Genomic DNA, 119,526 nt, shown 5'->3' on the forward strand with positions numbered 1-119,526 from the left:
GTACTCATGTGTCCTGATGCAAGAGATCGATTCAGAGGTTTGTCGTTATAGGTTGAAAAAGTTTCGTTAACCGGTCGGCTAAGGCTAAAGGTCTCTTTGATGCACATGAAACTAATATGGTGAGGGTCAAGCCAACCTATGTCAAATGACGATATTGGACTTTGTTATTGTAACAAAATTTATATTGATTTGGAAGGGATGGTTGTTTACATGTTTTGAACGCTACCAGTTTCTCCCTTGCTATCACTACCACAAATATCTTGTACCGGGATTTAAGGGTTCTAGCAGCACGAGTGCTTGGATAAATAATGATTATATATCATAGTATACTTCCTACTTCCTACTAGGTCTCTATATAATAGTTTGGTGTAACCTAGTCGTATATAATTAAGGTTAGAAAGGTATTCGACTGAGTGGCCCTGCCCTAAGTCCACAACCAGACAAGGAACAGGAATTAAGGCGGAATCATGCACTCAAAGTCTATAGAATCTTAATTATATATGACCATGCGTTTATAGCTCACCTGTTAGGATCTTTAGTTTTTCTATGAATGATACGAATTGTTTGGATGAGGGAACAATTTATGCTTATGATTTTAATTGGTAAAAACTTTTGTTGAAAATTCAATGCTTAATTCTTGTTATTTGGGAACGTACCGAAAATCCCTGTAGGTTTCCTTGTTACTTCATCATGTCCTGTTGTTAAACTCCTTCTGCTCCTCTGTCATTCCTCTTCGTTGGACAATCTCTCTTGAATGTCCTGCTTCACTGCATGTGCGACATATTAGACGTACTCCAGTATCGGGGGTTAGGGTGATGCATTGGGTCGGGGTCTTACAGTGGCGGGCGTTGTACCCCTTCTTGTTGCACCTTTTTCAATGCACCTTTCGACAGACTCCCTTATGATGAAACTGCACTTTCTGCATTTTGGGAGTTTCCAGCATATGGTTTTCTCGGTTTGGAGGTAGTAGGGTCAGTGGGGGTATGGGCTGCTACAACTTGTTGCATTTTGATAGGTCCTTGAGTTGAGCAACTCCCTTTCGTTTTCCAGGAATTTCATTTCTTATACTTGGGTTTGTGAGTTGGGGTATCCTTGTAGGCAGCCATTTGTTGGTTCCCTCGGTTATTAATACGATTAGAATTGTTGACACCGGTTCCATTTCATTCGGGTTGTTAGCATTGAGTTGCACCATGATGGCTATCACAGCGGCTGTGACTGCGGCTTGAAAAGTGGCGGAGTCTATCCGTAGGATCGGTGTTTCTCCAGTGTGCTAGTTGTCTCCATGGGAAGACATGATTTTGTTGTATGATGAGAAGCGAGTTCGTGAGTAACTATGGTTATTTGTAGTTGTGTTTCATCTATATTCATAGACATACATTTATGTATGAACACATATAAGTCACATGGTTTGTTGTATGATTCTTAAATGTTTTGATCTACATTCCTTTAGTGTACTTATGATGATATGTAGTAGTAGTGTAACATCCTGACTCCTAGGTATAATATTTATATATATTTATTTATGAGTTGACTTACCAACTTGACGAGTTGGATACCCCAACTCGTCGAGTGGAGACGGATTTGGCTATGCGGGTTTTACTACCAACTCGACGAGTCGAAGGGACCAACTCGGCGAGTTGGCGCTGTGAGAGGAAACGCTAAATCCCCGGGGTTGGTTCCTATTTAAAGGACCTTAATGCCTCATTTCAACCTCACCAGCCACCCTACTCCCCTGTGTGAAACCCTAATCATATATAGTGAGCTAGGAGAGAAAGAGAGTTAATATTTAAGCATTTTAGCGCACTATTTAAAGAGAAGAGAGGAGGATCAAAGCAAGGAACGAAAAGAGACTGTTGGATCTGGAGTTATTTCACCCATAGCTTCTGTAGAAGGTAAAAAGACTTCACCTTTTTCATTATATTGATTAGATCTCATGTTTATGAAGTTTTAGGGCTTTTCCCATCTTTCCTGAGACTTTGAGTGTGTTGAGCTTACCAAATGATTCAGACTTCAGATCTGGACCTTGTGAGGTTCCTAGAGTCCAAAGGTTCCAGCATTACCCAACTATAAAGGAGATTTTATGCTTAAGACCCGAAAAGGAACTTGTTTTGACATTTCAAGCCCTAAGTGCCATGCATGGACGTAAAGATTATAGCTTTACGTGGTACCTCAGCCTTGGGAGGCTAGATCTAGAGTTTGGGGTTGTAAATATGCCTTAAAACGTCTGAATGAGAAAATGGTCTGAAGGGACTCAACAATTCGATGAGCTGACTCGACGAGTAGGCTAGGGTTTTCCCCAATAAGTCTGGACATGAGTAACTCGGCAAGTTGATGAGATAACTCGACGAGTTAAGTTGGATTTTCACGACATTTCTGAAGAAACGAGGTGACTCGACGAGTCACATAGATGCACTCAACGAGTCGGGTCAACATGGACTGTTGACTCAAGTGTTCACTTCTGTTGACTTTAGGGTTTGGACTAGACAGGGATTATGGAGACCATGGAGGGGTAAAATGGTCTTTTACCCATTCCAAGAGTCAGAGAGGGAGGTTAGGTTAATTTATTTGAGTTGAAATTATAAGTGATAGTTAGAGATGATTATGATGTATAGGTGATAATTAAACCGTTCGAGGGGTACGAGGTTTTACTTGCTTACTTACGAGGTGAGTCTTCTCAGTATACATACCTAAGTGGTACTACCGAGTGACCATAGGGTCTTATATGAGTTATGTGATATTACGCATTTTGTATTTGTGATATATGCTATATTATTCTGTGCATTTTGAGATCGGATCGAAGGGTCCAACCCAAGCCGTGAGATCGGAGGGTCCTCACTGAGATACAGGACTAAAGGGTCCAACCCAAGCTGTGAGACCGGAGGGTCCTCACTAAGACACATGACCGAAGGGTCCACACCGAGCCGTGAGACCGGAGGGTCCTCACTGAGACGCGTGACCGGAGGGTCCATGCCGAGTTATAGCCATGAGAGGCTTATTATTTGTGTATGTGGTATTTTGGGGAACTCACTAAGCTTTGTGCTTACCATGGTGTGTGATATGTGTTTCAGGTACTTCTCAGGATCGCGGGAAGGCACCAACTTGATTGTACACATGAGACTGAGTTATGATTCGAGGATCCTAGATTTTATTATTATGGACGTTTGTTTTGATAAATTGAGATTTTGGGAATTTTGTGATTTATGTTAGTGAGATTAATGTGATTTTGAAATGAAAAACTTGGGTTGAAAATTTACGGTGTTACAAGTAGGTATTGTACGATCGTTAAGTTTAACAAAAGAGGATATAGATATCAGTACGATAAGTTGATTCGGATTACATGGGTTCTTGGAGGGCGTACCTCTCTTGCTTTACTACTACTAGTTGTAACGAAATACACAACAAACCTAGGACATAGTGCGAGTAGTGTAGTGACGCTCATATGCCAAAATAACGCATAAGGTGCTCAGCCATTTCACTCATTTCACAAGTGGCCTCTTCCGCCCTTTGCTCTGCTAGGGCTTCCCTAGCTTCCGCTGCAATGAGTTGCTGCCTTATGGTGGCCACTTCTTCCTCTAGGGAGCGTAGACGGTCGGTAGGGTCCTCCTGCTCTACATGTTGGTTTGGTATTGCTCACGAAGGGTAAGGCTCGCTAAGGATCCCTCCGGTATCTTCATCCCTATCTGACTCCTCATCAGAACTCTCCCCTTCGTAGTCCATTTCTTGGTATTCTTTAGGACCCACTTCTGGGTTCTCCCCTTAAACCTCTTCAGGCTCCTCCTCGATCCATTCTCCGGCTACTACGGCAGGGTAGTAAACGTCTTTGTGATGAAATTCAACCATGTTGTTTGTGCGAGAATAGAGGTGTGAGAAACATGTAGAAGATTTTGTTGGATTAGGTGTCTAAGCCCATAACTATTTTGGTATGTATTTGACCTGATTATGAGAATGGTCCTTTTGGGTTGCCTTCACCATAGCAACTAATAGGATAAACTAAGGATAAAGAGGATTAATTATGATTTGTTAATATATTATGTGAATAATATATTAAAAGAGAAATCATATTGTTTAATTAATATTAGTCAAGAATTAATTAAGAGTTAATTTTGTGGCTAAATGAGATTAATTAAATAAAGGGGACTGATACTGCAATTATAAGATAGTTAAATAAAGGAATCGGAAATTGTTGAAATGGTTAAATCAAAAGGTGGATCATACTTCGTTCCAAAATCAAAGTCTTAGAGTCATACTCCAAGATTGTGACTTGAGTAACGCATTTTAAGAAGTATTGACACACTCATCAAATGTGGAGTAGAAAAATGTTTTTCTTACTCTTGCACGTTTGAAATTGGTAAGTTGTGATGTCTTGTATAAGACAAAGACCAACTAATACCAATTGTGTGTAGTGTTTATCTTGATAAGAAACCGCACTAACTCTTGAATATTTTTTTTCGACAAATGTTTTTTAACAAGATAATCTTATATGTCAAGATAATCTTATCGAAGCATGTCGTATTAGAAATATGAAATTTGAAAGTCAATAAGTATTGATTTCTAGAAGTCCAACTATTTTCTAAATATGTGTCAAAACTAGTGGGAGCATAAATGTTATGTTGGTATGGATATAATTATCATGTTAGTGGGAGCATGATTATTATTTTAAGTGTTGTAAGATAGCAATATTAATTATACAAAATAAAAGTTTAACATAGGGGCATTCTATATATGGCAGTATTATAGCAAGAAACTGGTAAAGTATCATGTTTTTCATTATGAATCATGTCCCATATGCTTCGGGTATAGGATCAATTACATATGTTGTAATATTCGTTCGTTCTAATTTTCCAAAAAGCCTAGGGCATTAAGAGGGAAAAAGGACTAGAACCGGAAATGACTAAAATTAATTAAACTGTCAAGGACAATCTAAGGTTCGCTCACTTGTGGGTAGTTGGAAGTATAGTAATGGATGGACCATATTGACATTATTATGAATAGATAGGATTCTATTTAGAATGAGTTGTCATATGGAAAATATGGAAATGTTTCCATAAATGGGATTTGGATATCAAAAATCTATGTCTATATTAGAAACTTTTATGCAAAAAGAATGTTCAAAGGAATGTACTTTGAATGTGAGACTTCATAGAGCACTTTGTAATATCATTGGCAAAGTCTTGGTGGCTTTGGAGCTATGACATTACGAAAGGTTCGTTGCATAAAATGTTAGAATCTAACATATTCTAATAGTGGGAAAAATTTGGTATTCTTACACTAATGATAAGGATTAGGAGTTGTGAAATGAGTATCATTGGAAATGTGTTCATTTGATTTATTTCACGAAGTAAGGACCATAGGTGAACATAGTGTGCATGCTTGGAGCATGGGACAATTGTTGTTATAATTCAAGTAATAAGTTGATTATCCAAAACATTATACAATGAATAACGAGTAATCAATAAGGTTATTAAATAAAGGTGTTTTATTTATACTCAAAAGTTTGGGTCCATATAGGATTAGTATTACTCTTGTGTTTCACTTTGCATGTTTTAACTTCCCGAATAATAAGATTATTCAAACTGTCCACAATCGATAAATACTTTGGAAGTAGGTATTGAAGCTAGACTATCATGAATCCGGCTGTAGATTGTCTAAAGCGTTTTAGACATAGCAAAAGTCTACTGTAGTGTTCATGAGTGCTCCTGAAATAAGATTTAAGTATTAGATTAAACCCACGCTCACATAAATCACTTCATGGATTTTATCACGAGTGATTGGTGAGACAATAATATGTTATATTCTTGAAACGAAGACATGTGAGTTGTAGTTTGCAAGTCGGTTGCACATTGATAATATGTAAACGCACCAGTAACTTGGTGTTATAAAACATATTATTGTGTGTGATTTGATGAGTAGGTACAAGCGAGCATTTGATTAAAAGTTTATCCATTCCTTTTACCCAAAGTAGGATAAAAGTGATATATGTGGGCCCATCGATGATTTAGTGATGACACCCTAAGCGCTTGGCCAAGCCGGGACTAAGTTGATGTGTTCAATTGTAGTCTATTGTCAGTCGTCATAAATCGGCAATCAGGAAACAACTGATAGACAGAGAGAATGATTACCCGTGTCTCATGTCTATATAATATCTAGAATAGAGGAATATATGATCCTTTTCTAAAGGACGCGTTATTGATAAGATCATAGTTGACAGCGGCTTTTGAAAGCTACGATTGCAGATCAGGTTCTAAAGTCGTACTTGCAAAATAGTTATTAGACTTATCCAAGTGGGCGACTGTTGGATTAGGTGTCTAAGCCCATAACTATTTTGGTATGTATTTGACTCGATTACGAGCATGGTCCTTTTGGGTTGCCTTCACCATAGCAACTGATAGGATAAACTAAGGAGAAAGAGGATTAATTATGATTTGTTAATATATTGTGTGAATAATATATTAAAAGAGAAATCCTATTGTTTAATTAATATTAGTCAAGAATTAATTAAGAATTAATTTTGTGGCTAAAAGAGAGTAATTAAATAAAAGGGACTGATACTGCAATTATAAGATAGTTACAAAGTTGGGCTTAGGATCCATAAAGGAAGCATGGACAAACTCTATCTAAGAGTCCATATAGAAATTGTCCAAGGGCCTTCTAGAAGGATCCATGGGGATGCTTAAGGAATAAGCAACTGGATTAGGGTTTCCAGGTTGAAAACCCTAGAAACCTCAACTATATAAAGGACCCAAGGCTCCCAAAAACGTAGCTAAGCACACTTAGAAGGTCATGGATGTTTTTTTGCCTCCTACTCCCTCTCTCTAAGTCATCTTGTTGCTAGTGGTGTTTGTGACTCCATTAGAGGTGCAACACTTGGGGCACTAAGCTTTCAGAAGTCAAAATCAAGAAGGTTTATGATTGTTATTGCTACATAACAATCAAGGTAATATATAAACCCTATTTTCATATGTGATTTCGATTATAGTATGTTTGATCTAGGGTTTATGAGCTTTGGATATTTGCATGTACAATTAGATAAATCTAGATCCAAACTTGTAGGGTTTTGCCTGTGCACCATAATATTGATGATTTGCTCAAAACCCATCAGATTTAAGTGCGGGGGTTGTATGGTATCTTAAAATAATCCTATAGTATTTTAAAATTTATGTTTGATTCTAATGTTCCTTTGCATGTAAAGTGGGTAAGTTTTAGTCTTGTTGCAACACCACTATCACTCCCAAACACAAACTGGTCATATCTTGAATAAATATAGTTAATCGGGCTATATTTATCCCAGATATGATTACATAACTGTCTAGGTTTGACTGTAGTATCCAACATCTAATTACTTAGGTTTGGTTCTTATCATGATATTGTCCTAGTATGTGTGTATACTTTTATAAAAATACTTATACTTTTAAGGCATACTTTTAGTCAGAGTATTTTAGTCCAGTTGTATTTATAATTATATATCTTGTATGGTTTGATATACTAGATCACTATAAACAATGCTTTGATACCCATCTGTCACACCCCGAACCAGGACGACGGAAACGTCCGGGGGCGGATGACGTCATTGTATAGCACCATAACAATTGAATATGAATGAAACATAGCATTACAAGTGACATACATTGAAAATACAAACTTACATTGTTTACATATTATACTCGTTCATTACTTACACAGAAGTGACAAAAAGTAAAATTTCATAAGGTTGCACCACTTCATCTCATAGCAGAGCTGACTATCTGTTACTGGTTCCCTGAGAATACAAGTCGATTTGAAAACCGTCAACTAAAAAAAGTTGGTGAGTTCATAAGCATTTTTGTATAAAAATGGTTTTGTACTTGTTTAGAATAGTTCTCGTAGTACTTTCAGAAAATCTGATATTTTTTATGAAGATGGTTTGTAAATCTCGTTCCAAAACCGTGAATATATGCATGCATGTCCTTTGTTTTTGCTTTGTTTATATTTGTAAAGAGTGCATTCCCAGAAAATCCAACAATTTCATTAGTATGAACTGAAAACGAAGGTAATTCCGTTGTATCTCTTCCTTGTAAAGTAATAATGTATAACTCCAGGAAATGCAATATTTTCTTAAAGGTGAACTGTGGTTTTAAACCCTAAGACCACGATGGAAGTGAATATCATGCAGAAAATAGTTTATAGTTTCTGAAAACCTTTGTTTGTTTGGGTTTTTTTTTTTTTTTTTTTTTTGCGATTGTAAGGAGTGTGTTCCCAGAAAATCCCATATTTTCAGATGCATGAAAAATTGTAGTCTTAAAACCTAAGACCATAAGTGTAAGAGACTGAATACTTGAATAATGATTTGTTGCTTTATAGTTTAATAAAACCAATGAAGTGTAAGCTTCCCATAGACTAAAATAGTATGTTAATCCCTGTGTGAGTTCTTATAACCATACTAATGTGACTGATATGCCTGAACACGACGTTCTTCAAGCGTCGGAGCTGGGGGGGACCTTTGTCACCCAAGACATGTCGGTCTAACCGTAGCGAACAACTGAGGTGTGGGGTTGTCAATCCCGTATAGATCTATACACAACGGTGTCGCTCTTCCTCCAGGAGACTCTGGTTATAACGTAGGACTTACGGTGTACGCTAGGTAAATACGACAAAGAAAAAGTCTCACAAAGAGCAATAACTCATTTACGCGAACTTTGACTCCACTCGTTGAATAAAGAAAATGACATTACTACCGTAAATTTATGACTGAAGTTTTATGACATGTGTTTTACAGCTTTATGACATACATCTTATAACTTGTACTTTTAAAAGCTTTATGATGGACAGATTATGACACACAAATTTTTCTGTCGTATAATTCTGTTTTGTATACCATTTAGATTAAATTATTTATAACACTTTTTATAAATAATCATTAATGGACTTGTCTATTTGTAATATATGTTGTGTAAATAGCATAATCCTCTAAGTTTCTAAACCATTAAGACGGTGACATCATATTACGACTATTTTACTAGTAAATATTATGTTTAGTAAATAATCAAATTTTGTAGTTTGTTTAATACACCAAAATTTAGTTTAAGAATTTCATAACACAAAATATACTATTTTGTCGTGACTCTAACATGTCACGGTTTTCACAAAAATGCATATAGAAACCTTGAAATTTATTATATTCCAATATTCGTCTAAGTATAAGTGTTTAAAATGTATATGTCCAAAAGTTAATATGTTTGAGCACAACACTCATAGTTTTGTCATTTTTGAATGCACGACCCATATTCAAAAGATTTCATACAACATATATTAACAAACACATTTCTCATGATTTTTATGAATATGTATAAGGTAAAATCCATGTTCATGCAATTACCCAAAGGTTAAACACATAACACATTGGTCCATGTAAATGAGATTTGACTTGTATCCTCCTCCCGAGAACATAAAAAATACAAAAAATATGGGGGTATGAAGCTCACCTTGGTTGATTTTGTGTGGTAGGAAGAAAGGAGAGTGACGAGATTTTCGAGCTTAGCCTTGCACCTCTTGATGATATTCTTAAAATTTCAAGGGTTATAAGATTTTAACACACAACAAAAGTGATTAAATAAGAATTTTAGCTTGGAAAGATGTAAGAATACTTGAGGTTAACAAAAACACTTACCAAGTTTATGAGCTTTTGGAGAAAATCCCTTGAAGAACACACACATATACAAAAAAAATTGAGGGAAAAAATGAGAGGATTCGAGAGAATTTGGAGAGTGATAAATTACAACTGAGTGTGGTGTGTGTGAGAGTGTATGTTTGGCCGAGAGATAAGTAGGAGAGAGGGAAAAAGATTTGACTTTGAGCTTAGTTGATGTGAAGATTGCTTTGATATATGGAGGTCCATAGCAAGTGAGTATGGTGTGTGTGAGAGTGTCCTTTTCCTTTTTTTTTTTTTTTTGATAAGCCTTAACTGAACCCTAGGGTTCTCGGCCCAAAGGGTGGCCCAAAAAGAGTGGGTTTCAATTTTTGTCTTGGCCCAATAAGAGTCTTCGGTCCATTAAAGCCCAAAGGTAGGGGTTTTGGCCCAATAAGACCTAAGGAAGGGCTTTTGGCCCAAAGGAAGGCCAAATAGAAGTTTTCAGCCCAATTAAGGCCCAAAGAAAGGTTTTCGGACCAATAAGGCCCAAAGAAAAACTTTTGGTCCAATAGGGTGTTAGGCCGAGAATCCTTGGGCTAAGGCTCAAATTTGATTGGACTTAGCTATTGGATCGAGTTTGGACTTGCATGAGGCTATTTCAATTTGAATCAAAATGTATGTACGTATGAATTTGAATAACATTGTAGTTTGAATTTTATTAGTAAGGCACAACAAGGTTACATAGAGGAATTGGTTGTGAACAAGCTTCGAATCTTAAACCCTAAATTGCTAGTTGTGATAGATTATCCATCAACCCTAGTCTCCTTTTTAGATTTTGAGCTCATTTTCACCTAAATTATGCACCATTGAAGGAAAGAAGTGTACATTAGAAGCAAGGAAGCAAGAAGCTAGCTAGATCCATCCTTTAGGACATTCTCTAGACCATTGTAAGTCTTCACAATCTCTATTTTGGTTCATTTAATTGTTTAGATCTTAGGTTTCATGGGTTTTAACCCAATTTGTCCCTTTGTTTTTGGAGTTGAGCAATCTACAGAACTTCATCTCAGTTATAAGTAATTCTTAGGCCCTTTAGTTATAGAAAAATGTCTTTGGTTGTGTTTTTGACCAACTATTCAATGAGTGTTGAGCGTTTTCGGAAAAATTTGGTTTGGGTTAATGATCTTAAAGGATTTGTGCATTTGAATGGATAAGGTTGGAAACTTTATCTATTAAATCACTGGAAAGAATCAAGCCTAAGAAGCTAAGCCTTGACCTACAAGGACTAAGTGCTTAAGGAGTGAAATATTCTGTCAAAGGAACCACGACGTGGGCAAAGACTGACCATGGTGCGGTGGATAAGGGATTCTCGTGACTAGACCACGACGCAGTGAGCCATTGACCGTTGGATATTTTACCAGTTTGATTTTTGGTCAAATAATGTGACAACTGTCATAATTTGATCAACTGTCGTCAATCACAAATGTGTCGAACATCAAGATAATAGACCTAATGTATACTTTTTGACAGTTCTTGATGAAAATACATTATTGTACTTTGAAATTTATCTGAAAAAGTGATTTAAACATCAGACTATGAAAAATTTGAGTAAGCAAATACTTGACGTTGTACAAAAGGGCATTAAAATGTTTTTATTAAATACGTATGTGTACTAACCATTATTTTGTATAAATAATAACATAATCCAGAAGTATACGATTCAGTGGATATAAAGAATGTCAAAATCGGAGTTCATATGTGAAACACGAAAACTTGTCATTATACAAAAAAAGGGAATAAAAACAAACTATTGAAATAAATACATGTATTCAGGATTATTTGGTATAAATAATACCATATTTAGGAAGTACATGTTATTACGATGACATTGATACAAAGAACGCCATAAATGGAGTTTGTTTACAAAATTTATGATGTTTCGAAGAAAACGCACTAATAAACCAGATAATGAAATAATTAAAGAACTTCAAAACGCTTCTTTAGGTGCCTTAGAGGATGAATTTTTAACTTCTGACAATTTCCAACCGTAGAGTTGAACATAACATTACGACTATGCTGATGTATTTCCAGAAGACCTACCTGAGTTACCTCCAGTTAGACAAGTCGAGTTTCAAATCGACTTGATCCTATGAACAGTACCAATAGCAAAGTCTCCCTATCGGTTGGCACCGTCCAAAATGCAAGAACCAAACAAACTTCAGGAACTGCTTGACAAAGGATTTATTAGGTCGAGTTTCTCACCTTGGGGAGCACTAGTTTTGATTTTCTATAAAAATGATGGATCCTTACGAATTCGCATTGATTTCTAGTAATTAAACAAGCTTACCATAAGGAACCGATACCCACACTCAGGAATCGATGACTTGTTCATTCAACTCCAAGGATCCAACTACTAATGGAAGATCAATCTAAGATCATGATACCACCAACTCATAGTCCAAGAAGAAGACATTCTGAAAACTATATTTGGGACTCGTTATGGTCATTATGAGTTCCTAATTATACCATTTAGACTAACCAACACACAAACAGTTTTTATGGATCTCATGAATTGTGTATGCAAACCGTACTTGGATAAATTTGTGATAGTATTCATCGATGATATACTAATATACTCACATACCAAGGAACAACACAATCAACACTTGCAACTAATCTCTTGGAACTGTTGTGGAAGGAGAAGTTATATGCCAATTTCTCTAAATATGAGTTCTAGATTAGAGAAGTACACTTTTTGCGATCAGCAACAAAGGAATTCATGTCAATCCATCAAAGATAAAAGAAATTAAGAATTGGTAAGCACCAAAGATGCTGACATAAGTGTGCCAACTCTTAGGCCTTGTGGTCTATTATTGGATATTCGTAGAGAACTTCTCCAAAGTAGCCAAACCCCTCAGCATACATATTAACACAAAAAGACAAAAAGCTTGAATGTGAAGAAAAACAAGAATCTGGATTTCAACAATTGAAGCAAATATTGTGTAGTGCACCAATTCTATCACTCTAGGAGGAAACATATAACTTTGTCATATATTGTGATGCATTACACCAATGATTAGTATGTGTATTAATGCAAAGAGACAAGGTCAATGCTTATGCTTCCCGACAACTCAAGATACACGAGAATAACTAGACTACCCATGATCTTGAACTGAGAGCAATAGTTTTTGCCTTAAAGATTTTAAGACATTAGCTATATGGTACAAAGTGTACCACATTTACCGACCACAAAAGTCTTCATCACATCTTCGATCAGAAAGATCTCAACATGAGACAATGAAGTTGGATAGAATTGTTGAACGATTATAAATGCAAAATCTGTTACCATCCTGGTAAGGCGAACGTTGTAGCAGACGCTTTAAGTGGGAAAGAACAAACAATACCCCTCCAAGTACGGATGTTAAAATGAATATTCATTTAAATCTCACCTCACAAATTCTAGATGCTCAACTCGAAGCCCTGAGGGAAGGAAACATCGTAAATGAGTCCTTACGAGGTATGGATAAACAATATGAGCTTAAAGACGACGGAACACGATACTTCGTGAACCGAATTTTGAAACCAAAATTTAGTGAATTAAGGAGCTTAGTCATGCATGAAGCACATAATACGAAGTATTCTATCCATCCGGGATCTAGCAAGATGTATCTAGACCTAAATAAGCTATATTAGTGGCCAAATATCAATAATGATATCGAGAAGTTCACATGGTCTAAAGCACTAATGTTTATGATCAAATTGACACTGTTAGAATCACCTAAATACATAGTGTTGAATAATTCTAGAAGAGTTATAGGTTGATTCCTAACAAACCAGGCTTAAGGTGGTTGTGATCCAGAAGTCTTGTGTGATCTAGAAGGTTGCCCAAACCCTATTGGACCCCAGATGCAAACTTTACACGTGGATATACGCCAAGAATGACGGGAGATGGACGTTTCCAAGAGGATTGTTGCCTCATAACATAATTTGATTTCTTACGTTGTATACATGACACATGTATACCCATATGAAGGACTAATGCGTGGGAGCTCTTGGGGACAACTGATGTCGCGGGTTTGCTACTTGCAACGACCCTGCTTTGGTGGCTATCAGTGGTTATTACATCAGCCTAAACCATGACTAGAACCACTATTTCCAGCATGTAAAATGGTTGAAGATGAAAGGTGATCTGTGTGAAACAGAGAGTTACGGCAATCATTCCTAAGCGTTGTTCTTCCATGAGGAGCATGACACAAGTTTCTAGAAATGTTGGGGGTGGTAATTAGGGGTGAACATATGCAGGTACCCAGCTAAATTTGAATGGACCGAAATCAGAACCGAAACCGACAGTTCTTAAATTGTTGGAACCGGAACCGGTCGTAACGGTTCCCATATTTTTAGAACCGGAACCGTCGGTTACAGTTCCAATTCCGAGTACCCACTCAACCAATAAAAACAAAAAAAAAACTTAATTTTTTTTTTAATAAAAACGGTTTAAACCAACGTTTTTTTAGACTAAAGTAATTAAAACTCGGTCCACTTCTAAACCCACAAAAAAATGGTTTAAAGTTTAATTTAATCGGTTTTTTTTATTTTTTTTATTTTACTGTACAAGCCTTCCATTTTATAAAGTGAGGATTGCTTTTTCTTTCATTCCCACCTGCGATGTGGGAGGATTTCATATAAGATTTAGGTGCTGTTTGTTTTTTGTGTGAAGAGCTGCGCAACCACTTTTGTCTGCGCCGCGCAGACATATGCCCTTGCAGAATGTTTGTTTTTTGGAAGTGCGCAGACCAAAAAAGTCTGCACGAGGTCTTCCTGGCGCAGACATGGACCACTGTCTTCAAAGGTCTTCAGACCTCATTTTAACCAAAAAAAAAAAAAACACCCGTTTTTTTTTTCTTTCTTTTTTTGCTTAAAATGCATTTTTAATCTTTATGACATGAAATTAAGTTTGAAAATTTAATTTATTTCAATGGCTGCAGACGTTAAAAACAAACAGTTTTCTTATTGCAGACTGCAGACATTTGGTCCACCTCTTCTGCCGCAGAGGCTTGCAGATGTAGTCCGCAGACTGCAGACATTTTGGCTTCAAAAAAACAAACAACACCTTACTTATTTACTCAATTACTTATTCAAAATCCATCTCCAATATACAAACTGTCTAATTTATTACTATATAAGTTTAAAATATACTATAAGGCGTTTACATCAACATCATATACAAGTTGAAAGATAACTACTTTGGATTGTAGTAGCTTCATTCCGACAAAAATATTGATAAATAATAAATAATTAAGATTATTTTCTCAAGATAGATTATTTTACCACAAAATAAAACGTTTGATAGCATTTGCTAGGTTAATATATTTAAGACAGCATACATAAAAAAAACTGAGAACATCCAATCCATATTTTTGGATTGGTGTAGGTTGATTATCGAACATTCTCACAGTGGAGATTAGGCAGCGCCGACGGTTTTTGTAGAGATAAAGCAACATCTTTGATTTCGGAGAGGATAGAGGAGGTTACGATTTGGTAGGAGGTAGACGATAGATTTTTGGCAATCGGTTTTAATACCATGATATTAAATTATTATCGTTGATTCTCCAATGAAAAGGCATAGCTAGACTGTGGACTATACAAAATATAATACATACAAGCTACAATAAAAATACACTAACGAACAACGGAACAAGACTTTTCTAAAAAAAAAAGCGTATTATTTCGTAGACTTATAAACTCAGTCAGACAGTCACTAACAAAATTTCGAACCACAAATTTTCATTAATGAATAATGATAATGAATAGTTGATAACTTTTTAAAAATAAGAATTATTTAGTTAATAACCACAAAAGCCGAAGGCAAGGGAATGGAGATTCTAGAACGAAAAGTTGTATACTTTATGAAATTTCATTAATTGGTATTGCAAATGACGGTGGATGCCATGCCTCAGCAATACGTTAATTAATTATGTTGATGATGGATTACGCGTTCCACGGCACGTGCCTTCATGTGTTTTCTTCATGTGAACGGATATTGGTTTTTTTTTCTTCAAGCCAACCGTAAATCTGCTCCATCCTTTGCCACGTGGTTCAATGACAACTCAGCGACTGCATTGTTTTTTTTTATTACTAGAAAAGATGTATGTCCTTATTCGATGGAAAATAATAATGATTCTTTTCAAGAAATTGATGAAAAAAAATATAAATAATTAATTAAATAAATTAATATTTTTAGTTTAGGGCTTTGCAAAAATTTGTATTGCTTTTACGAGAGACGTTTTTGAGGAGGTGCGAAGGGTATGATCGCATATGGCCTTGATATTCTAAAGAGTTAGAAATTATTTTAGTTAAATAATTTCAAATTCCTCATTAAATTATTAAAATCAGGTGGCTTCTTTCAAATTTTTTTTTAAACGTCCAATATTATAAAAACGCACTCAAATAGTAAGAAACTATAGGGAAAAATTTAGCGGTTACATATTATATATACAAAAAAAAATTAAGTTTAAGACGAAAAAGGATAAGAGAGTCATTCTTTCCGGTTACAAAAACCACCTTTACCTCTACATTTTACCCACAAATAAACTAAAGCTTTGATATTGTCCACCACACCATTTGGAGTGATGAATTTTGCTTGGAATATCCGATCATTTCTAGCTCTCCATATACTCCACAGCATCCCGTAGCAAATGACTGTTAACCGTTCCCTTTTCTTAGGGCATCTCCCTCAGTTGGCTGCAAAAGAAGTAATCTCTTCTACATTATGGAAATCAATCTTCTACAATATGGAAATCGATCTGATCTATTCCGCACCAGTTAAGTATGTACTTCGTGATTGACTTCGCATAAGGACATTCCACCAAAATATGATTTGCATATTCAATTCCACCAATACATGAGCTACAATTACAAGTGTCGAGAGTAACCCCACGATAGGAGAGGGCTACAGTTGACGGTATTTTCCCCATCACAGCATGCCATATGAATGTAGTTACTTTAATTGGAATGAGTTTACACCAACTTATTTGAAAATGGTGTACATTTGCGTTGAAGCCCTGATCAATCTTTTTCCCGAGGAGGTTCACCCTATATTTTCCATCCGTCGATAGTAAACATGACAGTTGATCGACCCCAGGTTGTAATCATATTGAATCCATGTCGTTAACTAGACGTTCTAGTTCAGAGGAGCAACCAGCAACAATAGGACATGATCTCCAATTCCACATGTTCCCGCCTTCATTTTTTCTCTCTGAAACCTTACATGACTTCTTTTTTTCAAGTTCATATAATCTGGGGTATTTTGTTTTCATGTTTACACCACCAGCAGCCCACGGGTCATGCCAAAACAGAGTATTATCCCCAGATTTGACAATTTGCACGAATATATCATTATAACTAAGTCCCAATGCATCAATATCCTTTTTAACTCCAACAATATTCTTCTAAACTCCAGTTATTCTTTTTTTTTTTGCTAAGTACTCAACAGGTTTATTTCCCAGATTATGAAGTCCTACAATGACTCTGGCCCATAGTGAGGAGGGTTCAAATTTAAGTCTCCACCACCATTTAACAATGAAAGCAACATTCAGTGTACGAATTGCTCCGACTCCCAAGCCACCAAGTTCCTTAGGAGCGATAACATTCTCCCATGAAACCCAATTAATTTTATTTTTTCCTTCATGACCCCCCCCCCCCCCCCCTAAGAATTTCCTTCTTATCTTCTCCAGTTTTTCAATGACTCCAATGGGAGCTATAAATAATAACATGTAATAGGTAGGAAGATTTCCTAGAACAACTTTGATTAAGGCAAGCCTTCCGCCAAATGAAAGGGTTTTAGCTTTCCAACGAGAGAGTTTGTTTCGAAACTTTTCAATGATTGGGTTCCAGTTTTTTATCAGGTTCATGTTGGCTCCAACCGGAACCCCAAGATAGGTGAATGGGAGTCCAAAGTCTCCACTGTCAGAGATTAGTGAAATTGGGCAGTGATCAGATAGATCACGGGGCTGAGCCGTAACAGTTATTGAGGGGAAAGTAGCCAAAAAATCCGAGCAAGCTTCCCCCGGCAACGGACCTAGGCCCGGAACACATAACACATAATATGCATGAATCACAAAGACATCAAGCATACATATACTCTTCCCGGGCCCGCCCCATCATCGAACCAAAGTCTGGAACATATAATCTACATCGGGCTAACCCCCGACATCGGACCTAAGTCTAGCATATGCTAACATACATAAATGGGCCGACATTGGTGCCTTCGACCCGATCCTACTGGAGGAAAACTCACCTCTCAAATTGGATGTTGAACTCGTACATGAGAAATCTCTGCTGGTTGTTCCCATGACTCCCCGGCTAACTCTATACAATAATACTTAGTTAGAAAACTGAAAATCTATCTAAGGGTAAAATGTCCATTTTACCCCTTGTCAAGTCAAAGTCAACATTCTGAGTTGACCAACTCGCCGAGTCAACCTTTCAACACGTCGAGTTCTTAAACTCTGAAATCCTGAAATCGCGACTCAATTCTCCTTCAATTTGTTTTGGAAGAGCATCTCTAATGGTTAACATATCCTATCTTTTAATATTTTTATCACGTCATTATTCTAATACTTTTGACTTATAGTTAAATGAGCCCTCTAATGGTTAAACTTTTTCAATAGTTTTTTTATAAATTAAACTTATTGATCCTAATCTAACTAAAATGTTTATCAAACTTTCTCATTTAATTAGCATTCTTTAAACATATTATACTTTAATATTAAATATTTCAAATTAAGATTATCATTAGAAATTAATATATACACATTTAATAAATGAAAACTTATGATAGAAACTATTAAGTAGTTAAATATATGAAAAATATTTAAAACTAGAATATAATTAAGAGTGATAAAAATAAAATATGTTAAAAGTAGGAGTTAGATGTTTAAAACTTTATGAACATTCGATATATATTGAGTGGTCAATATAAATACACAAAAAACAATTAATTTTAATGGTGTTAAATGAAAATAAATGATGAATCAATTAAAAAAGCTTTAAAATAAGCTTCAATTAAAGATGCTCTAAATAGTTAAGTAATCGACACTACATTGCAAAATTAAACAAACAATTAAGCTGTTTTTGGAAGATTTGATAAGTCATCTCAAAAAAATAAAGGTTGTTCATGTGGATATCAATGTCAAATGATCAAGGTTCTACAAAGTTTTTCAATGGTTTTGTTATAGCGAGTTATGGCTCAAAAACTTGTATTTACCGACACGCTTTAACAAAATGTCGTCTTATGTCATATATGTATATAAAATGAATTATAGTATAATATATATATATATATATATATATATATATATATATATATATATATATATATATAATGTCGTCTTAAGTCACACCTTACAAATGACATGACTCATCATAACTTGTAAAAACTTGAGTCTTGACATACCTGTCAAATCACGTCTTAACGTTATTTAGAACTTTGAAAATGACGTAAGACACATTAAGAAATATAATTAAAATAGTTGAACGCTAAATTTGATATGTTTTCAACATTTATTTTAGATCTTATCTTACATCACACACACACACACATATATATATATATATATATATATATATATATATATATATATATATATATATATATATATATATATATATATATATATATATATACATGTAAATTCATCATTTTTTAACATTTATCCGTATTGATATTAGAAAAAAAAATTCTTCTTCGAAATATGTATCATATGCATATTTTTTGTTTTTGAAAATTATTTTCAACAATAATCTTTTATATTACCATCTTAAACAATTAAAATATTTAAAAAAAACTAGAAAAAGTTGAAAAAAATGTGCATATTTGCACAAATTCAAATTTACATGATTTTTCAACCTTGGTTTGCTAGCTTAATTTTAATCGAAATAACTAAATATATAAATTCATCATTTTTTTAACCTCTTTCCATATTAATTTTAAAATAATAAAAATGTGCACCATATGTACATATACACAAAATGAATAAATATAATTATATATATATATATATATATATATATATATATATATATATATATGCACATTAATATATAGATGCAAAATATCTTAATAAGTTAGGACACAATTATAGAAGGTGATTTTTTGAAGAAAAAAAATCAAATTAAACGTTTTTCTATTTATGTGCATATGGTGCACATTCTATGTTATATGCAAAATAAATAAATAAATAAATAAAACCGAATATACGTATGGGTAAGGTTAAAAAAATGATGAAATTACATATTTTTAGTTATTTTTTTCGATAGAAAATAAACTTTAAAAAAACGTTTTTCCAAATAATATACATGTGATGCACATGTTAAGGTTTTTTTTTTCGAATATCAATACTGAAATAGGTTAAAAAATGATGAATTTACATACATTTTTTTTTATATAAGATATAACTCTAAAATAGGTGTTGAAAAAATGATCATATTAATTCTAAAAAAGTTATTGATGTCGTTAGAATTTAACTATATATATATATATATATATATTTTTTAAACTTTTTTCTAGATTTTTTTTGACATCTTAATTGCTTTAATTACATCTAATATCCTTAAGAATTATAAAATCATATATATATATATATATATATATATATATATATATATATATATATATATATGATTTTATAATTCTTAAGGATATTAGATGTAATTAAAGCAATTAAGATGTCTAAAAAAATCTAGAAAAAAGTAAAAAAAAAAAAAATGTGCATATATGCACAAACTCAATTGTGCATGATTTTTCAACCTTGGTTTTTAGTTTATTTTTAATCGAAAAAATAACTAAAAATATAAATATTAATCTTTTTTCATATTGATATTCAGAAGAAAAAAAACATTACGTAAAACACCATATGCACATATACAAAAAATGAAAATATGCATGTGTGTGTCTATATATACATCTCCATATATACATATTAATGTATAGATGAAAAACATCATAATAAGTTAACATTGCTATAGAAGGTGATTTTTTGAAGAAAAGAATCATATTAAATGTTTTTCTATTTATGTGCATATGGTGCACATTTTCTGTTATACGCAAAATAAAATAAAAAATAAAAAATAAAAAAAACCGAATATACGTGTGGGTAGAGGTTAAAAAATGATGAGTTTACATATTTTTAGTTATTTTTTTGATAGAAAATAAGCTCTAAAAACGTTTTTCCAAATAATGTACATATGATTTACATGTAAAAAAATTATATCAATATGGAAATAGGTTAAAAATAATGCATTTACATATTTTTAATTATTTTTTTTTTTGATATAAGATAAAACTCCAAAGTAGGCATCGAATAAATGATCATTTTGATACTGAAAAAGTTAGTGATATATATATATATATATATATATATATATATATATATATATATATATATATATATATATATATATAAAGCACTTTCATAAAACTTTAGGATATACGAGGTATAGATGTAATTAAAACCTAACATTGTAGGATTTTCTAGGTATTTATGCAATAATGACTCTACTCTTCTAATAAACTAACATTAATTGCTATGACTATACAATATGGGTAACGGAAAAGGGTGTTATAGGTGAGGTTGCAGTGAGGAGACACTTCTTAACGTCATTATAACATGAGGAACACTATCTCTCTTTCATGTTAAGGGATTTTATGTTTGAAACATCCTAAAAATACGATCCGAAAATTTCATTTTTAAATCATTAATAAAACCATAAAATCGTAATCATATAAAAATCATAAACCATGTATCTCAAGATGTCATAACAACTATCAACATAAAAATCTCATATCAATATCAGAGTAAATATCTTATGCCAAAACTATGGTGTGTGTCATGCGATCACCTTGAGCCCTTCCCTTTGCTAATAGAAGTACCTAAAACCAAAACTGAAACTATAAGCACAAAGCTTAGTGAGCTCTCCCAAACTACCACATACCATACACATAACATATAATATATAACATAAACTATGGGACACCGCCCAACTACATCGGGACGAACCCGACATTGGTTTGCCCGGCATCGGACTCCTGCTTGGCATCGGGCTCACCCCGACATCAGACCACGTCTGGCATCGGTCTCACCCCAACACATCATATTATTCATATCATATATCCTAAACACATAACATAAACATATAACATACATCGGGATTACCTCGACATCGGACCGAAACCCGGAACACATAACACATAACATATAAGCTAACATGCATCGAGCTTCCCCCGACATCGGACCTAGGCCCGGAACACATAACACATAATATGCATGAATCACAAAGACATCAACCATACATATACTCTTCCCAGGGCCGCCCCTTCATCGAACCGAAGTCTGGAACATATAATCTACATCGGGCTAACCCCGACATCAGACCTAAGTCTAGCATATGCTAACATACATAAACGGGCCGACATTGGTGCCTTCGACCTGAACCTACTGGAGGAAAACTCACCTCTCAAATTGGATGTTGAACTCATACATGAAAAATCTCTGTTGGCTGCTCCCATGACTCCCCGGCTAACTCTATACAATAATACTTAGTTAGAAAACTGAAAATCTATCTATAGGTAAAATGACCATTTTACCCCTTGTCAAGTCAAAGCTTTGGTCAAAGTCAACATTTTGAGTTGACCAACTCGTCGAGTTCTTAAACTCTGAAATCCTGAATCGCAACTCAATTCGCTGAGTCGTTCCTCCGACTCGCCAAGTCTTATTGAGCTACTCATAGTCGCGACTTGGCGAATCAACTCGTCGAGTCCCTCTACAGACTCGTCGGGTTCTATCTTAAACTGAAACGGGACAACACGACCCGACTCGTCGAGTTCCCTATGGAATCGACGAGTCCCTCTGTCTGTTTGGCCATCTTAACAGATTAAGCCCCTATTCTCTAGATCCAAAGTCCATCCTTCACTTGTTCACTAGAAATGACCTTCCTAAGGGTATAGTTTCCAACTTTACCCGCTGATAACCTTTCATGAAGGGTTTAGCTAAAACCCTAACTCTTTTAGGACATAGATCTTGTCCAAAAAGCCTTAGTATTCAATACCAAAGCATGAAAACCTAGATCTAGGGCCTAGATATCAGTTGACCACATAAAGTCTCAAGCTTGCTTCCATACATGGCCTTTTAGGGATAAAAATGCCATACAAAAGCTTAATAACTTGCATGGGGCTTCCATGGTCATAAAGTTTGCACCTTTATGCCATGAAACCCCTCCTAGATCTCAAATCTGAAACATGAATCACTTGAGGTATCTAAAACTCAAAGACCAAGGTTCTTGAACCAAAACCCTCATAAAGAGGAAGTAAATAGTTCTAAGAAAGGAATGATCAAGTTAAAGGCTTGCTTACCAGAAAGTGTAGCAAATGGAGTGTAGCTTTTGGATCTATTCCTTCCCTCTTGAGCCCTTTATCTTCTTCTTCTTCTTCCACAAGCTTCAAACTGCACAAAGATCACTCTAAATGGCTCACACACCCAAGGAAAGCTCTAGGGTTTTTTGGATTAAGGTTTGGGACAAGGAAGTTGTAAATGAGGCCAAGGGGTGAGGGTTATGATGCTTAAATAGTGTGCAAAACCCCGAGATTAGGGTTTCACTCTAGATGAGCTACTCATCGGGTCGAGGATCTCGACTCTCCGAGTAGGTAACTTAAACCCCGTGCATAAACTGCCCTCTACTCAACGAGTTAGGGCCACCAACTCATCGATTCCTTCTTCCAAAATAAATAAATAAATGAGATAAATGTGTACCAGAAACAAGGTGTTTCAATTCTCCCTCACTTGTCTTAGACTTCGTCTTCGAAGTCTGCTGCATCTGAAAACAACTCTAGGTAGTGCTCCCGCTCCCTCATCTCATCCTCGGACTCCCATGTCCACTCCGAACCCTTACGGTGTTGCCACTGCACCTTCACTAGCTCGACCCTCTTGTTCCTCAACTCTTTCGTCCTGTGATCCAGAATCACCATCGGTCTCTCAATATAATTCAGGCTGTCATCAACCTGAATATCCTCTAAGGTTACAACTGCTGAGTCATCCACTAAGCATTTTCGTAGCTGGGAAACATGGAAAGTGTTGTGGATCTGGTTGAGCTCCGATGGGAGATCCAATATGTATGTCACCCTACCCACTCGGGCTATGACCCTGAAGGGGCTGATATACCTGGGGACCAGCTTGCCCCGTTTCTGAAACCGGATGACACCCTTCCAGCGTGACACCTTCAGGAGGACCATGTCGCCCATCTGAAACTACAAGTCTGAACAGCGCTTGTCGGCGTAGCTCTTTTGCCGACTCTGAGCAGTCTGGAGCCTGCTCCGGACCTGTTGGATCCGTTATGTGGTCTTGAGTACTACCTCAGTACTCCCTATGACCCCTTGACTGACCTCACCCCAACTGATTGGGGTCCTACACTTCCTCCCGTAGAGCATCTTGAAGGGAGGTCGGTATATGTTGGCGTGGTAACTATTGTTATACGAAAACTCTGCTAACGGAAGATATGTATCCCAACTGCCACTAAAATCCAAAACACATGCACGAAGCATGTCCTCGAGAGTCTGAATCGTCCTCTCGATCTGTTTGTCCATCTGGGGGTGGAAAGCGGTGTTGAAGTGGAGATGAGTACCCATCTCTTCGTGGAACCGCTTCCAAAATCTAGAAGTAAACAGTTGACACTACCGAGATAGGCACTCCATGCCGTGCCACTACCTCTTACACATAAATATCAGCCAACCTCTTGTCTGATATGCTCTTCTGGATCAGAATGAATTGGACGCTCTTGGTTAACCGATCCACGTGACCCATATCGAATCAACCCCACATGCGGTCCTGGGAAGCTTGGTGATAAAGTCCATGGTAACGTCTTCCCATTTCCACACGGGGATGACTAACAAATGTATCTTTCCATGGGGCCTCTGGTGCTCTGTCTTAACCTTCCTGCAGGTCAAACATCACTCCACGTACTAAGCTACATCCCACTTCATGTAGGGCCACCAGTAATCGGGTCGAAGATCTTTGTACATCTTCGCCGCCCCGGGATCGATGGAGAACCTGGACTTGTGGGCCTCAACCATCAATATATGATGTACTCCACCCCAGTACAGTACCCAGACCCTCCTATGCAGGGTCAACAACCCACGGTTGTCATAATCGAAGGAGGCCACCTGGCCTATAATCCGCTTGTACTTCCGGCGCTCCTCCTTCCGGCCCTCAACCTGTGCCTCTCGGATCTGCTCCGGCAATGGGGTAATCACTGTCATCCTCAAACAGATGTCTTGGATTGGGGTCGCTACTGCCTTATGGATCAAGGTGTCGCCCAGTACGTTGGCCTTGCCCGGATGGTAAAGGATCTCACAATCGTAATCCTTCACCACATCTAACCACCAACGTTGCCTCATGTTCAGATTCGGCTGATCCATGAGACACCTCAAACTCTTGTGGTCCATTATAAATGGTACAACGGACCCTGCAGAGGTAATGTCGCCAAATCTTGAGGGTGAACACCACAGCCCCCAACTCCAAAATCATACGTCGGATAGTTAGCCTATTGAGGCTTCAACAGCCTCAACGCATAAGTTATCACATAACCCCGTTGCATCAAAACTGCTCCCATGCCTATGATCAAAGCATCACAGTAAACTACAAAGTCATAAACTCCCTCTGGAAAAGTCAAAATCGGTGCCTCGCACAATCGCTGCCTAAGCGTCTCGAAGGTTGCCTGCTGTTTAGGCCCACAACAAAAAACCATCAACATCTTGGTTAGTCGGGTCTAAGGAACTGCAATCTTGGAGAAGTTCTCAATAAATCTCCTATAATATCCTGCTAGACCCAGGAAACTCTGAATTTCAATTGGAGACCTCGGAATCTCCCACTGCATCATGACCTCTATCTTGGCTGGATCGACCAGAATACCCTTCTGGTTGACAAGATGCCCAAGGAACTTCACGTCGCGCAACCAGAACTCACACTTAGAGAACTTTGCAAAAAGCCTCTCCCTCCTCAGTGTCTCCAGCACCTCCCTCGGGTGCTCCTCATGTTGCTCCTGAGACTTGGAGTAAACCAAGATATCATCAATGAAGACTATTATAGAACGATCCAGCATCGGTCTGCACACGTGGTTCATGCGGTATATGAATGCGGCTGGAGCATTAGTGAGCCCAAACGGCATCACCACAAACTCATAATGACCATTACGAGTCCTAAAAGCGGTCTTCTGTACATCATCATCCCTAACTCTCATCTGGTGATACCCTGATCATAGATCAATCTTGGAGAACCAAGATGCTCCCTGAAGCTGGTCAAACAAATCATCTATCCTCAAAAGTGGGTAACAGTTCTTAACCGTTACCTTGTTCAACTCTCGGTAGTCTGTACACATACGATGTGACCTGTCCTTCTTCTTCACAAACAGGATCGGGGCTCTCCATGGTGAACTGCTCGGCCTGATAAAACCCTTGTATAGAAGCTCTTGTAGCTGCGTAGACAACTCTTGCATCTCGAGAGGAGCCAACCAATATGGTGTCATGGCTATCGTAGCCGCACCAGGAACCAGGTCAATCCTAAACTCAACCTGTATCTTAAGAGGTATCCCAAGTAAATCCTCTGGGAATACGTCTGGGTAATCTCGCACTACCGGTACATCATCAACTGTTACTTTACCCATATCCCGGGTATCCATAACATAGGCGATGTATCCTGCGCAACCCTGCTGAAGGTGGCTCCTCGCCTTCGCTGCTAAACAGAGAACCGGTCTGCACTGTGGCCTCTCGCCCTGAATCACTAACCCTCCCCCACTAGGAGTGCGAACCCTCACTAGCTGTTGCTCGCAGTCAATCACCGCCTCGTTGGGGCTCAGGGACACAACCTAAAATTCAATGCCTTTTTTGCATCAGGCACAATCTAGTCAAGACATAAATTATTAAGAAGTGGGATTTTAATTAAACTAAAAACTAAGAATGCAGTGATATTAAATTAAACAAAAATCAATAATAAAAGTGGTTTCAGTTCTGATGCAAATTTCCTAATCATGCAACTGATCCAGATCTGATTATTCGGGATACGTTCTATCTAAGTTGGTACTGAAAAAAACCAACAAGCTCTAGTAATTTCTCTTTTACCTAAATTAGTTAATCAAAACAAGCTCTTTGAATTAACCCTAACTTTTTACTGTCCAGTTAAACAAGCTCTTAATTAAATCAGAAAAATTGCATCAAGTTCTTTGTAAAATTCCCAACAATATCCAATACTTCTCACAGGCTCGGAAGCGTAAAGATATAATTTTCACAGTTTATCATAAAGTCAAATCCCAAATACGGAACCGATTTATTACTCGTTACTTATTACCAGTTGACAAGAACAATTACGTATTCTATAACTGATTAATTGGAATGATAAAACCCTAGCTAGGTGAGCAGACTAACAAGAATCAAAATCAAACATTCATTAAGAACAAAACTGAAGAATCCAAATAGAAGCACAAATCAAAAACCAGATCTAATGATCAATCACTTGAAAAGTACTTGTATTTGCAGAACTAAAAACTAAGGTTTTAGCCAGACATGGCTAAATTTTGATAAAAACAAATGAAAAGAGACATCAAACAACTAATCTTACTAATCTAATTGAAGGGGATGATCCATAGTCTTCAGATCTTCATAAATCGTTGAAATCGAAGAATAAACACCTCTAAATTGTATTTTCGTCGCCTGGTACCTCTGGAATTGCCAACTTAACTTACATGAATGCTATGAGGGTCTATTTATATGTCCAACAACAAAAACCACGCGCCTGCGATTGCATATAGACCACCTGCGATCGCATGTATTACCGAAAACGCGTCACGGGCCTTTTAAATGAAGTACAATACCATTTCAAGAAATTTTGGCCAACCTACGATCGCATGGGCACAACCTACGATCGCATGTTTAGAATTTTCACTCCCGGATGAATTTTTGGAACAAAAAAACCTCAAAGAAAAGCTGCGACCAAATATGCGATAGCATGGACCAGATTTGCGATCGCATGTTCTACCTAAGACGTCCGAAATTTCGTCTACTTTTCAGATCATTTTGAATCACGTCAATCGGAGTTACGGTTCATGAGATATGGTCAAAATACCGACAACGGGTCAAAGCTGTCAACAACATCATTTAACTTTAGATTGCAGATTCTATCTTCGTGTGATCAATTCGGTCGAATGTTTCTTGACCAAAGAATCTTGCAAGCATTCCTCATAATCCTTCATAAGTCCTAAGCTCCATTTTAAACTCCAAACATGCATCCAGCTGCTCCCAAAGCACTACTCCACTCGAACTATCTGGAATTGACATAAAAACGTGAGCACTTTGGGAATTCTCACGAAATACATGAGCTAAACATTATTTAAATAAATGACATGCAAATGTACAAAATATGATGCTAAGATGATAATAAAAACTACCCTATAAGATGCATAAAATCGCATCTAACAAATCTCCCCAAGTTTGAACCTTACTTGCCTTCAAGTAAGAAAAAAAATAAAATATTATAAACAGATGGAAATATGTAGATGGCATAAAAAGAATGTATAATAAAAAAATATAAACTTAAAGTAAAGTACTTCAATCTTTTTTTTACACATGATCGTATTTCACAACGAGGAAGCTCCAATGAAATCACTACCTAGACAACAGTCTCAATATCTTATATTAATGATTCATAATTATATTTAATTAGCCAAACAAAGCTTGAGCAAATAATTTTTATGCCGAATTAAATTTGTGAAAATAGTGTATTTTTAAAAATCATTTCACGAAAATTCGTTTATAAAAACTAAGCTTGACCAACCCTTCCTTTTTTTCTAAAATTGTCCAGTAAACACGGTAAGCTCCATTATGGACAGAAAATTCAAGCTTACTCCTATGATTCCACTATCGAGGGATCATTCTCATTACGCCACACATATTCTTCTTCTTGATCAACTCTTTAGATTTAACTTGCTTGCTTCTTGATTTTGACTTGAACTTGGATTTAACTTTGAATTGCAGATTTCTTCAAGTTGCTTAATATACCATTTCTAACATATGTATAGATCAGGCACGGATTTTACTTTAAGTCCCACCATATCTTCAATACTTCAAAAATTATAACTATTTTGCTGGTATAACGAGAGTTCCCTCCCAATATTAAAAGGCGTAGAAACTATAGGTTCAGTACTTCAAATAATGATTAGGATTATCCAATCTAGGTTCTTTTTAAGGCATCTAAGGAAATTATTTTCAAAACACTTTTCATTTTCCATCCTACACTTCCATTGTAAAAATTATCTGACTCATATGTTGGTTCATATTGAAAACATTTATAGTACTTGAAAATATATTTCATAAAATTGATTGTAATGAGACCGTTATTTTTGGTAACTATCACACTTCATCTTAACAGAACTCATCTCATGTAAAAAGATATCCTCATCTCATGTAAAATATTTTTTAAAGATTTTTAATTTGATTTTTTTATATGCAGAAAATAAAAACATAACTAGAAATAAAAATATTTTTGAGTTTTTTTGTTCTCTTATTTATGAATGCAGAAAAATAAAATTTTGGACTTTTTTTGAATTTTTATATGCAAATGCAATGTAGAAAATAAAATGCAAAATCATGCAACTGATCTAGATATGATTATTCAGAATGCGTTCTATCTAAGCTGGTACTGAAAAAAACTAACATGCTCTAGTAATTTCTCTTTTACCTAAATTAGTTAATCAAAACATGCTCTTTGAATTAACCCTAACTTTTTATTGTTCAATTAAAGAAGCTCTTAATTAAATCAGAAAAATTGCATCAAGTTCTTTGTAAAATTCCTAGCAATATCCAATACTTCTCACAGGCTCGGAAGTGTAAAGATATGATTTTTACAATTTATAATAAAGTCAAATCCCAAATGCGGAACCGATTTATTACTTGTTACTTAGTACCAATTGACAAGAACAATTACGTATTCTATAACTGATTAACTGGAATGATAAAACCCTAGCTAGGTGATCAGACTAACAAGAAAAAACACGCGCCTGCGATCGCATATAGACAACTTGCGATCGCATGTATTACCGAAAACACGTCACATACCTTCTAAATGAAGTACAATACCATTTCGAGAAAATTTTGGCCAACCTGCGATCGCTTGGGCACAACCTGCAATCGCATGTTTTGAATTTTCAATCCTGGATGAATTTTTGGCACAAAAAAACCTTGAAGACAAGCTGTGACCAAAGATGCGATTGCATAAAGGCTCCATGCGATTGTATGGACCAGGGTTGCGATCGCATGTTTTGCCGAAGAAGGGTCCTCTCCCTAAACTTGGCAATGATATCTGCCACTGTCTCTGTCGTCTTCTCAAGATCCTGAAAATCTTTGGCAAGCTGATGTACCTCTATCACAAGTGCAAATTCGGCCCTGAACCTGGCCGTAAAGTCACTCCAATTCATAGCATCAAGAGCTGCATCATCACCCTTGGCATGTTTGGCCTCCTCCCACCAGGCATGTGCCATGTCCTTCAGTAGACTAGACATAAGTCGAACCTTGTCCCCCTCGGAACATCTGCTGGTATGGAATGCGTTGGCGACATCTGCCAACCATCTGGTGCTCGCTATGGGGTCTCGGGTCCCATGGTAATCGAGTACGGATCCTCTGCTTTCAGTAGTACGGACCCATACTACCTCCACATCTATTCGTACTTTCCTGAAGAACTGCCTTAACTTCACCAAGTCCCTTCTACTACTAATGCTTCACGCGCTACTCTTATCCTAGGCTTGCCCTAGGGTAATCACCATCCCACTTTCCACCCTCAACTGCATAAGAAGTCCTTTCCATCTTCCCCTAACTAGCTCGGAATACTATTACATATCACTCAGACTAGATAATTCTTTGAATGAAAGGTTCTACCCTACAACAGTTAGACTCAAACGAGAGCTGCGAAATAAGGCTAAACCTAACCTTCTGAAATTATTTAGTCCTTGCAATATGTAACTTAGCATATTCGTTTACTAGTTAGTAAAAGATAGCCAGAACTCCTAAAAGCACAAAGCAAGCAACATTCGAGCATTGAGTGCACATAATCAAGCATACTACTCAGGCTATCATACTGACTAATCTGTACAAGCATGCGGTTCATAAAAGCTGATACACATTTAACAGACACATAAGGCATCCTTCCTAGATCCTTAGTCCTAATCTAGTATGCAGTTCTCATAAAGCTGATAATCATATCATAACATGAACTTGTATAGGTAATTTGGGAGTACTTACTTGAGCTCGGCTGATTGCATGCACCACACCTTTTTCTCTTTTTCAAAATTCTTTTTTCTTTTTCTAAAACTCTTTTCTTTTCTAAAAATCCTATTACAAAATCATTTTTCTTTTGAAAATTTCTATACCAATTCCTTAGTTTGAGTTCAGACACACCCGAAATTGTGCCCGAATCCCTCAAACCAAGGCTCTGATACCAACTTGAAACATCCCAAAAATACGGTCCAAAAATTTCATTTTTAAATCATTAATAAAACCATAAAATCATAATCATATAAAAATCATAAACCATGTATCTCAAAATGTCATAACAACTGTCAACATAACAATCTCATATCAATATCAGAGTAAATATCCCAAGCTAAAACTGTGGTGTGTGTCATACGATCATCCCGGGCCCTTCCCTTTCCTAGCAGAAGCAGCTGAAACCAAAAATCTGAAACTGTAAGCACGAAGCTTAGTAAGCTCCTCTAAACTATCACCTACCATACACATAAAAAAAACATGTAACATAAACTATGGGACACCGCCAAGCTGCATCGGGATGAACCCGACATCAGACTCCTGCCCAACATCGGGCTCACCCCGGCATTAGACCACGTCTGACATCGGGCTCACCCTGGCATCAGGCTTACCCCGACACAACATATCATATATCATAAACACATAACATATATCGGGCTTACCCTGGTATCAGACCGAAACCCGGAACATATAAGACATAACATATAAGGTAACGTGTATCATGATTTCCCTGACATCAAACCTAGGCCCGGAACGCATAACACATAATATGCATGAATCAAAAAGACATTAAGCATACATATACTCTTCTCGGGACCGCCTCGGCGTCGGAGCGAAGTCCAGAACATATAATCTACATCGGGCTAACCCTGACATCAGACCTAAGTCTGACATATGCTAACATACATAAACGGGCCGATATTCTATTCCTTTGACCCGTTCCTACTGGAGGAAAACGCACCTCTCAAACTGGATGTTGAACTCGTGCGTGAGGAATCTCTGCTGGCTACTCCCACGACTCCCCGGCTAACTCTATACAAAAATACTTAGTTAGAAAACCTAAAATATGTCTAAGGTTAAAATAACCATTTTACCCCTGGTCAAAAACAACATTTTGAGTTGATTAACTCGTCGAGTCAACCTTTCAACTCGTCGAGTTCTTAAACTCTGAAATCCTGAAATCGTGACTCAACTCGCCGAGTCGTTCCTCCAACTCGTCGAGCCCTATCGAGCTGCTCATAGTCGCGACTTGGAAAATCAACTCATGGAGTCCCTCTACGGACTCGGCGGGTTCTATCTTAAACTGAAACAGGACAACACGACCTGACTTGTTGAGTTCCCTTATGGACTCGACGAGCCCATCTGTCTGTTTGGTCATCTTAACAGATTAAGCCCATGTTCTCTAGATCCAAAGTCCATCCTTCACTTGTTCACTAGAAATGACCTTCCTAAGGGTAAAGTTTCAAACTTTACATGTTGATAACCTTTCTTGAAGGGTTTATCTAAAACCCTAACTCTTTTAGGACATAGATCTTGTCCAAAAAGCCATAGTGTTCCAAACCAAAGCATGAAAACCTAAATCTAGGGTCTAGATATCATTTGACCACCTAATGTATTAAGCTTGCTTCCATGCATGGCCTTTTAGGGCTAAAAAGGCCATATAAAAGCTTAAAAACTTGCATGGTGCTTCCATGGTCATAAAGTTTTCACCTTTATGTCATGGAACCCCTCCTAGATCCCAGATCTGAAACGTGAATCGCTTGAGGTGTCTAAAACCCAAATACCAAGGTTCTTGAACCAAAACCCTCATAAAGGGGAAGTAAATAGATCTAAGAAAGGAATGATCAAGTTAGAGGCTTGATTACCAGAAAGTGCAGCAAATAGAGTGTAGCTTCTGGATCTATTCCTTCCCTCTTGAGCCCTCTATCTTCTTCTTCTTCTTCCACAAGCTTCTAAATGGCTCTCACACTTAAGGAAAGCTCTAGGGTTTTGTGGATTAGGGTTTGGGACAAGGAGGTTGTAAGTGAGGCCAAGGGGTGAGGGTTATGATGCTTAAATAGGTTGCAAAACCCCAAGATTAGGGTTCCACTCTAGATGACCTACTCGTCGAGTCGGAGGTCTTGACCCGCCGAGTAGGTAACTTAAACCCCGTGTATAAACTACCCTCTACTCGACGAGTTAGGGTCACCAACTTGTCAAGTCCTTCTTCCAAAATAAATAAATAAATGAGATAAATGCGTACCAGGAACTGGGCGTTACAATGTTAATAGATGTGGTCATGATAACATATTGTAACAGGATCTCTCTCTCTCTCTCTCTCTCTCTCTCTCAACACTACGTTATAACATAGTGATAGATTTTATACAAACAATCCTATGTGTGCATGTAACCCTAGATTTTGGATCTATGTTTTCACTATTAGATACACAACATTATGAACGCAAGAAGAACCCTAGCATGCTCCTAGGTATTTCGAAATCTAGATAGTAGAAGGATTACATACCTCTTATTGTTATATTGTAATAACAACTCAAATCTTTAATCTTCTTGTCTTTGAAAGCAAGCACCACAAGTGTAGTACCTCTAATGGATCACAAACACCAAGAGCAAATGGAGAGGCAAGAGAGAGAGAGAGAGAGAGAGAGAGAGAGAGAGGAGAGGCAGAAAATCGGATCTAGGTCTTCTAGGTATCAAGTGGCTGATTTCCCTTAGCCAAGGGGTCCTTAAATAGGGTGGAGATTAGGGTTTCAGTCCTTATCCTTATCTGGTTGCTTGCCCACTAAGCAGCCCATAAGATAAGTCTAGAAGCCTTATCCTTGGACAAATTCTAGGGCCTTATCCCCTTGAATTCGTCCACCCTATCCATAGGGCATCCATTGCCCTAATTTACAACTATCACATAATTACAATTCAGCCACTCTAGTTTAATTAATTACTTTTGATCACATAATTAATTCTGAATTAATTATTGACCAATATTAATTAAACAAATATGATTTCTCTTTTAATATATCATTCTTATAATATATTAATAAATCATAATAACCTCTTTCTCTATTATTTCTCCAGTCAATTTGCTTTAGTGAAGGCAACCCAAAAGGACCATGCACAATCGGGTCAAGTACTTACCAAATATGGTTACGGGCTTAGACACTAATCCAACAGTCTCCCACTTGGATAAGTCTAGTAACCATAAATGCAAGTATAACTCGACTAGCAATCGTAGCTCTCAAAGACGCTATCAAAATCTGATCTTATCAGCAACCTTTCCTTTAGATAAGGGATCGTACAGTCCTCTGTTTTAGATATCGTGCGGACAATCTCATGGAACATAGTCATACTTATTGTCTAACAGTTTGTTTCTCGATCTCAGATTCATTTGACATAGAACTTAATTGAACACATCAATTCAGTCTTGGTCGGACCTGGCACATAAGTCAAATCAAATCATCGAGGGGCCCTGATATTGCTTTTACCCTCTTAGGATAAAAGGAACATATAAACTTCGACTTATATGCATTTAATATTCACTAATCAAATTATACACAACAATGCGTTTTATGACATGAAGTTACTGAGCGTTTTCACATTATCAATGCACAATCAATTAGCAAACAATAAACCATATATCTTGGTTTTAAGACCATACGATATTATCGTCTTGTGATCACTCGTGATAAATTCCATGAAGTGATTCCATCAAGCGCAGGTTTATTCTAATGCTCAAAACTTATTCATAAGCACTCATGAACGTTGTAGCAAACCTTTGTTATGTCTAATACCTTTCAGACAATCTACACACCAATTCATGACAGTCTTCATTCATACCTACTTCCAACATATGAACGACTGTGGACCGTTTGAATAATTTGATTATTCTTAAATTACTCAATTATTCAGGAAGTCAAAACATGCAAAGTGAAATAATAGTTAAACAATTAACATAAGACAGTGACTTTACTTATAAATAATACTCGTTTATTTAACCATCAAATGTCAATTACATTTATCTATTACACGTTCTAAAGTATCTAATCCAAACTAATATCGTCCTTCAGCCCAAGGCTCCTAGCATGCTGCAAGTGCTTAACCCTACTCAGTCCCTTCGTAAGAGGATCTGCTGGGTTATCCTCTGACGATACCCTCTTTACTACGAGGAGTCCTTCTTCTACCCGATGTCTAATAAAGTGATATTTTATGTCGATATGTCGAGATCTACCATGATCCCTCAGTTCCTTGGTCAAGGCAACCACTCCTTCATTATCACAGAAAATTTTCATATGCTCTTTTATGGCAGGTACAACTCCAAGGTCTCCAATGAAGTTCTTCAACCATATCGCCTCCTTTGACGCTTCGCTCATTGCAATGTACTCTGATTCGCACGTTGAATCAGCTACAGTTTCTTGCTTGGAACTTTTCCAAGTCACTGCTCCTCCATTAAGGGTAAAGACCCAGCCCGACTGTGAACGATAGTTGTCCCTGTCGGTCTGGAAACTGGCGTCACTATACCCTTGCACCTTTAAGTCATAACTCCCTCCGAGGACTAGAAACCATTCCTTTGTCCTCCGAAGGTACTTAAGAATATTCTTGACTATGGTCCAATGTGCTTTTCCAAGGTTCCCTTGATATCTACTGACCATGCTCAAAGCGAAGGCCACATCAGGGCGAGTACAAGTCATAGCATACATGATCGAGCCAACTGTGGAAGCGTAAGGTACTCGGCTCATCTCTGCTATCTCGGCTTCGGTACTCGGACTTTGAGTCTTACTCAACTGGGTATTACTTTGGATTGGTAATTGTCCCTTCTTTGAGTTTTCCATACTAAAACATTTTAGCACCTTGTCCAAGTAAGTATTCTGACTAAGTCGTATTAGTCTCTTACTTCGGTCTCTCACTATCCTTATTCCCAAAATATAGGAAGCCTCTCCGAAGTCCTTCATAGCGAAGCACTTACCGAGCCAGGACTTAACTTCCTGTAGTGTCGGGATGTCGTTTCCTATGAGTAGTATGTCATCAACATACAATACGAGGAAGCTAACTATACTCCCACTGGATTTGACATGTACACATGATTCATCTTCGCTTCGTACAAACCTATCACACCCCAAACCAGAACGGCGGAATCGTTCGAGGGCAGATGACTTCATGTAGTATCGTAATAGTTGAATAAATAGTAAATAAAGTAAAACAATCATCATATATATAATTTAAAATTTACATTGTTGAATGATACTTGTTAAAAAAAATTACAATATGATGACAAAATGAGTTTTAAACTAACGCCTTAGCGTCACTTCTCTAAAAGCTGAAGTTTACCTGTATTACTGAATCCATGAGAAATACAAGTAGTTTTGAAAGAGTGTTAACAATTAAGTCAGTGAGTTCATAAGCGTTTATACATAAAATTTGTAAGTTTGGTATAAAATCACTGAGTTTGCTTATGGAAAATCCAATATTTTCCATGAGTGTGTGGTAGTTTAAAAGTTCCAAAACAGTAATGCATTAGTAGTTTTCATGCCTAGAATAATAGATTTATGTATGTATTAAATCACTAAGACATTTGATAACCCCGTAAATCATCGTGTTTTTAATACTCCATGTGAGTTTTATAACCATGCTATTGACCTAGACTGCCTGTAACAAAGTTCTTCAGGCATTGGAATGTTATGACGTTTGTCACCCCAGACCTGCCGGTCTAACTGTAGCTAACAGTTTAGGTGCGGGATTGTCAATCCCGTATAGATCTATACACAAGTATCATGCTCTCCCTACAAGAGATTATGGTATATAATATAGAACTTTAGCTGCATACTTGAAAGTACGTGAAGTTGAATGTTTCACAAAACTTAGTATCAAATAGATTTATGTATGAAAATTCCATTTGTTCTTATATATGAAAGTATTTCCTTGATATAGTACTTATAGTATGTAAAATCTCATGATTTCCTTGTAAACTATACATATTATAGTTTTTCCAAAAGTGTGTTTCGTTTGTATAGTAAACCCTAGTGTAGCGTCGACTTTGTATGTAAAGTATAACATTTTTAATAACATTATTGAACATTTATACTCAAAATATAAATAAAGTGTTTGATATTTGTATAACAGCATGTTTCATTCCAAAAGACAATGTGTTATCGTAATATGTGTTGCATGCGAACGTTTTCATATGACAGTTAAAATAACAGTATGAAATGCATAGAAAAGGATAGATATTTTCACACGATAATAACCGGGTGTTTACTTTTATCCCCCCCCCCCCCTTAAAAGTAACTAAAAAGCAATTAAAACGTATTTAAAGTGTGTTTGTAGGGGTATGAACTCACTTGATACAGTGAATATGGTGAGATGAAAACCGAGCAGAACTTCGACAGGAGAAAACTGATTTCTCGGGATTCTCGAGGATCTCGGGAGTGTAAAAACTTCCTTTGGGACTTGGATGCGAAGACCGGGGCTTCGTGATATTTCTTGCATGCAAAATGGGGTAAAAACGCAAGAGAAGGAGAGAAAATGAGCAATTATGCCCGGAACCCTCGCCTCCCTTTTATAGGGGCTGGAAACCCTCGGTACGCGGGGCGTACCAGACGTCATGCATGACCGCATCCTCGTCTGCCGGAATTCGGATGGGAAAGGGCATAGAGGCGTAGAGGGGCGACGTGGACGATTCGAAGCCTAGCACCCGAGTACGCTAGGCGTACGAGCGTACGCTGGGCGTTACTCGTCTCGGTTTGTGCACCTCGAACTTGTAAAATTCGTAACTTTCCCATACGAGCTCCGTTTTTGACGTTATTTATATGCACGCGTAGGTGAGAATGTACTCTACAACTTTCATTTAGACTCCGTCAGCTAATTTTGACTTTATTTTTAATATATTATTTTTAACAAGCCGGGACATGAAAAGTCCGTTAAAAATCCGTAACTTCTTCATCCAACGTCCGTTTTCGTCTGTCTTTTTACCGTTGTACTACAATTGACGAGATCTTCGATTCTCGTTTAGGTTGTTTTGGCTAAAAATTGATCGATCTCTATTTCGAGTTTTTAGTTATCTACCGTTATCTCGAAACTTCGAAAAATCATAACTTCCTCATACAAAGTCAGATTTGGGTGTTCTTTTTCTGTTTGTTCACGGTTTAATGATATCTATGACTTTTATTTAGATACCTAAGGCTAATAAGTATTTTATTGAAATTTATCGTTTTACGTTTAACTGTATTGACGGTTTTTGTTGTGAATCTTTGCTTAGTCATAACTTCTTCGTTATAACTCGGATTTTAGTGGTCTTTATATTTCTGAAACCCTGGACATGATATCTATCATTTATGAAATCCAGTAGATGAATTTTGAACATTTTATTTTTGACAATAATATCATTATATCAAAAGAGGTTACGATTCTTGACTTTTAAGTTCATTACATTGATTCGAAATATCGGGTTCTCACAAAACTCAAACTCTTTGACTTTCTCATCGAAGCAAAGATTCCATCTGCGAGATGCTTGCTTAAGTCCATAAATGGACTTCTCAAGCTTGCACACTCTATTGGGATGCTTTGCATTGGAAAAACCCTTTGGCTGAGACATGTAAACATCCTCATCCAACTTCCCATTAAGGAAAGCGGTTTTGACATCCATTTGCCATATTTCATAATCATGAAATGCAGAAATGGCTAGCATCACCCTAATAGACTTTATTTTGGCAACTGGTGAGAAGGTCTCTGTAACGCCCTGATTCTCAGGTATTGTTCAATTATAGTTTCTTGGTTTTGGCCTTACTCGACGAGTCGGTTGCCCTACTCGTTGAGTAGCAGCGGGATTGGATCGCAACTTAAGTGACTGACTCGGCGAGTCCACTAGTGGGACTCGGCGAGTAGGAGCTGTCAAGTGAAACCCTAATTCCCAGGGTTTGTGTTCCTATTTATAGGAGCCTTAGCCTCCCTTGGGTCTCTTTACAGTCTTAGAGAGTCCCTGATTCGAGTGTGTGTACTTTGTTGAGTATGTGGAGCTTGATTTGAAGATTTTGAAGGAGAAGGCTTGAAGGAAGAGGAGGTTGGAGCAAGTAAGGTGGGGAAATCAACACTATTTTCATTTTTCATCTTCCAGAGGTATCCTAAATTACCATCTCTCCTGTGAGTTTTCCTTTTTATGAAGTTCTAGGGTTTTCTATGGACCTTAAGGGTTGATAAGTTGAACAATAAGTTGGATCTGAAGTTGTAACTTCAGATCTGAACCCTCTCTAAGCTCTAGAAACATAAAGTTCAGAATTGATCATGTATAAGGTCCCTCTTGGGCATGAAGCCCCATTAAGAGCTTAGATTTGGCATTTAGAGCCTTAAATGCAATGCATGTACGTAAAGTTTGTGACTTTACGTGATAAGTATGCCATAGAAGCCTAGATCTATGAATTGGAGCCACTGCATGGCTCAGAATAAGTCTGTATGGGAAAAGATCGAACGGACTCGACGAGTCACAAGGATGACTCGGTGAGTCTGATGAAGAAAGCTGTGATCTCGGCGAGTTGGATGAACAACTCGGCGAGTCCGATGAAGATTGTCATGAAACTCAGCGAGTTGATGAGCAACTCGGCGAGTCGGATGAACTTCCCCAAGGATATGAACACGTATGCACTCGTCGATTTTTGGTTAGGAAACCCGACGAGTGGCTTTAGAGTACAGTCGAAAAACGAGGGAAACTCGACGAGTCACTCGATGAATTGGCGAGTGCACCGGAAGCCAAGGAAACTCGGCGAGTAGCCGAGGGAACTTGGCGAGTCAGGTCAACACGGACTGTTGAATTTGACTGTTGACTTTGACCATTGACCCACGTTGATCTGTTGACTCTTGAGGACAGTTCTAGAAGGATCAAAAACTTATGTATGCAATTCATGATAAATATAGGAGGTGGGATTCGTGACAGTAACCCGAAGGTTGGAACTAATTTTTGTGAGTCGACGTCTTGAGGTGAGTTATCCTCACTATACTAAGGGGTCTAAGGCACCAAGGACGGCCCATTGGATTTGATATCTTAGTAGTTATTGATATGTTGAGTTTGAGTTAGTGATGTATGCCAGTTGATATGCTAGTCTGGTAGATTTGCAGACTACCTGTGATACTGATTGATTATATGTATGTGCATTTATCTGTTACATGTCAACATGTTATGTGGGATGGGTTGAGGTTGTACTGCTCCGTGCGGTAGCCAACAAACCCTAGAGTATTCCAGATATGAGCTGAGGGCCCGGTAGGCATTCCAGACTCATACTGAGGACTCAAGAGCATTCCAGTTACGAGCTGAAGGCCCGGTAGGCATTCCAGACTCGTACTGAGGGCTCGATGGCATTCCAGATACGAGTTGAGGGCCCGGTAGGCATTCCAGACTCGTACTGAGGGCCCATGGGGTAGTCCAGCTTGTAAAGCTATGGACCAGTGCATGCTGTTCTGTTTTGATTGATATGATATGCTAATGTTGATATTGCAATGTGGACTGTATATGTATTGGTATTTTGGGGTGACTCACTAAGCTTTCGGCCTTACAGTTTCAGTTTATGGTTTCAGGTACCTCAGGGGACCGCGGCAAGGCCAAGGCGTGATCATACAGCTCCTCCTACTATGTTATGTTTCTGGGAAAAGACTATGATAATCAATGTTTTGAAAATGGAATTTGTAATATTTTGATGAACTTGACATGTTTTTAAAAGTTTAAATTTGTTTGAAATTTTGGATGTTACAGTCTCATCATAGTCAACTCCGGGAGTTTGAGTAAAGCCCTTCGCAACCAATCGCGCCTTATACGTATGCACATTCCCATCCATGTCGGTCTTCTTCTTGAAGATCCACTTGTACCCAAACGTCTTACGTCCGGTCACATGGTCAACCAAATTCCAAACTTGGTTGTCATACATGGACTGAATCTCACTATCAATTGCCTCTTTCCATTTCGCAGACTCCGGGCCTGCCATGGCTTCCTTATAGTTGTTAGGTTCATCTAGATTTATTAGTGTACTATCACAAATATACGTGTCCCCTTCTGTAGTAATATGAAAACCATATAACTGGGGTTGAAATCTAACTCTTTCAGAACGTCTAAGAGGTAAGGATTCGTCAATCGGTTCAACCGGAGTTTCCTCCTCGGGTTGAGCGCCAGTGCTAGAGGTTCCTTCATCGCTCGACTCTTGAATCTCTTCAAGATCGATTTGCCTCCCACTGTCCTTTGGCTTATGAGTTCTCGCTCTCGAAAAACCCCTCTCCTCGCAACGAAGACAACATTGTCACTTGGTCTATAGAAGAGATATCCAAAGGATTTCTACGGGTAGTCGATGAAAATACACCGCTCACTACGAGGTTCGAGCTTGTTGTGAGTCTCTCGTCTTACGAAAGCCTCGCAGCCCCAAACCTTGATATGTGCCAACGAGTGAGCTTTCCTTGTCTACATCTCGTGAGGTGTCTTGGCAACCTTCTTTGTGGGGACTAAGTTAAGGATATAGGCGGCAGTCTCTAAGGCATACCCCCAGAATGAGATAAGTAGTGAAGCACGACTCATCATGGAACGAACCATGTCCAACAGGGTTCGATTATGCCTCTCAGCCACACCATTCAACTGTGGTGTCCTAGGCGGCGTCAAATGCGAAACTATTCCGCATTCCTTGAGGTAGTTGTGGAATTCAAGACTTAGGTACTCTCCTCCTCGATCAGATCGAAGCATCTTGATTTTCCTACCCAATTGATTCTCCACTTCTTGTTTAAACTCTTTGAACTTTTCAAAGGTTTCTGACTTGTGCTTGATTAAATAAATATACCTATATGTACTATAATCATCGGTGAAAGTTACATAGAAGCGGTTTGCATCCCTTGTGCTGGATCTAAAGGTCCCACACACATCGGTGTGTATAAGATCCAATAGACCCTCACCCCTTTCACAAGTGCCAGTGAAGGGTGACTTGGTCATCTTTACAAGTAAACAAGACTCGCACACGTCATCATCCCTAAGGTCGAATGACTCCAACACTCCATCTGTTTGGAGTTGGGCTATGTGTTTCTTGTTAACATGTCCAAGACGACAATGCCACAAGCATGCTTTATCCATACTATTAGAAGAATCCACACACAATACATCATTTCCTAGGTTATCTACAACCATAACAGTTTCATAAATTCCATTACAAGGCAATGCTTCAAAATATAAAACACCATTTAAATAAGCATAAATCGAACCTTTCTCATTATCAAACGAATATCTAAATCCTTGTCTAAACAAACCATGAAATGAAATGATGTCTCTTGCCATATCTGGCGAATAGCAACAATTATTTAGATCTAAACCTAATCCATTACTAAGCGCTAAATAATACACTCCAATCTTGGTGACAGGCGACGATTTTTTGTTCCCCATGATTAGATTTATTCTTCCACGCTCCACATCCCTATCTCTTCTTAGTCCCTACAAATCAGAACATATGTGAAAACCACATCCTGTATCAAGAACCCAAGAAATAGCATGTGATGAATCATTATATTTAATTGTGTAAATACCTGCGAAAGACGGCTTGATCTTCCCATACTTGATGGCTTGCAGATATTCCGGGCAGCTTCTCTTCCAGTGCCCTATTTTGTGGCAGTGGTGGCACTTTACCTCCTTTGGGTTTGAGTTGGGCTTAGCAGAACCAACTATGGTTCCACTAGAAGAGGTACCATCTTTGGGCTTTCCTTTGTGGTGGCTCTTTGAAGGAGCCTTCCTTTTCTTGCCCCTCCCTTGCCCAATGGCCAAAACAGGAGCAGCGGGTGGAGTGGGAGTTGATACAACGGAATTGTCCTTGACGTTGCTTTCAGCAGTCCTTAGGAGCCCTTGGAGTTTGCTTAAGGTGACCTCTTCTTTGTTCATATGGTAGGTCATCCTAAATTGGTTGTAGCACGAGGGCAAGGAATGGAAAATGATGTCGATAGCCAGATCTTCCCTAAAGTTGACATTTAACTTGCGAAGACGATCAACATACCTCTGCATCTTTTGCAAATGCGAGGTTAGGGACTCTCCACTCCCCATCTTAGCGGTGATCATGTTGGTGATGATCTCATAGCGCTCTTGCCATGCGCTTTGGTGGTACCCATCCAGCAAATCTTGGTGCATTTCATATGGATACATTTCCTCATAGGACTTTTGGAGTTCAAGATTCATAGTGTCCAGCACAATGCAATGAACTTTTGTTGCATCACGCTCGTGGGCCTCAAAGATGACCATTTCTTTGGGAGTAGCGACTTCTGGATTAATCTTTTCAAGCTTCTCGTTGAGGACATATTCTATGTCCTCGTAATGAGCAATCATACGAATGTATCTAATCCATTCATTGAAATTCGATCCATCAAAAGTCGTCATTTTATGACATAGGCTCATTAGGGAGAATGATCCAGGAGCATTGTTGTTTGCGTTTGCGTTAGACATCTACAAATAAAAAGGAACAAAGTTTGATTAGAATTGAATCCCTAATTAAACACCCAAAATGAGAAATTAGGGCTAGGATCTAACAACATTATTTACACATTAGAAAAGGGATTCCGTAATCCAACATGCAAATAATTTGGAGGTAAGTGATTGACGATTCACTAATTTTCCACCATGAAAAACATAAAAGGCTTAAGTTTTAAATGTATTGAAAATTCCTAGATTCCTTTGAGATTCATTGAACTTTTCAATGGCATGTTTAAATCTCGATATGCCCCTCTAGTTTGTCACTGGGATGCCGAGGATCACAAAGCGGGTGTGAATAACCATGCAAATGTACATGGTGCCCTCATTGTTACAGTCACCTATTCGATGTGTCGGTTAACCACACACGCTCCATCGAACTATGACAAACAATGAGTCACCATTTGCCACCCTTGCTTAGAACCAATTAGTGTGTCGGTTAACCACACACGCTCCACTAACTTCTTAGCAAGGGTGCAAAGTGTAATTTCATGGGATTGCATCAATTCACTTTGCCTAAAGTAACTAAGATTGGGAATTTTGTAAAACGTTTAGTTACTTTATATAGATTCATTATAGTTATTAATGAGGAGAGGATTGCCCTATCCTACTCATTCGGCTAACGACCCTCCACCAATCAAGGAAGCGGTGGGTGAGAGTGGACACCCATTAAATGGCCATTTTATACGCCACAACCTTATACCCTCCCTTATAGATCGACTTCGTGAATGAGGCCTACTAACGGTAAGACTAGCATTTTAGTTATATATATATATATATATATATATATATATATATATATATATATATATATATATATATATATATATATATATCAATCTTGTAATAATATAATTGTATAGGGTGTATTTTAAACATTTTAAAATACTAGGGTTTCAATTTCAATTTTAAAATTTTCGAAATTTAAGACCTTTTAAATTAAAATTTTAAATATTAAAACTCTTGATTTAATAATTATCTTAGATTAAACAATTAATTTGAATTATTAAATCATAAAGGATTACCTTAAATTAAACAATTAATTTATCCTAATCCCTTAAATCCCTTTAGATTTCGAAAAACATGGGATGGGATAATTCAAAAATCTTTAATTACAATATTTAAACATTAAAAAATAATTACAAGATATGGGATTATCCAAATCCCTAAAATTTAGGATCTTATCTTGGGGAGGAGGCTAATCTCGAAATTCAAGGGTTGGCAAACCCTAGAATTCGAAATCTTGGGCACAAAGGAAAGTATTTGAAAACCCTTATCAAATTTTCGAAAAACAGGGATCAAGAACCCTAATTTCAAAATCCTTGCCTCATAGGGTTTATTGGCCATAAACCCTAAAGTTTCAAATTCATACAATTGTATAATTCTAATTGAAAACAAATAACCATACGCTCTGATACCACTGATGGGTTTTATACAAACAATCATATGTGTGCATGCAACCTTAGATTTTGGATCTATGTTTTCATTATTAGATACACAACATTATGAACACAAGAAGAACCCTAGCATGCTCCTAGGTATTTCGAAATCTAGATAGTAGAAGGATTACATACCTCCTGTTATTATATTGTAATAACAACTCAAATCTTCAATCTTCTTGTCTTTGAAAGCAAGCACCACAAGTGTAGTACCTCTAATGACTCACAAACACCAAGAGCAAATGGAGATGCAAGAGAGAGAGAGAGAGAGAGAGGAGAGGAAAAAAATCGGCTCTAGGTCTTCTAGGTATCAAGTGGCCGATTTCCCTTAGCCAAGGGGTCCTTAAATAGGGTGGAGATTAGGGTTTCAGTTCTTATCCTTATCTGGTTGCTTGCGCACTAAGCAGCCCATAAGATAAGTCTAGAAGCCTTATCCTTGGACGAATTCTAGGGCCTTGTCCCCTTGAATTCGTCCACCCTATCCATAGTGCATCCATTGCCCTAATTTGCAACTATCACATAATTTCAATTCAGCCCCTCTAGTTTAATTAATTACTTTTGATCACAGAATTAATTCTTAATTAATTATTGACCAGTATTAACTAAACAAATATGATTTCTCTTTTAATATATCATTCTTATAATATATTAATAAATCATAATAACCTCTTTATCTATTATTTCTCCAGTCAAGTTGTTTTGGTAAAGGCAACCTAAAAGGATCATGCACAACCGGGTCAAGTACTTACCAAATATGGTTACGGGCTTAGACACTAATCCAACACATAGGAACACCACCCACTTCATGTTATAACATGTTGGAAGGTGATGTGGCAAAATTTGGATGTTATAACATTCACCTTCTCGTTGTCGATGCCTTGTAGTCTAACAAATGATGAACTCTTTGGTAAAGCAAGAAGCCATTGGAGAATCTTTTTCTTATCATCTCTCTATAAACAAAAAATCTCATAATAAAGTAACATATTTATAGAAAAAGTCGGTTAAACAATCACATTCCAAAAAGAAGATATGTCAGCAAGGTTCAACACAAATGTTACCTCATCACTCAAATCAAATACAATATGTTAAAAGATATAGAATTATAAAAAAAATGTTAAGAGTATGTGTCACAAAATGATAACATAATTTAAAGAGAAGAAACTAATGTATCAATAACTTATTGCAAAAAAAAGGGTCAAACACACTTTTAACTCACTAACTCTAGACATAAAGATGAGCAGAAATTCATGGCCTAGTTGAATCTCATTAAAGTTATATGTCAAAGATTAAGATTAACTCCAATAATCACACATTAAATTGGTGCATAAAATTGGTGAATATTTAACATCAAAATTGGCACGTTCCAATAAAACATTAAAATAGTTTTTTTTAGTGGTCAACTATTTTGGCATTTATGTTTGAAGTGTGAAGTTATCCAACACATTAAAATGGTGTATGTTAGTGGTTGGTTAGGATGAAAAATGAATAAATGACACAAAAATGATGTTTTTAGAGGACCATTGAAGTTGGTTTAAAGGTTTAACACTTTTTGAGAGACTCGGTGAGGGTGAATGTTTTCGTTTTTCACTTTTGATGTATATAATTTTTGCAAACTGGTTTAACGTTCCTCTATTTTGTTTAAAAATATAATACAATTAGCCTTTTGTTTTGCATCCAATAACCATGAAAGAAACAAATAACTTTGAAAAAAATCAAATACAAGTATTTATTATATTAGATTTGGAAAGGATGCCATCTGAAAACCAAGGCTCTAATTAGGATCATGAGCTTCTCAAAGAAAATAGGATTTTAATTTCGTACCCCTTCAAAGACGATATTCGGTTTCGGAAAGAAATTAGGTTTCTAATTTCTTAAGCTTCTAAAAACGATACAGAACGATGGAGATGAGAAAATGGGGAAAATTGATGATCTTGTATGAGAAATAGAGATCTAATCTGGTGTTGATGTAATAAAATAAAAGAAATAGAAACCTAATTTGGTATTGACTGTAATAAAATAGGAGAAATATAAGAAGTAAAACAAAATGATTTAGCCTTAAATGAGACGATATGAGACAACTAACTACTACGTTAAAAGCAGATACCAAACCCACAAGAAAACATGCACATAAAGATCATCTATGCAAAATTAAAACTTTATATACTTAAACCCCGATTTTTTAACAAATACATAAGTCAAATTTGCAGTTTTCTCAAGATATTATAATTGTTTGATTATTATAAATCCTCATTACATAAAAGGTCGTGGAGTTATGAAATTTAACATTTTTAGTTGTTTTTAGTTAGTTTGATTGTTCTATTCCCTAAGGCCTATGTCATGACATGAACACTTTTCTTTTCTATAAGTAGAAAATCCTTAGCCTCTGTTATTGTATTTAGTTTTTTATTTATAACTAATAGAGGTGCCACTCTCCTTTAATAATAAGACAAAATTGCAAAAATGATCCCTGTGGTATGCATTTTTTTGGGGTTTTGGTCCAAACCACAAGTTTTTTGGGTTGGTGGTCCTTTTGACCATGTTTGTTTGTGATTTTGGTCCCTCGAAAAACTGAAAAGACTAAAAATGCCCTTACTGATATATTTTTCTATTTAATTTAAAAGAAAAAGAAAATAAATAACTAATTTGGGCCCACATCTTTCTTTTTCTCTCTCTCTCTCTCTCTCTCTCTCTCTCTCTCTCTCTAGCCATTCCTTCATTCATCGGGTACAATACATTCCTTCAAAACTTCCTGTTTTTCTTCATCACCGGCCAAGGAAGAGGTTGTCAGCCACTGGAGCTGCCTTTTCCTTCCTCTTCTGGCCGAGCAACGCCACCTAAACACCCCTAAAGATCGTCATTCTCTCCTAACCCCTTGTCTGCTGTGTTTTCTGTCGAATTAAGAAATAAGAAACAATGAGGAACTACTAGAGCAGCCCCTATCCCCACCATTGTCGGCGATGATAGTCACCAACAGCTGCCTCTCTTTCTGCCTTCGTTCCTTTCTTCTTGATTTGTTGAATCTCGTTGGTTGGAGCTTTGGGGGAAATACACTTACGTTCTTAATCGGCTTCAGGTAACATTTTCTTTTATCCCCGATGATCGGATTTTGTGTTGGATCAAAATTTGGAGTTTATTGTTATGTGATTGTTTTAGGGTATACTAGAGTTGGTGTTCTCTAAACCACGGGCAGAGATGAACCCATGTTTCCGTCTGCAATTTCCAACTTCCTATCAACAACGATACCACAGGGATCGTATTTGGTTGATGTTTGTTCTACGTATTCCAGTCAACAGCCTTTACTTCAATCTATGGATGTGTTTCTTTCTTTTGCTCAGTTATGTGGCTTAATTTCAGATTATGGAGGTGGACGCCCCTTAAATTAGGCGGGTATCGTTTGGGTATCAGATGGTTTTTCATTGCTTTCATCTAGGTTGCCTTGAGATTGTAGGCAGAGGTTGCTCCGACAGTCAAGTGGGGTTGGGAAGGTTGTTTCCCATGGCAATCAAGAGGCGACCTTGCTGCCCTGTTTTACTTTTGTTGGTAACGAACGAGAATGAGAGGGGGGAGGGAAAGGAGGTGGTTTAGTGGTCGGAGGTTGCTCCAGCAGTCGAGTGAGGTTGGGATGGTTGTTTCCGATGGGGAGAAGGTGGTGGTAGTGGGGGTGGTGTAGCTTCTTCCTGCTTATTTTTTGGAACAACAATGAAAGGTGGCGGAGCTGTGGGATTTACGGTGGCATTTAGTGGCCGACGGGAGGCTAGCAGGTGGTGTGGTGGCTGCCTCTAGATCACCAGAGGTGGTAGTCTCCACTCTTTGGCTTCGTTTTTCCGACAAGGCTAGGAAGAGATAAAGGGTCGAGATTTTAAGAGAGAGAGAGAGAGAGAGAGAGAGAGAGAGAGAGAGAGGTGGATAAGTGGACCTACTTTTATATTTATTAATAATAACAATTTTAAAAAGTAAAAGTAAAATGAAAACTAAATTTATTAAGGGTATAATAAACATTTTAGTTTAGACAGGGACTAAAACTGCAAGCAAACTAGCTCAAAATGACCACCAACCCAAAAAAAAACTCATGGTTTGGACCAAAACCCAAAAAAATACATACCATAGGGAGCATTTTTGTAATTTTTTCTAATAATAATAATAATAATAATTTATGGCATAAATTCCTATTAAAAATGCTTATATATAATTTTATTTTTTAAACAAGTTGTTATTGTTTGAATATATTATAATTTTTGAAAACTAAATAACTATGTGGTCACCGTTGATAGTATCAATTAAAAATTACATATTAAATGATTTTTTTTTATTTAAAAAGGTTTTTCATTCACTTTTTCTCAATCAAATTTATTCAATTGGACTTTTATTCCTTTTAAGTTTTAACATCTGTATCATGTTAAATAAGTAATTAATTATTATATTTGATTTTTAGTTTATTCCCATCATCATTCTCCATCATAAAAGATGCGATATCATAATATATACTATTAAATAGTGAATTATTTTAAATGTAAACCGAATGAGGGGGTCTTAAACCATTAATCATTATTTAATTATAGACTAAAGTTTGTGGTAATTAAAACAGAAAGAGAAGTATTGTTACTTTGAGTTATTATAATAAGGACAAATGCTATAGAAAACTTTAAGTTTGTATTTGAAAGCATCCAATTTTAATTAACCTAAAATCCCGAAAAAGTAAAACCGACAAAAATTTATAACTTAAATTAAAGATTTTTATGTCATTATCGCTTGTATAATTGTTTTTATTTTCCCTTGTATATTTGTTTTTACAAATTACTGTAAAATAGCATTTGAATATATAACTGTTTTTACAAATTACTGTAAAATAACAATCAAAGATTATATCCAAATTGTTAATTGGAACACATCTTTTGTTTTTATTTGGTGTAATACACAAGTAGATAGCTATCAAATTAGTTCATTTAAAAGATTTTTTGAAATCCTTTGACTCTATGACATTATTTCTTTATCCATTATTTCCTATATTTAATTAATGATTAAATATTTTCTATTTTTTAAATTTACAGTTAATACTAGCTGAATATAACCAAAAATAAAAAACCCTCACAGCCACAAAATCTATCTTAGTACGTATCATATGTTTGCGTTTATATATAAAGTATCCTCTCTGCTCATATGCCATCAAATCACAGCTGAGAGCTGACATAATATACTCTTCAAATTCTCAACTTTTCTCTCTACAATGGAATGGAAAAGAGGTCCGGTAATCGGCCGGGGATCTTACGCCACCGTCTCTGTTGCCACCACCACCACCGGAGACCTTATTGCCATCAAGTCCACCGAGCTTTCTACCTCTGAGTCCTTACAGAAAGAACAACACTTTCTTTCTCAATTAAGCTCCAAATATATAATCAAGTACATGGGTTTTGATGTTGATTATGATGACAACAAACCCATGTATAACCTGTTCATGGAGTATGCCGTCGATGGAACGATTTCCGATGTTATCACGAAACAAGGAGGATCACTTGACGAGTCTGTGATCCGATCTTATACTCATCAGATTCTACTTGGATTGGATCATCTTCACTGCAATAACTTGGTGCATTGTGATATCAAATGCCGGAACTTATTGGTGTGCAAAGACGGTGTCAAAATCGGCGACTTGGGATGTGCTAAACTGGCGGAAAACGGTGAAGCCACCACTTCTCAGCTTTCCGGTACACCGGTTTTCATGGCGCCTGAAGTTGCAAGAGGCGAAGAACAGGGGTTCCCAGCTGATGTTTGGGCTCTCGGGTGTTCAGTAATTGAAATGGCAACCGGGTCGAACCCGTGGCCGGAGATGAATGATCCAGTGTCTGCTTTATACAGAATTGGATTCTCCGGTGACATACCGGAGTTTCCCAAGTGGCTGCCGGATGAAGGCAAAGATTTCTTGGCTAAATGCTTGAAGACAGACGTTAAAGAAAGGTGGACGATTAAAGAACTTCTGCAACACCCATTTGTTAGTAATATGAATTCATGTCCTGAAACAAGAAGATCGCCGACGAGTACTCTGGATCAAAGTTTCTGGGAATCTTTATCAGTGTCGGAACCTTCACAGGAACCCGCCCAGATGGTTGACTTTTCCGGCGAATCTCCGGTGGAGAGGATAAGGCAATTGGCTGAAGCGACTCCGTCATGTCTGCCCAATTGGGAGGATGAAGAAGATTGGATCACAGTTAGACGTTATCGGATTGACGAAATGGATGCTGATGATGGTGATCTTGATTATACAGAGTTGTTTAGTTTTTCAAATTTGATTGTAGAAGTAGATGAAGAGCTTGAAAGCTCTGTTAGTGAAGAAGATTTTGGGATCTTTGAGTATCCACTTGTATCTAGAGTTCATGATTTTAATCTGATAATTAACGATAATTTTTTGAAAATAAAAAATCCATCTGTTATGCTTTTAGATCTTTATCTTTCTTCATTAACATTTTATTAATTGTAAAAATCCGATATTTATATAGCTAGTTAACTAAAATCATTCAAATTGACGGGTTTTAGATTATTTAGAGTTCATCATAATCTTATAATTAACGATAATTTTTAAAAAATAAAAACTCCATTTGTTATGCTTTTCCGATCTTTATGTTTGTTAGATAAGCATTTATTAATCGAAAAAATCTGATATTCATATGGCTAGTTAGCTAAAATAATTCAAATTGATGGGTTTTAGATTATTTAAATTTGAACATTTTAGCATCTCTACCATGAATATGATAAAATAAAGAGTAAACCCAACTAATCGCTTTTTATTTTAAATAATTTTCTGCTTTTTCGATACCAAAATCAATTTTCTACATATTATAATACATGAACGTTATATTAAGATATTTCAAACTCAATTGTTCGAAAAATTCAACAATTTTTAATTTTCTTTATATTGACTTTTACAAAAACAGTTGATTTACTTTTAAACTAAAAAAGGTCGAATTCTCCGGCAGGTCAACCATTTTCTGCATCTAGAATTGTTTGGTAATTTGAAGCCAAAGAGGAAGAAACTGAAATTAGGTACAGAGAATCTGAAGCAGTCAATGATTTTGACTTTTTCTTCCTGGCTTCGTTTGAGCTTTCACATCTTAAAATTAAAATTGAAAACTCCAACAAGTCAACTGCCCTTTTCATTGCAGCTTTGCAGGTGCTCCTAAAAGACATCAGCTTTTGGGGCCACATTTGCACACAAACCTAAGTGATTTTACACTCAAAAATCAATATAACTAAGATTTCTCTTTTTGCATCATAAAATTCCGAAAATGCCCTTGGATTTTTTTATGTGTACATTTGGATTTGGAGTTTGGTTAGTGGGGGAAGTGGCAAACCGGCAATCCACTTGACAATAGGCAAAACGCCCTTCAAGAAAGTCAGCACACAACATCGGTCACCAAAACCAATTTAGTTGACTTTTATCTCTTTTAGGGTAATTTTTATAATGTTCTTATCATCTTATGCACGAATTTGAGGCTTTGAAAATATCCTTACGACCATAGTGACAAATAGACATACCGAATTCTTGTGGCCACATTGAGTAGGTGGAATGGATAAAGATTACGATAAAAAAAATTGTTGAATTTTTTGGTTTTTTCTAATTTTTTTTTTCAGATTAGTTGATCTTTACCTTTTTAGGTATTGCAGTTTTTTAACTCACGAAATTTATGTAAAATGTTAATTCTATGTTCTTTTAAGACGTAATTAGTATTTTGAAAATACCTTATGACCAAAGGGACTAAGGGTACATGCAAAATTTCTCTCTCTCTCTCTCTCTCTCTCTCTCTATATATATATATATATATATATATATATATATATATATATATATATATATATATATATAATAATAATAATAATAGAGATATTTAGGCTAAAGGTAGTGGCTCACCAACTCCCTCGCCATGAAACTCGCCACCACTCGTTTCAAGGTGTTAAGCTTCTCGCTACTTCCATGCTCGCTAGGAGCTTAACGAAAGGAAAGAGAAAAATCAAAAGTGAAGAAGGGCTATGATTGGTTTCTTTTTTTTGTTTTGTTTTTTCTTTTTTGAAAAAAATCAAGCATTTTTATTGGTTTTTTTTCCTCTTAAAACCCAAGTGTATATGTGTTTAAGATAAAAGCTTATGTGAAAGGTAAAATTATGATGTGGCAATGTATTTAGCATGTGCTAGACATGCTACCACTCATCATAGCCTTATAAGCACTACATTCATTTCAAACTCTCATTGCAATTAAAAAAATTTCTAATTTTTATATATTTAGTACTTACAATTCAAAAGTTTTAACTTATGATTATTAATTAGTAATAACTAATGGTTTTTTATTTTCCTTCCATCTAATACCTTTTTAACTTATATAAGTAAGTTTTGCTTATATAAAACAATCATATGTTTCCACTGTGGTAAATGAGTTTTGTAGGATGTGAAAAGTGCTATAAAAATGAGAATATGGAAATCTATTTTGAGAATTTTCAACTTCCAACTAATTGGTTATTTCTTTACATGTAAGTTTATTTGCTAATTTTATAGGATGTATAGAATGCCATATAGAAAAAATAGATTTGCAAATATGAAGCTCTGCTTTAGAAAATTTCAACTTCCAACTAATTGATTATTTATTTACGTTGTAAACTTAGTTACTAAGTTTGATATTAGTAGCAAACACTAAAAATATATTGAAACTAGATGTATAATTGATTTCAAAAATATGTTTATCATATTTTGTTAACGTTTTGTGACTTTATTATTGATACATAATGTATATTATTATGATGATTTATACATTAATTTGTATTTAAATTTTCTCCAAAAACTGTAGGTTCATATTCCATTTGCAAATGTTTTTTTTTCCATTACATTATATTAATCCAACGCAACGCACGAGTATTCGTTTAATTCTATATATAATTCCGAGAAATAGAATGAAGATAAAGAAACAAAATATTGAAATATTATTCGACTTTATAATCTTATTATTAGAAAGATTAGTAATACGGTAAGTTAGAAAATAATGGCAGTTTCATAAAATTCATAAATTGGTATTATTATTTTCTCTTGAACGGTTAAATATCGGATTAAAAAAGTAGGAATGGGCTAGAGTAATTTAAAAAAATGTAAATAATTGCGTTTTCTCGACCAACTAAACCAGTTAAAACGGAATCTAGAATTTTTTTTTTCGCTAGCCAAGAAAACAAAAACCAAGTCATACTATCAAATAAAGTGGTGTTCTTTAATATTCCTATACTAATAAAATACTATCAAATAAAATGGTATTTCTTTTAATAATGTGTCATCATATTAGACATTTTAATTAATATGTTGCCCCTTGTCAATTTATTAGTTTCAATTTTAAATTTATTAGACATCCTTATTAATATGATACTATTTGTCAATATATTTATTTTCAACAATAAATTTTAAATTTTATATTATTGTTTTCATTAATTCACAAATAACAAATGTCTAATATATATTAAAATTTAATTTTACATATTTATTTGAATCAACGATTATAATTTCATATAACTAATAAAAATATATCTTAATTAATAATTTATTTAAATTAATTGATTAATTATTTTGAGTTTTTAATATAAAAGTTTAATTAATTTTATAACCGTAGTTCCTACGGATTATAAACTAATTATGTGTATAAAAAACCACCCCTACCTTCCAGTAATTCACTAATTCCACGTGAGTCGAAACGTTGTCAAGCATGCCACTTCAAGGTAAGATCTTGTCAAGCATACGACTACAGAAATTTGTAGTATTAACTCAAATTAAAAGACCCTTCTCGAATAGAAGCAACACAAGGCAATGAAATTTCACACTAATTCGCCACTTTGTTCTAAATTTACACCGCAAACTCTCGTTTGAAGGACACATGTTTTACCTCTCCACATGACAACCACAAGTCATGCAACTTTGGGGAGTGGTCACACCACCCAACCGAAAAAATGTTTACACATTGTGTCATCTCATCTTCACCACCAACCCATTAAATATTGAAAATTGTTACCACTTCATGATTTTTTTTATTTGTTTAACATTATATTAAATAAAAAAACATAATTTATAACATAAATTAATTTTTTGAAAACATAAAAAAATCAAACAACATTTCATTAATTAAAAATATAGAAATTTAAAACCTAAATTACTAAAATTAAACATCACATTGTCTAAAGAAAATAAAAATTAAAAAAACATAAAAAAAAACATAGAAAAATTCTAATCGTCTTCGTTGTTGCCATCGGCATCAATCGCCTTGTCGTCACCATCGTCATCCTCCTCGACGTCACTGTCCTCATCCTCCTCGTCGGCACCATCATCATCCTCCCCGTCTTCACCGTCAATTTGCCCTTGAAATTGTCTTTCTCATATGTATTCGGTCAAATCATGTCGTAGATTGTGATGTGTTTTACGGTTTTGTATTTCCAAAACCCTTGGGAATTATGTCGAGCTGCCAACTTATATTACTGCAGGTGGATTAAGTATATCGTTTGTGGTATATGGACAACTAGTTTGACCATCTTCTTCTATTACCATGTTATGTAAAATAACACAAGCAGTGAACACCGTCGTCAATTTTTCTCTGTCTCATGTTTGTGTCTGATATTTAATTATGTGTCACTTTTGTTTGAAGACTCCAAATGCCCGTTCTACATCCTTTCTTGCAGATTCTTGTGCTAACTTGAACATTTTTCGTTTATCATCGGCCGGAAATGTGTATGACTTGACAAATATAGCGTATTCTGGATATATCCCATCACCTAGGTAATACTTACATTTATATTCATTTCCATTGACAACATATGGCATTTCTGGTGCTTTACCCTGTAAAATATCGTCAAATATCGAAGACGCTTGGAGCACATTCAGGTCATTGTTTGACCCCGCCATACCAAAGAATGCATGCCAAAACCATAAGTCATTTGAAATAACCACCTCCAAAATAAGAGACGGCACCACATGATCACCTTGCGTGAACTGACATCGCCACACGTTGGGACAATTTGTCCACTCTTAATGTGTACAATCAATGGTACCAAGCATCCATGGAAAACCATGTTTAGCCTGATGTGCGGCATACAACTGTTAAACATCGCTTTTAGTCGGATGTCGCAAGTATATGTCACGATAAAGCTCTATAACATACAAAATAGATATGTACACTCTCAACCTGTCCTTTCAGAAAATTTCAGATACTCATCTGATGTGTCTGTGGCGATGTCGTATGCTAATTGTCCAAGAGCAGCCATGCATTTTTGTATCATAGTAAAACCGTGTTTACCTCTAGCATCCCATCGTAATTAGAAAAGTTCATAATTACGTGTCAAATCTCTAGCAATACGTAAGAATAAATTTCTACTAATACGAAAACGTTCTTTGAATTTTGATAGATCATTTAAACTATCAACGACAAAACAATCACGTACTAAAAGTTCATGTGTCGCCTCTCGATCCCGATTTATCCATTTTTTATGCTTCTTCTCGATGTTTGAACTTTCGCCCCTCTCACGTACCATGTCTTGCGCCGCGGTCAACAGCATACACAAAATCAAATCCTCATCAGAATCATTATCATCGGATGACGAAGAAATCGAAGGTGAAAAATTATCTATTTTTTTGGTTTAATGTGTGTGTTTGTTTTGAAAAAAAAAATGGGTGTGTTTTAGTAGAAATTATATGTAAAATGGATGTATATATAGAGAGAATTTGAAAAAATAATAAAAAGATTTTTTTTTAATCGTCAAACGGTCGAATATAACGTTAAAAATTGAATGGACCAATCAAAGCTAGTGTCTTCACCCGTCTTCCGCCTCATGCCACACGCAACCCACCAGACTTAGGGGCAGTGTTCATGCGTGGGGAGGCTCGCCACCTTAGCCCAAGACGCGTGACATTACCCCCATACCGGGTAGCCTAATCGACATAATATCCAAACCTTTTTTTTAGAGAGATCAAATCTAGTTGGAACCTTGTCTTAAAAAGCCCTCCAAATGAAAATGTTTTGCTTTTTTTTTAAGGAACTAGCATATTCCACCTTATAAATGTTATATAAGTTTAAGCCATTTAACTAAATTTAATTTAATTAGTTTTTATATTTATATCCCTTTTATTGTAATTGTATTTTTTTTTTCATAATAACAAAAATCTAGTCGGATTTATTTTGTTTTTATTAAGTAGTTTACATAGTATCATATCTCAGTTTAATCATTCCTTTATGATTGTTGGGAACAACTTGGATATGAGGTTCTGGCATTCCACATATCGATTTGTTCGATCTGTTTATGTATTCTGTTTGGTTTGATTTGCTCTATTTTGTCTTCTTTTGGAGAATTTTGATTTGTTGCTATTTTCGTATTTCATGCTAAGATCTGATATTTCTCCTTGTGAAGAACCTTTTTCGATCATAATCTCAATGAAACTTTAGTCATCACGTTGTTAAGAACGTTTTGCAATCATAATTTCAATGCAATTTAAGTCATCGTGATGTGTTTTCTTTTCAAAACATTGTTTTTATCCTTTTTTTCTCTGATATATGAGAATGTTATAAATTATGCAACTTTATTGGACTTGTGGGAGACTGATAACTCCAAGATTATCACTTAGATTAACAATTCTGTAATTAAGTCTATTGACACAAAGTTGGCAAAGTACGCCACAACAAAGGAAGTTTAGGATTACTTGAGTAGACTGTATACACTCTCTAATTTTGCTAAACAAAACTAGATAACATCTAAAATTCTATCCTTCCAACTGAATAATCTAAGTATTCAATAATTTTATGTATCTATATCTGATTTGTGGGATCAGTTGACCCTTACTGAACCTGCTGATCTGAAGGCCTTACAGCCTTACATTTGTAGAAGGGATGAGCAGTGGTTAGTTTGATTTTTGACGGCTTTACATTTTGGTTTTGAAGGCTTACATGTATCTATCTTGCATCACAACCTCTTACAATTATTGATTCGGTTGTTCATGAGTTAATTGTCGAAGAAACTCGTATCAACTCGCAAGATCACAAAGGGTCTAAGACAGATATCACTCCAACTATACTGGTTGTTCCATAAAAACCTCAGAACTTATATCAAAATTACGTTAAACTTGATTTTGATGAGTGTTCCTTATGCAAAAAGAAAAACCATTCAAAATCTCAATGTCCTTTGCTGTTAAGCAAGGAAAATCAGCATCAACAACCAACCAGACCATCTGGATAGTTTTTGTGACAACCAGAATTTTCATCATGTCAAACCCTGAAAGTCAATCACTTCATATTATAATTCAAGTTCACTTTTACTTGTTTTTGGGAAAAATAAGTTCATTTGATTATTTTAATATTATTCTTTAAACGAACGAGTGAAAGAAAGTGTCGTCTCGGGTTTTGAAATTTAAAAACCGCAAACACCTCGTGTCTTAGAAGTTCGCGGCCAAACTTTTAAGTTTGGGTCGAAAAATCATCCAAAAAATGTAAACTCATGCCTTAAGCATGAGTTTACTCCCCAAGACTAGCCATTTGTGTTTACTCCCTAAATACCAAAAGAGTAAACTCCAAAATATCATCTCAAGTATCATCCAAGTTTTAATTCAAAATCTTCAATCTAGTAAGTGTTTCTAGCCCTTTCAAGTTAGTATATCACTTAATCTAATGATTGTACATCCTTTAATCCATCCATTTTTGTGTTTTGATTAGTTTTTCCAAAACACCAAGAACACACACTAGTGTTCTTGGACTTAAAGTTCATTTCAAGCTTCCACAATGTAAGTACTTCTATCCTAGAGTCATTTAAAGCTAGCTATACATGTTTATACCAAGGAAAAGTCCCAAGAACACCAAGATAAAGGTTTTCACAGTTTTGGGAGGTCCCAAAACCGTAAACACCAAGTATAGGGCCAAAATGGTGTGTTAAGGTGCCTAGATGCGTCACAATGCCTTAGAGACTTGTCTAGGTTCATCCTTGAAGAGTTTATCACACAAAAAGCACCAAAACTTTCCATTTTTATGTGTTTATGGTTTGGGGATGTCCCAAAACCGTAAACACCCCAAAAGGTGTTTAAATGTCCCATAAATGTCCCATGGTTATTTCTTATGACTAAATCTAACCTAGACTAGTGCCATGATTAAGCTAAGGACTTGAAAACCCCAAAATCCATAAAGTTATGTGTTTAAGGTAGTAAACTCATGAAAAATGGTCCTTAGAACGTAAACTCCATTTAGGAGTGTTTTGATGCCACACAACACTTCCTAAGGCTAAATCATGAAGTAGGAATGCTTGGAATAGCTTAGAAGACTTCAAATCAACAAGTGGTCAAAAGGTTAGGAGTTTACGACTGTAAACTCAAGAGTTTACGACCGTAAACTCAAGAGTTTATGACCGTAAACTCAAGGGGTGTTGGTCTTTAGAGAGTAAACTCATTTTAGGAGTGTTCCTTGAACCCCAAACACACTAACCTTTCCCTACAACACTTAGATGCACTCCTTAGCACTTATAACACTTATACAAAGTTTTTGTCATGTCCTAGAGTGTCTTGACTTGTTTATTAGTTGTTTAAAGACTAATTGTTTATATACATAGGTCCTCATATATAATTAGGATCTTTGTGCGTGTCTAAGTCTTCACTTGACCAAGCACTTATCCGACACTTCCTTCCGATCCACTCGCAACAGGTGAGTTCATACCCCTTAATCAATGTTTTAAATGTTTTTAAATGCTTTATGGGGGGACACAAGTATAATCATGCTACTTATTATATCAATCACATGTGATTAATAAGCAGCATTCAAATGATTGGTTACTCATTAGCCGTTTTACCAAATAGTTTCCTTCAAATGTTTTTCATAAACACTTTATATGTTAAAGCTCCTTATTAAACTGTACAATTTACTCTATATGTTTCATTTCAAACTCATTTACAATTATGTTTCAAACAAATGTTTCCTTATACTTAAACTATTTTATCAAACCCGTGCTTTCAAACCGTTTTATAGATTGACATCAAGTCGGTCTTTTCTTAGATAATAAAACTTATTTTATGCTTTTATATTATCAATTGCATGCCTATATATGTATAGTTATATAAGAAATGTTTAAAAGACTTAGGAAGGCTATCCACCCTATTTCCTTTTCGCGCTTGAGATGTGGTCTCGTGGGACATCGGGTATCCGTCCGAAGGTTGTTTAAATATTAGTTATATATCATATGTACATATATAGTCATAAAGGTCCTTCCAGTTCATCCAATGCCCTTAGGTAGCAAGGGTATACATCCATGTTCATACGTACCAGTTAAATTACTAGTAAGCTACCATACGAGTAGTTTAGGAAGATACTAGAACTATTACTAGAACGCGATATCATACAATGAGTCAATTCATTCATGAGTCAATACTTGCTAGATAGAGAGAACATACATTACAGCTAGTACACACAGTACATTACTATACATGCTAGATAGAGAGAGAACACACATTACAGCTAGCACACGTAGAATATATACAACTATACTAGAAGAGAACATATACAACTATACTAGAAAGAGAGCATTTACAACTATACTAGAAAGAGAACATATACAACGATACTAGAACGATTAATAATACATTACATATACATGAATACGTTAACAAAATTGTGATCCACTGTATCGGAGCATGCCTTCAATGTCATGGCCCGAGTTGTAGTAAGAGTCTCTTGGAGGGAGAGCGTGAGTTTGCGTATAGATCTATACTGGATTGACTATCCTACACCTTGCTGCTAGCTACAGTCGAACCTGCAGGTCTGCGGGTGCCAAATGTCATACCTTTTTACGACCTACATCGTCGTGTTACCTAGTCGATAGTATGGTACAATTAATCACATAATACCTTAATATAAATCCGGTTTAAGGTAGTTAGTACAGCAGTAGTTCCTATAATACAACACTACAGTACTACATTAATTTACCCTTTACATATAGTTAGTGATCATTTCACTTAAACATTATTGTACAAACTATATTTTGTTAATGATAGTTACACTTGGGAAAATTACACACTTTTACAAGAAACGAACAGACAAAACAGTTAGGTCTTGGTAGAAGACTCCCTTTTATAATAGTAGGAAATCATATGGATTTCTAGGGTTTTTCAAACGTTTACAGTTGTTTTACAAACATTCTCATACTTACACGAACTTTCTTTCAAAACATTTTCCAGTCTTTCATTACATGTCAAACAAATACTTACATACAAATTAAGACACATTAATACTTATAATCTCACCAGCTTTAAAGCTGATACTCTCTTTCAAAATAGCTTGTATCCTTAGGTCAACAGTAGACAGGTACCGATGCAAGGTTTAGAGAAGATGGAGCTCGTTCAAGACTCATCTTTCACTTTGTTTATACTTTAGTGTCTATTATAATTTGGCAGAACACTTGTATTAAAATTATATTATTAATGCAATGGATGATGTTGTTGCTTGTTTACTACTTTTCATTGTTGTGATACTGTACATGACGTCCTCCGCCCCAGAACGTTTCCGCCGTTCTTGGTTTTGGGGTGTGACAGATTGGTATCAGAGCATTGTTTATAGTGAATTAAGTATATCAACCCATAAAAGATATACTAACTATAAATACATAGGGATTACAAATACTCTGACCAAGAGTTTATACTTTAAATAATTAAATATTTAATTAAGTATACGTTCATGCATTCGTACTAAAATCAGTGTCACTAGGACAGTACAAAAGAATTACGATTGTTGGGCAACACAGGTGGACTTAGAGACATATAGTCAAAACTGGGAAGATATAGCCTGATCAACTATATTATCCGAGGGTTGACTAGCATGTGCCTAAGTGTAGTTGTGTGGTTGCAACAAGTCAAAAATCTTACCAACTCTACCACAATGAGATCAGTAGAACATAACATTAAACTTAAAATACTATAGGGGTATTTGGTGTTACTATAAGTACTTTATACTTGAGAACTAAAACGAGATCTTCATTACCAAGTTGATAGTTGCTAAGTGGATACACTAAGGCTATATGTAATTAGGATGTTATAGACTTAGAATCTGTGAAAATTTTACTTTACCCCTGTTCTGTGTGAATTTGGAGTTAAGGTCACTTATTCGAAGGCCTATCCTGTTTCGATTACATATAACTGGTATGCACTTCACAAATAGCGATGTAACTAATGAAGATTTTCTAAATAATTATCTAGATAGTTCGTCTACTAATTATTTTCTTATCCCAATTCTCGCGAAGATAACATGGCTGGACTCCATCCCCACGACAACCAGTATCTCCCGAACGAAGTCATTGCGGGTTGGTTTGGAGAAGAACCAGTTAATGATCATCCTATCCCTTTGAATGATCACCATGATGAAGACCTTTCAGACGATGCTAACTCCAAACCTGAAGTTGAGAACCTACCCCCTGGCAGCTCCCTTTCCAATTCCTAACCCTCGTCCGACTTTTCATGGCCCGACGCCTCCATGGGTGGAATGTTTGGAAACATGGAGCCAAGGACAAGATCAGCCCATGCCATTTGATGGTGACCGAAGCTTTTATGACCTGAGCAATAGGGGCTCAGCAGATAGAATCTTGCCAATCTTGGTCTGCAGAGTGGCCCGAAATGAGATTCAAGGCAGGACAGCCCTACACCAGATCACAGAAGTTGTCGCCGATGCGAGAATGCATACCCTCCGCACCATTCGTCTAGAAGATGCTCGTGAGAGATCTAAGAGAAACCATGAAACCATGCTGCAAGCACTGGCTGAATCACGAGCCGAAGTCATAGAGCTCCGAGTACGCCAGAGGGTGTACGAAAGACACCTACTTGATGTGGAACGTCAACTGGCTGAACTGAGAGTTCACCAGAGGGATGACCGTCGCCAGTAGTAGATGCTTTACTTTATTTTCCTTGTTAAAAAGGGAATCATTTATTTCTGTCTATGCCCGATGAGGCATTTTCTATGAAACTATCTTGTACTGTAAGTACTATTGGTTAGGTCTTTATGCTGTCAAGGTCTATCTTCTCTGGATAAGATGTAAGACCTTTTACAAGGTCATTTTTCCCGAACTTTTACGTCATGAATATCAAAGATATTGACAGTCGGCTAACTTCTGTGTCATTTTCTTTATTCAAATACTCTCATCATATTTTCATTTGAGTATACCTGAGACATGCTTCAGTCAAGTCATTGGACTATAGCAATTTAGCTCCGGAGACATTTCCAAGTCTCTTCTAGTGGTTGGACCATGTTATTCACCAACCATCGATACCTCGGCTTGAACGACAAACGTCTTGAGACCCTTCTACGAACTTACTTCCACTCAGTGCTAGGACTGCATCATAAGGATGTAGGCCAAACCTTCGCGATCATACTTCCAATCCGTATTAGGACTGCATCATAGGGATGTAGGTCAAACTAACGAGAACATACTTCTATTCTTTACATAAATAGTCGAACTACGTCTAGGTTCAACCATGCTCGCTCACAAATTCATTTTCTTTCCATGAAACAGAATCATGTCGCCAAAGAAAAACGATCAACCCCTCAACCAAACACCAATTCTTTAGATTGATGCAGCTACCTTTCAAGCTGCAGTCTCGGCTGCCGTGTCAGCTATTCTGACCCACCTTAACACTAACAACGCAAATGTTAGCGGGATTCTTAACAACAATTCCAATCCGGGTAACAATCAAACACCTCAACAAGCAGCAAACTACCACGACACCCTGAGTTCCGAGACCAAGAGTAACAAACGGAAGTTTTGGGCCAAAAAGAAGGACATATCGCTTCGATGGGCGAACAAGAAACAACCACCGGTAACAACCCTCACAGCCACGACATCGGTACCTCCTACTACCATCCCTTCGGGTATACCAGTTGTCCCTAACCCAGCCACACAATATGCTGGAAATCTCCCAAAATGCATCAAATGCAGTTATCACCACCATGGACCTTGTCGAGAGATACAGTGCTCAAACTGCAACAAAAAGGGGCACACCATACGTTACTGCAAGAGACTAGTAAGGCCGATCAACCAGGTGCCCAACACCAGTGTGAACCAGGCTTGCTACGGTTGTGGCAAGGTGGGTCACTACAAAAGGAACTGCCCAGAGGCAGCAAATGCTGGCACAGACGGAAGTATGCTACCGACCACCGCCGCAGGAGAGAATACTCCGGACCCACGTTAATGTAATTTAGGCGTTTCGTTGTAACAGACTTATAAACTATCCAGAACTAGTGCAACTAGAGTCTTATCTTTTGTGGGATCCTGTCGGTATAAGGATGCTTGTGCTGCGTATACTTGCCTTTTATAGTATACCTTATTTCGCAGCAATAGTCTTGTAGTAGTCTAAAGTATTGTAACTCTGTTGATGGTTGCACGGTTGTGTTTTGTTTGTAAACGCCTTATGTTCAAATCTAATGTCTTTAATTTCCCTTATGATTCTAACATTATCATACAACTAAAATCAATTTGATCCGTACCATACCAGCTTCATACGTACACCTCATTCTTCGAAATCGCCTTTCCAGCGAAGCCGTCATATCAGAACACCTGAGTACTCATGCATGGAATACCTCATAGTTCTTTTCCTTCCGAAGAAATCCCCGAAGTACCACTCGTACAGTACGTCAAGTTCAATCCAAAGATCCATACGGTTGATCTGTCGCTGAAGAATGTATACATAGGGGCAATATATAATCAAGGTTCTATAGGTTTAGAATTGATGATTCTGCTTTAACTTCTTTTTCCTCGATAGGATGTGAGCTTAAAGAAGAATCAGTTATTCGACTATCTTTTCAATCTTAATTATATACGACTCGTATACACGAGATGGTGATCGTTGAACCAAGTATGGATTCTAAAATGAACTTCAGGATGGAGAACTGCCCAAGACTACGAGTAATCGCATCCTCATGTGAACAAACTTAGAACCCAGTAAGACTTCTGTAAGCAGATTGCCCTTCAGTCTAAACACCTACGGAGATACAAGAACAGTCCGGACAACTTAGCGAACTACGCAGAAATGGAATCGGAAGACTAGGCTTCTCACCCTAGAGAGCTCCGGTCTAATTCTTCCAGAGGTAGACGGATTGCATCATATGTGCCTCGGCTATCGAGGGCTCCATCCAGATTTTTCCATTAGAAATCGTTGTCTCTGCCTCGCATAGATGAATCGGTTGAGCAAACGCAAGAAACGAGTTACTTTTCAGAAATGGACCGAGATCCGAATATCAGCAGTTTCGAGTGTTAGCGAAGGATGTCTCGAAGACTACCTTCCGAACTCGATGCGGACACTTCGAGTCCATAGTGATACCCCTCGGATAGGACCAATACGCCTGAAGCATTCATGAGTTTAATGAATAGAGTCCGTCTTTCTTACTTGGATCAGTTCGTCATTCTCCATGTAACGACTTACTTATCTGCCCTCGCAGTAAGAAGGAACCCGCAGAAAACATTACCCTCGGAGATACTTTTCGCAAAGTTCTCTAAACACGAGTTTTGAAATTTAAGAGTCAGATTCCTAAGACACACTATTAGTGATGTTGGAATCCTGAGTACTCTTTCAATTTATCAAAATCGTTGAGAATTTGTCGACACCAGAGACGTCGACAGGAATTCGCCAAATTCTAGGTCTTACAGACCTACTGTCATAGATCATCGAGAACTCCTCGCAAATTACAGACACCCTTACGACTTTGACCTAGCAGGGGGTGGCCCTTGACTGGGAAGTTAAGCAAGAGAAAGAACCTTTGGAATTACAAGTGAGAGACCAAATTCTTTAGCAAGTCTCACTCTGGGAATGGCTTATTACGCTTCGTAAAGCGTGGAAAGCTAAATCCAAAATAGTCAGGACCTCCGAGATTCTTACCAGAATCGGTCCTGTATCTCACAAACTAGACCTACTCCGCGAACCCAGTAACGTACATTTTACCCTTCGTGTCTCGATCTTGAAACCGTAGCTTTCCGTTAGGACTCTCGTAAATCCCACTCGATGAGATCGAGATTAACAAGATCCTCGCCTTCGTATTAGAATCGTAGTGACCCTCGACCGAGTGGTCAAGCGGACGAAGCAGCGTCGCCTCCCTATATTGAAGGTTCGTTGGGATACCAACCGAGGACCCGATTTCACTTAGGAGCGCGAGAACCAATCGATTAGGGAGTTTCCCACCTCTCGACTCGATCATTTATACCTACTTCCTTACCTAAATTCTAATTTTGGGACGAAATTCCCTTTAACAGGGGGATGATGTGACAACCCGGAATTTTCATCCGGTCAAACCCTGAAAGTCAATCACTTCATATTATAATTCAAGTTCACTTTAATTTTTTTTGGGAAAAATAAGTTCATTTGATTATTTTAATATTATTCTTTAAACGAACGGGTGAAAGAAAGTACCGTCTCGGGTATTGAAATTTAAAAACCGCAAACACCTCGTGTCTTAGAAGTTCGCGGCCAAACTTTTAAGTTTGGGTCGAAAAATCATCCAAAAAACGTAAACTCATGCCTTAAGCATGAGTTTACTCCCCAAGACTAGCCATTTGTGTTTACTCCCCAAATACCAAAAGAGTAAACTCCAAAATATCCTCTCAAGTATCATCCAAGTTTTTATTCAAAATCTTCAATCTAGTAAGTGTTTCTAGCCCTTTCAAGTTAGTATATCACTTAATCTAGTGATTGTACATCCTTTAATCCATCCATTTTTGTGTTTTGATTAGTTTTTCCAAAACACCAAGAACACACACTAGTGTTCTTGGACTTAAAGTTCATTTCAAGCTTCCACAATGTAAGTACTTCTATCCTAGAGTCATTTAAAGCTAGCTATACATGTTTATACCAAGGAAAAGTCCCACGAACACCAAGATAAAGGTGTTCACGGTTTTGGGAGGTCCTAAAACCGTAAATACCAAGTATAGGGCCAAAATGGTGTGTTAAGGTGCCTAGATGCTTCACAATGCCTTAGGGAGTTGTCTAGGTTCATCCTTGAAGAGTTTATCACACAAAAAGCACCAAAACTTTCCATTTTTATGTGTTTACGGTTTGGGGATGTCCCAAAACCGTAAACACCCCAAAGGGTGTTTAAATATCCCATAAATGTCCCAAAGTTATTTCTTATGACTAAATCTAACCTAGACTAGTGCCATGATTGAGCTAAGGACTTGAAAACCCCAAAAACCATAAAGTTATGTGTTTAAGGTAGTAAACTCATGAATTTAAGGTAGTAAACTCATGAATTTAAGGTAGTAAACTCATGAAAAATGGTCCTTAGACCGTAAACTCCATTTAGGAGTGTTTTGATGCCACACAACACTTCCTAAGGCTAAATCATGAAGTAGGAATGCTTGGAATAGCTTAGAAGACTTCAAATCAACAAGTGGTGAAAAGGTTAGGAGTTTACGGCTGTAAACTCAAGAGTTTACGACCGTAAACTCAAGGGGTGTTGGTCATTAGGGAGTAAACTCATTTTAGGAGTGTTCCTTGAACCCCAAACACACTAGCCTTTCCCTACAATACTTAGATGCACTCCTTAGCACTTATAACACTTATACAAAGTTTTTGTCATGTCCTAGAGTGTCTTGACTTGTTTATTAGTTGTTTAAAGACTAATTGTTTATATACATAGGTCCTCATATATAATTAGGATCTTTGTGCGTGTCTAAGTCTTCACTTGACCAAGCACTTATCCGACACTTCCTTCCGATCCACTCGCAACAGGTGAGTTCATACCCCTTAATCAATGTTTTAAATGTTTTTAAATGCTTTATGGGGGGACACAAGTATAATCATGCTACTTATTATATCAATCACATGTGATTAATAAGCAGCATTCAAATGATTGGTTACTCATTAGCCGTTTTACCAAATAGTTTCCTTCAAATGTTTTTCATAAACACTTTATATGTTAAAGCTCCTTATTAAACTGTACAATTTACTCTATATGTTTCATTTCAAACTCATTTACAATTATGTTTCAAACAAATGTTTCCTTATACTTAAACTATTTTATCAAACCCGTGCTTTCAAACCGTTTTATAGATTGACATCAAGTCGGTCTTTTCTTAGATAATAAAACTTATTTTATGCTTTTATATTATCAATTGCATGCCTATATATGTATAGTTATATAAGAAATGTTTAAAAGACTTAGGAAGGCTATCCACCCTATTTCCTTTTCGCGCTTGAGATGTGGTCTAGTGGGACATCGGGTATCCGTCCGAAGGTTGTTTAAATATTAGTTATATATCATATGTACATATATAGTCATAAAGGTCCTTCCAGTTCATCCAATGCCCTTAGGTAGCAAGGGTATACATCCATGTTCATACGTACCAGTTAAATTACTAGTAAGCTACCATACGAGTAGTTTAGGAAGATACTAGAATTATTACTAGAACGCGATATCATACAATGAGTCAGTTCATTCATGAGTCAATACTTGCTAGATAGAGAGAACATACATTACAGCTAGTACACACAGTACATTACTATACATGCTAGATAGAGAGAGAACACACATTACAGCTAGCACACGTAGAATATATACAACTATACTAGAAGAGAACATATACAACTATACTAGAAAGAGAGCATTTACAACTATACTAGAAAGAGAACATATACAACGATACTAGAACGATTAATAATACATTACATATACATGAATACGTTAACAAAATTGTGATCCACTGTATCGGAGCATGCCTTCAATGTCATGGCCCGAGTTGTAGTAAGAGTCTCTTGGAGGGAGAGCGTGAGTTTGCGTATAGATCTATACTGGATTGACTATCCTACACCTTGCTGCTAGCTACAGTCGAACCTGCAGGTCTGCGGGTGCCAAATGTCATACCTTTTTACGACCTACATCGTCGTGTTACCTAGTCGATAGTATGGTACAATTAATCACATAATACCTTAATATAAATCCGGTTTAAGGTAGTTAGTACAGCAGTAGTTCCTATAATACAACACTACAGTACTACATTAATTTACCCTTTACATATAGTTAGTGATCATTTCACTTCAACATTATTGTACAAACTATATTTTGTTAATGATAGTTACACTTGGGAAAATTACACACTTTTACAAGAAACGAACAGACAAAACAGTTAGGTCTTGGTAGAAGACTCCCTTTTATAATAGTAGGAAATCATATGGATTTCTAGGGTTTTTCAAACGTTTACAGTTGTTTTACAAACATTCTCATACTTACACGAACTTTCTTTCAAAACATTTTCCAGTCTTTCATTACATGTCAAACAAATACTTACATACAAATTAAGACACATTAATACTTATAATCTCACCAGCTTTAAAGCTGATACTCTCTTTCAAAATAACTTGTATCCTTAGGTCAACAGTAGACAGGTACCGATGCAAGGTTTAGAGAAGATGGAGCTCGTTCAAGACTCATCTTTCACTTTGTTTATACTTTAGTGTCTATTATAATTTGGCAGAACACTTGTATTAAAATTATATTATTAATGCAATGGATGATGTTGTTGCTTGTTTACTACTTTTCATTGTTGTGATACTGTACATGACGTCCTCCGCCCCAGAACGTTTCCGCCGTTCTTGGTTTTGGGGTGTGACAGTTTTAGCCTCCACAAGAAAACCAATCTTCTTAATGTGACAACCAAGAAATTTTGATCCAAGCAAAGTATATCTACAGATAGTATAAAACCATATCACAAAGTTGTGATAAACATTGAAAATTTAATGAGAAGGATCAAAAGTTTCTAGAAATTCAAATTTGTATGAGTGATGTTTAACTTTGTTTTAATATGTTAAAAACCTTAAATTGAGATTGAAACACTCAAGTTTGGGCCAAGATACCCTCGGACCGAGAACCTCATAAAAGGGAATGGTGATTTCGGTCACCTTGAAACCGAGAACCTCATACGAAGGGAGGGTGATGTTGGTCACCTTGAGACCGAGAACCCCTTGATTTTTGGTGGCTTCAAATCCAAGGACCACCTCCTCGGTAGATGGGTTGCCAGTAGGGTGCAAAACCCAATAAAAATTGACTTTGTGATTTGATGCTCCAAACTTTAAATCTCTTTGTCCATCAAATAACCATGCAAGGCAAGCAACTAACCTCTAAACATCCATGCTACACCCACTAATATCCTCCATACATCAATAAAACTCCTCTCTCTTCCCTCCATATATGCCTCGGCCGAGAGAAATTACCACACCCCAAAAGACAAATTTTCTTTCGTTCTCCACTTTTCTCTCAAAGGAAAGCTTGAGTCTCCAAGAGCTTCATCTTCATCTTGTGATTTTCAGGTTTTAGGTAAGATATGTCACGAACCTCTAGTCTTTCTAAGTAATTTTATGTTGGCTACATCATTTTTACACACATTTTCGTGTGTTAAATTACTAGGATAATAACCCTTCCAAGAAGTTTATCAATAAGAAGCTAGGCTTGAAAATATTCATATTCTTCCTTCAAATCATCCACAAAATCAACTCAAGGTGAGCTTCATACCCTTATTTTTCGAGTTTTTCATGTTTTTAGGGGGGGGGGGATACAAGTAAAAAATATGTTTGTCTTATGGATATTTGCATGCTTCACTCTTATTATTTGAATACGATATAATAGTTGTATAAAATGTAGATATCACCACTCTTTTCTACACAAAATTCATATAATATGAAGTTGATATGCAAAGATAACAAAAACTTAACTCATTTCGTGATAACAAACATCAACAAGAAAAATATATGTTGTACAAACTACAAGTTTTGGAAATTTTTACTAAAAATAGCTTCTCTTGTAAAAATTGTTATATTTTAGTCATTACTGTTTTGGTGGGTTAAAACTCAAGGATATTATGTTTTAATAACATATATTAACAAAAGAAAAGAATTTGGCTTTATATTTATATAAAAGTGTATATAAATAGTCCACACAAAAACATATAAGGAAAACTACAATTGATATACTTTGGGAGTTACAAAACCATACTCTCATAATTTTTCAATGGTATAATTATTTCATTATACAAGAAAAAGGGAGTCGTAGTTCACGTAAATTTGCTAATGCTCTAGTGAGACATTCTCTTCACCGTACCTATCTAGCGTACACTTTAAGTCCAACATTATAACCAGTGTCTCCTGGAGGGAGAACGAAATAGTTGTGTATAGATCAATACGGGATTGACAACCCCATACCTAAGTTGTTCGCTACAGTCAGATCGGCAAGTCTAGGGTGACAAATATCTACCAATTCCGATGCCTGAAGAACGTCGTTCAAGCATAACAATCATATTAAGCATGGTTATAATAACTCACATAGGGATTAACTAATACTATTTGGTTTACGGGAAGCTTACACCTCATCAGTTTTATAAAAGAATAAAACTACATACTATCTTACAGTACAACATTTCTTACATTTATGGTCTCAGGGTTTAAGACTATAGTTCATATATAAAAAAATATTGGATTTTCTGGGAACATACACTATCATTTTACAAGGAAAATATACAAAAGTCATACGTACACTTTTAGTCTTGGATATGAGACTTACTGCCATTTTTATAGAAAATATCGAACTTTCTAGAAGTATACCAAAACCATTTTAAACAAAACAATTACAAACACTTTTCATACAAAAATGATTATGAACTCACCAACATTATTGTTGACGCTTTTCAAAATCACTTGTATTCTCATGGAACCCGTAAATAGGTATTCAAATCATTTTGAGAACAGGAGTTGCTGCATCATGGATTTCTACTTTTCAGTCATTTGATGTGTAAATTTTGAACAAACACAGTGTGTGAACCATGTAAAATTGTATTCTCAATGTATGATGTCTGGGTTGTTATGTTTCATTTATATTCAACTGTTATGATACTATATAATGACATCATCTGCCCCCGGACGTTTCCGCCGTCCTGGTTTGGGGGTGTGACAGATTGGTATCAGAGCATTGTTTATAGTGAACTAGTATATCAAACCATACACAATATACAACTATAAATACACTGGAGCTAAAACACTCTGACTAAAAGTATACTTTAAAAAAATAAATATTTTATAAAAGTGTACATATATACATGCATATTAGAAATAATGTTATAATAAGAAGTATTTAGAAGATTTGGACATCGCGATTAAACTTAGACACGTATGTAATCATATCTAGGGTAAATATAGCCTAATCAACTATATTTATTCAAGATATAACCAACATGTGTTTAGGAGTGGTCATGGTGGACAACAAATCTAAAACTTACCAACCCTATATATACCAAGAAACTATAGAATCAAACATAAATAATTAAAATACTACATGAGTATTTTAGTACATTATAAACCTTTCATTTATTTCTCGTACTTATATTCTCGTATAGAATCGATGACAGGTTTCCACATCCCAAGAGATCCCTACTTCCCCAATCAGGGGAATGGAGGATGGATTGAGGAGGATCCTGAGGATGATCCCAAGGAGATCATGGAAGAGGAACCAAAGGAAGAGGAAGAAGAGTTTGAGGAAGAGTCAGAGGAAGAGGAAGAGGAAGAGGAAGAACCAGAAGATGAGTCTGACACAGAATCGGAGGTTATCAACCCTCCATATGTAGCAAGGGTTCCCGTGAACCGACATGGCTACTAGGGAACCATGCCCTGCTGGGCGGAAGATTTATAGAGGTGGAGCCGCCACCTGCGCCATCGCCTACCTTTTGGTATGTAGCGAGGTTACTATAACCTCAGCCAGGTAGGACCAACCGACAAAGCCCTCCCAATCATGATCCAGTAGATCTTATACATTGGTGACCAGACTAGGGCAACGAGAAACCACATATTGGAGTTGGGAGCCACTGCAGAGGTCACAGACGCACGGAATCAAGACCTTGAGAGAGACTACTATCCCATGGATAGATTCATTGAGGACCTTACCACCGCCTGAGCGGAGGTAAGAAAATATTAGGAGAGGCATGCAGATCTCCAGGAGAGAGTGATCGCAGCTGAGTGTCGGTTGGCTGAGCTACAGGGCAGCTCTACTTCGTCCCAAGGACTACAGAGGACTACTCATCATGAGTAGGATTCATCCTACTCACAAGTTTATATAGACTAGTTTTATGACTATGCGTTGGAGCTACCCTTTTTCTATTTCCTGTATGTAGGATTGACCCTACGTCTAAGTGATTACAGTATTCGTAGGGTCGTTATGCTGCCAATTTTTTATGTTTGATGTACTGTAGACCTTTTTAGAGGCCAATTTTCTAAAAGTTATGTACTAGTACCTTACCATTAATGAAACGAATATGTGCTTTTATTGGATGTTGTTACCTGCTATGTCTTCTCTTTTCAATATTATTTGGTATAATAAAGTTTCAATTATAAGTACAAGCAACTCACAATAACCACTAGACTCGATATATATATATATATATATATATAACAAGGAGTTCTATTACAATAATGTCCGAACCATAACTCTTATCAGAAACTCATTGTCATTCCACTTTATGGCAGAAAATATTGCCTCGAAGATATAATAGGTGCAAGAATAATACAACGACACCACCACCACAACCACCTCCACTGCAAATGGATTCAGCTATGTTTCAGGCGGCAGTAATAGCCGCGGTGACTATTGCTATGGTGCAAATCATCAGAAATGACGCAAATGGAAATGGACACGAAAATGGAAATGGAACAGGTAACTCCAATCAGGGGGATAACCAAGGGCTTCAACGTGGGTGCACATACAAAGACTTTACAAACAGAAAGCCAAAGATCTTTAATGGAAGCAGAGGTATTATAGCTTTAACGTGGTGGTTTGAAAAGACGAAGTCAGTATTTGAAATCTGTGGCTGCCCAGAGGTGAGCAAAGTCAAATTTGCAACCTGTGCTTTTTCTGATAGGGCCCTTTCGTGGTGGAATGGCCATGTCAAAGCTCTAACACTCCCGGTGGCGAACTCGATGACTTGGGAGGATCTCAAAAATTTGATGCTCGAAGAGTACTGCCCAAGGGGCGAGGTACATAAGCTCGAACAAGAACTTTGGAATCTCAATATGAATGGCTCTAACATCGAAGCTTACACCTCCAGATTCAGCGACCTGGCAATTTTATGCCCTGGAATGATCACTCCTGAGAGCAAGAAAATTGAACGTTTCATCTGGGGTTATCTCCTCAGATTCAAAGGAATGTAATTGCTGCTAATCCAACAACTTTCGACAGCGCCAAGCGTCTCGCTCAAAGGCTCGTTGACCACGGGGTATAGAAGGGCATAATGACTCCCGTCACTGAACAGAAAAAAGGAAATGATAACAATAGGAAGTTTAGAAACAAGAAGAAGGGACAACCAACCTAGGAACCCTCAAAGAAACAACAGATTGTGGCGGTTCATGCCGCTACCACCCCTGCCGCACCAATACCTACCAAGTCGTATGCAGACACTCTCCCAAAGCGTGATAAATGTAACTTTCATCACAACGGTGCATGCCGAGAGATGCATTGTACAAATTGAAATAGTAAAGCGCACACTGCCTAATACTGCAAAGCACCTACACAACAAGCCACCCAAACAACAAATACTGGGGTGACCAAGCGTGTTATGGATGTGGGGAGATGGGCCACTACAAGCGGAATCGTCCAAAGGACAACAACAGGAATGTTGGGGGAACATGAAGAGTCCTAGCAATAGGACATGAGGAGGCAATGAAGGATCCTGCAGTGGTCACCAGTACGTTCCTCCTCAATAACATTTATGCATGCATACTATTTGATAGTGAGGCGGAGAGAAGCTTTCTGAGTCGTAAGTTCAAACATCTAGTCAAACAAAATCCTCAAACACTAAACGAAACATTCACTATGGAAAAGGCTAACAGAAAAACTGAAACAACAAACGATGTATTCATAGGGTGCACGCTGACTTTGAATAACCACTCCTTCCAAATCGACTTAATGTCAGTTACCATAAGGAGTTTTGATGTGATCATCAGCATGGACTAGCTAAGTCCTCACCATGTCGGCATTATGTATTACGAGAAGGCCGTTCGCCTTCATCTACCAAGAAACGCGGTGACAAACCCGGTACAAACCTTCGCATCATCTCATGTATCAAGGAACATAAGTGTTTACACAAGAAGAACCACGCCTTTTTGGCCCACGTGGTCGACAAAAAGAAAGAAGAAAATAACATTTAGGACATCGCGGAGGTATGCAATTTTCCCGACGTGTTTCCTGAAGACCTCCCGAGAGTACCCCCTGAATGCACGTCGAATTTAGAATGGACTTGATACCCGGAGCCACACTGATTGCCAAGTCGTCGTACAGATTAGCTCATGCGGAGATGCAAGAACTTTCCATTCAATTGAGTGAATTACTGGACAAGGGATTTATAAGTCCAAGTTTCTTACCTTGGGGAGCTCCGGTCTTGTTTGTAAAGAAAAAGGATGGATCGTTTCACATGTGCATCGATTATCGAGAACTAAACAAGTTCACAGTAAAAAACCGATACACCCTTCCCCGGATCAACGACCTATTCGACCAGTTGCAAGGGTCAAGTTACTTTTCAAAGATAGATTTAAGATCCAGGTACCACCAACTACGGGTCCGAGAGGAAGATATCCCCATGACCGCATTCTGAACTCGTTACGGTCACTTTGAATTCGTAGTAATGCCCTTCGGTCTAACGAATGCGCCTGCGGCGTTTATGGACTTAATGAACTGGGTGTGCCGACCTTACCTAGACAAATTTTAGATAGTATTCATCGATGATATACTAGTATACTCACGAAGTAAAGAAGAACACAGTCAGCACCTGTGGCAGGTTTTGGAAACATTAAGGGCGGAGAAGTTGTATGTGAAGTTCTCTAAATGCGAGTTTTGGATCTGAAGGGTGGATTTCTTAAGTCATGTGGTTAGCGAAGAAAGAATACATGTGGACCCTTTCAAAATCAAAGCAATCGAAGGTTGGGCAACACTAAGAACCCCAATAGACATCAGACAATTCTTGCGCCTCTTTGGTTACTACAGGAGGTTCATACAAAATTTCTCCAAAATCGCTAAGCCGCTCACAGCCCTAACGAAAAAAGGTGTAACCTTCACCCGGGAAAGGAAACAAGAGGCTTCCTTCCAAACCTTGAAACCAGTTCTATGTAGTGCCCCTGTCTTGTCTCTCCTAGAAGGGACAGAAGACTTCATGGTCTATTATGACGCATCCAATCAAGGATTAGTCTGCGTACTCATGCAGCGAGGAAAGGTCATAGCCTACGCGTCAATAAAACTAAAGAGCAATGAGGTGAACTACACCACACATGACCTTGAGTTGGGAGCAATCTTGTTTGCACTAAATATCTGGACGCCAGGGGCGGAGCTTGAACATATAATTTGGGGGGGCGGGCGAAAGTATTAGAAACTAAAATTAATGTTTTTACAAATAAACAAACCTAATTTCAGCAATTAAACACCAAAATACCTAAAATTACCATGATTGTATGTCTAAAAATCAAAATGGAGGACAAATTCATTCAAAATCAGTCTCTAACTTAAATCAAATTTGGGACAATAAAAATCAAATATTAGATAAACAGAAGCAATGCTCATCACTCATCAGCTCAATTTAGACAAAACATTACAAATTTCTGCAAAAGAGAACATTTAACGGTGTGTGAAATCCTAATTAGTTGATTCCCAAATTCCAATCAGTTCATTCTAGAAAAACATTAGCAATTTTCTACAAAAATCCATTTAAATATGTGTGAAATCATAATTAGTTGTATACAAAATCCCAACAACAAGCAAAATAGATAACAGAGGAAGGAAACAAATTCAATACTCTAGTTTCAATACTCAACAGATTGGTTGCTAATTTCCAGTAGAATTGGAAAAGAGAGAAGACATAACAGCCAAATAGGAGATCACTCAGGAGCATACCTGATTTTCTTCAGTTATGTGAACAAGAAAGAACAACAAAAGTGCAGAACAGCTCCACAGCAGGTGGACGGTGGTGACTGGTGGAGCTGTGATGGACAGCGGTGATTGGCAGGCGTCGGAGACTCCAATGTCGTATGAAGTTTTTTTTAACAATCCACCCCATCGTGGGGCCCCACGTTCACTTTGATTTTCTCTAAAGCAGAACCAAATCAATATTTTTTTTTCTGTTACTATAGTGTCCTTAATCGACAACTTGATGAGCTACACAAATCATCAACTAGAGTACTAGACAGCTAAGTCAAAAACAGAAACTAACTCAGGATATGAGAATTCATATTTGTAAATTCTAATTCCTAATTCTACTATTCCAATTTCAAGATGACATGAATCTGATAGAATGGGAGAATGGGAGAAGAAAGAAAAGGAGTATTACATACCTAATTTCGATGACCGGTGACAGTTGTTGCGGTGATGAATGGCAAGACCAACGGGCAGCGACTGAGCGATGTAGGGAGGTAGCGTCTAGCGACGATGGGGGAGGAACTGTCACACCCCCAAACCTAGGATGGCGGAAACGTCCGGGGGTGGAGGACTTCATGTATAGTATCATAACAACATTTGCAATAGTGATTAAAGTAAACACAACCAACATAAATATAATTGAAAGAGTTACATCATTGTATGAGTTTACATGTTTCCAAATCAATTACATTATGTTGACAAAATGAAATGTTTTTGACGCCTTAACGTCCCATCCTCAAAAGCACTTGGTTACCTGTTTAGTGATTTCCTGAGAATACAAGTTGTTTGAAAAAGTGTCAACACAAAGGTTGGTGAGTTCATAAGCATTGGTATGTAGTTATGAAAACCCTTTTCTTGTAAAAATGGTGTTCGTTCCAGAAAATCCAATATTTTCCTTAATACGAAAAATGTAGTCTTAAAAACCCAAGACCAAAATGTATACGTAACATTTCTTGCTTACAGTAAATAATGCAAGTTTAAATTGACATAAACTCGTTTGATTTCAATGAAAACCCCGTAAATCCTATATTTGTTAATACTTAATGTGAGTTATTATAACCATGCTATGACCTAGATGGCCTGAAATGACGTTCTTCGGTCGTCAGAAATGTTATGACATTTGTCACCCCAGACCTGTCGGTCTAGCTGTTGCATGCAGCTAAGGTGTGGGTTTGTCAGACCCAATATAGATCTATATACAACTATCACTCTCTCCCTCCATGAGACTTTGGTTACAATACAGGACTTATTTGTAAAGTGAAGCGAATGTCTCACAAAAGTCATTAACGAATTTACGTGTAATGTAATAAAACCGCTTTTTATATAAATGTACCCCTTAGTAATGAGTTCGTTATGTAAATGTATCATAAACTATACCTTTTATAGTTTATCACAACAAGGGTAGTAGTAGTGCTCATAAACTATATTTGTTATGGTTTACCAAATGTTTGTGTATTATGGATGTAAACACTGTTTGTAACAGTCTATTATTTAGCATGCCTAATGTAGTAAAAATCCATATGTGTACTGATGTGTGTCTAATTACCAAGACAAAATGACATATAATGTAATAATATATGATCACATAATGAAATACACCTTGCTCAACAAGTTACAAGGTGGAATGAAATTGATAACATTTTTCTGTTGTTAACATTTTCTATTGCTGTTCTTAGAAAATTCATAGAAAAATTATCAAAGGTCCAAATCAAAATCCGTAAATTATGGGATTTTGAAAATGTTATAGTTTGTTTATAAATTTTCTCATGATTTTTAGTAACTTCCAACTTGTGTGAAAAGGGCCATAATCACATATTGGTCCGAATGTGTTCTTGAAATCATAGGCAGTTTTGTAAAAATCACCATAAATTGTAGAAAAATCGTATGGAGATGTGCAAGTAGTCATTTTAAAGCTAAGAAGTTGAACTATTTGCAACTAGTACAGTTTTGAAAAATAAAATGTTTAAGTCGTCCAAAACAGTCCGTGAATGGAGTCCAGCTTTTCTGATGAAAGCTATTGGAAGAGTTTAGTTGTGTTCTTGTTGGTTTAAGTTGTATTCCCCCCCCCCCTTAAAAACTTAAGAAAATGTGAAAAGATAGGTGTATGAACTCACTTCAAATGATTTCAGTAGATGATTGTTGGAGAAGAGAAGTGTTCAACTCAAGAACACTTGAAGATGCCTTGAAGATTTTCGAGAATCTAACACAAATATGGTGGAGTTTGTGTAAGGAATCAATGATTGGAGTTAAAGGGAAGTGTAATAATCATATGAAAGATGAATTATACTTACCAAAAGTGGAGTAAAGCTTGATTATCAGCCTTGGGAGTCTCGAAATTGAGAGAGAAAGATGAGAGAGTTTGGAGGGTGATTCTTGGTGGAAAATGAAAGAATGAATGAAGTGCGAGGAGAGAGAGAGAGTGGGTTTTCCAGCCTCTAGAACGTGAGGAGGGCTGGAAATGAGTGGGAAAGGACATTGACATGAATAGGGATGGTGGGGAGGGGTGTGGGTTGGTCATGGAGTGGGTATGGGTGGTTGCTTGTGTCATAATCTAAAGGAAAGTCAACACTCCACCTTTGTACTTCACCCACTCTTCTTGGATGAGGTTTATCCCCAAAAAACGTGATTAATTAATAAATATGGGGCCTTATATGTTAAAATAAAGTTTTGGGTGAAAATCCCGCGTTAAAATGATGAAAAACGGGTTTAAAACAAAGTCGTAGTCGAAAATCGGGTGATTTTGGGCTTCCTGCGAGACCTCTCGGTCCTGGGCCGAGGTTCGGTCCCTTCTGGTCATGGACCGAAGGCGAAATGGAGTGAAAGGGGAAGAAGCGAAATAGCCCGAAGGCGAAGGTAGGAAGTGAAGGCTTCGGGTTCGGTTCGTGCGAGGTTCGGTCCGAAGGTAAGTTCGGTTCATGGCAGCTTCGGTCCTTCAGCAGTTCGGTTCCCAGGAGGGGTTTTGGGTCCGAGAGGCTTCGCCCCATAAGAGGGGATTTCGGCCCCTTGAAGCTATTTTACTCATTTTTACCCCGTTTCAAGCAATATTTGTCCCGGTTAAGGTTCGGGATGACCCGAATGATTACAAAAAGTTAAGGGAACTTTTGAGAGAGATTCGAGAGAGGTTTGGGATAGAGAGAGATAGAGTGAAAATGATTGAGAGAGGTTTCGTTTGTGACATTTTTGAGTGTCCGGCTTCGCAATGCGAGGTCCGTAAACCCCGTTAAGCCATGTTTAAGGGTCCTACACACTCACGATGAGTGTGCAATAGTGTTTTATCGGTGTGGTTCATTACTTACCACAGTTTGAGGTGAAGGAAATCTAGATATACGAACTTTTCAATTAATGATTTCTCATTAGAATAGCGAGTTGTATAGTAATTACATAACGTAAACCCTAGTATACAAGGGTTAACTGAGTTGACCGGTTTGACTTGTTGACTTTGTTTGACTTTGACTTGACCAGAATTTGACTGTTGTCACAGGAACTGGGTAAGATTTGAATCGATTTTGACTTCTTGTCATTTGGTTTGGAAATCGGACTGAAATCGGGAGGGGCCACAGCCCAATTTTAACACTAACAGGCCTATAATTAAAACTTTTGAAGATAACTTTGCTATTAATAACCCAAATTTCAGGGGGGGGAAGCCCATCCTGGCCCTATACATAATCCGCCCATGCTGGAGGCACTACCTTTACGGTACAAAGTGCACCATTTTCAAGGATCACAAAAGCCTCCAGCACATTCTAAACTAGAAAGAGCTCAACATGACACAACGACGATGGGTAGAGCTACTGAACGACTACGAGTGCGAGATCCAATACCATCCGAGCAAAGCCAACGTGGTAGCAGATGCCCTGAGCAAAAAAGAACACTCGGGTCGCCGAGTAAAGTCACTAAAATGACCATCCATTCCCACTTGTATTCGCAAATCAAAGAGGCTCACCTGGATGCCTTGAAACCATAGAATATTGCAAACGAAGTCTTGCGAGGGATGGATAAGAACCTTGCGATCAAAGACAAGGGAGCCTACTACCTCATGGATCGAATTTGGACACTAAAGTTCGGTGGGTATAGAGACGTTGTCATGAACGAAGCCCACAAGACAAAGTTCTCCGTCCACCCAGGTTCGGATAAAAATTAAGTATTTAATTTAATGAATTAAGTAATAGATAAGTGGTAGCGTATCTCTTGATGAGATTAAAAAATAGATTTTCCACAGGACAAGTGTTATGTGATGAGTCATATAAAAAAGGATAGAGAGGTGGAGAAAGATTGTTCCTTCAGGGACACGATGTAGATGTTCCTTCGGGGGCAAGAGTATGATTCCTTCGAGAATATGTCCCTACGAAGGAAAGAGATGATTATCCTTTTTGGTATATAGATAGATGATGATCCATTTGGGGATGTAGATATAAGGTTCCTGCAGAAACCCATATTATGTATGATGAGAGAAGATAGAGAAAAGGTTCCTTGAGAGGAACAAGATAAGAGAGTTCTTTGTAAGAAATTAGAAAGAATCCATGAGGGGATTCAAGAGTAAAAGAAATATTATGGATCCATGAGGGATCATAAGAGAGAGGAGTAAGACTAGATAAGTGTATTCAGTAGTATAGTGGAATGTTGTTTCCCTTGGATGACAGAGAAAATTATATAATATGATGTGACCGACAGGTCTAGATGAGAACAAAATTATGGGGCATTAGAGAAGAGAAAGAGTAGAGAAGAGACATATTAGAGAAGAAAAAGAATAAAGTAGAGATAGAGTAGAAAATAAAGAGAGTGAAGTAAAGTAGAAAAGAGACAGGGTAGAGAAGAGAAAGAGTATAAAAGAGATAGAGTCGAGAAGAGACATAGTAGAGAAGAGAAAGAGTAGAGAAAAGATAGAGTCGAGAAGAGAAACAGTAGATAAGAGACAGAGTATAAAATAAAAAATATAGAGACGAATAAAAAGTATGAGCAGATGATGAGAAGAGTCTTAGAAGAGGCTAAGAAAAGAGTATATGACAAAGAAAGAAATAGGTGAGATGAGAAAGAGTAGAAGGAAAGATTAGAGAAGAGAATAAGGGTTAGATGAAAGAAGAAAGAATAATAATGTATGTTATTAGAGAAAGAGATTAGATTTTAGAGTATGAGAAAGAAATGAAAAGAAAGATAAGCAAAAAAATATAGAATAATTCACCAAATACCGGACACATTGTGTCTGATATTGTAGATATGTTTTATATTTTGCAGGTTCAAGTAACAGCCGTGGTACAAGATCCATCACCATCCTTCTTTGCCAACATGGAGTGTGGAATGATACATCAGTCATACATATAATTAATTGATCAAGTTGACAATTTTAGACCTAAGGTGTTGTTTATTTATCTAAAAAAAGTAGATTTTCGTACCATTTTTTGTTGCGCGGCGCAGCACACGTGCAACACCTGTCTTCTCGTAACAATTTGTTTTTTTGGAAGGCTCTAGACTACAAAACTTCTGTGTGTGTTCTATGCGGTGTAGCACTTGACTTGCATCTTCAAACTTCTCCAACTTTCATTTTTTCCAAATGATTTTTTAGAAATTTGGTATAACTTACTTTTTTACAAACTTTAATTTTTTTTTAATTTTGATTTTTTTTAAAATTTTGATTTTTTTTAACTTTGATTTATAGATTTGATACAATTTCTTTTTATAGTTTCCACACTTTTTATAACTTTTTTTTTTTAAACTTTGGTTTTTTTTACCGTTTCTATTAATAATATTTTCTATTTCGGTTGCATCTTTTTTAACATGCATAATTCTTTTATAAACTTTGTAGACATTGTTTGCAATATTTTCTTAATTTATTTTATTTACCTTTTTTTATGTTTTTTTAAAATTAGTTTTCTTTTCTAAAATAAAACTGAGTTTCTTTTATATTTTTTTAGAAATTTTATATTTTTGTTTTTTACATGTTCTTTTTAGTTTCTTTCAAGATTTTAGGACTAAAATTATTAAAATTTTAGAGTTGGAGAATTATTTTCACTTTATAAAATTAGTTTATTTAAATATCAGTTTACTACAAATGATAAAAAACAAACATGTTTTTTTATTACACGTTGCAGTCATTTGGTGCATCTCTTCTACTGTTGCAGAGGGTTACATAAATGGTCCGTATTTCGAAAAAACAAACATCACCTAAGTCTATCCTTCCATGTTATTGACATTTTTCGCCCCATTTGTCCTTTTATTTCTCTATGTTGGCTTTGGCTTCTCCTAGGTCTTCAATATAATTCGCATAAGTTGCAATGTTGTATCCACCATAGGTCCGACCCTCATAATTTCACATAAAAATCCTTAAAACTTATACATAATTTGTGATATTATTTATTACTCCAACTGAAATTTTTACTACCTTAAAATCCAAAATTTAGGATATTACGCACAAAAGAAGAAAAAATTACTTTCACAATAAACTTTATCATGTGGATATGAGAAATAGTTATTAACTTGTACGTTGTTTATCATAATTTTTTAAAAATTAATCAAATTACACAAGTTTAATTAAGATATTGGTATCTTACTAGACATGAATAACGAAACAGGTATACATGATTAGCAGTTACACAAAGCTGAGTGACATTATTATTTTAATCAATCCATTAGTAATTACAGTATGACTTTATTCTTTCATTTACAAACGAAGGTTGATTCAATTTGTATGAATGTGTGCTTTAAATTTTCTTGTTTTTGTTGATGGGTTGAATCAAATCAGAATCACCAATCTGATTACGAATAGCCTTCAAGCTCTTTCTCAACAACCACAACTCCTTGACATAGTAATGAAGTCTGTCTATCATCAATCCCAAGAATAAACAAAAACCTACATCACATAAATCATGTTATTTTACAAACTGTTCATAAAATAAAGGGAAAAACCCATAAAACCCTTACGTATTATCTCAAAATACTCAAAAGACATTATTTTTTTTTTATTAAACCCATTTTATGTTTAGATGTTGCCTAAAATAATGTACTCTCATTAAAAACATAATATAGTTTGTATTCATTCAAATGTCCATCAAAATCGGTCCAATAACCTTATAATGGGGATAATCTCAAACTTATTTTTAAAAATCAGACCAAAAATCATTGAGGAAGCATTAATTAAGATCAAAACATAAAACGGTTTCAATGGGAAAAATATAACATAGTGTTTTTTTTAGTATTAAGAGATAATATGTTGGGTTATTCTATAGTTTCTTCTAAAAGAAATATACAATTCATTACAAAATAACATAATGTACCCATGAGCGAGGCCTCAAGAATATGATTGGACAAAAGAACTCGATCAGTTGGATTAGTGACACCAACCTCCATCATGTGCTTTTGATTTTTATAAATACCATAAAGATTGAACACAAAAACTACTGATAATATCGTTGTAAGGGTTCTTGAGGCTACAAGGCCTCTACCTTGCTTCAAACGATCTAACCCTGTAACGACTAGGTTCCTTATAGGTGAGTGAAACAGAAGAATTATGATCAATCCCATCTCTAATGCTAAGAGTGTAAATAAAAGTGGTGTCATCTTTTCCTTTTTGTCAATGGATTTTTGGAAAACGAGATTGAAAGGACTAAGGAAAAGTGGGAAATGAATGGCAATGAAAGATGATGATTTGTTGCATATCTTTCTTTTCTTCACTTTTGCAATTGCAATTTCATTCCAAACTTCCATCTCAATGAAAGAATCATATTCTCCTTCAAATTTTGGTTTTCAGATTACTTTGAACACTTATGACAAGTTTTCTTTTGAAATGTCATATATATGGAAAGGCATCAGTGGTTGTATCAAAAAAAACTGTGGATGTTGAACGACCATTTTTAGTGAATATTAAAAAGCAGTAATCTTTTAAATAAAAATCCTAATGCATGATCCAGACATTGATGTTATAGCAGCATAGCTTAAACCACACAAAATTTAAAAAAGCAATCACGCATATCGGATAATAATTAAGGATTTTATGGACACAATTTATTTATTAGTGATTCTTTTCCAATTGATCAAATAAAAGACAACAAACAACAATTAATATTGTACTCAGAAAACACCGAAGAAAAATCAACATGTATAGCTTCAAATGTTCGTAAAAGACACATCGAGGATCTTTTAGATACTTAAAATGGCCACCCCAATTCCATGATATTTGGAAATACGGTATTATTTTTTATTAGTTTTGATTATAATACCATTTACCTATTTTAGGTTAATTTAAATTATTTACTGTACAATTGTTGATTATAGATACCTTGAGTCGTGAAAGAACATATAACTACAAAAAAAAAAAAAAAAAAAAAAAAAAAAAAAAAAAAAAAAAAACCCTAGAAGGTGCACATTGGGTCTGGCTCGATCTAGGACCAGTCAAGATCCTACGGTTCTACAATTCACCAGTCAAGATCCTATGGTTCTACAATTCACCGTCGATTTGTGGCTTTGGTTTAAAAAATCGAATACAATTTTACAATTAAAAGATTCATTTTTTAATAATGTTTATTCTAAAAAAAGTGATTTATACACAATAATTTATATTCAAATACAATAATGATATGTTTTTTATACATATTATATAACCACTATAAATCTTAAATTATTAGGTATATATCTAAATAAAAGTAGTTGTGAGTTGTGACTTCCTTATCTTAAAATCATTTTAAAAGACCGGAGGTTTGGAATATGTGTCCGGTGTCCCGAGCCCCATTTCAGGCTCATTATAGTTTAATACCAGTTATATGTTTATAAGGCCAAACCCGTTTACATATATTTTGGATGTTTTACACTTCTACATTCAATTCGGCCCATTAATGTTTGAAACACGTATATTGTTAGGTCATTAATTTTGATACATTAATGACGAATTTCCATCTTTCATGCTTATGTAAGGTGCGCATTATAATACAAGATTCTTTAACTGTGAGAATGACGAATGATATCTCACATCATTTTGGTAGAAGATGTAAATTAATTATTAGTGGGGAATGGTATATAAAAAGGAATAGAGGCTAATGGAACACAATAGCATATTCTCTGCGTTACATTCTGCCCATATATACATAAGATCCTATTCGGCAGACATTTAACAATAAGCATATTACTTGTTGACCCACATCCACAAAAAAAAAAAAGTGACAAGGGCCACCCTTGAGAATGTACATAATTCTCAACCACCCGAATTGAAACTTTAATAATCTAGAACACACCAACTGCCTTTTCAACTAGCTCCTCTTGTGTACCTATGGAATATTTCCTTTTGAGTTTAAGCTTTCTTTAACGTTGCAACTCACAAATGCTTCTTGAAAATGTCTCAAGTTTTGTGCAAGCACACAGACCTTCAGAAATAAGCTTCTCAATACTTCTAGTCAACGAGAGTAAATCCTCTTTGTGAAAAGATTTAAACTCAAACTCTGGCAAATGATTTTCAGGGTGAAATGGGCAACTTTGTAAGGTAAAATGCAACACAGCTAAAGGGTCACCTTCAACTAATTCATTCACTCTACCATCATCTAATTTGTAAAACGAAAGGGATGAAAACCCCAAACAAGAAGTCAAGTCTAAGGCGACAATATCTTTTAGACATTCAACGGGAGCGTGAAGTTCTAACAAGCTATAACACCCTCTAAGATCCAATTTCTTGATATTTGGAGTCAGCCCAAGGTCGAGAATCCTCAACTTTGAATGACTAATTTTGAGGGATACAAGCTTTTGACATTGATCGACCAGTTGAAGTTGTTCCAAATCATAACAATCTTTAAGATATAAAGCACTGAGATTTGGAGTCAGCCCAATGTCAAGGGTCCTCAACTTTAAATCAATGCATTGTAGGGTGTCGAGATTTATACATCTATGAGGCAAGTGAAGTTCTACCAAACTTTTGCATTCAGAAAGAAACAACTGATTGAGATTGGGAACCAGACTGAGATCAAGGGTCCTCAACTTTAAACACTCAATCTTGATGAATGTGAGCATTGAACATTCGCCAATGTGAAATTCTTCCAAATCATTGCATCCATGAAGATCCAGGCTCTTAAGATTTGGAGTCAACCCAATGTCAAGGGTCCTCAGCTTTAAACCAACAAGGTGGAGGGATCTGAGCTTTAAACATTCATCAGTCATGTGAAGTTCTTCCAAATCATAACAATTTGCAACATCTAAATCCTCGAGATTTGGAGTCAACCTAATGTCAAGGGTCCTCAAGTTTGAAAGGGAGAGATGGAGGGATGTGAGATTTAAACATGTATGGGGCATGTGAAGTTCTACCAAATCACCACCACTAAGCCACAACTTCTCGAGATTTGGAGTCAACCCAAGGTCAAACATCCTCAACTTTACACCATAAATGTTGAGGGATCTGAGTTTTAGACATTCACCAGGCATGTAAAGTTCAACCAAACCAGATCCATATCCATTACTTTGCAGTGTCAATGTTTCAAGATTTGGAGTCAACCCAAGGTCAAAGGTCCTCAAGTTTTTACCATGGAGGTGAAGGAATCGAAGCTTGTTAAGAACCTAACATAAGCAAAATAACATAATGAATATTAGTATAATAACAAAGCAATGGATGCATAGCATTATAATGAATCATGCAAAACAATTAGTCAACCACAATTTTACCTTTTTTTCTCCCCTTTCCCAAAGTTGTACGATATCACTGTAAGACATCTCAAGCGAGACGAGATTATTTGCTTGAAATGATTTTGGTAAATAACTAAAATTGTACCCATCCCATCGCAGATATCGTAAAGCATCTGGAAAGTATGGGTGGACTTCATTAAATTTCCAATTACAACAAAGAAATCCTAAAGCATTTAGAAAGTTTGGGATGATTTTATTAATATCCCGATTCGAGTAAAATTCTTGATCAGCCACATCAAGAAACCAAAGTTCTGTCATCTTTCTAAGACCTTTCATACTGATTTGCCGATCCAGTCCCCTATAGTAGAATTTCATACATCTTGTTGCTTTTGTACCCTGTAATATAAAAGCAATCAACATGAAACTTGTTTGCAACAAATGAAAATGTGTCAGTTTCTCCAACTTACAAATAAACCAGAGTCTTACCATGTCATTAGCCAATATATCTTCAATTTCTTTTCTATCCCACAATCGGCTATGTTTGTTAGGGGGATTCGAACGACGAACAATATTCCTGCCCATTTCTTGTAAATGGTCATGCATGCCCAAACGCTCACCATCAATAGTTATGAGAGACTTTTGCTCAAGAACTCTTAAACCAATTCTAGCATAAAATCCACAGCTTTCAAGTGCTCCAATAGCTGAGTTTTTCAGCCAACCTTTTAAGATGGTTGCAACATCTAGGAATATTTCCTTATGTTCTTCATCTAAACCGATATAGCTTAATTCCAACTTCTTTTGAGTTTCCTCTAACGGGATTGTTTTCAGTCTGGCTAGGGCATCTACCCATTCAGGCTTACTTTTACCACAAAGAAATGAACCCAAAACTTTGATCGTCAAGGGAAGACCAGCAGCATAACATACAACTTGTCTTGAGAGCTCTTCGTATCCTTGAACTGGAATCTCTTTCCCAAATGCATACCTACTAAAGAGCCAAATTGCTTCCTTATCTGATAACAAATTGACATTATGAATCAATTTCACTCCATGTGCTACCAAGACTTGCTCGTCTCTTGTTGTAATGATAATTATACTTCGCGGTTTAAACCAACTAGGGTCACCGGCTAATACCTCAAGCTGGTTTAGATGATCCACATCATCTAGAACAAGAAGAACCTTTCCACCATTTAAAGGGATTTGACTTTGTAACGAATTCAAAGAAGCTTTTGAAACTTCCCTCACATTCTCAATAAAGCTTTTGCCTTCGAACTGAAAGGATATTTTATTATAAACAGCTCTGGCCAAAGTCGTCTTCCCACCTCCTCCTATCCCCCAGATCCCAATCATGTGAACATCATCCGAAGCAGTTCCTAAAGATGATATAATATCATTGATCCGGGTCTCCATGCCTACTAAGTTTTTATCAATGCGGACATTGATGGCACGTAACTCTAGTGAAAGCTTTTCAACAATTTGTCGGATGAATTTTGCTTCATGCCTGTATATTAGAGAAGGTTCAGTTAGCTTACTCAAAATCCCACATAAACAATTACTTATAGATCTATAACATACAAATGTATATGAGGTAATAACATCGTAATATAATCATATTTCATGTTTAATCATCATTCAATACACCGGGGTTGAGAAAAGATTTGACAATCCAACATGAGAGGCCATGTTTGAGCCTCTTACATCAAAGATAAACGTAGATTCAAAACAAACAAAATAAAAGAATATTACTGTGGAGATATGATGAAGAAATTACCCATCAGTGTTCTTCAACTCCCACCCGGCCACATCAGCTACTTCTTTCAAAGCCTTCCTCCATTTCCCAGCAGCCTCTTCATTTTCATGTTTCGCAAAGGCTTCTCCAACTGCCCCGATCTGATTGCGGATTTCGGAGGGTTCCACATCATAGAATACGGGGTAAACAGTATGATCGTTTGTCTTCTGACACTCCATTATCTTTAGAAGCTCATTCAAGCACCAAGATGAAGACGCATAGTTCTTGGAGAAAACAATGATAAAGAATTTTGAATCTGCAATGGATTCCTTGAGCTCGTCACTTATCCTTTTCCCTTTCTTAATTTTCTCGTCGTCCTTGTAAGTGGAAATGCTTTTCTGCTGAAGAGCATAATAAAGATGATCGATGAAGTTCTTACGAGTGTCTTCACCTCTAAAACTCAAAAACACATCATACTTAAAGCTCTTATGAACGGAGGAAGTAGAAGAAGACGCCATTTACAGTATGCTTAAAGGATAAGATAATATATTTGTTGGGGAAATTTTATATGAAACAATTGCAAAGAAACTTGGATGAGATGAATTGAGCAACCATCACGATGTAAGTTTATAGCACTGTGGTTTGGCGAACGTCGACATCAAAGAAGAGGATAAGATCTATGTAAATATGTGGAGAAACAAACGCCGCTTGTTTGGTCAAAGAAGAGGATAAGATTCTTTGCTAAAAAGGGAAAGAATGATGGAAATTGGGCATCTTACTTGTTTCTACCAGACAATGTAACATTTTTTTATTAGCAATATTACACCTGTTGTTGAACGGCGTAAGCTAAAAATAAATAAATAAAACCCTTTGTAATTGTGAATCGTTTGGGGGTTTCAATATAAGGTATTTTGGGTGGGCAATTTGGGGGGTTTTCATTCCACAACTTCGTTAATTGATCCACTTTTTTATATAAAATTAAATGAGGTATAGCTGGTGGATAACTGTAACGAACATATTATGTTTTTGGAATGTGTCCGTGGTTCTCACTTTATCTTAATTTTATCATCACCTAGATGCATTAGTTATGATGGGGTTGGCTTATTTTGATTCAGTATACATACACCAAATTTAACTATGTGCAATTAATTTAGTGAAGCCATATGTGGAAAAGTTGTTTTTAAGCCCACATTGTAAACTACTTTAGTAACTCATGCGAGTTTTTCGTGCTTAGAGAATTTTCTTTCATGCCTTTGCTTTATCATTTTGGTGACTTTATCTTTAAAAGTGTTTATTTTTTCCTAGAATTATTTTTAAGCTTTATAGGTATAATCCCGTGATATTTAATATGAAAATTATGTTCCTTGCATTTAAGATGGAAATCATATCCTAAACCATAATTTACGCATTTTCAGATTGGAGTCTGATGTGAAGTATATCCTCTGATCACCTCAGTGTGGGATATGTATCACATTCAGAAGGGAACTGATTCGTACACAATATTTTTTTTTTCCGTACACAACAATCTGTGTTTTAAAGTGTTGTATTGTACAACTCTATAATACATAAATTGTTATGTATGACAAAAAACTGTTGTGTACGAATCACTTTCTCAAAAAGAAAAGAAAGTCAAAGTCAACTTACTAGTGAATCAAGAAGCCCTCTCGACTCAACAATACATGTACCTTCTTGGCTTCTTCTATATCTAACTCTTTTAAGCACTCAATATTCTTCAAGTGGCTGACATTTGGTTTCATATTGGTCTTTAAACATTTGTTGTAGCTAGAGATCAAAGCTGCTTCTTAGCTTAAACTTGTGTTTACCAACGTAACATCTTGCGTTTTAAGCATATTTTATGGGTTAATCTTCAGCACTAGAACTACAAGTCTCAGGTTTCAATACCAACGTATATTCACCTCCTCATGGTCTTTAGTGCTTGACATAGAAACATATGGATTAAGATCATATCAAATGTAACTTACATACGATTCAACTTAAGTTAGACCATTTTATGCTCAAAATTTATTTACAACTTACATTCACAGAAAAAACATAAGCATTCAAGCACATATTATGATTGTAAAATGAGCACTGGTTAAATGTGACTTCATGTCTAAATTTGAGTTTCTTTGGTTTCTTCATGTCTAAATTTGAGTTCCAACCCCTTTCTTCCTTTAATCACTAAAAACAAATTTATTTTGTTTTTGTTTTAGGTCTGAATATTAATAAGGAATTTCTTTAACATTATCATGAAATAGATGAAGGAGATGGCTGAAGATACAGGCAAAATTGCTATTTCAATGAAATTAACAGGAGGGGATGTTAAATTTCATGATGTAGGGACCAAAAACCTTAAGAAACATAAAAATAAGGACCAAAATTGCAATTCAATTCCTTGAGGACCAAAACCAAAAAAAAAAAAAAAAAAAAAAAAAAAAAAAAAAAAAGAAGCAGCTAAATCTAGGTACCAAAAATTATAATTTACTCTAATAATAATAATTGAAATATCTATCTAATTTACTCCAAATGCTTTAGGAATACTACATTTGAGTTCAAACCGTTTTTAAAGTTCTAACCGAATGCTTCTTAAAATCATCTCAAGTTTTGTGCAACCACACAGACCTTGAGAAAAAAGCTTCTCAATAGTTCTAGTCAATGAGAGTAGATCTTCTTTATGAATACATGTAGACTCAAAATTTGTCAGATCTTTGTCGGGGTGAAATGGGCATCTTTCTAAGGTGAAATGTAATTCGGTTAAAGGACGAACCTCAAGTGAGTCACTCAATTTAGCACTACTATTATCCTTTTTGTGAAACACAAAAGATCTAAACCCAAAACAGCCACTCAAGTCTATGTAGACAATATTTTCTAGATATCCAATGGGAGCATGAATTTCCACCAAATTGCAACATTCTTTAAGTACTAACTTCCTGAGATTTGAAGTCAGACCAAGGTCAAGGGTCCTCAACTTTGAATGACTAATGATGAGAGATTTGAGCTTTTGATGTTCATCTGTCATATGAAGTTCTTCCATATAATTACAGTTTAAAACTTCTAACCAATCAAGATTCGGAGTCAGCCCAATATCAAGGGTCCTCAACTTTGACCCAATGATTCGTAGGTACCTGAGATTTAGACACCTACAAGGCATGTGAAGTTCCTCCAAATAATAACAGTTTGTAAGTTCTATACTGTCGAGATTAAAAGTCATCCCAATGTCAAGTGTCCTCAAATTTAAATTATAGAGATAAAGGTACTTGAAATTTAGACAACTGCAGGACATGTGAAGTTCTACCAAATCGTCACAGCTATAAAGAGACAATGTCTCAAGATTTGGCGCGTGTCCCAGGTCAAGTGTCCTCAACTTTGAGCCAGAAAGTTTGAGGTATTCGAGCTTTAGACATTCATTGGGAACATGAAGTTCTACCAAATCATAGCATTTTTCAAGATCTAACTTCTCAAGATTTGGAGTCATTCCAAGGTCTAATGTCCTTAATTTTGAACCATCAAGTTGGAGGGATCTGAGCTTTGAACATTCAACGGGTATGTAAAGTTCTAGTAAATCACTGTTAAGATCTAACTCCTCAAGATTTGGAGTCTGCCCGAGGTTAAGTGTCCTCAACTTTGAACCATCAATTTTGAGGGTTCTGAGCTTTGAACATATAAGAGGCGTATAAAGTTCTACCAAGTCACCATGTCCTCTAAGCTTCAATTTCTCAAGATTTGGAGTCAACCCAAGGTCAAGCGTTGTCAACTTTGAACCTGTGAATTTGAGGGATCTGAGCTTTGAACATTCAACCAACATGTAAAGTTCTACCAAATCACCATCAAGATCTAACTTCTCAAGATTTGGAGTCAACCCGAGGTTAAGTGTCCTCAGCTTTGAACCATAAATTCTGAGGGATCTGAGATTTGAACATTCAATAGGCATGTAAATTAGTTCTAATAAATCACTTTTAAGATCTAACTCCTCAAGATTTGGAATTGGTCCAAGGTTAAGCGTCTGCAACTTTGGGCCATAAAGTTTGAGGGATCTGATCTTTGAAGATTCATCAGGCATGTAAAGCTCTATCAAATCAGCATGTCCTCCAAGCGTCAATTCCTCAAGATTTGGAGTCAACCTAAAGTCAAAGCTCCTCAACTCTGGCCCACTGAGTTGAAGGAATTTGAGCTTGTTAAGAACCTAACATAAGCAAAATAACTATATGAATTAATAGCGGTATAATAACAAAGCAATGGATGTATAGCATTATAATGAATCATGCAAAAAAACTAATCAAAACACAACTCTGCCTTTCTTTCTCCCCCTTCCCAAAGTTGTACGATATCGCTGAAATCCATGCAAAGTGAGACAAGATTATTTGCATGAAATGTTTTGGGTAAAGACCTAAAAGGATACCCATTCCAACGCAGATATTGTAAAGAATTTGGAAAGTGTGGGCTGAATTTATTAAGTTTCCAATCACAACACAGAAATTCTAAAGCATCTAGAAAGTTTGGGATGAGTTTATTAATTCCCCGGTTCCATTCACGAGCCTCTGCATCAAGAAACCGAAGTTCATTCATCTTTCTAAGACCTTTCATGAAGATTTCCGGATCGAGTCTCCCCCCACAGAATTTTATACATCTTGTGGCTTCAGTACCCTGTAAACAAAAAAGCAATCACCATGAAACTTGTGTTGTATAAAATGAAAATGGGTTAGTTTCTCCAACTTACAGATAAACATGATCCTTACCAAGTCATTGGCCAATATATCTTCAATTTCCTTTCTATCCCACAATCGACTATGTTTGTTAGGGGGATGAGAGCTACGAACAATATTCCTGCCCATTTCTTCTAAATGGTCATGCATGCCAATACACTCATAATTATCAACAGTTATTAGAGACTTTTGCTCAAGAACCCTTAAACCAATTCTAGGATGAAATCCACAGCTTTCAAGTGCTTCGATAGTTGAGTGTTTTGTCCAACCTTTCAGAATGGTTGCAACATCTAGAAACATTTCCTTGTAATCATCATCTAGACTGGTATAGCTTAATTCCAACTTCTTCTGAGTTTCCTTTAAAGGAATTGTTTCTAGTCTGGCTAGAGCTTCTTTCCATTCAAGCTTACTTTTACCACAAAGAAACGAACCCAAAACCTTTATTGTTAAGGGAAGACCAGCAGCATAACATACAACTTGTCCTGATAGTTCTTTGTACCCTTCAATTGGAATCTCTTTCCCAAATGCATGCCTACTAAAGAGCCAAATTGCTTCCTCCTCTGATAACAAATTGACATTATGAATCGATTTCACTCCATGTGCTATTAGAACTTGTTCATCTCTTGTTGTAATGATAATTCTACTTCCAGGCTTAAACCAACTAGGGTCACCAGCTAAAGCTTCAAGCTGCTCTACATGATCCACATCATCTAGAACAATAAGACTCTTTTTACCACCTATCATCCAAGACATCATGTTTTTCCCCTCTGAAACACTACCTACATTGTTGCCATGATTATTCAATACATTTGAAAGGATTTGATTTTGCAACAGCTTCAAACCGGATGAAGAAGCATTCGAAACTTCCCTCACTTTGTCAACAAAGCTTTTGCCTTCGAACTGATAAGATATATTATTAAAAACAGCTCTGGCCAAAGTCGTCTTCCCACCACCTCCTATCCCCTTGATCCCGATCATGCGTACATCATCAGAAGCAGTTTCCAAAGATGATAAAATATCGTTGACCCGGGTCTCCATCCCTACTAAGTTTTTATCAATGTGAACATTAATGGAACGTAACTCTAGTGAAACCTTTTCAACAATTTGTCGGATGCATTTAGCTTCATGCCTATATATAAGAATCAAATTCAAGTTCAGTTAGCTACTCAAAATCCCACATGAACAATTACATCCAGATCTACAACATACAAACATATATTTCATCTTTTAACCTTTCTACTCAGATTTCCCAGCCTTTTACGTAAAAGTAGATTAGAAAAAAAAAAAATTACCCGCCAGCAGTGTTTTTCAACTCCCACCCTGCCAGATCAGCTGCTTCTTTGAGAGCCTTTCTCCATTTCCCAGCAGCCTCTTCCTTTTCGTGTCTGGCAAAGGCTTCTCCAACTTCCCCACTCTGTTTTCTGACTTCGGTGGGTTCCACATCATAGAAGACAGGGTACGCAGTATGTTTGGTTGTCTTGTGACAATCCATTACTTTCACAAGCTCATCTAAGCACCATGATGAAGAGGCGTAGCTCTTGGAGAAAACAATGATGAAGTATTTTGAGGCTTCAATGGATTCCATGAGCTCATCATTGATTCTATTCCCTTTATTGATTTCCTCATCGTCCTTGTAAGTGCGAATGTTTCTGTCCTGAAGAGCATGATAAAGATGATCAACGAAGTTTGTACGGGTGTCTTTGCCTCCAAAACTCAAAAATACATCATATGTAAAGCTCTTGTGAATGGATGAAGTTGAAGAAGACGCCATTGATATTGGTATGACTGAAGGATCCTGTAGAAATTGGAATCAAATATTTGTAAAGGAAATTATATGAGATGAATTGAATATAAGAAGATAATGGTCGTATGAAAATGTGAACACATAAAACTTTAAGATTAGGTGGATAGCTTTTGATAAAAGAAAAGACTATGGAGTATGAAATTCCTTATTTAAAGAAAAAAGGGCAATTATGATGCTTGTTGTTATATATTTTTTTATTTTGTCCGAGTTCATTAATTCTTCAAAGTTTTATGTTTTTTGACATTTTTTCAGAAATGATATGTAATTGCAAGGAAAAGCTCCCCATTTACGAACCAGCATACCATATCTTAAAGAAACGCACGAACCATCATACTCACTACTTTTGTAAAAAACAATCAATTCTGAACAAACATATTAGAACATCCACAATAACAACTTTTTGGGTCAAATAGATATATAACACATTTGAAACCTATAAATGTATTTCTTTTCTCTTTTAAAACTTAAAAGTGATAAATAATAATAAGTTAGAAATTTGGCAATACCTAGAAGTGGAAAATGCTACTTATGGTCAACCAACTATATTGCAAAAAGAACACACAGAAAGGTAAATATTTGATCAATCTTGAAATTCGTATAAAAACAAGCCTTTTAACGCAGCCCTCAGTGTCAAGTAATTAAAAAGACCAATTTATTGCAAAAAAAAAAAAAACAGAGCATAGTATTAAATTAGCAACCATATAAAATTAATTAACCCTAGAAAAGTTAACACTCTAAACAGTAAAGATAAACACATATTTTCAATATAGCACATAATAGTAGTGGATTAGAAATAACAAAGTAAATTAAATCATCGATAACAAAGTAGTCCCTGTGAGAGATTGACAGACTTAAAGAAAATGATAGATATAGAGTCACTGACTATTTAAAAGTAGGTTAGCATTTTATTTACTTACAAGAAAAATTAGGGATAGGGACGATTTGATGAAGAATTTGGGGTTGTTCTCCTTTTGCTGAGACTCGGGGGAGTGACGATTCAGGGCTGGTGCCGCAGAGGACAGAAATACAGAGCAATCAATGAAGCGAAGAAAGTGAGAGATCGAGAGACTCAAAGAAATCGACGACTGTCGTACTTCTTTTTTGACTTTGAAAATGGGTTTTTTTTCTAAAAAAAACCTTATATTTTTGCTTTCTTATGTTTTAAACCACAAATTACTATTTTTTTCAAAATAAACCCCACTTTTATGATTTTTAACAAGGGGGAACCTGTTACCAATGTAACCTAAGCGTATCTTACAAATTACTTCAAAAACATATCATATTATCATGTAATAAATATCATTAGATGACGAAGGAATATAAACATTCTAGTATGAAGTAGCCTAATTATAATAAGAAGATCAAATCTGATGTAAACGGATATGATAAAACATTAAAAAAGAAAAAATCATCTTAGGTTCTGTATTTTGTTGTGAGGACGAAAGAGTTTGTGGGTTTGTAAGAGATTTCTTTTCAACGGGGATAATGTAACAATTGATAACATAGGTCAACAATTGACAGTCAATCATCATGAACGTTACTATAATTAGACTTATTGTACAATGCATCAACATTTATGGGAGAATGACATTGTAACACATCAAATTTTTTCCATTTGGCCAGTTTGGTCACTAAAGTATTTTTTTTTTTGTCAGTTAAATCACTAAAGTCATGTTTTAGCTGTCAATTAAGTCATTTTCCCCGATTTTAAACGGTTTTCCGGTTTCCTTCTTACGTGGCTAAGTGATGTGTCAAAAACCCCTTACTTGGACTTCCAACGTGGCACCTGACATGTTATCTTCTCAATTATGCCCCTGATTTGGACCTCATTCATTTCTTTCTTACCTGTTCATGAAAAGTCGAAGCAAGCACTCTCCTTTACATAGTCAGCTTGTTCGATTTTTCAACACTATGTTTGCGCCCTCGTCCAATGTAAGAAATCGCCTCCAAGTTGCTCGTTTGTTTGTTAAAGACGATGTTAACAACTGTGATTGCGATGTTCCAGCTAAGGAATGGACATGTTGGAAGCTCACTAACCCCAACATATGTTTTTGGAACTGCAACAACAGCTTGGTAAACTTCGATCTAGCTTGATTTGTTAATGCAAGATTTTTTAGGGGTTCACTATAAACAAACCATTACATTACAAAAAAAACCCCTAAAAATAATTTTGATTATCTGGGGTTGTTGTCGTGATTTTGTTTCTAAAAATACGTGTACGATCGTGATTGTTTAAATGGTGTTGTAGTGTTAATCATTTTTTATTTCGTGATTTCTTAAATTGCATTTGGTGATTAGTGATTATGTTTTGATGTTGTATTCATGTGGGTTTGATACAGACAAGATTGAGGAAATATGATTACTTTGAATGGAAAGATGTTGCATTGGAAGATGGTTACTACAAAAACCTCATCTATTCCATGAAGCATCAGTTGGATTCCAAAGAGGATCTTGGTGTCATAAAAAACTTGAGGACTAAGAATGTTGAGTTGGAGTTTCTCCTGAGTAAGGAGAAGAGTACAGTGGCAAGCATAGAGAAGGGGATGTGTGATTCCACGAAGAGCATATGTATGTACAAGTTGTTGGTAGTTGTTCTAATTGTTGGGTATGTTTGTTTTGTTTTTAAGTTAGCTAATTAGTGTTGGGATATGAAGCTTTTGGTGTAGTTGTTAGTCTAAGGTGTATGTATTGGGATGTGAAGGTTTTTTGTATCTTTTGTAAAGTTAGCCTAAAGTGGTAATGTGTTGCATTTGTATCTTTTGTAAAATCTTAATGACAATTGGTAATTAGCCTTAATGTAAAGTCCCAACGACATATAACTGGAATGGAAAAGTTTATGTGGATAGTGGAATGGAATTGTTTATGTTAATGGAATTGTTTATGATATTCAAAGGAAACATGCATGTATGGTTTCATTTCCCTATATTAATATAATTATATTGGTTGCAGTGATGCATGTGAAAGTACCAATTGTATGGGGACCATTTGCATACATAGTGGATGTTTTATAATTGGGGAAATGGGGCCTTTCAACCCATTAAAGTAATATATAGATACCATATACCACATTGACATTCATACACATAATTTCAAAATATTCCATGCAGAATATATAAAAAGCCATCACCTTTTCTTATTGCTAAACACATTAAAAGACAACATTCTTCAGTTAACTTAAAATGGCAACATATTATCATAGTTGCCAAAAATTACCATATTACCCAAACACAAACACAAAGTCAAAATTACCATCATCCTAATAGACTTACATTAAATCCATATTACACAAACACAAAGTGAAATACACAAACCATAACACCCTACCGTAATCAATTATAAGAGCTTTTCCCTTGGAATTTCCTGGATCATCAACATCACCAATTGTCTTTCCTAATTTGATCTTCAATATTCTCTCTGACTTTCTTCTTCTTATCCTCTTCAAAATATCTGAAATTGGTCTAACCAACTGCACTTGCACATTAGTAACCTCTACATCTTCCTTAACCACAACATTAACTATACATTGACCATCTTCAAGCACACCATTAGCTTGACCCTGACCACCTTTAACCATACCATTAGCTTGACCCTGACCATCTTCAACCACACCATTTGCTTCACCCTAACCACCTTCAACATTTCCAACCTCAACATCCTCACCAACAAAATCTTCAGCTTCATAACTTCTAGGAGGAGTCACTTGCATATACTGATCATAACCCCCTGCACTACTAGATTCATAATCATTAGGAGTAGCCTGGAAATCATTTTGAGTAGTATCCACCTAAATTGGAGTCAATTCAACTTCATCATGTTGTTCAGGTTCACTTGTACTAGCCTACGTTATATGTCACAACTGGCATTTTTGTCAGGAAACCCTGTGATCATGTAAACGTCATCTATGATAATACTTGTAACTCTAACTTGATACCATGCACTATGTTCATTCTATGACAAAAAACTAGATCAAAATTCACAAGTAGAGTTCAAAAATATACACAAAGCATCCAAATAGTCAATTGGGAAGTTGAAAACCCTAGAAATCCAGGTTCAAGTTCATTATGGACTAGGATTTCTTTATTGGACCTAATGGACCAATAAGCATTCAATTCAACTATATTGGGATTAGAAACCCTATTTGGATTCTAAATGGACCCAATACACAAATCTATAACATTTTGGGCCATTTGGGCCTATAATGATTCATTCTAATCCTAATGGGCCTTATTGGGCCATAACAACTCCAATCACCCTAAAGAGCCATAAAACTCCCTTTCTTTAATTTAAATGGGTCGTGAACCATCTAATGAGCCCAATGGGCCAAAAAATAATATTGGGCCTATAAGATTCTATAAAGCCAAGAGTTTGGACCCAATACCATTTTCTTCATCTCACCAGGCCTACTTTTGGCCCAAATGAATAAAATAAAAGAAAATTAAAAGTAAATTAGGAGGATTAATGAGAGTTAGCCACCTCTTTATTGCATGGTGGATCTCCATGCACATCTCCTCACTCCTTCTCTCCTCCTTCTCTCTTTTCTTCTCTCGGTCATAAACATCAAACACACATACACACACAAACTTCACTTTCAAACACTCTAAAATCTCTCAAGAACACTCCTTCCTTCCATCCAAAATTTTGAGATCTCTAAGTGTTTCAAGAAGATCTTCACCAAAAATCACAAATCTTGAACCCCCCCTAAGTTCAAGATCTACTCAAGAAAGCTTGCTAGGAACAAAAATCTTCTTCCGCTTCTTCTTCAAACTGTGAACAACTAAGCAAGGTGAGTTCATACCCCCCTTGTTTTTTTTACATGTTTTGGGGGAGAAAACAAGCATTTATGTGTAGATATGTTATGTGTGATTTTTCTTGACTTTTGTTGTGTTTTTGTGATAAACTCGATGGATCTACAAAACTCTAACAAAAATAAGTGAAATTCATAAACAAAAACACTTTATACATCATACTACAAAGTTAAAAGTGTTGTAAATGCCTAAGTAGTGAAAAACTAAACAAAATCTTGTATAATGATCATTTTGGCAAATAAACAAAAGTTTTGGGACAAGAGTGACATCTATGGTTTTATAAGGGCTAAAAGGGTATTTTAGCTTAAAAATGAGCTTTTATAACAACCATAATTTCCTAAGGGTCAAAAGTGTAAAATTTGGCAATTTGGGCCTTAATGTGGGCCTCACAGCTTATTGGGCCCAAAATTGCAAAAATATCAATCTTTGAGATTTAAAATGTTATTTAATCAAAAATTGAGCCAAAAATGAGAATAAACGAAATTAGGAGCCGAAAATGACACTTATATCGAGATTTGGACCAAAAATGTAAATTTTATAAAAATTGGACCGAAAATGTCATTTTATGCAAATAAGGGGTTGAAAATGTAATTTTCTTCTAAAATGGGCCGAAAATGTCAAAATATGAATTTTTGGACCAAATCCGTAAATTACTAAACATTTGGGGCGAAATTACAAATTGTTATAAATTTGTGGACTAAAATGTTATTTTTAATTAAAATGGACCAAAAATGTCATTTTATGTAAAAATAAGCCTCTTAATGTTAATTTAGTTCTTAAGGGACCTAAAGTGTAATTTTATTAAAAACAAGTTCAAATTACAGAATTGTGACGTATTCCACTAGAAATAATATTACAACAACACACTAGATTTTTCATAACATTATGAATAGATTTTTCCCACTAAATGAACCATACTATAACAAACAAACGAAATACGATAAGGGTACGAATATTGGGCCTAATACTTACTATGCATGCTTATTAGGCCTTCATGATCTGTTTGCATGAATAACGGGCCCAATATATTCATTTCATACTTATTGGGCCTTAGTGATCCAATTACATGCTTAATGGGCCTAAAATTATCCTTTACATGTTTATTGGACCTTAGTGGCCCATTTACATGATAATTGGGCCTGAACTATTCGTTATATGCTTAATGGGCCTTAAGTGTCCTTCTGCATATCTAACAAGCCTTGAAACAATTTACACGTCTGATGGACCACAATTGTCCTTTTTCATGTTTTGTTGGGCTTTGTCATTTCGCATCCATATATCAACTAGTGCTTGTAAACTAAATACATATAACGTTATATATATTCATGTGGAAATATTTGGGATCTATTGGGACTTGTCGGTTGACATCATTGAGTGTATGGTCGTAGCCTGTAGTTATAATCAGAGTGTCATGGAGGGAGAGCGAGAGTTTGTGTATAGATCTATACGGGGTGACCCCCCACGCCTTAGTTGTTCGCTACAGCTAGACTAGGCCAGTCTAGGGCGACAAAACCTTGATCAAACACCGACATTTGGAAAAATGCCAAGGCGGGCAATTTAGTCATTATCATGCATGGTTATAATGGCTCACATAGAGATCTAGTACCATCTTAACACTTCGGAGATCAAACCCTTCGATTCGTGTCGATACAAAACAATTTATACGATAATACAAAAATTATAACACTTTTATAAATCAGAAAATATCGGATTTTCTGGGGAAACACTATCAATTATTACCTTTTTCTCATAAAAAATATAATACAAGGAAACTGGATCTTTCTTTTATACATGATTTTACTATGAAAATCACACATACATTTATACTTAATCATTACATTTTTTCAGAGAATTTTACAGAAAATATCGGATTTTCTGGGTTATGCGCCCGATACAAAGTTTTTCAATCAAACATGCTTATGAATTCACCAACATTATATATGTTGACCGTTTTCAAAGCAACTTGTATTCTCAGGTAATTGATAGGCTGAAGAACCGTCAGGAGTATTTTGCGATGTCTTTTGTGCAAATGTCTATTGTCAAACAATTTATGTTTTCGAATTTGAAATGTAAAACAATGTACTTGATGTGAACAATGCCAGCTGTAATATGTAATTTTGGTGACGATTGTGTTATGTTTCATGTATATTCATTGTGATGATATTTCAATTTTTAGTCACACGAGCCCTCAGACGTTTCCGCCGTCTAGTTCGGGGGTGTGACATTATAGGAAATAATTATGTAAGTGGATAAGCACATGTAAATAACTTTAAATAGAAAATGGTATTACCTAGCCCGCTTTTTTCCTTGGACAAAGTTTTTGTTTCTTGTTGTTGCTCTCATTTACATATTGGGATCTTCTTTGTGGACAAGTAGCCTTGTTGTAACGGCCATAAAATTTCAACAAATTTTAAATTTTCAAAAACAACTCATTTTCTTAATGTTATTACAAAAAAGGTTTTCAATACAATTATTATCAGAGTCTTCCCAGAATCACATCATAAAACATAATCATGAGGAGCGGTACGATCACGCCTTTGCCTTGCCACGGTCTCCTGAAGAACCTGAAAAACATTAAACCACAACTGTAAGCCCGAAAGCTTAGTGAGATACCCCCAAAATACCAACCACAAATACCATACACTCATAACATGCCATATCATATCAGAACACAGAACAACCATGCACTTCGGGTCTACTGTGTGACTGGTCCGCCGCACCGGCCAACAGTCCACCTGGTCCACCCTCCGAGTCTAGCCATATACATCAAGTCTGCAGTGTGATTGGTCCGCCCGCACTGGGCCTTCAATCCACCTGGTCCACTCTCTGAGTCTACAGTATGACTGGTCCGCCCGCATCGGGCCTTCAGTCGGCCTGGTCCACTCTCCGAGCCTCAACACGTCTGGTCCGCCCTCTTAGGGCCTACAACCTATCCGGACCGCTCACTGGGCCTTCGGGACAACCGGTCCGCCCTAGGTATGTTGGCCTACAACACAAAGCAGGACCCGCCTCAACCCAACCCCAGTCCAACAACCATGTGCACATAAACATTCAAGCATATAACAATTTACATTCAATCAACCGATCTAACAGATCACATAACATATCATCCTCCTAACCAGGATACCGACCTAACCGGTCACTAGCATAGCATCATCCTATATACCAGGATACCGACCTTAACCAGGTCTCTAACATAATACCACCCTAACTACCAGGATGCAAACATAGCAAAACAATAACATAACAACGATACCCAGATCTCAGTCCGATAAAAGGGTTGGCCTTGGTGCCTTAGACCCTGTTGATATAGTGAGGATAACTCACCTTGCAACTGCCGACTGAACAGATAAACCCAAGCTGCTCCGACCACTGATACGATCTCCAACACTGGCCAACACCAAAACTCTGAACTCGAAACAAAAGCCAACAATTACCAAAATGCCCCTAGAAGTCAACTGGTCAACCCTTGGTCAAAGTCAAGGTCAAAGTCAACCTCCTGATTGACTCTACTCGCCGAGTCAACCCAATGACTCGTCGAGTCCCCATGCTCAGAACTTCCCCAAACCGCAACTCAACTCGCCGAGTCATGGCTCAACCAGAAGAAGATTAGGGCCTCACGACCAGACTCGCCGAGTCCGAGGCTATCTTCATCCTACTCGTCGAGTTGTTCTTCCAACTCGCCGAGTTCCAGCCTATCTTCAAGCAACTCGCCGAGTACACCCTTGTGACTCGCCGAGTACCCCTAGATCTGAAACCACACAGAGGCTTTCCAAGCCATGCAGAAGCTCTCAACCATAGATCTACTCTTTTACAAGCCATCTATCACGTAAAGTGGAAAACTTTACGTGGATCCAAAGAGATCTAGGCATTTTACACTCTAGGGCTAGGGTTTGGGACAAAACAGCTTCACCAAACACTCAAGAATCGGGACTTTATGACATATAGGACCATCACAAGCTTAGATCTGAAGTAGCATCCCCAAATCCAAGCTTCTATCTCAAATTAGATGTCATATCAACCACCACACATGAACCCATGAAGAAAATAGCTTAAGGAAATGGTTCCTTACCCCTGGAATGAGCCCAACCAACTGTAGATTCCTAATCTCCCCAAGCTCCCTGATACAAGCCTCCAATCTTCAAGCTTAAAGCACCAAAGATCCTTCTTCAAGCTCTAATTCACTCAACAATGGGGTCTCCTCACGAATTTAGGGTTTCTGGAACTCAAGGAATGGTAAGGAGGCTGGGGAGAAGATATAATGTTCTTTATATAGGGCTCAACCCTCGAAATTAGGGTTTTCTCCACTCAGCACCTACTCGCCGAGTCCAGCCGCCGACTCGCCGAGTTGGCCATTTAACATGCGACTAGAGTCGCGACCCTACTCGCGGAGTCCACCCATGGACTCGCCGAGTTGCCCTTCCACAATTACACTTTTAGCCCTTCAACTCTACTCTTGATATTCCGGGATGTTACACTTGTTGTGACCTATCTCATTGCATATACTGCATTTGATCTTCTTTCCTGCCTTAGAAACCTTGTGTTTTTCTTTATTTTCTGTAGTGGATTTCTTCCTACTGGTAGTTGGCCTACCAAGAATCCTTCTACTAATAGGAGGCAATGGTGGATCATAGTTGGTATGTGGCCATATGTCACTCCCATTCATAGCGGCAATTCTGTAACTGTATGCCTTCCTAAAGCTTGTAGTGTTATACATGTTGTCCACATAGGCTTCTACATCCTTATTAAGATAGGATATGCTTTCTATAAAATGAGTACATCCATATCCATTCAATTGCCACAACCTACAAGAACATGTTTTCCTTTCTAAGTCCACTTGGTATGCATTTGTTGCTCCCCTAACCTCAAACTGGTTTAATCCACTAGGTAGTACCTGATAATCCCTCTGAACCTTCTTAAGCAAATTCACCTTATCCCTTATCTCTAAACAAATATGATTTCTCCATTGTTGTCCCTTCAACCTCATGTTGTACAATCTGTCCATCATGCACAATCTTATTTCCTCAAGCATGGTGATTATGGGTGTAACGCCCCATTTATGGTATGTAATTTAAATAAAGTATTTTTCTTTTCTTAAGAGGTACTCGACGAGTCAGTAGCCCAACTCGTCGAGTAGAGGCGGGATTTGCATGCGTCTTTAGTAGGCGACTCGACAAGTCTGTATCCCGAACTCGACGAGTCCGCTAGTCTGGATGAAACCCTAAATCCAAGGGTTTGCATCCTATTTAAACGTCATTATAACCTCCTACCCCAACCTTCAGCACCTTTAGAGCATTTCTCTGTAAAACCCTAGTCCCCATTGTTGAGCTTGAGTGTTTTGTAATAGCTTGGGAGTTGTAGAAGAGAAAGAAGGAAAGAGGATCAATAGAAGAGGAAGGAGATCCAAGAACGAGCTTCCATCTGCTTCATATATTGGTAATAAAGTTATTACCTTGCTTATTCTTCCATTAAACCCTCTTTTATGCTTGTTTATGTCTCTTTTGGAGCCTTATATGATCCAAACTCGAGATTTGAGCTCTCCTTATGATGGAGACCATAGATCTGGATGTTATTGAGCTCTAGAAACTCAATATAGCTACCTTTATGCTAATGTAGCCGTGTTCCAAACCCTAAGTGCTTAGTATTGGATGATTTTGGTGTTTTAGCCCCATTCACATGTGCATGCACGTAAAGTTGGAAACTTTACGTGCAAAACCAGTCCTAGAAGCCCAAATCTATGAATTGGATGCACTAAGACCGACTAGAAGCGAATGTATAGTAGTGGCATGCAGGAGACTCGATGAGTCCACGCCGTGACTCGGCGAGTCCAAGGCAATCTTCTTGCATCAAGAACAGACTCGACGAGTTGTTCATACAACTCGGCGAGTCACAGTCTGGATGTGTTCATATGATGAAGGAGAACTCGATGAGTTGTTCATACAGGTCGGACGAAGATAGATTCGACATTAACTCGGAAGAAGAACTCGTCGAGTTGTTGCCAAACTCGACGAGTTGAAGCGAGTAGAGGATTAGAAAAAGGTGTTAGGGACTCGGCGAGTTGGCGGCCCAAATCGGCGAGTCCGATCAACTGAAAGTTGACTTTGACCAGGAGGTTGACTTTGACCAGGGGTAAATTAGTCATTTTACCCTGAGAACAGTTATCAGTATCTGATTTAGTGTCTATGGAATTTGTAGCCGGGGAGTTCCGGAGCAGCAGTCAGCCAGCTTCAGATTTAGCAACTCAGCAGCCAGCATTACGAGGTGAGTTTTTCTTTTAGTAGGAACGGGTCTACGGCCATAATGTCGGCCCGTTTAGTTAGCAGTAGTTCCAGACTTTGGTCCGATGCAGCAGTTTAGTGTGCTTGATGTCTTTGTGATTCAAGCATGTATTTGTATTATTTGTTCCAGACTTCGATCCGATGCAGTATGCCTTATATGTGTTTATGCTAGTAGTTATGTTACGTCATGCTATGTTCAGTTAGTTTCCGAACTTCGATCCGATGCAGAGGTCAAGGCCCTGGTTAGTTCCGGACTTCGGTCCGATGCAGAGGGCAAGGCCCTGGTTAGTTCTAGACTTCGAGCCGATGCAGTGGGCAAGGCCCAATAATTGCTTTATATGTTATTGCATGGTATGTGGTAAATTGGGGGAGTTCACTAAGCTTTATGCTTACATTTTAATTTTTGGTTTCAGGTACTTCCGCAAGTAAAGGGAAGAGCTCGGGATGATGGCATGGCACACACCACAACTTCAGTTTATCCTGGGAGTTTTTATTCGGATGTTTTGATATGTTTTGACATCAGTTGATTTGATACATTCACTTTTACATTTGAGACATGTGATTCGTGGTTTTATTATATGATGATTAACTTCATGGTTTTAGTAATGTTTAAAACAAAAATTTTTGGGTTGTATTTTTGGGATGTTACAATGCGCTTCTTCCTGGCATCTACTATCACAACATTAAAACTTTTAGAGAAGCCATTTTTAATTGCATCATAACACCTTCCAGGTTGAAAGAAAGCTCTACACCAGGTTTTCGGATCTTTATCCATGAGATATTGATGGGCATCTGGGTTCAATGTCTCAATTTCCTTCATCACAACTTTAAAAGCATTCTTAGTTGTAGCTTTTGATGCTATCTAAAACAATTTATGATATATGGCCCCACTAATTCTCTTCTACAAATGTTGGCAAATGTGTCTAGCACACAGTATGTGCTCTACATGTGGCAACAACTCCTTAACAGCCTCTATCAAACCCTGTAAAAAGAAGAAGATTTAAATCAAATAGTGTAAATTAAGTATATTTGGATGAGGGTTAAGAGGGATGGAGGTTGGAGGTAAGGAAAGGTTTGAGGCCATAAAGTCCTTTAAATAGGGTCTATACCCTAATAATTAGGGTTTTCCCTTTGCATGAGTACGCCCAACGTATGCGAGAGAATCCACAACCATCTTTAAGGACCTACACCCGACGTACCCATCTTGTACGCCCAACGTAGGGACCAATTTTGCAATCTTTTTATGGCATCAATGATAAAATGAAAATACCTGGAACATTGGCGTTATATTGACCTAAAATTACAAATTGTTACAAGTCTATCTTACTTCCTCTCTACCACAGGATTTATGCCCATCTCTGCCACCGTTGGAGCTACAATGAAATTGCCACCTCTGTCTCCTCCACCACATGCTTCTATTTCATCTCCTCCACCTCCAAGATGTGTATTCTTCACCAGGAGCTCAAAAGACCCATATATAAACTATGATTTAAACAAAGATACAGATATATAAGGTGGGTTTGAAGGAGGCATAATGATGATCTGGAGGTGCCGGTGGTGGTGAGAGGCGGTTCTTGTGGTGGTGAGTGGCGGTCTGGATAATGGATGGTGGCTACTAATCGTTTGTGATTTAGTATTAAGTTAGGGTAGAGAATAGAGATATGGCCGTGCATGGCGGTTCTTATGCTGCATCGATGAGTGATAGTTCCTAGTGGAGGTTTCCAGCAATAGGAGGGAGGTGGAGAGTTGGATGAGGGGTCGATGGCTCAAATTCTGGTGAAGGGGATGAATGAGGTCAACGGAGAAAATAGGATGGGAAGTTGAAAAGGTTTGATGGGACCATATATAATTGAATAATGTTTTAATAGACATTGAATAATGAAAATAATTAATAAGGGTATTTTGGTCTTTTTAAGTTGATCGGGGACCAAAAAAAAATACCACAAGGATTGTGCAAGTGCAAAAAAAAAAAAAGATAGGGACCAAACACAAAATTTTGGTAAACCATAATTATGATTTCAGTAACTTGTTCAAGAATAAATTATCATTTCTATTTTTAAAAAATTTTCTTTTAACTTATTTATACTTTTTATGAATATAAAATAAATTATATGTCTTTCTCTCTCTCTCTCTCTCTCTCTCTCTCTCCCTCTCTCTTTCTCTCTCAAACAATCAAACAAGTAGTCATGAGAATTTTAACATAGCCTTGGATCCTTGGTGGTTGAATTATATGAGGATGTGCTCATGGAAAATGGAAGGGTGGGTGGTCTTTAGATTGTTTGGTAAGGGTCCAAAATACGAATTAGACGATCGATTTGGTATCGGTTAAAGGATATGAGATGTTACACAGTTCAAAGGGAGAATGATACTTGTTGGGAGGAGGTTGTCTTGAAATGTACATGTCTATGGGTTAACACGATGTTGGAAAGGTAGAGGGTTCGAGGGCTCGATTTGTGGCCTACGTGTTTACTAGAACACTGACGGTCGACGACTATGAGGTAAAATTTAACTCTTAGTGTGATATTCAGGGCTCAACGATATGGGTTTTTTGATTTATCAGATGATGGATTGCATCGGTTGACATTGCGGATCTGGGTACTTTTGGGTACTGTTTGGAGCATTAGCCGAAGCACAAGTGCACAAGGTTGTATAGTGGGGATTCAATGCACCTCATAAAAAGTCAAAATCACCTACTTAAAACCATTAATAATAAATTCAAATAAAAAATATTAAAAATGTAATGATTATATATAATGAATGATAGATTAGACGTCCATTTTTCAAAACTATTTTTATGTTTCTGTTTAAATTAATTAATTTTTTATATTAATGTTTATAATTATATAATTCCATTTTTAACTATTATAATATATATTTTACTTTTTAGGCATGTGTAATATATAAATTATTTTTTTTATAATAAAAAATAGATTTGTTATAAACTATAATAATTATTGTATTTTTATTTATCTTTATTAGTTTCGTATTAATATTTGAGTAAATTATAGAAATGGTTCTTGTGTTTTGGTCATTAAATTAAAAAATTGATAAGTTACATCCTTATTGTTATTTAATTGATAAGTTACATCCTTATTGTTTATGAAGATTGTAGTTTTGGTCCTTAATAATTTTATTTGTTCTTTATTTATAATAGAATTTGTATAGATTTCTTATAGAATTATTTTTAGTTTTATTAAATCAATATTCTAAATTATATATATATATATATATATATATATATATATATATATATATATATATATATAAAATTTATTCTAAGTTTTATTTTTTTCTCTTTGTTTTTGTGGTTTAAAAGTCTTTTAATATATTTGACGTTTTATTCGAATATATGATTTAATATTGTTTTTTTAAACGTTTTGTTCGTTCACATTATATATTTTTTTATATTTTACTCGAATAAACAAATTAAAATAGAACCACGGATAACTATCAAACATCAAATATAATTATTTAATGTTGTTTTTTATATGTTTTTCATTTACATCATTCGTTTATGTGTTCTGCCTTTTTTTTTATGCGGCTTTATGAGGTTTTATTATTAATTTTTAAGTGAACAATCTTAAATATTAGGATAAACAACTATCAAAATAACTATATTTTAACAACTATTTGTTAAAAAAAATCTTAAATAAAATCTACCACTTGTTAATACTCATTAAGTACATATTGTTTGAAATATTAAAAAAAATCCCATCGTATTTTAATTTGAATCCTATTTCTTTTGTTAAAATAAATACGAGATAATTTTTTATTATTTTAGACAATATATACTTAATAATTATTAACAAGCGGTAAATTTTATTTAAGATTATTCTTTTTTTAAGGAGAAATCTACTCTATTCTACTCCTAAAATTATCCTAAATCTCCACATATGTCCCTCACGGGACTTAAACCCTCGACCTCAATGAGGGAGGAAAACACCGGATACCGCTGGACTAGAAGCCCTTTGGTAAGATTATTCTTTTAACAAATAGTTGTTAAAATATAATTATTATTTCGAAAGTTGTTATAAGGTATGATAGTTGTTTATCATAATATTTAAGATTATTCGGTTAAAACGTAACAATAAAACCTTTTAAAGCTGAATAACAAAAGAAAAGCACATAAACAAAATGGTTTTGGCTTCTCTTAATAAGTTTTGTGAGGTCAAAATTAAATGATAGGTATTTAAATAGCACTAAAGAAAAAATAGGGTATTTATTGTAAACATAGAGTAAGTTAAATGACTATAAATATAAATATACTTATATTATTTTGATTTGATTCATTTACACCACACTAAAATAAAAATATTGTATCTATTGTAAATATATGATAAGTTAAAACACCGTAAATATAAATAGATTCCAACCTTGAGTTCCAATAAGTTTTGTGAGGTCAAAATTAAATCATTGAGTTTGTCAAATGTTTATAACTAACAAAACATAATTACAATTATTTTTAATCAAACACACTATAATAAATAAAAGTTAGTCTTTATTTACCATTTATTTGTCAACCACGACTATATTTTAATTTTTATTAGAAATATGTTAATATTAACAATAAAACATATAGAGCGTTTGAAAGCTTCTAGCTTTTAGCGTTTGACAAAACGCTCCGTTTTAAACAGAAAATCTCGTTCGACACTACAAACTTCTAGCGTTTAGTTTAAATAAAACGCTTCAAATTCAAATGCTACTGCATGTAGCGTTTAACAAAACACTACAAGTTACAAGCTACCCGCTATCCACTACCAGCTAATTTTGCTGAACACGCTCATAATATTAATATGGAGTAACTTAATAGTACTGTAAATGTACAAATAGTTATATTATTTTTATTTGATCGTGAACATAGTCATATTTTAATTTTATTATAAAGGCGCTTATACTAACAATAAAATATGTAATATTAGGACGCATGTGTATGTTTTCCGTTCTAAAAAAAACTTGAAAACTTTTTAATAAGTTATTTTTAGTATACCCATTTAAAACTTATTGGTTTTGCTTAATACGAAAAATATCATATTTGTTTGTTTATATCTAAAAAATGAGAAAAGACACTAAATTATATGTGTGTGTGTTAGAAATGAAAAGTAAAAGAAAAAGTGTTTAAAATAAACAAATATATTCAAGAAAAAGGAACAAGTCAAAAGAAAAAGGAAGCGTTCAAATAGTAAAACATAATTTAATAATATATAATATGTTATTTGAAATTGGGTTTTAAAAAAAATTGGTTTTGACTTTTGAGAAATAGTGGTTTTTTTGGATGTCAATAACTACACCGATAGGCACGCTAAGGGTGGTAAGAGGTTTAATAGAGATAAAGGTGAAGTTGGGAAAACATCAAGGTGTTTAGTATGGTGACTCGAAAGGTTTTGGTTGGATATGGGTCGGCTATCCATAGTTTCGGTTTTTAAGTTCAATTATAAAGGTTGGACTTAGTTTGCACTTTGTAAGCCAAGGTAGAGATTGTTGTTCAAGTCACAAGTGGCTTAAAAGGTAAAACCAAAGTCTAATGTTAAAAGTGACAATATCCTATGGTCTAGGGACTATTAGGTAAATAGTCAAAATGTATTTTGACTTTAGCATGTTAAAAGAAATCATAAAGAGAGACAGAGTACTTTAAAGGGTTATTGTCACTGTAGCCCAACAATGTTTCGTATATTGGTTTAAATGGTCCCTCGTGATTATTATTATTATTATTATTTTTTGCATTTAAAGGGTACGAACTTGTGTTTTACTGGTTAATTTCGTACATTTACCTATTTTTGAAGGTTACACTGCCTTTTTCACCTGCCAACTAAGCAAGTGAGTCAACAATGACTCAGTGGTGAGTCGACTCATCGTTGCCACGTAAGCCAAGAGTCTAAGCACAAAACCGAACTTTGTCTTCTTCAGCAAAAATACCCAAACCTTTGGTTCCTTTGTGTTCTTCATCAGAACTCGAAAGACACCTGACTAACACAACCTTCATACCTATTAATCCGAACCTAACACCAAAATCCCCAAAGACACCAAAATCCCCAAAGACACCTGATTCCCCCTTACTGATATCCTAATTACAACTTCAATTCATCGCCATAAAACCACTGAATACACAACCATCATCACCAACTGTTGCCTATGCTAAAAATAAAAGAAACATGAGGCGATTCAGCAAGAAAAGGGAGGGGTCTGTGATTCAGCTCAACATGATCAGATTCAGAGCGATTCAGCTCAACATGCTCGGATTCAAGTTATGGCCAATCGAAGGTTGACATGAGGTTTGTGACCCAATCGAAGGCGATTTAGTGAGAAAATGGGCAACCACCCTCTTGAAACTTCCCGTTTCTCCCGTGGTGAGCACCAAAGCATCGAACACTTCCACCGACAACACCGTCGGGAGTTCCAATCACCCATCAAATTGGAGTATCCATGTTCTGTGTCGATGAAACTTTCACACCTTCGAGGTTCAGGGGAGTGGGAGGCAGTGCAGATCAATTCGGCATGAGAAGCATCAAGTTTTCTAGTAATTCATTTGGAGGAGGTGTCGGAAGTGGTGGTTCACCTTTTTCTATCAGCGACGGTAGTAGTGGTGTATTCATCTTCTTCAATGGGGGTTCTCAACAGAACTCCATTAGTCTACATAAATCTATCTTCGATTTCGATTTCTTGTATCACCACATCATCATCAACTACATATGTTGGATGATTCTAGTGGCAGATGATGGTGGATTAGTGGCGGTGTTGGAACACAGGTTAAAGGGAATAATATAAGCAGTCATCGGTGGAAGGAAACGGGGAATTAGGGCTTTCCGACGATGTGGGGATGAGAGAGAGAGAGAGAGAGAGAGAGAGAAAGGGGGGGGGGAGAGAGTGTGTGATAGAGAGAGAGAGAGATCTTAATTGATAAGAGACTTTTGATGAGGTGACATTTTTTTAACTTTAAACCTGCTGACTAGGAAGGGGTTCACCGGGTGACCCCTTCATTTTTTTTTAAAAGGACTTTTTAAACCCTAAAAACATGAATTTGTACCCTTTAAAGGCAAAAAAAAGTCACAAGGGACCATTTAAACAAATATACGAAACATTGTTGGGCTACAGTGACAATAACCCTACTTTAAAGTTCCAATTTTCTTCTTTGTCTCTATACTTGTACAGATACATACACACATCATGTATTCATGCAGTAAATATAGGGGTGCAAACGAGCCAAGCTACTCGCGAGCTACTCGAGATCGGATCGTTAAAAGCTCGACTCGAAATCAATTTTAAACGAGCCCGAGCCGAGCTCAAGCTTAATATTAAGCTTGTTTAGTAAACGAGCTCGAGCTCAAGCCTATGTCATTAAGCTTGATTAGGCTCGCGAGCCTAAACGAGCCTTTATATAATATAATTTAATATTATTTATATATATTAAAATAAAAACATATTAGGGAAATTATGAATTTAGGGTATTAGTAAACAAACTTCTTAACGAGCTCGAGCCGAGCTTAAACTAATTTAGACACGTCAGATAAAAAACGAGTCGAGCCCGAGCCCGAGCCGAGCTTGTATAATTCTTTACGAGCTCGAGCCGAGCTCAGTACAAGGAAGCTCGAATCGAGCCGAGTTCGAGCTCGAGCCTTATATAACTTAAACGAGCCCAAGCCGAGCCTGACCAGGCTCGGGCTCGGCTCGTTTGCACCCCTAAGTAAATATTATTCTTTGGCTTTTTTGTTGATTTTCAAAACGTTTATTCTTAATTATTATTTCAATATAATGGTTTTTATTAGTTTGAAATGAAGTAACGACCTTGTTTCATGTGTTAAAATTTATTTTTATTATGGACTTCCATAAAACACATGTATTTTCATATAGATACACATCAGAATCTTTTGTACTCAATTGACTTGTAAACTAGTTTTTTTCATTTACTTTTTAACCAGTTAGATACTAAACGTAGTCGACCAACTTTTGGTAAATACATTTAAAATTATATGTAAACATGCCATCGTTTTTATTATAAGAGACTTTAAACGATTTATAGTTGTATACGGTTATAAGCAAGATATAAAATTCAAAACTTTTTTTACTTTTTGTATTTTAAGTACAAGATTCTTTTCATTGTGAGGATGGCAAATGATATCTTACATCATTGAACGATAAGCATACTACTTGCTGACTCACATCCACAAAAAAAAAATGACAACAGCCATCCTTAAGAATGTAGAGAGTACTGATCAAACACACAAACTCAAATTTTGATAAGTTGAGAGAATACAAGAAGTTCACTTTCAAGTTCATCTTGGACCTCCTGCAATGCATGCAACCAAATAGTTCAAATTGATAAAATACTCAGATTACATGAAATGATCGATATAAACCAAATATATATATATATATATATATATATATATATATATATATATATATATATATATATATATATATATATATATATATATATATATATATATATATATATATAGTTTTAGTGGTGCCTACGGAATACATCCTTTTGAATTTAAGCTTTTTTTTTAATGTTGTAATTGACAAATGCTTCTTGAAAATGTCTCAAGCTTTGTGCAAGCACAAGCAACTTCAGAAATAAGCTTCTCAATACTTCTAGTCAACGAGGGTAAATCTTCTATATAAAAAGATTTAAACTCATACTCTGGCATATGAGTTTCAGGGTGAAATGGGCAACTTTCAAAGGTAAAACGTATCACAGCTAAAAAAATCAACCTCGAGTGATTCATCCTCACTACATGAAGTATCATCCTCCATGTGAAATGAAAAAGATCTAAACCTCAAACAACCACTTAAGTCTAAGTACACAAGATTTTTTAGACATCCCATGGGAGCATGAAGTTCTACCAAGTTATGACAATCTTTAAGAACTAACTTCTCGATATTTGGAGTCAACCCAAGGTCAAGGGTGCTCAACTTTGACTGACAAATGTTGATGGATACAAGCTTTTAACATTGATCGACCAGGCGAAGTTCTTCCAAATCATAACAATTTTCAAGATCTAACTCCTCAAGATTTGGAGTGAGCCCAAGGTGAAGGATCCCGAGCTTTGAATTATTGAAATTTAGGGTCCTGAGATTTAGACATCTATGGGGCAAGTAAAGGTTTACCAAAGCTTTGCATTCAGAAATATACAACGCATTGATATTGGGAAGTCGGCTGAGGTCAAGGGTCCTCAACTTTGAACACTGAGTATTGATGAATGTCACTATTGGACATTCGGTGATGTAAATTTCTTCCAAATTGTTGCATTTTAGAAGATACAACCTCTCTAGATTTGGACTCAGCTCAAGGTCAAGGGTCCTCAACTTTAAACCAGTAAGGTGGAGTGATCTAAGCTTTAAATATTCATCAGCCATGTGAAGTTCTTCCAAATCATTACAATGGAAAACACTTAAATACTCGATATTCGGAGTCCGCCTAAGGTCAATAATCCTGAGGTTTGAATTAATGAGTGATAGGAATGTGAGATTTAGACATCTATCATGCATTTGAAGTTCTAAAAAATCACAATCTTCAAGTATCAAATTCTCGAGATTTGGAGTTAACCCAAGATCAAGCGTCCTCAACTTTACACGATTAAGTTCAAGGGATCTGAGTTTTAAACATCTACCGAGCATGTAAAGTTCTACCAAATCACCAAGTTCATCTCCAAGTCCCTTTAGCATCAATGTCTCAAGATTTGGAGTCAACCCAAGGTCAAGGGACCTCAACTTTGGACCACTTAGGTCAAGGAATCTGAGCTTGTTAAGAACCTAACATAAGCAAATGAATTAATATTGGTTTAATAACAAAGCAATGGATGTATAACATTATAATGAATCATGAGTCATGTAAAACAATACCTTTTTTTCTCATCTTTCCTAAAGTTGTACGATATCGATGTAAGTCATCACAAGTGCAACAAGGTTATTTGCTTGAAATGATTTGGGTAAAGATCTAAAGGGGTACTTGTGCTAACGTAGAAATCTTAAAACATTTGGAAAGTATAGGTTAACTTTATTAAATTTCCAATTACACCATAGAACTTTGAAAACATTTAGACAGTTTGGGATGAGTTTATTACTTTTCAGATTCAAGTAATTTCTTCATTAGCCACATTAAGAACCCGAAGTTCCTTCATCTTTCTAAGACCTTTCATAATGATTTGCGGATCTAGTCCCCTATAGTAGAATCTGATACATCTTGTTGCTTCTGTACCCTATAATAGAAAAGCAATCACCATGAAACTTGTTTGTCACAAATGAAAATGTGTTAGTTTCTCCAACTTACAAATAAACCAAGGCCTTACCATGTTATTAGCCAATATATCTTCAATTTCCTTTCTATTCCACAATCGGCTATGTTTGTTAGGCGTATCGGGTGCAAACGATGAACAATATTCCTGCCCATTTCTTCTAAATGGTCATGCATGCCCACACGCTCACCATCAATAGTTATGAGAGACTTTTGCTCAAGAATTTTTAAACCAATTATAGCATAAAATCCACAACTTTCAAGTGCTTGGATTGTTGATTTTTTCCACCGACCTTTTAATATGGTTGCAATATCTAGAAATATTTCCTTATGTTCGTCGTCCAAACCGATATAGCTTATTCCAACCTCTTCTGAGTTTCCTCTAACGGGATTGTTTTTAGTCTGGCTAGGGCATCTACCCATTCAGGTTTACTTTTACCACAAAGAAATGAACCAAAAACTTTGATTGTTAAGGGAAGACCAACAACATAACATAACATACAACTTATCCTGATAGCTTTTTGTTCCCTTTTGGAATCTCTCTATCAAATGCATATCTACAAAATAGGGAGATTGCTTCCTTATCCGATAAGAGATTGAGATTATGAATCTTCATTTCATGTGCTACAAGCACTTGTTGTTCTCTTGTTGTAATGACAATTATGCTTCCTGGCTTAAACCAATTATGTTTACCAGCTAACGCCTCAAGTTGGCTTAAACCAATTACGTTTTCCTTGCTACCGGAAGTACTTGAAACCAAAACTGAAAACTGTAAGCACGAAGCTTAGTGAGTTTCCCCAAACTACCACATACCATATACATAATCACATAATGCCATACATTGGGCCTTACCCACTACATCAGGCCCCGCCCGACATCGGACCGAAGCCTGATATACATATCACATACGAACAAACATATAACATAAGCACATAACATAAACATATAACTAAACAATCCTCGGGCTTGCCCCGGCATCAGACCGGAGTTCGGAACATATAAACAAACACATGCAAGAATCATGAAGACATCAAGCATACAAATCCTTCCTCGGGCTTGCCCTTGCATCTGACCGAAATCTGGAAACATATAATCTTCATCGGGCTAGCCCCGACATTGGACCTAAGTACGAAATACACTAACATACATAAACGGGCCAGCATTGGTGCCTTAGACTCGTTCCTACTGGAGGAAAACTCACCTCTAAAGCTGATTGTTGAAATCTCATGTGAGGAATCTGTGATGGCTGCTCCAATCGACTCCCCGACTATTATCATCACAATTAGCACTTAGTCAAAAACTAATAATTATTCTAAGGGTAAAATGACCATTTTACCCCTAGTCAAACTCAACATTTTGGGTTGACCAACTCGTCGAGTTGCCTATCAACTCGCCGAGTTCTTAAACTCAACAGTCCTGAAATCGCGACCCAACTCGCCGAGTCGTCCCCCTGACTCGTCGAGTTCTATCAGGCTGCTCATAGTCGCAATTTAGCGAATCAACTCATCGAGTCCCTTTACAGACTCGTCGAGTTCTATCTTATGCTGAAACGGGACAACACGACCCAACTCGTCGAGTTCCCTTATGGACTCCACGAGTTCCTCTGTCTGTTTGGCCATCTAAACAAATTAAGCCTCTACTCTCAGATCCAAAGTCCAAACTTCATCTATACACTGGAAATGCCCCTTTTAGGGGTAAACTTTCCAACTTTACCCGCTAATAGCCCTTCTTAATGGGTTTAACTAAAACCCTAGTTCCTTAGGACATAGATCTTTGTCCAAAAGCCTTATTACTCTAACTCAAAGCATGAAAACCGAGATCTAAGTCCTAGATAGCAAATAAACACGTAAAGTCTCAGACTTTACTTCCATGCATGACCTTTTTGGGCTAAAAAGGGCCAAAATGACACTTTATGGCTTGCATGGGGACTCCTATGACATAAAGTTTGCACCTTTATGCCATAATAGTCCTTCAAGATCCTAGATCTGGAAGAATACCCACTTGGGTCGTCCATTCTTCGCATGCTAGCATACTTGGACCAAAACCCTCATAAAGGTGACAAGAAGAGATCAAAGAAACCATTGAGCAAGGTTGGGACTTGCTCACCCGAAAATATAGCAAATGATGAGTAGTTTCTGGATCTACTTTTTCCTTCTTGAGCCCTCTAGCTTTCTCTTCCTCCCCAAGCTTCAAAAACACATAAAGATCACTCAAAATGGCTCACAATCTCAAGCAAAGCACTAGGATTTCGTGGATTAGGGTTTGGGAATTGGAGGCTGTAAATGAAGCTAAAGGGTGGGGATTAAGATGCTTAAATATGGTGAAAACCCCCGAAATTAAGGTTTCATTCTGGCAGACCTACTCGCTGATTTAAGGGTTCTCAACTCGTCGAGTAGACTACTTAAAACCCCGGGTCCAATCCCGTTTCTACTCGACGAGACTGGGGCTCCCAACTCGTCGAGTAGCTCTACAAAAATAAATAAATTATAATTAAATGCATACCATGAATCAGGCGTTACATCCTTAGCCCTAGTCTAGCATGCAATTCTCATACACATATAGTAGGCATATAAGGCATCCTTCCTAGATCATTAGTCCTAGTCTAGC

General features: G+C 36.4%; 6 protein-coding genes across 6 annotated transcripts; 1 reads left to right on the top strand and 5 right to left on the bottom strand.

Moving 5' to 3' along the window:
- The first annotated feature begins 49,974 nt into the window (after positions 1-49,974).
- Positions 49,975-51,312, top strand: LOC111889679 (mitogen-activated protein kinase kinase kinase 18). The gene has a single exon (XM_023885820.3). The coding sequence runs from the start codon at positions 50,071-50,073 to the stop codon at positions 51,310-51,312; it is 1,242 nt and encodes a 413-aa protein (XP_023741588.1). The 5' UTR covers positions 49,975-50,070.
- A 3,773-nt stretch (positions 51,313-55,085) lies between these two features.
- LOC128129166 (uncharacterized) lies at positions 55,086-56,116 on the bottom strand. The gene is made up of 3 exons (XM_052767831.1): positions 56,038-56,116; positions 55,489-55,879; positions 55,086-55,227 (listed from the first exon to the last, which is right to left on the bottom strand). The coding sequence occupies exons 1-3, from the start codon at positions 56,114-56,116 to the stop codon at positions 55,086-55,088; spliced, it is 612 nt and encodes a 203-aa protein (XP_052623791.1).
- Positions 56,117-83,362: 27,246 nt separating this feature from the next.
- LOC111889685 (uncharacterized) lies at positions 83,363-84,492 on the bottom strand. Its single transcript, XM_023885826.3, has 2 exons — positions 84,048-84,492; positions 83,363-83,623 (listed from the first exon to the last, which is right to left on the bottom strand). The coding sequence occupies exons 1-2, from the start codon at positions 84,475-84,477 to the stop codon at positions 83,475-83,477; spliced, it is 579 nt and encodes a 192-aa protein (XP_023741594.2). The 5' UTR covers positions 84,478-84,492; the 3' UTR covers positions 83,363-83,474.
- Positions 84,493-85,754: 1,262 nt separating this feature from the next.
- LOC111889672 (disease resistance protein RPV1) lies at positions 85,755-89,758 on the bottom strand. Its single transcript, XM_023885814.3, has 4 exons — positions 89,138-89,758; positions 87,856-88,867; positions 87,409-87,765; positions 85,755-87,303 (listed from the first exon to the last, which is right to left on the bottom strand). The coding sequence occupies exons 1-4, from the start codon at positions 89,611-89,613 to the stop codon at positions 86,065-86,067; spliced, it is 3,084 nt and encodes a 1,027-aa protein (XP_023741582.1). The 5' UTR covers positions 89,614-89,758; the 3' UTR covers positions 85,755-86,064.
- A 1,811-nt stretch (positions 89,759-91,569) lies between these two features.
- On the bottom strand, positions 91,570-96,931 carry LOC111889666 (disease resistance protein RPV1). The gene is made up of 5 exons (XM_042898206.2): positions 96,520-96,931; positions 95,091-95,593; positions 93,832-94,927; positions 93,384-93,739; positions 91,570-93,278 (listed from the first exon to the last, which is right to left on the bottom strand). The coding sequence occupies exons 2-5, from the start codon at positions 95,567-95,569 to the stop codon at positions 93,233-93,235; spliced, it is 1,977 nt and encodes a 658-aa protein (XP_042754140.1). The 5' UTR covers positions 95,570-95,593; positions 96,520-96,931; the 3' UTR covers positions 91,570-93,232.
- LOC111889680 (uncharacterized) lies at positions 91,659-93,155 on the bottom strand. The gene has a single exon (XM_023885821.1). The coding sequence runs from the start codon at positions 93,153-93,155 to the stop codon at positions 91,659-91,661; it is 1,497 nt and encodes a 498-aa protein (XP_023741589.1).
- Positions 96,932-119,526: the final 22,595 nt, after the last annotated feature.

Source organism: Lactuca sativa, chromosome 9 (assembly GCF_002870075.4).
Source record: "Lactuca sativa cultivar Salinas chromosome 9, Lsat_Salinas_v11, whole genome shotgun sequence".
NCBI lineage: Eukaryota > Viridiplantae > Streptophyta > Magnoliopsida > Asterales > Asteraceae > Lactuca > Lactuca sativa.

What these genes read in the sequence shown, in the direction of transcription:
- LOC128129166 (XM_052767831.1), bottom strand. Translation starts at nt 56,116, where the DNA reads ATGGCTGCTCTTGGACAATTAGCATACGACATCGCCACAGACACATCA. An exon ending in GAAATTTTCTGAAAGGACAG is followed by an intron (nt 55,880 to 56,037) that starts GTTGAGAGTGTA and finishes GTACACATTAAG; the next exon opens with AGTGGACAAATTGTCCCAAC. An exon ending in TTTGGAGTCTTCAAACAAAA is followed by an intron (nt 55,228 to 55,488) that starts GTGACACATAAT and finishes CATATGAGAAAG; the next exon opens with ACAATTTCAAGGGCAAATTG.
- LOC111889680 (XM_023885821.1), bottom strand. Translation starts at nt 93,155, where the DNA reads ATGCCTGATGAATCTTCAAAGATCAGATCCCTCAAACTTTATGGCCCA.
- LOC111889666 (XM_042898206.2), bottom strand. Translation starts at nt 95,569, where the DNA reads ATGGCGTCTTCTTCAACTTCATCCATTCACAAGAGCTTTACATATGAT. An exon ending in ATATATTGGCCAATGACTTG is followed by an intron (nt 93,740 to 93,831) that starts GTAAGGATCATG and finishes TTTTGTTTACAG; the next exon opens with GGTACTGAAGCCACAAGATG. An exon ending in GGGGGAGAAAGAAAGGCAGA is followed by an intron (nt 93,279 to 93,383) that starts GTTGTGTTTTGA and finishes TGCTTATGTTAG; the next exon opens with GTTCTTAACAAGCTCAAATT.
- LOC111889679 (XM_023885820.3), top strand. Translation starts at nt 50,071, where the DNA reads ATGGAATGGAAAAGAGGTCCGGTAATCGGCCGGGGATCTTACGCCACC.
- LOC111889672 (XM_023885814.3), bottom strand. Translation starts at nt 89,613, where the DNA reads ATGGCGTCTTCTTCTACTTCCTCCGTTCATAAGAGCTTTAAGTATGAT. An exon ending in GAGTTGAAGAACACTGATGG is followed by an intron (nt 88,868 to 89,137) that starts GTAATTTCTTCA and finishes TCTAATATACAG; the next exon opens with GCATGAAGCAAAATTCATCC. An exon ending in GGGAAAGGGGAGAAAAAAAG is followed by an intron (nt 87,304 to 87,408) that starts GTAAAATTGTGG and finishes TGCTTATGTTAG; the next exon opens with GTTCTTAACAAGCTTCGATT.
- LOC111889685 (XM_023885826.3), bottom strand. Translation starts at nt 84,477, where the DNA reads ATGGAAGTTTGGAATGAAATTGCAATTGCAAAAGTGAAGAAAAGAAAG. An exon ending in TCTTGAGGCCTCGCTCATGG is followed by an intron (nt 83,624 to 84,047) that starts GTACATTATGTT and finishes TATGTGATGTAG; the next exon opens with GTTTTTGTTTATTCTTGGGA.